At 40.1% G+C, this 139003-nt stretch overlaps 1 protein-coding gene across 1 annotated transcript; it reads left to right on the top strand.

The window, feature by feature from the left end:
- Positions 1–29284: 29284 nt before the first annotated feature.
- On the top strand, positions 29285–122519 carry WNT7A (Wnt family member 7A). Its single transcript, XM_051983806.1, has 4 exons — positions 29285–31116; positions 33956–34182; positions 75058–75329; positions 119264–122519. The coding sequence occupies exons 1-4, from the start codon at positions 31046–31048 to the stop codon at positions 119741–119743; spliced, it is 1050 nt and encodes a 349-aa protein (XP_051839766.1). The 5' UTR covers positions 29285–31045; the 3' UTR covers positions 119744–122519.
- The last annotated feature ends 16484 nt before the right edge of the window (positions 122520–139003 follow it).

The following is a 139003-nucleotide window of genomic DNA, read 5'->3' as shown; positions in this document are numbered from 1 at the left end:
TCAAAAGTTAAAAAGGCTGGCACTGTGGAAGGGGGATTGGGCTTTGCAGAGAGGCAGATGTTGGCTTATAAGGAACACTTCCTAAATTACCTAAGAGGTATCCAGAAGTGAAATGTGCCATCTTCAGAAGTAATATGCTCCCCATCCCTGAAGTTCTCTAAACAAAAGCCAAGGTGCTATATAAGAATATTATAGAAGATCTTGTTCAGATATGGGTTGAACGAGATTAGACTGAAATTTTGAAAGTCTAGAATTTGAATCTCCATCTTCCAACAGCAAGTTCAGTCTTCTTTCTATAGATACTAATATGTCATCAATTTGATGCCTTAGTTTTCTATGTAGAACAAAACATTCACAGTAAACACAAAAACATAAAATATGGAATATATTTATAGGAGAGGTATAAATAAGAGGTCTCTCTATTTGTCCTATTCCATTATAACAACTCTGAGATTTAAAGAGGATTTTATTTAAAAAAAAAATGTCCAAATGCAAAGAGGTCTTTATTGGTTAAGTTGTAACGTGTAGAAGTAAAGACAATGTGACATCTTGAGGCAACTAAAGATGGAAGTGTGAAGGAGGAAGAAGGGGAGGAAAGAATAATCACCAGGATCTTATTGCCCAGATCAGTACATCAGTACAAATTCCTTCCCCTAAATTTGATAGGTGGGACTCCCAGGTGATAAATCAGACCAACTTCATGATTCAGAAGGGTAAAAATTTTGTAAGAAAGGGCCCAATTGGTTAAAAATTCCAGTAAAAGGAAGGGGATAGGCTAAGGAATCGGGGCATGTTTAAGCCTGTTACAGGAAAATCTAGACCCTGAATATGTGAAAGTTTAGAGTGGTAGGGGAAGGTTTTTAACCAAATTAGAAAATCATAGGAAATTCCATTTGAATATTCTATGTGATGTTCCAAATGCCCAAACCTGTGTTATGTGTGAAGGCATAAAAGCTTTGTGACCATTTATTTAGTATAAGTTATGTAGAAAGAACAGGGAACAGGCAATGACTAGAGGAAGAATATGTTTGAGCACAGACATAAATCTCAGAATTAGAATCTTAGTAGTCACCCAACAACAATGCTAATCTCTTGTAGAAATTCCCTTAACAAACCTTAGGTGATAGGGCATTACACTCTAATTATATCAGAAACTGAAATGTATCAATCCCAGAACAGAGAAATATATACCTACCAGTCAGGTTTCCAGTTTCCAAGCTGAAATTCTAGGTTTTCCCAAATGAATATACCGAGTTTATTTTAAGGCAGCAGAGATTAATCAAGATGGTAATAATGACTTCTGGGTTATAGAAATGAAGAGATAAGTTTTCTTTCTCTTCTATTCCTTCTACTGTGCTGTGTGAGAGAGACTGTAACTATGGGCTAATATCTGATTGATGGGGGCAATAGCATCTATAGAAATAGTAAAAAGAGGATACATTGTTCTAAGGGTTTTGATGATAGTTTTTGACAGCTCTATATCATTGCTTTTTTGTGAGCCTTCTGTTCTACTTGCTGTTGTCCTTATACAAGACTTGATTTCCCAGCTCCCCACCAATGCACAGATTATTCTTCATTCCTGGAATGCTTTCCCTCCTCACCTCTGCTTCTTGGAATCCCTTGCTGAGGCTCAAGTCCTCCTCCTTTCTATTTCTTTCCCTCCCTCCCCTCATTGTTATTATTATCTCATTATTCCAAGTTACTTTGTATTTACTTCTCTGTTGTTGCCTTGTGGTAGAATACAGTTTTCTTGGGAGAAGAGATTATTTCTTTTATGTATTCATCTTTCTATGTATGAATACATTCTGTGTATTCATTTTTAATAACTAGAATTGAGGTGACTTAGTTACATGGCACACAAATGTTAGAGGTCAGAACTAGAATGGTATCCCAAGGTCTCTTCATTGCAAATCAATATTTTTCCTCTACATCCCAGTGCCTTTCGAATATCTTCCAACTTGAGCATTCTTTTTAAATTTTATTTTTTATTATAGCTTTTTATATACAAAACATATGCATGGGTAATTTTCAGCATTGACCCTTGCAAAACCTTCTGTTCCATAAGTTGAACATTTAATGATATTATTTGCATCTCTGTTTGGAGCAGGACTTGAGCCATAAGCTAATTCAGAGCACCTACCTCATTAATAAGGAAAGAGATTAGGGTATAACTAGGAGCCAAACTTCATAATTTGGTTATAGGTGACCTGGTCAAATTAGTGAGAAGTCCAAATCAAATTGCAGGCTGTTTTCAGGGAATTTTAACTTTACTACTTTAAAGAATTGGACATTGCTAAGAGAAATAGGAACTCCTGGATGGAAGAGACAGACAGAAAGTGAAACACACAGAGGAAGTACTGATGAGGTCTAGATATGGGATATCTAAATGAAATTAGAGTTTAGTTGAGGTCTAGTGGCAGGATCGGGGTACAGGGAGTCAAATAGAGTTCCCCTGCAACCCCCTTGGGTTTGGCGCAAGGATATTGAATTAAATGAAGTCTAGTGGCAGCACGGGTCCCCAATAAAAGCATTTATTGGCTTGAAAAGCTAGATTGATAAAAGAGGTTTATTATGGGGTTTGGAAGTAAAGTTAAAGTATAATTAAGGACAAACAATGGGTTTCCTCTTCAGGCTTGGATGGGTAAGTGGGGATAGACCCTTAGTTTATGCATGCAGCTATGGGTGGTCTGGAAGAAAGAATGATCAAAATCAATTCCTTTAGTTCCTCATTAGAATAGGTCCACATCTTATTGTAATTTTCATTCTCGCATTATTTGTTAACCAATAAGAATTGACTTCTACTCTCAGGAATACTTACTTTTCTAATGGCATATAAGTGTTGAGTGGGTTGCAAGCCAGGGGTTTTTGGCATTTGAGAATTTTTGTAATTATTTGCTAGCATAATTAGGAAAATGATTAGTTATCTAGGAACTATGACTCTTGAACTTTTTATGTATGACCCATGCATAGCCAGCCATACCATCCAATAAACATTTACCCACCTACCTTCTAAAAGACTTCTGGGCCCTCCTGCTAGGATGGAACTCTAGTGTTGAAGATCAACACATGGAGAAAGACTGGTCTTTATTATAATTTAAGCATGATAAAAGTGAAATGATATGAAAAAGTATGAAAGACCAAGAGAAGCTTTGAGCCCAAAGCAGGAAACCATTTGCAAGAGCAGCAATTCAGGCTGGGAGGTCAATGTTGGAGAGCAGACAAGATACAAGGAATTAGGTGGAGGGGTGGGGAGGAGAACTAACTGTTTCCTGAATAAATAATGTACATTTCTCATGACTTTGGTGGTTTCAGAAGTCATGAACTTTCTTAAAGATGTTACTTTCACTGACAACTCCTTAGAATAGAAATCTATTTCCTTTTCCTGAATCAACAAAATTTCAATAAGTATTCATGGAAGAAATAAGTCTAAAGCTGAGCTTTGATGAATAAGTTGGATTCAAGTAGGTAGGGAAGAAGGGGAGGGCATTTGAGGTGCAAAGGGGAGGTCTGTTGTTGTTCAGTCTCTTTGAGAGCCCTTTTGGGATTTTCTTGGCAAAGATATTGAATAAGTCTTTCTGACTCCAGGTCTAGTACTTTATCTACTTCACCACCTAGATAAGGAAGGTTCTGAGATTCAGCACTAGCCCAGCCCCTTTTAAAAATGTGTACCTATCTGGATTGGCGTGTGCTTATCATGAAAGCTGTCTGTAAAAAAGCAGTCGGGAGTTTGAAATCGTCTCTTGGCCAGCTACAACACACTTTTGCCTCGAGTCTTTCCTGGGTTTGCTTCATTATGAGGACAAAGTCCAAACAAAGGTTTTCTTTTAAATTTGCATGTTGTCTCTCCTATTGGACTGTGAACTCCTTGACAGCAGAGTTGCCTTTTGCCTTTCCTTGTATCCCAAGCGCTTAGCATAGTGACTGATGTACAGTATGCACTTAATAAATGCTTATTGATTGAGTTTAGAGATGAGGAACCCAAAGCCTTGAGAGTCACCTTATCTAAAAGTCATCCTTTGAACGCTGAACACTAATTTAAACCTGGGTTTTTCCCTCCACATAAAGCTGTTATCACCATCACCTGCCTTTCAGTTATATTTGACATTATATTTCTTGACTCACTCTTCATTCCAAATGGATCCATCACTACTCCAAGTTCAGTCTCTTGCCTTTGTACCCACTATCCCCCAAGCCTGGAAGGTACTCCTAATTCACCTCTACTTATTAGAATATGTTCACTTTATCTTCCAACTTGGCACTGGTGCCACCTCCTACATTAAACTCTTCCCAATCCTTCCAGTCATTGATGAACTTTCCCTTCTTATATTATCTTTTTAAAAAAAACTTATCTAGGAACAGCTAGTTGGTGTAGTAGATAAAGCACCAGCCCTGAAATCAGGAGGACCTGAGTTCAAATTTGACCTCAGACACTTAAAATGCCCTGGGTTTGTGACCTGGGCAAGTCACTTAATCCCAATTGCCTCAGTAAAAAAAAAAAACAAAACAAAACAAAAACCAAAAAAAACCCCAAAACTCATCTAGAATACAACTATGTCAAACACTCAAACAAAATGTCCCTAATACCTTGTACATGGTAGGTGTTTTATAAATATATGTTCAAATGAATGGAATTTAATTTAATTTAACTCTCCTTAATTTAAAGGTAAAGAGGGCAAGCGGTTAAATGACTTTTTCTTGGTGCCAAAGCTAATGAATGATTAAATTGGATTTTATGCTTGGGCCTTTTCCCTGAAAGCCAGTCTAGTCTTTTTTCTACTTCAAAACTGTTTTTTTTTTTTTTTTTTTTTTTTTTTTTGCTAAGGCAGAGTTAAGTGACTTGCCCAGGGTCACACAGATAGGACATGTTAAGTGTCTGAGGCCACATTTGAACTCGGGTCCTCCTGACTTCAGGACTGGTGCTCTATCCACTGTGCTCTATCCATTTAGCTGCCCCAAAACTGACTTTCAAATGGAAAGACACAGTAAGACACAATCCACAAGTCATTGCAATCTAAACACCATATTTCATAAGGCCCCGAATTCAGTGGGTAAGAAACAAAGATGTCACAGTTGAATGCTGATTAGCAACAACAGATGATAAATATAAATCCTTTCAATGTTTGTGTGTACCTTTAAAGTCAGAATCATGCATGTTTTCATACTGTAGTATGTCTCATTGTTGTTTCTATTTCCTCATTTAAATGAGAATTCCCTCCAGTAGTGATAATCATAATCCATTCATATAGTCTCATCATGATGGACTCAGAATACAGAGGGCTGGATGTTCAGTCAGGGAGATATGTGTTCAAATTCTGTTTCTGACACTAGCCAGCTATGCCATCATCAGAGGCAATATGCTCAAACACTCTGAACTTTGGTTTTCTCACTGGTAAAAACAACAAAAAGTTAAGACTTGAAGCATTTCTCCTCAGGTTTATGAAACTCATGTGAGAACATTTGCAAAGTATCTCCAGTTATAGAGAGCTATAAAAGTGTCAGTTATTACATTTTTTTGATTTTCATCATTTTTTAAAAAAAATCCTTCAGGTTGGATCAATCTATTCGATGTGCCTGGGACCTTCATCTAAGTCTCTTTTCCTGAGGTAGGAATCAGTAAAGCCATGGCCTATCTCCTATTGTCTGCTGCTATCAATAATTGTCTCTCACCTCCTTTTCTAGGCCATCCACTCTTGGCTAACATCTTCTCTATTCCTTCTGGTATACAAGTCATTGCTATTAATAGGCCACAGTGTACTCATATCCATGAGAATCATGTATCTTCCTTCTTTGTAATCCTGCTGAAGTTCTGGGCTCACATGAAATTGGACTCATTTGGGGCTGATCTCAAGAGGGTCCATTTCTTTCTTTGACTCATTGTCCTTAAATGGACATTCCAGGAAAATCTTATATTCCCATGGCATAGATCATGCCCAAGTTTCTTCAAATATAGGTAAAAGGACCCCCACAATAATATATACTTTTTTTTTTTTTTTTGCCTGAGTCAATTGGGGTTAAATGACTTGTTCAGGTCACACAGCTAAGAAGTGTTAAGTGTCTGAGAATAGATTTGAACTCAGGTCTCTAGACTTCAGGGCTGGCGCTCTAATCATTGCGCCACCTAGCTGCCCCAACAATGTGTGCTTTAAAAGTTACATATAACTCCCACAGAAATGCAAAAGACATAAAAGATTCAGAGGATCCCATAAACAGATAGATATACAAGCATATAGAGCACTTAAATAGTCTCTCCAAAAGGGGACTGAGTTTGTTGTTACTCCTAATAATTTATAATACTAAAGATAAAAATGATAACAGCTAACATTTATAATAGCGTTATAAAGTTTGTAAAGTAAATTACATATATTATATCATTTGCTTCTTACCATGTCCCTTTGAGTATTGGCTATTACCATCTCTATTTTTCAAATGTTGAAATTGAGACACACAGAGAGATAAAGTGACTTGCCTAGTCTACAGTTAGTAAATCTCATAGGCAATATTTGAATTCAGGTCTTCCTGACTCCAAGGCTAACATTCTATCTAGAGTGCTACTAACTAGGATATTAGGGTAGCATTTTGACATTTTGGTGTAATATTTCTCTTCCACCACAGTCATATACAGAGTCCCTTCTAGGTTCATAATAGCACCTCTGTGTTTTAAACTCCCACAGAAAAGTAAATTTAAAGATTTCTAAAGAAACAATCCCCTTACTATCAGATCTATGATGACGTAGTAACTATTTGGCTTTTCTCTCCAAGTAGGATGTGGTGCAGAAATTTCTCCCAGGCATAAAATAAAAAAGAGAATTATCTTCTCTCTAAAGAAGGATCAATACCAGATGCTCATGTCTGGGAACTCTTGAACATGGGGTCATGTATATGGAATTCCCAATGCTGTTGTTTCCTTGAAAAATTTCTTTTCTAATTAGATTAGATTTTAAGATCAATCTGCTAAATTAGGATCAAATCCTGTTTCTGATTCTTACTAGGTTCATGATCTTGTATAAGTAATTACATTTTTCTATCCTCAGTTTCTTAATCTGTAAAATGAAGGGGATAAGCCTTAATAGCTTCTAAGAATTCTTCTATCTCTAAATTGATGATCTTAAAGGAATCCAAAATCTCTTCTTTGCATAGGGGTTCATGTGCAGTGTCCTTGAACTTCCTTCTCAGGCCACATGCGAGTACATGCTACTAGCCTTTCGATGTTCCCACAAATCACCATTAACTGTTTTGGGATAGGGGAAAGGAGGGAAAATTCACCTCCTCACCACTCAACACTTGAAGGAAAACACCAAGGGAAAGGGCAGAATGAAGACCCAGAGAGACTCAATACTTCTATGTGTTCAGGCACATGAAGTAGCTGATATTCACAATGGTCAGAAGGTAGCATTAGTCTCTGAAATCTAATTGTTATATCCCAGTGAGCATACTCACATTTCATGAGGAGGTACCTTTCAACTATCTCCAAATAGTGGTTTATGCTTTACAATCTCATCCTTGAATGGACTTGTAACTCTCCCTTCCATTTCAACTACTTCAAATTCTGAATAGTAAAGGGTTAAGAAGTGAATGAATGAATGACAAAAAAAACTGTTCACAGCATACCTAGTATTGTGCTAATCGTTGGTGCTACAAATACAAAAGTGAAGACAGTAAGCTTTAAGAGCTTCAAATAGGGTTAGGTAACACATAGAGAAGAGTGGTAGCCAGGGAAGAATATTTTGGTGTGGAAAATTACTGGGATAATTGAGTGAAGCCACAGGGAAATTGATTCACACCCCTTTTCCAGGAGAAATGACAGAGTTCATTTGATGATAGTGAAATGTTATCACACAGTACCGTATGGCTAATTCCATTGGCATAATTTTCTGTGTTCCCAGAGTACCAAAATATGTATACACTATTGTCACTGCAGCAAGAAATAGTGTTGAATATGAGATCTGAAGATCTGTGTTTGAATGCTTACTTTTGTTTTTTACTAGCTGAGTGACATTGGGTAAGTCCTCTAATCTTGTTAGAGAATGCTTTGAGGAGCAGAGGCTGAACTATATTCACATTTCCCCAGCCCAGGACTTTAGACTATTCAGGGTGATGTGCTTGAAAGGAGTACTTAGTCTTAAATCTCACTTCTGCTACTTATAAAAATGATCATGGGCAAAGAACCTAATGTCCCTGGGGCTCAGATTCCTCATCTTTAAAACAAGGGAATTGTTACAAAACAGTCATAAATAAAAATTGTGAATTTACAAAGAATAAGCTTTGTTCTTAAAAAGAAGCTCTCTCTCTCTCTCTCTCTCTCTCTCTTTCTCCCTTCCTCTACTTATCTCTCCTTCCTCTCCCCTTCCCTGTTTATCCCTTCCTTATTCCCTGACTCCTTTCCAGAGGTGCAGGCTTGTGGATGGATTATTATTTAGTCAAGGCTGACTCTTTGGAACCCCACTTGGGGTTTTCTTGATAAAGATTGTGGAGTGGTTTGCCTCTTCCTTCTCTGGATAATTTTACAGATGAAGAAACTGAGGCAGAGTTAAATGAGTTGCTGTTAATTAGTATCTGAGTCCAGATTTGAACTCACGAAAACAAGTGGTCCTGATTGAAAGCCCATGTTCTGTGCACTATGGCGCCACCTTGCTGCCATTGCATCTGATGTAAGATTCCTTCATTGTTTTGATTAGTTTTGCTGAATTCCGCTCCTCCTCCAACTTATTTATTTCTTTTTCTTTTCTTCTTGTTATAAGGAATAAATCTCTGGGAAAGAGAACAAAGGATACGGAAAAATCTAGGTGACACAAAAACAAATTATATTAATAAATATCTGCTTTTTTTAGTTGAGGGAATTGCAATAGTTGACTTCAAAAGTCCCTCCTTTAAATCTATGATCCTATTACTTTAGTGTTTTCATATATAAGATGATAATAACATAACTGCCCAACTAACCTCAAAGGCTACTTTTTAAAGTTTCAAGACAATATATTTGTAGCTCTTCGTAATTATGGGGCGCTGTGTACATAGAAAAGATTATTGTTATTACTACCAAAGGCACCTGCCTGTGACTCAGGTCTAGTGTTCTAGAAAGTGGTTTAAGAATCATTTGTTGATGTTTATTCTAAATTCTAATTCTGGTTTTCTGTTTTCTCTCCTCAGTGACTCAGTTATTTACTTCAGGGTGCCTCCTTTTTCTTATATTAATCAGAATAATTATCACTTAATTTAAAATCACATTTTGTGATTTCCATATCACTTTAATGTATGAGTACAGATATGTTTTATCTATGTTATGGTCTTTATTGCCATTCTAGTGACTTTAGTATAAGATGAAATGAGACTCATTTGAGATGATTTGTTCTTTGTAAATCTATGTTCCCTCCTAGTGATTACCTCATTCTTTTCTAATCACTCACAAATTATCCTTCTAATAATATATATAAATTTGATTTATTTTGTATAACTTTAATTTTGGGGAGATTATAGGGAAAAATGATAAAAGCAGTGTGATATAGTGGGAAGAGTACTTGGAAGAGAATTGTCAGGAGACAACTGGGTTTATGTCCCACTTATAACCCTTACAGTTATGTGACCCACTCAATCTTTTCAAACCTCAGTTTCCTGATCTATAAAATTGGGGTAATAGTAACTATAGAATTTACAGGGCTTTTGTAAGGGTCAAATGAGCTAATGTATATAAAGTGCTTCAAAAGTCTTGAAATGCTATGGGAATGTTAGCAGTTACTGTAGTGTTCCATGATTCATGGCCATATATCATCATTGGGAGAAAAATTGGTGATAAAAAGACGGATTTCATGCCAAAGAGTGATTTTGAATTACTGAAAGCATTACTCTATTTCTCCAATGCAATCCAGCCTTCTCTTTTTTTTTTTTTATTCGTGGCCCAGCTCAGAATATCTTTTCATCTGAAGGATGAGATAGCTGTACAAAAGAACTAAGACAACTGCCCATTCAACTATGGGAAATAGTCTGGGCAATGAGCATCCTTCATCCATTTGTCCCCTGTAGGTAGCCCAAAAGGCAATAGTAAGATATATGGAGGGCATCATTAGATTGTAACATGTTATCCTTGATGTTTTGTTTGCAAAAAAATAGCAAATATTCATTCAGGGAATGTATAAACAGAAAAAAAAAAAAAGGTTGGACCAGTCATGTAGTGAGAGGAAAAGAGGATTTACAAGATGTTAAAAGACCAAGAGGTTCTCCTCCAGTGTATTGGATAGCATTTCTATGGAGGATTTATGGGAGAACATGGTATAGTGGTCTGACTGCCTCAGTAGTATGCAGATTGAATCAACTTTATTAATAGAGCTGATAGGCTCTCTTTCAGTCCTTAGAAACTGAGCCAAAGACAATGCCAGCTGGGAACACTTACTTGCTAATGGCTCAAACTGCCCGGCTTATTGGGCAAAGCACAGGAACAAATGTGCCACTTCTCCACAGAATCAACCTAGGAATCCAAGCACTCCCTGAATTTGAGATATGCAACAGTGAAGATTTTTTGAGAGCTACACAAATTGGGAAATTGCCTAGGCAACCCTTTGGATCCATGTCCCTAGGCATGGGGAAGAAAGTCTTTTATCAGTCACAGCACGGGAGGATGGTCTAATAGAAATTGGGTATGGCAGTATAGGTGAATGCCAATGCTTGACTAATAGCAGCCAAGGAATAAGGTGCTATTATGACTTCATGTATAAGCAATTCAAGGCATACAATAGTAAGACAAGTCACACAATAATTCAAAAGCCTGGGAATGTTGCCAGTCTGTTGAATAGTTCCCATAGAAGTCCACAATCTATGCTAATGAGGTTCCCCAGATGAGATGGTATGAATAGGTTGTGCTATGTGATGGAAGGATTACTCAATTCATTAAGATCATGGATACATTGAAGTATATAAGAATGATCAAAATGACTTGTTCTTAATGAATTCATGCTGGTTCCTAATTATCCCTTCATTCTTTTCTAAGTTCCTTAATTTTTTTCTTTTTATTGTGAACTTAACATTCATCAACAAACATTTCAATATATAAAAAGAACAAGAAAAAAACTTGTATAAGAAACCTTGAACTTTGGTTAAGAAGTGTGTATATCTACTCAAATATATATATGTATTTTAAAAAATTTAACAAGATAGTAACAAGACTGGTTTATTTGTAGCCCTTCTGTACTTCTTTTGTTTCATCCTATAAACTGAAAAAAGTTTTTATTGATTTTGAGGGGGAGTGTTGTAGCTATCTCTGTCTATTTACATACCACCTTACCTCTCCTGTTTCAATAAGAAGTCTTCCCTTGTAGTAATGTTATAGCTAAAATCTAGAGCTTCCAGATCAAGGAAAAATAATGTTAACAGCCAGAAAAGAGAAATTAACTACAAAGGTACCACGATCAGAGTCACACAAGAGTGTGCAACAATATTATAGAAGAAAGAAAAGCTTGGATTTACCCCAAAGACAAAAGAGAAAAAAAATTTAGCCCAAGAATAGCCTATTCTTTTTTAAGTTCTTACAAACAATTAAAAATTATCCATTCTGGAATTTTGTTAGAGATCTATATCAGATTCATCTACATATAGTTTCAGGAATCTATCCTTTCTTTTACAGAAAAAAATGACTCAGTATTTGTCTTTTAATGTTTCTGCTACTCTTTTCTGTGATTTCTCAGAAATTAACAACTAAATGCCCCAGAGTTCACCATTTCAAACTCTTTCTGTAACCTATCATATATTCTGTGTGGATCTAAAAATATATGTTCACATATAGTCCCTTGATTCTTTGCTATTCTCCTTCATTCATTCTGGGTCTCAATTTCTCCTTTGCAATTTTGTACCAGGTCAAAAATAACATACTCTTTGATGAAGATTATAAAATCAAAATAGAAATTGAGTAATTGTGTCTTTTTTTTTTTTTTGGTCATTTGTTCACGATTTTTCCTGAAATGGGAAACAGCAACAGCAATAACAATAATCTTTCCTACACTGAGAGGTGGTGGTAGTTAATCAGGAGGGTATGGATTCAGATTGTCCTTCTAACATTACTTGTGTGATCACACACTAGTCACATCATTTTTCCAAGTCTGTTTATATGTAAAATGGGCATGTAAATACCTACAGAATGTACTTTATTGGTTAGTTGTGAAGTTATGAATGGGTTAGTGCTTATAAAGTTATTGGAACTAGTATGGTTCAGTGTAAAGTAGTTTAGATTTGAGTGTTAGACCTGAGTTCAAATTTGGGCTCTGGCTATGTGACCTTGCAATTCAGTTTTCTCATCTATAAAGGAAGACTAGACTGCACTAAATACCTTTAAGTTTACTTCCAGTTTTACATCTGTGATCTAGTTCTTAATCTGCTATACCCCAGTTGCCTAATCTATAAACTGGGAATAATAACATCTCCCTGGCTTACTTCATAGAGATATTATCAAGACCAACTTAATCTCTTATTGCTTGCATTCTTAGATATGTGCCCCAAAGAGTAAATCCTCCCTTCTCTACTGTTTCAGAAACAGACTGTGAATGCGCTGTCTTAGATTTTCAGTGTTCTATTGACCTTTGTTCAGGAAGCAGTGAAAATCGTTATGTGGACATGACAACATGAACACACTTGAATAGAAACAGAGAAAAAAAAAAAAAACCCAGTCTGAGACAACTGAATAGAGGCCTGATAATACTTGTGGCTTCTATAGAGAACCATGTATATATAAGAGATGTGGAAGGAAGGAATTAGAAAACACTTGTTAAGTTCTTCTTATAATCAGTATTATTATGTTGTTGGTTTTGTTGTTCAGTTGTTTCAATAGTGTCTGACTCTTCACGACCCCATTTGAGGTTTTCTTAGCAAAAATACTAGAGTAGTTTTCCATTTCTTTCTCCAGTTAATTTTACAGAGAGGGAAACTGAGGCAAACAGAGTTATCTAGGGTCATATAGCTTGTGAGTGTCTGAGGCTTTATTTGAACTCAGGTTTTCCTGACCCCAGGTCCACTATGCCATCTCACTGCCCACAATAACCACAAAATCCTGGAAGCATAAGTACAAAAATGACATAATTTCTGTCCTTAAGAAGTACAGATCTTTTGTGTAACTAGCATTTGGTGGAAGGAAGACAAGCCTTCAAGTCTAATCTTGTTTTACTTTTGTCCTGTAAGGGTAACCAGGGAAGGTAGTGGTTTTGTGGCTTTTGAACTGAAAAAAGTTCTAGATCAGCAATATTTGAAAGAGCAGAAAGATATAATCCTAGGTATCTCCTCTCAAAATAGAATAGCCAGATTTATGATTCCTTCTCCTACTCCCTTTCAGATAAGAATCAAAATATCTCTTTCAGATACATAGGCAAAATTCCAAAGATATGTGATCCTGAGCCACTTATTTATATATTTAGATATCTGAGGAAATACTTATCTTTCATGGGCAACCCAAACTTCATAAGTGTAAGAAGTGGAAAGGGTGCAGGGAAGGTATGAACATGGCAGGAGGATGACAAGATGTCTAACATGGTTGGCCAGATGGGATGGTCTGGCAATTGGGGCCAGCTAGATAGGGTGGGCCACGTGACTTTGTATTCCCATTCAGGACATGTTGGCTCCAATGCCCAAGTTCCAAAGCTAAATCCTACAGGACTTTGGAGGTCTGGTGACAGAATCTCAACAACAGAGAGAAAGAGATTTAGAGCCTTTATGGGAGAAAGTGGAAGAGGAGTCTGAAACATTCAGCATTACTCCAACCTGGGAAAATCCCTCCACTCATATGATGAATCATGTAGACTATACAGATTCAAAGGAAAGGTAAGACTCAACAGATAAGATTTTCTTTGATGCTATTCAAAAAAGAAAGGAAAATTTTCCTTTTAAGAGCCTGCTCTATCTCTGTCTCTCCTTCTTCCTCTTTCCCACTCTCTCTTTCTCTTATTTGTTTAAGTATATAGCCTGCCTTTGCCTAATAACTCATTCCCCTGAATGCTTGCAGAGGAAGTAAGGACCCTTAGAGAGACATGAGCCATATTTTGTTGTACATCATTTCAAGTGATTCTTACAATAACTCTATGGATCAAAGTAATGAAAAAGTTATCATCCTCAATTTGTCAGTGAAGAAACTAAAGTTCAGAAAGATTAAATAATTAAATAGATGTGCTCAAAGTTGCAAAATATCAGATGTAAGACATGAACCCCTTCCTATCTTTTCAGGGCTTACTTCAACACTGCACCATGCTGCCACATAAATCTCTCTGTGGATGACTGACTTGATATGAGACAGTGCATGCAACAGAATACTACTTTTTGGGAGTGGCAGGAGACTCCGGTCTTTTCCTTTCACCATAAACATTGAAGCATTCCATGGATTAAGTTTGTTTCCCCTGGCACCTCTGCCCTCAACAAATCCCATGAGGTCCCAGAGTCTTATTTGGAAAGTGGTGACCCTAGGTGTCAGCTGCCATGAAAAATAAAATCCAGCTACGCCAGGATGACCTGGGGAAACCTTTCCTGATGAAGGTGTGTGAAAGGCAATGGGGTGGGGAGGGGAGTTAATTGTGGTGGTGGTAATAGCATGGGCAGGGAAAGTGGAGGTATGGCCTGAAGGTAAGAGAAGTCTCCTGACCCCAAACCTGGCAGACAGCCTCTGAGAGTAAGGTACTATTCAGGGGGAAAGGGTGGCTGGGGAGTGGGAATGGTCTGAAGGGGGGGGAAGGGCTTGGCTCGCCTGGGCATGTGCCGGGAGGAAATCACATGTGGCACAGGCCTGACCCAGGGACCGTGCAGGGAGGGAGATATTTTAGTCGAGAGAGGAAGGGCCGGGTCCACAAGATGAATCACCACAACCCTGATTATCCTGAGGAAAAACCTTGAAGGGTGGGAGAGCCCGATAACTGTCCTCTCGAGGTGACCACAGAGCCAACTGTCAGCCAGCTCCTGTGAGGAGCCAGGGAGGGGGGCAGAGCACAGAAGGGCAGTCTTTCTCTCACCCCTCCCCCTGAAAAAAAATCATCCCTAGTCAAGGCCTGGGATATGCACAATACTTGCACTCAAAACAATGAAGATCAGGCTATCTTTAGGAAACCTGACCAAAAAATCACACACACACACACACACACACACACACACACACACACACACACACCCCTCATGGGTAAAACCACCTTGTAACAAGGTCCCGTTGGTATTCCAATAACTTCATCCTATGTATAAAATCCAAATCAGGGCTAGTTTATTAGTACAGTGAGTAATACTTCAAGAGTTTTATAATTTCATAGATTTCAGAGCTTGAATGCTCCACTAGATTAGATCAGATGATCTAACCTCAATATTTTTTGGTAAAGGAAACTGAGATCTAAATAGAGGAAGATCATTTAGTTATTAATTAAAATGAAGATATGAATCTGAGTCATCTGCCCCCAAATTTAGTCCACACAGGGGCTGCTGGACCTAAAATCAAGGAAATCTGAGTTCAGGTAGCTTACAGAGTTATGCTAAATAATGTAATGTGTACCCATGGCTCTTTATTCAGCCCTCTGGGGCCAAACAGAGCAAGTCCAATCACACACCTCATGTGTGATCACATTTAATCTTTCTGCCATCTTATAATCCTCTGCATCCATGAAAATATTTATCATGGACTCCTCAAATATTCTCATCCACAAGCCAAAGATTCCTAATTCCTTCAACTAATCTGAATATATTCATATATGCATACATATGTATATATTATATACAAATAATCAACCATGTATAATATATATATAATACTATATAATATACAAAAGATAGAAGAATATTTGTATTACATATGATATACATAGTATATGATACATAAACAAGTATGCACATATACATCCTTAGCATTAGACCACTTAGGTCATTCAAATTTTAGTTTTGCTTATACAGTCAGTTAACAAGAATTTATTAAGTTCTACTTATCTACTATCTGCCATGCATTATATTAAGTACTGAGGGATAAGAAGAAAGGCAAAAATAATCCTGCTTTTAAGGACCTCACAATCTAAATAAGGAAATAATATTCAAACAATTATGTACAAACTATATCTATGTGTATATAAACATAGATAAAATACAAATACATACATAGATATTTATACAGAATAAATTAGAGATCATCGAAGAGGGAAGGCATAGCACTGACGACTAAGGGAGAATGGCTTCTTGTAGAAGGAAGTCTTTTTTCTGGGACTTGAAGGAAACCAGGGAAGCCAGGATCCCACAGCTTGGCTGTGTGGTTTTGTCATTTTGACTCTATGGCTTTCAGTGTCATCATGGATAAAATAAAAATTAAAATACAATGAGAGGTTTTATATATATACATGTATAAACATACATACATATGTATAATGTGTATAATATTAATAAAATAAAATGGTGGATAGTATACATCACAAGGTTTAAATGAGATAATAGTTGTGAAATCAGCCAATTGTCATTTATTAAACATCTATAAAATGTCTTACATATGGAAATATGCTTTATGTGATTGCACATATATAACCTATATCAAATTGCTTATCATCTTAGAGCAGAAGAGGAAAGAAAGGGAGAAAATTTGGCACTCAAAATTTTATATAAAAATGAATGTTAAAAATTGTTTTTATATGCAAATTATTTGAAAGACAAAAAAATGGCTGCAAAGACAAAAGTGAAATGGTACCTACCCTCAAGAGGCTTTCATTCCATCAGGAAAGGCAATATATAATGCATATATAAGAAATAGCCAGAGATTCTTGGCTTATCCCTTGATTTCCATGATGGATGCTGCACCAAGCGAGATTATCGAGGAGAAAGCCAGGAAAAGCTTCTCTGTGGGTCATAAGTGATAAGGGGAAATGGATTCTTTCCCTTTTTATGATCTTATTTGTTGGGACACAACTAAGATCAACTCTCTTTTGGACTTGAATGTATAGGAAAGTAGTTTCTTTCTTCTGCTTCAATTCCCAGGAGGCTTTATGAAAATTACATACCAATGATAGGAAGTATGTCGGTGTACTTGGGACAAGACCTGGAATCTCTCGTTGCCCCTTCTTTTTCTTTTCCTGAGCACAGGTATTTTATTGTTGGTGTTGTTGAGTTTTCTTGGTAATAATACTGGAGTGTTTGCCATTTCCTTCTCCAGCTCATTTTATAAATGAGAAACTGAAGCAGAGCTAAGTGACTTGCTCAGGGTCACACAGCTAGCTAGTAAGTGATGGAGGTCAGATTTGAACTCAGGAAGATGAGTCCAAACAGACTGGTCACTCTGTGCACTCTGGTACCCCCTAACTGCCAGAGCACAGGTGACCAAATGATAATTCAATGAGACGATTTTTACAATCCTAGGAGAAGCTGCATGAAGAGTATTTCCCGCATTAGGGGCAGCCTATGCAAAGATGAGGTGAAAGACCAGGGCCTTAGTGAGGAAGAGATTGGCTGAATACAGAGAACATGAAGGGGAATGTTGGCTAGAAGTAATGAGGGTAATAAGGCTGCAAGTCCCTGAAATAGTCATGTCAGTTGAAAGAATGTGAACAGAGATAAGTCTAGCCAATTCAATAAGGTTAAAAGATAAAACTTGTGGGATGTTGATTATACCTCCTCCATAGGAGCCACTGGTTGAGTCTTGCAAGCCATTTAGGTAGGATTTTTAAATTTAATTTAATTTTTATTGTTTTCTTTATTTTTCTGATTATACATATGCATTATTATTATTTTTAAATACACATTTCTTTTTTTATTTTAAAATAACTTTTTATTGATAGAACCCATGCCAGGGTAATTTTTTTTTTCTGTGTTAAATATCTTTTTTTTAATATTATTTTTTTAAAATTTTATTTAATAATTACTTTATATTGACAGAACCCATGCCAGGGTAATTTTTTTTACAACATTATCCCTTGCACTCGTTTCTGTTCCGATTTTTCCCCTCCCTCCTTCCACCCCCTCCCCTAGATGGCAAGCAGTTTTATATATGTTAGACATGTTGCAGTATATCCTAGATACAATATATGTTTGCAGAACCGAACAGTTCTCTTGTTGCACAGGGAGAATTGGATTCAGAAGGTAAAAATAACCCGGGAAGAAAAACAAAAATGCAGATAGTTCACATTCATTTTCCAGTGTTCTTTCTTTGGGTGTAGCTGTTTCTGTCCATCATTTATCAATTGAAACTCAGGTCTCTTTGTCAAAGAAATCCACTTCCATCAAAATATGTCCTCATACAATATCGTTGACGAAGTGTATAATGATCTCCTGGTTCTGCTCATTTCACTTAGCATCAGTTCATGTAAGTCTCGCCAGTCCTCTCTGTATTCATCCTGCTGGTCATTTCTTACGGAACAATAATATTCCATAACATTCATATACCACAATTTACCCAGCCATTCTCCAATTGATGGGCACAGGGTAATTTTTTTTATAGCATTATCCCTTGCATTCACTTCGGTTCTGATTTTTCCCCTCCCTCCCTTCACCCCCTCCCCCAGACGGCAAGCAGTCCTTTACATGTTGAATAGGTTGCAGTATATCCTAGATACAATATATGTTTGCAGAACTGAACAGTTCTCTTGCTGCACAGGGAGAATTGAATTCAGAAGGTAGAAATAACCCGGGAAGAAAAACAAAAATGCAAGCAGTTTATATTCATTTCTCAGTGTTCTTTCTTTGGGTGTAGCTGCTTCTGCCCATCTTTGATCAATTAAGGCTCTCTTTATCGAAGAGATCCGCTTCCATCAGAATACATCCTCAAACAGTATCGTTGTTGAGGTATATAATGATCTCCTGGTTCTGCTTGTTTCACTTAGCATCAGTTCATGTAAGTCTTGCCAGTCCTCTCTATTAAATACACATTTCTTTACAAATCACGTTGGCATAAAAAAAATCAGAACAAAAAGGGGAAAACCATGAGAGGAAAAAAAAAACGGAAGAAAAAAAAAGTGAACATAGCATGTGTTGTTTTATATTCAGTCTCCATAGTTCTCTTTCTGGATGCAGATGGCATTTTCTATCCAAAGTTTATTGGGACTGCCTTGGATCACTGAACTGCTGAGAAGAACTGAGTCTCTCATAGTTGATCATTGCACAATTTTGTTATTCCTGTATACAATGTATCTCTGGTTCACTTGTTTCACACAGTATCCGTTCATATAAATCTTTCCTGACCTTTCTAAAATCAGCTTATTAATCATTTTTTATTGAACAATACTATTCCATTACTTTTTTTGTACGATAACTTACTCAGCCTTCTCCAACTGATGGATATCTAGTCACTTTCCAATTCTTTGTCATTAAAATTGGGTCAGAATCTTATAGGTCCAAGCTGTAATCTGGGGCTATAAGAAAAGGCTGCTATATCTGCTAGAATTCTGGTGAGATCTAAAGTCAAGTGAGATCAAAGATTAGAGTGGAATTTGATTTCCAGAGGAGATAAAAAATTGTGGATTGACAAAGCCTTTAGTTGGACACATAGTAAGCACTTACTAAATGTTTTACCTATATTTGCCACTCCCAGCCACAGTCACAGGGATAACAGCCAAAGAGAGTCTCTTGGCCTGGCAGCTACCTAGCCTCAGGAAACGAGGGAAGCATATGGTGAGAGCCGCTTGACTTGGGCTTTTGGAGGACTGACAAGAACCTTGGGCCCAGGCTTCTGGAGGAAGAATAAAAAATCCAGCATCCAGCATTCTAAAATGGAAAGGGGGAGGGTCCTGGTCATTGCCTCCTGGAGAAAAGGGAAAGATCCTGGACAGCTTCAGAATCCTTTGGAGAAGAGATGCTAGTCTCACCAAGCTCCTAGGAGGTGGGAGATGAGCAAAGAATAGAGCTGCTTTCAGACTATGTAGATCTGATAACAATAAAAACAGCTATCATTTGTATGAAGATCGTAAGTTTATCTTTGTTATCATTTTTGAGCCTCACTACCACCCTAGGAGCTTAGTGCTATTATTAGCCCTATTTTACAGATGGGAGAACTGAAGCTAAGAACTTTTGTGAACAATAATCAGGGGTCCTCAAACTACAGCCCGCGGGCCAGATGGGGCAGCTGAGGATGATTATCCCCCTTATCCAGGGCTATGAAGTTTCTTTATTTAAAGGCCCACAAAATAAAGTTTTTGTTTTTACTATAGTCCGGCCCTCCAACAGTCTGAAGGATAGTGAACTGGCCCCCTGTTTAAAAAGTTTGAGGACTCCTGGACACTGGTTCAGAGTTTTGCAGCTAGCAAGTGTTTGGGACAGAAGCTAGTCGGTTTTCCTGAAGTCAAGTCCACTGAAACACTTAGATCCATCTAAAAAGGAGATCCTATCTTGACAACTCCAAATATTAAATATATTTGAATGGAACCCAAACTTTTAGGGTCGTATTATAAGGCTGAAGATCTCTACAGGTCTCTAGAGTTTGTTGTCCAAAAACCCAAGTTTATTTTCCTTCAAGGGAGAAAGTCCTAATGGAAAAGTAGTGGGATGAGCTGAAGTACAATATGGATTCCTGGGGAGCAGGACTCATTAAAAGAGGAAGACTCATTAGTCTCAGGGTGCAAACTCAATAAATAAAATATTTGATTCTTTTGGTTATCTTAGATGCTTCTCACATTCTTGCAATTTCTTACAATCTCAAAAAGCTCCTTCCTTCTGAATGTACTGTTATATTTGGATTCTTTCTCCAATACTGGATGCTTCCTCTCTTATTATTCTAGATCCAAAGGACCAGAAGGAGGAGGAGGAGGCACATCCCTTGATCCTCATTTTCTTGATCCTCATTTTCTTGTCCACCACCTCCTTCAGCTGATACCATCCATCATCCTTTCTTCCTTTGAGATTTATTCCATCTGTCTTTATCACCTTTTCTCAGGTGCTGGTTGCAATTATGTACCAACCCTTAGATCATTTTTCCTTCTTTCCCAAGAAATTCAGCACCTGGATCTCAATCCTCTTCTCTTCATTTACCCTAGGTCAGTGGTTCTCAAACTTTTGTTCTCAGTATTTTCATGTTGTTAAAAAACTATTGAGGATCTATTCAGAGTTTTTGTTCACAAGGGTTATATTTATAGCTATTTACTCTATTAGAAATAAAAAATAATTTTGAATTTATAGACCCTCTGAAAGGGTTTCAGAGACCCCAACAATTCTTTGGACTACACTTTGAGGACCACTGCCTTGGTAATCACTGAATGGGTATTGCCTCAGACAAAGTGAGACCTGAAAAAGACCTTAGCTTAAAAAGGCCAAAGCCACACTTCTAGGGATCATTTCCTGTTGTATTGAACTATGTCTTGCCACTGCATTCAGATGATCTTGGAGGAGAAAGTGAGACTGATGACTTTGCACAGCTGTGTTGACTTGCTCACTTGCAAGTCAAGATATCACTCTCTTGATATCATTGGTTCTCTTTGAGATTGAAGGTAAAACAACAATGTATATTAATGTCAACTCAAATGATTCCATTTTCATGATCAGCACTTTAGCCATCAACCATCTATTGATGAACTATTAAGTTCCTCTTCCATTATTAGCTATGAAGTTCCTCCTTACCATGATCCCATGCTCTACCATTTCTCCTTATGTAAATTCTTCCTGATCTTATTCTTTATTGTCCTCTCAACCTCAGTCATTCCACCCCTCCTAACTTTTCCAGTTATCACCTCCTATCTGGGCTTCCTTTCTGTCCTTCCTAATCTTGACCTGAAGTTGACCAGTTCCAACCATACACTGTTCTTTACTTCTCAGTCCTCAGCATCTCATCCTATCACATCTTAGGTGCTGATGAACCCCAATCCTGGGTTATTTCCACCATCTACCATCTCTCTTCTAATACATGTGTTGCTGAATGACTAGAGGAAATCCCCTCATACCAACTGGATCCATCACAAATTTATGCAATCTAGTCTTAATTTGACCCTTATAGTTATATGCAAGCTTTTTATTTCCTGTAGTTGTCTCTATCTCATTTTAGACAGTTGTTCTGACTTAGTCCAACCACATGTCCCTTCTCTGTCTCAAGCAGAGAACTTTGTTTTTTATTTAATTAGAAAATAGAAAATATCTACCTTGGGTTTCCTAATCTTTATGTCACAGTTCCTCAATATGTTCTCAAACTCCATTCCTTTGTTCCAGTGTCTTCTGTTTTGGATAAAGAAACGGCAAACCATTCTAGCATCTTTGCTAAGAAAACCTCAAATCGGGTCACAAAGAGACCCTAAGTGGGTCTGAACTGAAATGACTGAACAAACATTCCCAGGTCTCCACCATTCTTAAAAATACCTTAATTTGACCTTCACATCTTTTCTATTCCACTTTGTCTTTTTATAAACTCTTCTCCCCAAAGGTGTCTATACTCCTCTCTATTTTTTTCTCCTCCTAATCACTTCATAATAACCTTGTACTCTGGCTTCTGACCCAATTACTTTCTTGAAACTGTTTCCTCTAAGATTGCTAACTATTTCTTTTCTTTTCTTTTTTTTCCCCTCTGAGACAACTGGGGTTAAGTGACTTGCCCAGAATCACACAGCTACAAAGTTTTAAGTGTCTGAAACCAAATTTGAACTCAGGTCCTCCTAACTTCAGGACTGATGCTCTATCCACTGCACCACCTGGCTAACTATTTCTTAAATGGCAACTCAAATGGCCTTTTCTCAGTCTCTCAACTAACCTGACACTGTTGTCTCTTGGTTCTCATTTTACCTAATGACCACCATCTTGGTCTCTTTTCTGGATCCTTATCAAAGGTGTTGTGTTAGGTTTTCTTTTCTCTCTGCATTCTCCTTCCCATCACATCCCTTGATCATCTTACCAGTTTCTATGAATTCAATGGCCATTTCTATGAAGAGGATGCCAAGATCCACATATCCATTCCTAATCTCTCTCTAAAGCTCCAGTCACATATCACCAACTGTCCATTAAACATGTCCACCAAATAATAAACTGGGAAAACATTTTTACAGTCAAAGGTTCTGATAAAGGCCTCATTTCCAAAATATATAGAGAATTGACTCTAATTTATAAGAAATCAAACCATTCTCCAATTGATAAATGGTCAAAGGATATGAACAGACAATTCTCAGATGAAGAAATTGAAACTATTTATAGACATATGAAAATATGCTCCAAATCATTATTAATCAGAGAAATGCAAATTAAGACAACTCTGAGATACCACTACACACCTGTCAGATTGGCTAGAGTGACAGGGAAAGATAATGCGAAATGTTGGAAGGGATGTGGGAAAACAGGGACACTGATACATTATTGGTGGAATTGTGAGCACATCCAGCCATTCTGGAGAGCGATTTGGAACTATGCTCAAAAAGTTATCAAACTGTGCATACCCTTTGATCCAGCAGTGTTTCTACTGGGCTTATATCCCAAAGAGATACTAAAGAAGGGAAAGGGACCCACATGTGCCAAAATGTTTGTGGCAGCCCTGTTTGTAGTGGCTAGAAGCTGGAAAATGAATGGATGCCCATCAATTGGAGAATGGCTGGGTAAATTGTGGTACATGAATGTTATGGAATATTATTGTTCTGTAAGGAATAACCAGCAGGATGAATACAGAGAGGACTGACAAGACTTACATGAACTGATACTTAGTGAAATGAGAAGAACCAGGAGATCATTATATACCTCAACAACAATACTGTTTGAGGATGTATTCTGATAGAAGTGGATCTCTTCGATAAAGAGAGCTAATTCAGTTTCAATTGATCAAAGATGGACAGAAGCAGCTACACCCAAAGAAAGAACACTGGGAAATTAATGTAAACTGCTTGCATTTTTGTTTTTCTTCCCAAGTTATTTATACCTTCTGAATCCAATTCTCCCTGTGCAACAAGAAAACTGTTCGGTTCTGCACACATATATTGTATCCTATACTGTAACCTATTTAACATATAAAGGACTGCTTGCCATCTGGGGGAGGGGGTGGAAGGAGGGAGGGGAAAAATCGGAACAGAAGTGAGTGCAAGGGATAATGCTGTAAAAAATTACCCTGGCATGGGTTCTGTCAATAAAAAGTTATTAAAAAAAAACATGTCCACCTATATGTCCCATAGATATTTCAAATCTCACATTCTCAAAATCTTACCCTTTTATTTACCCCAACCTCCTCCTCTTCTAAACTTTCTTATTTCTACTGAGGTTAATATCATTCTTTCAGTCATCTAGTTTTGGGACCTAAACATCTGATTCAACTTTTCCCTCTTCCAAGGAAGAGGACTCACATGTGCAAAAATGTTTATAACAGTTCTTTTTATGGTAGCAAAGAAATAGAAACTGAGTGGACATCCATCAATTCAGGAATGGCTGAATAAGCCAAGATATATGAATGTAATGAATACTATTGTTCTATAAAAAATGATAAACTATCTGATTTCAGAAAGCCTGAAAAGACTTACATAAACTGATACTGAGTCAAGTGAACAGAACCAAGAGAACATTCTGTACAGTAACAGCAAAATTGTGTGATGATAGACTTAGCTCTTCTCAATAATTCAGTGATCCAAGGCAATTCCAATAAATTTTGTATGGAAAATGCCATCTGTACCCAGAAAAAGAAGTATGGAGTCTGAATGCAGATTGAAACATCCTATTTTCACCTTTCCCCCCCTTTTGTTTTGCTTTGTTCTTCTCCTGGTTTTCCCCCATTCTCCCTGAGTTTTGGTTCCCAACATATGGAAATAAGTTTTAAAAAACTCAATAATACTTTCCCTCTTCCTGCCTCTATAGACAATTAGTTTCCAAATCTTATTTATTCTCTCTTCACATCTTATATATCTGTTCCCTTCTCTCTACTTCATTGCCTATTGCTGAAATTGTTGCATTAATTTCCTAAATTAGATTTCCTATTCCCAGTTTCTTTTCTCCAATTCATATTCCATATAGCCACCAATGTAAATTTCCTAAATAAAAGGGTAGAATCTAATCCCAGTTCACTTTTCCAATTTCCACTCACACTAGAAGATTGGGATAGCAAAGGATATCCTCAAGGTCAGGGTTTTTAGTAATATTCCACAAGCCTCTATCAAATATGATCCTCAATATTATTCATCCAGCTGACATTAATTAGCTTTTGTAAAAGGGTATTTATTAGGAATGTATAGCAAGAACAATAATTATAAGAGCAACCCTTCTATTATAGTACTGAAAAAGCAGGGGTCTCGTTCTCTCCTTAAATGCATACAAGGTCCCTGAGCAGAGTGGCCTAAATTTAAAATACAAATGTAGTCAGGTACACGAGATTGACAGTACCTCTAAATTCCTGGGTGAGCCATTTTCTTTCTTTATGTAGTACTTAGGAAGTTCTTCTTAGGTGTTTCCCTGAGTTTGGATCCAAAGATTATTGCTACAGCTGGCACATCTCTCTGTTCTATTTCTGAAGCTGCTGCCATCTTCAGGTGAACTTCCATTCTTTTGCCCATAACCACTGCTACTGGCTGCTGTGACCATCAATACTTTCTGGGATGTGTAGGACAGAGTCTTCAGGGGAGAGATGCTATCCGTTCTTTTGTTTGCAAACTCATTTCTGACTCAGTGCCTCTTGAATACTGAATTTTTATGTATCTTCTATGGGCAGCTACATGGCACAGTGGCTATGGTGCTAAATCTGGAATCAGGAAGATGAGTTCAAATTCAGCTCCAGTCACTTTACTGTATGTTCCTTAGCAAATCACTTCACATCAGTTTTTTCATTGGCAAAATGGTAATAATGATAGGATCAAATGAGATAATGTTTGTAAAGCACTTAATATAGCACTTAATTTGGCACCTAATAGATAATATATAAATGTACGAACTGTTCTTATTACCAGGGTAGAAGATGGCACAATGGATAGAGTGCAGATGATCTTGGAGTGTGATCTTGATCAAATCACTTAACCTGTTTGCCTCAGTTTCCTCAACTGTAAAATGAACTAGAAAACAAAATGGTAAATTATTCCTGTATCTTTGCCAAGAAAACCCTAAATGAGGTCACGAAGAGTCAAACATTACTGAACAATGACTGAATAAAATTATTAGTAGCTACAACCCATACTATCCCTCACTCCTCCCCTCCACATTCACTCATTGTTAAAAAAGACTCATCAAGCCTTGACGCTGGGTTGAATTGGAAGCAGATTGGGAAATATCTTTATATATGAATCTGGGAATTATGGACAAAGATGATTATTGAACCCATGGGAGCTGATGAGAAAGTATAGATCAAGAAGATAAGAGATCTCTTGATAGAGGGTTGGAGGATACCCACAATTGGTGGGTGTGCCATAGATGAAGAATCAGCAAAGGAGGCAGAATAAATAGTTGGACAGATAGGGTCACAAAAACCTAGAGGGCAAAGAGTATGTAGGAGAAGATGACCAATAGTATTAAATGGTGTAAAGAATACAATTTTGACCAGATCATTTCCCTGCTCCAAAAGTTTACTCATTTCCCTATTTCCTCCAGGATAAAATTCTCAGCTTAGCATTTAAAATATTCTATATTCTGGATCCTACTTTCTTTTCCAGACTTCTTCTATACTATTTTCCTTTCTACCTAGGAGGATACCTTGTGAAAAGATATGGAATTGGGAGATAGAGCATTGTAGGTATTATTTTTTTGTACTTTGTTCTCTAAAAGGCCATGAAATAGGGATGTGATACCATGACTTGCAAGTGAATTGGATTGAAGTGAGGGAGGGTTATGCAAGGTCATCTGTTTTACTTTCTCCTCTGGAGCCATCTAGGTCCAATGGCTCAGGACGATTGAAAATGGCCCTGGATATAGGGGGGGAGAACTTGGTCTTTTTAGCTAAGAGCTTCAATAGGTCTCGGTTTGATTGAGGCAATGTCCATTCAGTGATTAAGGTTAGGTAATAACTGAGGCAGGCAATGGCCTCTTTTACCTAGTCAAAAAAAAAAAAAAAAAGTAAGGGACAGCATGGAGACCTATGTTTCTGGATCATAAAGCACATGGAGAGAATTAAAGGAGTCAGACTGAAATCAGTGAGCTGAGACCCAAACTCAAGACTCCCAACTCATTCTCAGGTGTTCTTTCACATAGAATTTGCCTGTATTTTAGACCATCAAAACTGGTGGGTTTGCTGTTCCTCAAATTCAGCATTCTATCCCAATTCCTCTTTTTAAAAATATGTATATGCCCAGAATTCATTCCCTTCTGATTTTTGTATTCTTTACCTCTTAGAACCCCAAATTTCCATTTCAGATTCTGATTTTTATTCCTGTACTTGTGATTTCTTCAGGGTAGAGATTGCCAGGAATTCAGAGGCAGTTAATTTGTAACCCATATCAGTCAGAGGCAGGATATGAACTCAAATCTCTATCTGGTTTTAAGGTTGGTCCTCTATCTGCTACATCTGACTCCCTTTCCCTAGCCTCCTTGAAGCTTCACATCTCAAGCTCTTTTCTTTAGAAAGACTTTTCTGACACAGCTCCCCCTTCATCTTGCTGTCCTTTCTCAAATAATCAGGAATTACCTATATTTTTCCTCCAGTAGACGGTAAGCTTGGAATCGGGGCTCTTTTTTGATTTTGTCTTTATATATCTGGTACCCAGTAAGGTACCTTGAACATTGACATCCCTTAATAAATGCTTGTTGGATAAGATTGAATATATTCCAGGATCCACTGTGGAGATATCTTTAATTTCCTCATCTCTCACTCACATTTTCTCCCTCACCTTCTACATCTTCATCAAATGTTATTCATCTTCATAGCTTTCCTCAGAGCTAGCCTTTCCCTTCCATTCATCGCCACCATCTACAGATTCTCATCATCTGTTTAATTAAAAAAAAAAACACAACTTCTAACTGGTTTCTCTGAATCCATTTACTACAGGGCAGTCTGCACAAAATGTCAGAAGTTTTTCTAAAGCCTAACTCAAAACCCTTCAGAGTATTCTCTATTGTTTCTAAGATAAAATTTGCCCAGAAAGATTCACTGATTTCCATCTTTGAAACTTTCTCTAGGTCTTCTTCTTCTTCTTCTTCTTTTTTTTTTGTAATAAGATTTCAATACAAAATGAAACTGCTAAATTTAACTATTTTGCTTCTTTCCCCTTACAGATTGGATTTTGGGGTGAAACACCTTATAACCGTAGTTAACATGCTCAAGGAGTGGCAGTTTACATAGATTTTTTAGCTACTTATCAGGAAAAAAAGACCTTTAAGCAGAGCTTGTGGGAAGTTAGACTTCTTTGTTATTTCCCTTTCCTCATCTTTTCTGATAAGGTAATCAATTAATAAGAATTAATTGATCCCTTACTGTATGCCAGGTGCTATTCTAGGTACTGAGGTTACAATATTAAAATGAGCAGTCATTTGCAAGGTGATTTTATTCTATCCAAGAAGACAACAGGTACCTTTACTAGCATATACAAAATAAATAAAATATACATTTTTTGAGGGAGTTAACATCCTATCAGTTTGAAGGTTCAGGAAAGGGTTTATTTAGTCCAGCACCTGCCACTAAATAGCTATATAATTTTGGGCAAGTCATTTTATCTTTTTAAAGTCTCAGTTTCCTTATCTTTAATATGAAGGGGCTAGAAGAAATGATCTCCAAAGTCATAGGATCAAAGAAAGATGGGACCTTCTGAGGTCATATTATTGGCAGTAAGTAGAAGAGGCAGAATTTGAACCCAAATCTTTTGACCCTTTATCTACCATTTCTTAAGGCTTAAGTTTTACATAATGTCCCCTCACAATGGTGAAAGTACTACTCCCTATTTTACAGATGAAGAAACTGAGGATCCTGATGTTTTGCATGTACTAAACCAGCTTCTTCAAGTGAGAGCCGGAGTTACTAGTTCCATCTTCACAAACTTCTCGTTGCTGGCGGGGCTGTTTTCCTGCACCTGCAACTTTAGAAGGCCCAGGACCACACCTGGCCTCCACCTGCCTGTCCCCTTAAGTGCAGGACTTTCCCTTACGATAGATGCACTGTTCCTTCTCTCCCGCCAGGTGGCGCAGCGAATGCTAGATAGTACGGCTCTATCCAGGTGCATTGACTTTGTCTCGTCCCAGCCCGCCAAGTTCCCCGTCCCAAACCCGGCCTCGCAGCCTGCCCCTCTCCAACCGTCCAGGGGCCCGAGTTCAGCCTGGTTCCAAGGGGGGTCGGGGCAGGAGTGGCCATGACACTCTCCTCAGCAGAGAGCCCTCCGCCGAGGAACGGGAAGCCCCCACTCCTGTTTTGCAGAGCGTTGCCTCCCCATCCTGGCAATGTGTGGAGCCAGGGTCCCCCATCCATGCTTTTAGTCTAGACCTGGAGCTCAGGGAGCAATACGGAGCTGTGGTTGGAGTGTGTGTGGGGGAGGAGAATAGCTACTGATTTATTTTTTAGCTTTAAAAAAAATATTATTTCCTTTTTTAGGAATAACACCGGAGTCCCGATTCCGGGCCCCACCCCCGTTATCACGGCAGTTCCCTCCCCGGCCCCCTGCGGGGCCACGAGCCTCAGGGCGGGGGCGGATAAAAGGCCGGGTGCGGCCGGGATGCTGGGCACCGTCCCCTAGGAACCAACGCCAGGCGATCGGTGTGGTGCTCTCCGAGTCAAAGACCACGGCTTCGGCCCGACGTGTGCTGAGGGGGCCGGCCAAGACCAGAGTTCCTGGGGCCGCCTCCCGATTCGGGCTAGCAGCTGGGCTGGCGCGCTCTCACACCTTGTTCGGGGCCACAGGGCTCTCCATCTTGGAGAGAGGGGACGGCTGGGGAGACAGAGTCAGGGAGCTTCGGGGAGTAATCCAGGCGCGTCTGCGTGACTACCTGGGCTCCAGACCCCAGCTCAGCGTTCAAAGCCCGCCGCCCTTCCCCCTCTCCCCCCCGCCCCCGGCCAGGTGAGGCCCCTCAGTCCCGCGCTGACAGCTGGGGCCGGTGGGCACCTCGCCGGACCTGGGGACTCCAAGGCGGGGCGCTCTGAACAAGAGTTGCTTGGGGTTAGGGCGACCGAGGAGCCTTTGGACCCTGGCTGCTTCTCGACCGAGAAGGAGAGGTGGGAAAGCCGGGGGAGCGAGGCAGGAGGTGCGGCAGTTCTCTGCGAAGAGGTAGCGCCTGGGCTCAGCGCTGATTGAGCCGGGGCGTTTGGCTTGCGCCTGCAGGCTAGAGGAGTGCGCGAGCTTGCGCGCGCGCGCGGGAAGACTGTCTCCCCCTCCTCTTTGTCCCCCCCACCCCCGTCCCTCTAGCTTTCCCTCTTCCCTCCCCCACGCGAGGCCAGGACCCCTTGGCTGCCCTCAGCTGGGGAGGGGAGCCTAGAAGGCTACGAGCTTGGGAGGCGGACCGTGCAGCCTCGGCAGGTGATAGCGAGCGAGTTCTCACGCCCCCTCCTCCTCCTCCTTCTTCCACACAGACACACACACGCGCGTACACATACACACTTGCACATCCAGCCCTCCTCCTCTCCCGGCCCCCACTGTCTCTCCCCTCTCCCGCCCCCTTCTTTTTTTTTTTTTTTTTTTTAAAGCAGCACCCTACCCCCACCCCACCCCCACCTTCCCGGAGAACACGCCCCGAGTATTTGGAGAAGAGGCAGATAGTAGCAGTAGCATTGAACCTGAGGGGCTCAGGCTGTGCGCAGACCTGCCGCTCGCGGGGCGACGAGCGACAGACGAAGAGAGAAAGCCGGAATAAAAGAAAAGGAGGGCGGGTGGGGGGGAGCGACTAAGAGGCTGGGAGAAGGAGAGAGACAGGGAGACAGACATCGAGAACCCGAAAGATCAGACAGACGCGCACGCACACACACACACACGGACCCTTAGCCTGCAAGCGCGGGAGAGAAGACCGGTCTAGAGCCAGACGGACAGACGCCCCGGGACGACCCCCTGACCCTAGCCCCCCCGCACCCCGGAGACCCCAGGGCGGGATATGGTGATTGTCTCCACTGCCTCTCGGGATTTACAAAGGCAGCGCCGCCTGCTCAGAGCTCTTGCTCCAATTCCTGCCCCTTGCCCCCGGGGCCCCGTCCCCCGCCCCACAAGGGGGGGCTCAGCCCCGTGGGGGGCGACCCTGGCCCGAGACTGAGCCCCAAACCTCAGCCCCCTCCCCACCTAGTGCATGTGGAGTTAAGCGCCGCTGGCCAGCGGGGAATATGAACCGGAAAGCAAGGCGCTGGATCTGCCCCATCTTCCTGAGCCTGGGCATCGTCTACATCAAAATTGGGTAAGGCACTTTGGAGGACTGGGCAGGGCTGGGAGGGGCGGGGGCGCATGGTCCAGGACGGGGCCCGCGAGTATGGGGATCCCAGTGCTCAGACTCTCTCGGGAGCTCTTTGTCCCTTCTCTAGCCCGCGCCGGCTCCTGCCTCCCTCGGAAAGTTTGCGGTGCAGACAAGGAGAGAGAGGTTGCGATAGGTAGACCCGGGGGCGGCAAACTTCCCTGTCCAGGACTCTGGGCGCTGGAGCCTAGAGCGGTGGCGAGAGAGCGGAGAGCCAGACAGGAGAGGCGGAGGGATGGAGATCAACGCGCGCTCACGTCATCAGATCCACCTAGACCCACATTACAGAGACACATACACACCACAGACACGCAGAGAGCCACGCAGACACAAAGCGAGACCCACGGTCCCCAGACGCCAGATCATACACACCCAGAATCATAGACTCTCTTACACAAGGTACCCAGAGCACACGCACTCTAGCCAGCCAGCCAGCCACCCACTATATAGATACACATGGTACAAGCTCACCCACACAGGTAGTCACGCATACATCACACGCACACACACACACTCTGTCTCTGTCTGTCCCTCTGTCTCTCTGTCTCCTGTCTCGTTGTCTTTCTGTCTGTCTGTCTCTATGTCTGTCTCTCTAATCAGATGCTCACCCCAATTCTACACAGTTGGGAACCTTTGCCTCCTTGCAGCTTCAGCTCGAGCCTTTACCTTCGGTATAGCCAGCTATCCTCATTCCTAGGCAGCTTTCTTTACCTGGGGGAGACAGAACCCAGAATTTGGGAGGGTGCAGTGCGGCGGTTGGACCTGGGGAGTGGGTGGAAAGGTCCCACTAGCGCTCTGTCTTTTTCCTACGGGCCACCTCCTTTATTGGAGTGTAGAATTCTTCCCTCTTCTTCCCCGTATCCACCACACACACCAGCGACCTTCCAATCTAACCTCTCAGTCCTTTCGGGACCCCAGGACTTTGCTTTGGGCTCACTTGGTGCGAGCGGAGCACATTCCCCCTACTACTCCCTACCTCCCTCCCTTTTCCCTCCCAGCACAGACCCCGGGCAGAGCGACTCGGCGCAGCTGGGGTGGGGGCTGGGACTGGGGCTGGGGCGGGCAGGCTAGGCCTCTGCCGTTTGTTTTTCTGATTCTTTTAAAAAATAACCTCATTGATTTATTTTTCCCTCCCTCCTCTCTCACACATGCTGGCCTATCACTCTCACTTAGCAATCTGGAGGCAGGGACACTTTGAGAGATGGTCCACTGGTTCTTTGGGGTAAAAAAAAAAATTTTTTTCCACCTTACCCTCATTGGCTCACATCCTTTCTGTGATAAGGAAAAGTTGCTATCAGAGTCTACCCCAAACCTCCTGGGTCCTGGAGCCTTGGGGCACACTATTGGAAGTGGGATGGGTTCATTGAAAAGGGAAGGAATACTTTTAGTTTTCCTGGAGTAATGTCCCACTTACAATGGGGAGCTGCTTCAGTTTGCTCTCCCACTTACTTTCTGATACATGTGGAAAGGACACTAGATTAAATGAAAATCAGGGAACTTGTGTTCTAATTATGTGTCTGAAGCTTACTAGCTCTTTGACCTTCCCTGGGCCTCAGGTTATCTGATTCTTGAATCTAGAGCTGGGACCTTATAGCTTTTCTAGTACAACCCTCTCATTTTCATATGAGAACACCTACAGAGGTTAAGTGATTTTTTCCCCTCTGGCTCCCCAGGTAATGTGGAGTAGAGATGGAATTTGAACTCAGGTTCTCTGATTTCAAATAGGTTCTTTTTCTACTTCAGGCAAATGAGGGGACTTTTAACTAGGTTATCCTCACAATCATAAACTGCTCAGTTTTTTTTGGAAATGTGTAGGTTCCTTTTGCACTCTCATTACTATTTTACTTTTATGACTCAACTAAGTCATATGTTAACTTGTTATAAGACTCCTAGCTTTTTTTAAGAACTTTTTTTTCTTCATTGTATACTGTTATGGTGATGTAGAAATTTCCCAGTGATACAGTCTGTGTCTAACCTTTCTCTTCTGAATTCTGGTCAAATGCCACTGGAAAGCCATGGTATGTAAACTAGAGCTTGAAAAGAACTCGAAGATACTTTAGACCAACTTTTTCTTTTTACAAATGAAGAGACTGAGCTTAGAGAAGTTACGTGTCTTGCACAGTCACATGACTAGTCAGTGTCATGATGTCTTTCAATTTCTAATTCATACTATTATGATCATTTTCTTTCTTTAACTGAGACAGCTTTGGTTCATACTAGTAGTAGTGATGATCTTATTTGGCTAATTACTTTAAACAATCTACCCATTCCTTAGGTTGTTATTATAAGTATATTCAATTTTAAGCAAATTCATTGTATAAAAATTCAAATTTACAAGTCTCATAATTGAGAGGAGTGATTTTTGAATTCTAAGTGATGTCCTCAAACATATTTTAAAATGATTTCATTTAGAAAAAGTTAATTTACACGAATTTATATTGTACAAACTGATGTTTACCTGTTCTACCATCCATTTACAAGTAATGTATAATTGTTTTATTATAATTGTTATTGTATAGATGTCATTATCAGCTTTAGAGCCATCCCAGAATCTTTCTTCAAAGTTTCAGATTCAGAGAACAGACTATTTTGAATTGTTATCCTCTTGAACTAGGCACTTGAAATGAGTGAAGGAGATATTTGTCTGAGATAAAGTTGTAGCCTTTGTTGTTAAAAAAGAAAGCTTGGAGTCAGTGTTTGCCCCAGAGGGTGAGTCTGGTCTGACCCTGACCCCACAAACTGCTCTCTGCCTTGATGACCAGTCTGTCTCTCTCCTCCTTTGCAGGGGCTTCTCCTCTGTGGTGGCTCTTGGGGCCAGCATCATCTGTAACAAGATCCCAGGGCTAGCTCCCAGACAGAGGGCAATCTGTCAGAGCCGACCTGACGCTATCATCGTGATCGGAGAAGGGTCTCAAATGGGAATCAACGAGTGTCAGTTTCAGTTCCGAAATGGTCGTTGGAACTGCTCAGCCCTGGGAGAGCGGACGGTCTTTGGGAAAGAGCTGAAAGTGGGTATGTTACCTCTTCCTTGTTTACTACAGAGCTGGGAAGAATCTCAGGGCCACCAAACAAGACTTTGAGCCTTGGTCTTGAGTGGATTGTTACCTTGTAAGCAACCTTACCTATCCCACTTGTTTATTTCATGCCCTTCCTCTCTCTGTGGATATACGATTTTGAAATTTCTTTGTCATCGTTAACTTGTTTCACTCATGTTTGATTCTTTATGACCCCATTTATAACTTTCTTGGCAAAGATACTGGAGTAGGTTTGCCATTTCCTTCTCCAGTTCATTTTACAGATGAACCGAGGCAAACACGGTTAAATGACTTGGCCAGGGTCACAGATGAGTTTTCTTGACTCCAGGCCCGGCATTCTATCTACTTAATTGCTTAGATGCCCTTATTTTTGAAAATGCTACACTCTTTTAAATGTACTATCTTCTATACTTTAATGGAGATAACTCCAACTCTCTGTCTCTCTCTGTCTCTGTCTGTCTCTCTCATACATGCACACATCTCGTTCAGATATTTGTTTCTTCACCAATGAATAAAAAAAGAGGGATGAAATACACAGTTGATGTCAATATTTGATCAAATGCCAGACCCAGAGAAGTAGCCAGTTTATGTGGATTTAATGTGTTTTGTTCTCTTTGACTTAGCTGAAGGAGACAGGAAGTTGTATTAAATTATTGTATAATTTTAATCCCAAGCCCCTGTCAGGAACAAGCTAATATTTTTGATTTTGGCCTTAGTTATCCAGATGGACACTTTATGATAATTATGTACCACAGGATCTTAGCTAACCATTGGTTGCTGCACTTTACTTGGGATATAACCTACTACCTCCAAAATTTCTTTTACCCCTCTTATCTTATTAGATCCTCCCAACCGTCTTAGATGGACAGAGATTATTGTTCATTTTACAGATGGGGAAACTGAGGTTTTGAGAAATTAAGCAATTTGTGATCAAGATCAAACAGTTAGTAGCAATGTTAAGACTGGAATTAAGGTCTTCTTTTACTCTAGTGCTCTCCACTTTAGAATCTCTTGTGGCATTTTTTTTTTCTTTTTGTGGAAGTCTATGGACTGCTTGGAGGAGTCGTTTGTTTTTGTGTCAGAGGTCAAGATTTCTGGAGCACAAATAATCTCAGGACAACATTAGAAATATGGCATTTAAGTGATTATCATCAATGGTTGTAATCACCTTCATGACTATACTTCTTGGTCTCCTAAACCTCTTGTCTCTCTGGCTCCGGTTAAAAAACTTTCCTTAGGGCCATTTTCTGGAAGGAACACAAATGTGAGTCATATGCCCCTTGGGCAACAAATAGAGCAAGATCACTGTGATCACATTGTCTTTCTGTGCTGGAGAGAATTCCTAACTCTTAGTAGCAGTCAGATTACAAAGTATCTCACTTTGCCAGGAGAGAATGATGCCAGCAAGTTGAATTTTGCCAACGGTCTTCTGCCATTGACATCCTTAATTAAATATCTTGTAGTTAATCACTTTGGCTTGAGATGGATTCTAAGTTTCTTTCCTTGCAATTGGTCCTTGCTGGTTGCTTCCTCTTTGACCTTCTCTTTACTGGGGTCAGATAGCCTCAGGTGCTTGCTAGTGACACCTTGGTGAATGGATGGATGGATGGAAGATGAAGAGGATTGGGTCTTGCCCCATTAGGGTGGTCTTCTTGGATAAAGAGCAAGATTGAGAGGTAAGGAGAAGAGGATGTGGCCATTGTGAAAAGGAAGCCTATTGGAGGTAGAGTGGTTCAAGAGAAAATCATACAGAGATAGGTGAAAAGAAATAGCAAAGAATGTGTTAAGAAAGCAGATTCAGAGGGAAGGAGAATAGTCTCCTGAAAAGATAGCATAGCCGTTTCCTTTTGTTTCTAACTAGAAGCTCTAGAGTCATGCAGAACAGGTTTAGGAAATCAGAGAATCTCTGTTAGAAGGAATCAGGATCAGGCAGTTCAGCCTCTATTGGAACTATAAATCCTGATTTTCTGATATCCAACAATTTTTCTGAACACTGTCAGTGACAGAGAGATCAGTACTTCCAGAAATGGGGCATTCCATTTTGGAAAAGAGCCAGTTGTTAGAAAGTCCTTCGTCTGTCCAGTTCAGACATATCCTATTGTAAAGTGAGCCCATTGGTAAAGATGTGCCTTCTGAGACTACATAGACAGGGAATAATTCCTCTTCCAAAGAGTAGTTGGATTTCAAAGATGTTTCCCTTGGGACTTTTCTGGGTTAAGCATCTTGGTTCCTCCAATTGTTCACATGACAATGTGCCATGCTTTCAGGTCCTTTCCTTGTCTTGATGGCTCTCAATTACCTGAGAGTGGGTAACTTGTAGCCATCCTTGCTGGCTTTCTCTTAGGTATAATCCTTCTCATATTTTGCTCTGTTTTTTCTGCTTCCTTTCTTAATTTCTCCCCACTCTTTATCTTCCTTCTTTATTCTTCCCAGCCATAGGATGATTAGTACTAAGTAGAGTGCTAGACCTGGAATCACAAAGAACTGGTTTCAAATCCAGCCTTTTATACTTATTAGCTGAATTACCTTTCTGGGTTTCAGTTTCCTCATCTGTAAAATGAAAAGCTTGGATTAGATGTCTGTTTATAAGATCCTTTCTAGCTCTAAATCTGTGATCCTTTGAGCATGTGGTTCTTGATACAATATAAGCTCTTTGAGAGCAGGGATTCTTTTTTCTCCCTCCCTCCCTCCCTCCTTCCCTTCCTCCCTCCCTTCTTTCCTCCCTTCTTCCTTCCCTTCCTTCCCTTCCTCCTCCCTTCCTCCCTCCTCCCTCCCTTTCTCTCTTCCTCCCTTCCTCCCTCCCTCCCTTCCTCCCTCCCTCCTTTCCTCTCTTCCTCCCTCCCTTCCTCCCTCCTTTTCTCCCTCCCTTTTACCCTCCCTTCTTCCCTCTTCCTCCCTCCCTTCCTTTTTCCCTTCCTCCCTCTCTTCCTCCCTCCCTTCCTCTTTTCCTCCCTCCCTTCCTTCCTCCCTTCCTTTCTCGCTCCCTTCCTCCCTCCTTTTCTCCCTCCCTTCCACCATCCCTTCTTCCCTCCCTTCCTCTCTTCCTCCTTTCCTCCCTTCCTCCCTCCCTTTCTCTCTTCCTCTCTTCCTCCCTTCCTCCCTTCCTCCATCCCTTCCTCCCGCTCTCATTCCCTTCCCTTCTTTCCCTTCTTTCCCTTCTTTCCCTTCCTTTCCTTCTTTCCCTTCCTTCCCTTCCTTTCCTTCCTTTCCTTCCCTTTCTTCTCTCCCTCACTCCCTTCCTTCCTGGATTTCTTTCTTTCTTTTTGTTTTTGCCTCCTAGGCACCTCACCTACTGTGTCTGACACATATGAGGCATTTAAATGATTGTTGATCAACTGTTTGAGGCTATGATATGTTTCCTGTGATCTCTAACTGTAAAGAGTCTTGATCAGAAAAGGAACTTAAAGAAGAACTGAACCTTGGAAATAGAATCAGAGGATCATAGATCTGGATCTATCCAGATCATTTTGATCTGGAAGGGACCTTAGAGGTTGTTGAGTCCAATTTCCTCATTTTACAGAAAAGGAAACTGAGGCTCAGAGAGTCTAAGGATATAACAAAACTCATATAACTAATACACAGAATAATTTGAACTCAGTTCCTCCTGTCTAAATCAAATACCCTTTCTAGTATGTAACAGTACCTCTCAGTAAAAACAAAAAACAAACAAACAAACAAAAAAATAAAAAAACAAACATCCGAAGACAATTCCATGATTCAGTTTATTGTTTCCAAATTAGTGGGATTGTGGAAAGGTAGATTCCTTCAGTGGTGATGAAGAATAGAGCTAGATAATAAGAAGAGAGCTGTCTTCATTATAACATGTAGTCTGTAACTCAAGATGAGATACTAAATCCTACAAAGAGAGATCTTAGCATGAAGTGAAGATTGGGTTGGGTAAAGGAAGAGTTTGATACAAGGTAGTCAACACAGGAAACTCTTCACATGGAAGGAAAAGACTGGTGAGTGGTTTATGCTAGGGCTAAGCAAGGGGGTGAAGCAATTATTGGACAGGGAACCAGTGCTAAGAATAGAAGAACCTTTGAAAGAGATGCTAAGGAAGCCATCAAGGAGACTAGAAGAATTCTTGAGGAAAAAGTCAATGTATTTTATGAAAAGCTAATAACTACTGGCTATGTAGGTGGTAGTATTAAGAACCAACCTGGGTTCACTGAGAATAAGCCATGACCAAATGAGTTCATGTTTTGCAGCCTGGCTTATAGCTCTACTACTGGAGTGGTATCGTGTAGAAGGATCTGGGTTCCTTTCCTAGCTTTGATACTTTTCAGCTGAGTCACCTTGATCAAGTAACTTAATCCCTCTAAGTCTCAGTTTCTTCGTTTGTAAAACTGAGGGGAGTGTTTTAGATGGCCTCTGAGATCTCTTCTAGCTTGACATCTGTGATTCTATGATCCTAAAACCACTTGTTTAAAATGGTTTCTCTTCATGCTACTCTGTAGTTGTGCATCCTCAGCCAAGTTGCTTAATCACTCTCAGCCTTGGTCCCCTCATCTTTAAAATGGGAATGATAATAGCACTTTCTTCACAAGATTCCAGTGAGGATCAAGTGAGATATATGTATCAAAAAACTGAAAATCTCAAACATAAGAGTTAGCTGTTATTAATTGCTAAATCTTCTTTTGCCTTTTCTCAGTACTCATCTGTCTTGACCTATTTACAGGTGGGGTTCTTTTAATAACTCTCATAAAGACTTTTCATAAAAACTTGTTTTCTTTTTAGCCTTTTTGACACTGTTCTCTCCTAATTCTTTTACCTTTCTGCCCATTTGGCCTCCTTTGTCAGATCTTCCTGTGTGCCTCGTTCCCCAGTGAAAGGTGAGACGTAGGACTCTGTCCTGAGCTCACCTAAGGTTCAGCTTAGTTGCCCTCCACTCTAGGACACCTTTGCTCATCTTCTTACTTATTAATAGTTGCCCCTTCTTCAGATATTATGTTTTTCACATATGATTTACATCAGCATATGACATATACATCATCTTCTCCCCAAGGGGAATGTAAGCATCTTGAAGGCAGGGACAGCTTTTGAGTTCTTTGTGATTAGTATATGTTTAACATATACCTGTTTGCTTGAATTGACTTTCTTGGTAGATTTACTAGATTGGTAGGTCAGGGCAGTGCTGTAGATATGGTTATTCTGAATTTTCAACAAAAAATTTGGTAGAATTTCTCAGGTTATTCTTATGGATCAGATGGAAAGATGTCAGCTGGCTGATAGGAGACAACTAGATGGCATGATGGATTTGAGTCAGGAAGATCCAAGTTTTAACCCTGACTCAAATACTGACTGGTTCTATGACCTCACTTAATTTTTCTCAATCTCAGTTTCCTCAAATGTATAATGGAGACAATAATGACACTTTAGATCTGGGTCCTCAAAGGCCAACTCATTTAATTATCTTATTTTTACGGTTGAGGAAGCTGAGACCCAGAAAAATTAAGTGATTTGCTCAAAGTCACATAGATAATAAGAATCAGAGGCAATCCCAGGTCCTCTGATTCCAGAGTCCATGCTTTTTTTTCTTTTTCATTATAATGTTTTATTGATGTTTTTAGGTTTTTAAAAAACATTTATTTTTAACATTCTTTTCTTTTAAAATGTTCCAAACTCTCTCCTTCCTTTCCATCCCTTTCCCACCCATTGAGAGGATAAAACAATATAGTATCAATTATACAAGTAAAAGCATGCAAAATACATTTCTATTTTAGACATATTGCCAAAAAAAGAAAAAAAGTGAGAATACACTTCAGTTTTCATTCAAAGTTCAACAGTTCTTTTTGTGGAGGTAAATAGCATTTTTTCATCATGAATTCTTTGAAATTGTCTTGGATTGATCAGAGTATCTAAGTCTTTCACTATTGATCATTACAACATTGCTATTAACTGTACACAGTGATCTTCTGGTTCTTCTCATTTCATTTTGCTTCAGGTCATATGTACCATGGTTTTGTTTTGTGTTGTTTTTTTATTTCTGAAACTACCTTCATTGCCCTTTCTTATAGCACAATGGTATTCATTGCCACATATGCCACATATGTCACAGCTTGTTCAGTCATTCTCCAGTTGTTTAGTATTTTAAATTCTTTCTCATCACAAAACAAAATTTGTTACAAATATTTTTGTGTGTATACATCTTTTTCCTTTAAAAAAAATCTCTTTAGGTACTGATCTATTAGAGATATTCCTGGACACACACACATACACACACACACAATTTTCTTTGGGGTAGTTTCAAATTATTGTTCAGTTGGACCAATAGTACGTTTCTTATTTCCCTCATATCCTCCAACATTTGTCATTTCTGATAGGTATGAGATGACACCTCAGAGTTGTTTTAATTTACATTTCTCAAATCAATAGAAATTTACAGCATTTTTATATGACTATAGATAGCTTTGATTTTTTTCATCTGAAAACTGCCTATTCATATCCTTTGACCATTTATTAATTGGGAAATGCCTCTTATTTTTATAAAATTGAGTCCATACTTTTTCAACATTACAGTCTTGCCCTTCTCCAATCCCCCACAGAACTGTTCCTCAGATATAAAGATGAAGTAACTCAGGAAAGAAAGCTTATATATGAAACTACCAGAGTTAGGACTTTAAAAAAATCTTGATACCATCTGATATAATCCTCAAAAATTTGGTCCCAATCTATGATTTCATCAGTAGGTGAACTCCCACTAAGGAAATTCCCTTCACTGATACAGATCAGTCACTGCTTTATAACTAGAGGTCTCCAGGGAAGCTTGGGGCTCTTTGCCCATAGTCATACAAATGTGACTCAGGTTGGAACCCTAGTCCTAAGGCAGAACTGGAACCTGGGTCTTCCTCTGTCTTTCTGTCTCTGTCTGTTGTGCCATACAGCTTTTCACCAATGAGTAAAAATTGGTTTAGGGTAACTATTGTGCATGTAAGTGAAACCAGTACTGAAACAAAGTATAGGATACATGAGCTCTGGCTTTGCAGCAGTTCATATGAAAAAAGACAACAGGTTTTAATTGTCTGAAAGCTTAGTATGAGTCAACAGTGTGATGTGGCTGCCAACACAGCTAATGCAATCTGAGGTCATCCTGAGAGAAGTGTGGTGTCCAGAAGAAGGTCAGACCACATCTGGAGTATTTTGGGTGCCCTACTTTAAGAGGAATATTTATAAGCTGGACATCTTCCAGAGGTGTAAAGCAGGGTGGTGAGAGGTCAAGAAAGTAGACCATCTGAAGAAGAGGCAGAGGAGCCAGGGATGGAGGCTTTACCTGGCAAAGTGAAGTTTTAAATGGGGTTGAGGGAATGGCAGAATTAGGATCTAGTCCTTAGATATCTGTAGAGCCTGTGAAAAAGGGTTAAATTTCTTTTCTATCTACTTGGTACATATATATCTGAGTCAGGATTTGAATGCAGGTCCTCCTGATTCCAACTCCAACACTCTCATCTATTTACTGTCTTATTTGGCTGCCAGAGAAATGCTAGAGATGGCAGAATACCCAGAATCAGATCTTAAAGGAAGAGTCCCTGGCAAGGATTATATTTATGAATGTACATTCATGGGAGTTAGCCTCTCAAGGAGTCAGGAAACAGGAGGCACGACCAGGTGGGAGGAGGGCCTTATAAGTCTTAGAAGGCGCAGTCCTGGTGATCCAGGGCTTAAGGTCTTTGTTTCTTACCATTGTTCAACATTTTGGGCTAGTGGTTCCTCTCCTCCAAATTTAATCTACCGGGCTCTTTGAAGGAGCAAGAAAGGTCCCAGGGAAGAGAGATGTCAGGGGCGAGGTTGGGCTACATTGAACAAGCATTGTCTAAATTCTGGACCCCTCATACAGGACATTGACCTTTGAAATCTCCTCTAGGAATACCCTCTATGGGGTCTGGGAAATCAAGCTCTCACTTTTTGTAATCCTGGCCAGCTTGTGTTTCTCTCTTATCCTAACCCCCCTAAGGTTTGGAACAGAGAACAAAAGCAGCTCAGAATCCCTCCCAAGATGTGGTTAAGCTGATGTTTTTCCCTGTTCTATGATCAGTGATTCCTTATTTACTGTAAATTAAAAATAAATTTGCCTAAGTAATCCTCCCAAGCTTAAAAAGAAAAGCTATTAAATTGGCTTGACCTTGAACTCAGGGCTTCCCAGGGCTTCTTCCCAGGTCTTTGCAGTGAAGGGCTACCTTGGGCCCTATTCAAATTAGAGTACAAAACTTAGGGGAAAAACAACTCAATCAACAGGTATTATTATGGGCAAGAATCTGCTAGGATATACTATGGGATATGAAAAATTATGAGATGAGGTCTTGCCCTCGAGCAGCTAATACTCTCACTAGGGGATATTGCAATGTATGAACATGGCTGTATACGTGAGATTTATGGGTAGATAGTAAGTCCCATGAAGGTCAGGATAGATTTTAAAGGTTATCTGGAAGTGATCTCCCTGGTACATGATATCCCCTCTGATCTCATAGCATTTTATTTTGTAACCCTTTAAAGAACTTGTCTTGTATTATTATGCATCATGCCTTAACCCTCTACTAGAATTTTAAGTTCCTTTTGGGCAGAAAATCTAGACTTTGTGGTTCCTCCAACTCCTAGTTCAGTGCAGTAGGCAATATTTATTATTTTTTTAATTTTGTTTTTAATTTTAAAGAAATGGCATGGCCAGGAGGTAGAAAAACACCAGGTCTATCCGTTTGCCTGGAGAAGGTGGCTTCTTTTAGGGTAGTGGGAGAAGAACCTGGACATGATAAAGTTGGGCCAGACCATGGGAATTCTTGAATGCTATTCTAAGGACCTAGAACTTTATCTTATAGAGTATGTGGAATTTCTATAGGCTTTGAAACAAGAGAATGATCTAAGTGATAGAGGCATTTCAGGAGATTATTGTCTTTGGCAACAAAGGAAGGGAAGGAATGAGGGCCAGAGAAACTGGAGATAAGGGGACCAGTGTGGAGAGGGGGATATTGTGATTGTCTACATATGAGGTAATAAGGGTTTGAACCAGGGTAAGAGTTTTCTAGTGAACCTGCAGGGGAGAATGTTATGATACCTTCTGATCAAAGAGGGAGGCTCCCCTTTTCTTGGCCCAAGTCTGGAGGGTTGGGAGCGGAGGTGTCAGATGGTTAGAAAGCAAGATTTTGGAGTTCAGGAGGCCTTGATTTGTTGGTAGATGCTGGATGGGATGATATCAGTTAGATGGCACAACACATACTACCCATCTCCTTCTCACAGCTACAGAGAAGGAACAGGATAGACTGGAACTGAGGAGAGGTTTTCAATGAGCTTTCCTTACTAACAAAGACTAAAAAGAAAAATTTCAGCAAAATCGATGGACTCATGGCCACATTTCAAACAATCCACACCCATAGATACAACTCTTCCAATACAAAAGGAGAGAGGGACATTTTTTTTCCTGTTCTTCTTTGGGGTCATGTTTGTCCATTGAGTGAATTTCTTTTTCCAATCCAATTTAAGTTCAACCCAGTAGACATTTAGTTAGTGCCTATTCTGTATAAGGCATTATGCCAGAGGCTCTCCCCCTGAGGAACTTAACCTCTATTAACTGTTCAGATGGCTGATTTGGTTCATTCCATGTAGTTTCTGGTTTTCCAAATTCTAGGGGAATTACCCTTAATTCTAAGTCCTGCTCCAATAATGATGTCCTGCCCACAATTAGAAGGATATGAAATTGGAGGGTTTTTTTTTTTTTTCATTAGTGGGATCTGTTGTACTAAGTCACAATAACTCTGACAGCCCGGGTTTCTAGCTCTGACTACAAAATGCTTTCCCCATAACAACCTCATTAGGAATGTGATACTGATATTCTTATTCTCATTTTACAAATGAGGAAACTGACTCAGAGAAAGATTAAGTGACTTTGCCAGGATCACAGAAAAGACAGATAAAGCAGTGATTAAGTATCACTTAATTGTGATTATTGTGGACCAGGAACTGTGGCAAGTACAGGGGAAAAAAAAGGTGAGTAAGTCAGTGTATATCCTCAAGGAGCTTCCATCCTGATAAAGGAAGACAACACAGAAAGGGGAACTGGGAAGGGGCTCTTGTTTGTGCACGGCGGGTTGGCTGGAAATGTCCAGGAAGTACTGCAGAGGTCTGAAATGGAGGAAGGTAAGCCCCAAAGCTGTCCTATCAAAGCCTACGGTGGTACCCTGTTGGCAAAGTCCAGTTCCTGAAGGAAGGGAGTGGATGTGATGGTCAGATGGAATTGATTTAAAAATAGCATGTCTGGAGATGTCCAGGATATGGACTATTACTCAGCATCCGAAGTCAAATTTGAACTCAAGACTTCTGACTGCAACATCAGTGTTAACCAGTAGAATGTCCTTCAGGGCAGAGGTTTTTCAGTTTTGCTCAATACTTAAGATTCGGCACTTATTTTCAGTATTTGTTCAACAGGATTGTTTGTTGAATTATCCACATTCTCTCACCTGTTCCTTTTTAATGATCATAGGACCAAAGATTTTCAAGAACTAAAAGAGATTTTAGAGACCATCTAGTCCAGTTTCCTCATTTCACAAAGGCTGGTGGAGTGGGGATGACTTCTTCAAAGCCACACATGAGATGCTCAAGTCTTCTGTCTTCAGATTCAGTGTTTCATATTGCCTTAGAAGTCTGGTAATAGAGGGGAAAATCTGAACAAAACTACAGATCCTTGAACTATTTTTTTAAATTAAAAAAATTTAAATATTTTAATTTTTTCTTAATTTTTAAAATTAATTTTTTAAAAATTTGATTCTTGAACTATTAAATAAATACTGAAAGATTACTATAATCAGATACTAAGCATTCAAAGCTGGTTATCTTCTGTCCGGTGGCTGAATCCAGTCTATAACATCACCAATAAGTAGCCATAGTGTTTTTGCTTCTAATAATAATAGTTGACATTTATATTGCACTTTAAGGATTAAAAAGTGCTTTCCATAACTTATCCTGTCAACATGTGTTTTTGAGATGACTTTAGGAGGGCTCTGGCCAGCTTTTGTCAGGGAACAGCCAAGATGTTTGACTTGGGAGTTAAGAACGGAACCTTTCAAACTTGATCTCATCAATACTAGTGTGCTTTTTCTGGTGAATGTTTAAGGTTTTAAGAACAAAAGATAGAACAAACAAAAAAAGAACTGGGGACTATAGTGGTTTTCAGTGTTTATATTATTCAGAACACTACATGATTTGTAGCTAGAAAGGAGCTTAAAGCTTGTCTAGTCCAACCCTCTCATTTTACAGATCTGAAACTGAAGTCCAGAGAGATGAAGTGACATTTTTGGTTTTTCTTTCTCCAATTCCCATTATTTCTTGTGTCTCTATAAATTTCTTCATGAATTTCATGTATATCACATTTTATTGATGTTTTCTTATGTTGATAAGTATGTGACTTTGTGGATGTGGGACTCCATCATCTGACAGAGCACACCTCTTCTGATTTGGTTGATAGTTTTCAAGGTTTGTTATGGGCTAAAATTTTTATCATCCTTCAGCCAAATAATTGCTCAAATTGATATACTATCATTTATTCATCCATCTAGCCACTAATGGTAGGACATATTTAGGTAATTTTCCACTTCTTTGGAATTGCAAACAATATTACTCTCTTTAAATATATGTCATAGTTTTTCCTCCTTCCATTTATGATGACTCTTCAGGTACTTAACTAATAATAGAATCCTAGGGTCAAAGAGTCTGAATATTTTTCTTTTTTTTTGTGTATACCAGATTATTTTCCCAAAAAGTTTGAAGCAATCTGCAGTATATAAGTGATTCTGTTGCTCTATGTTCACTTTTCAATATGTCTATCCATTTACAAAGTTCTGTTGTCTTCGATAGCTTTATTTTTATAAGTTTAGAGCCAAACATCTACATTTTGTCTCCTATTATGCTAAACTCTTTATATTTTATCTTGGACATATCTTTTCCCATCTCTTTATAATGTTTATGTTTGTCATTTTTATGGGGATGTTTCTACTATATTCATAGACTATGGAATCATTACTTCCTACCATAATGTACCCATTCAATCATTCTCATTGGATATGTGGGTTGTTTCCATTTTTTTTCTATTCTAAAGAAGGCAATTATTGGAAACTTAGTGGATAGCCATCAGCTGAATAAAGTTATGGTATATGAGTGTTAAGGAATACTATTGTTCTCTAAGAAATAGTCAGCAGGATAATTTCAGAAAGACCTGGAGAGACTGATGTGAACTGATGCTAAGAACAGTGAGTAGAACCAAGAGAATATTATACACAGCAACAAGATTATGTGATGATCAACTGTTATGGACGTGGCTCTTTTTAATGAGATGATTCAGGCCAATTCCAATAGACTTTTGATGGAGAGAACCATCTGCATCCAGAAAAACGTCTATATGGAGTGGTGATCCACGTGGTGTTTTCATCTTTTTTGTTGTTGTTTGCTTGCTTTTTTTTCTTTCTCATTTTTTCACCTTTTGATCTGATTTTTTTTGTACAGCATGATAAATATGGAAATATTTATAGAAAAAGTGCACATGTTTAACCTGTATTGGATTACTTGCTGTCTAAAGGAGGGGGAAAGGGGAAAAAGGGAGAAAAATTTGGCTTTTTTTTAAAATAACTTTTTATTGATAGAACTCATGCCAGGGTAATTTTTTACAGCAGTATCCCTTGCATTCACTTCTGTTCCGATTTTTCCCCTCCCCCAGATGGCAAGCAGTCCTTTACATGTTGAATAGGTTACAGTATATCCTATATATGTGTGCATAACCGAACAGTTTTCTTGTTGCACAGGGAGAATTGAATTCAGAAGGTAGAGAAAAATTTGGAACACAAGGTCTTGCAAGGGTGAATGCTGAAAACTATTTTTGCATATATTTTGAAAATAAAAAGCTATTATTGAGGAAGGCAGTTATGAATATTTTTGCATGAGTAGGCGCTTCTTCTTACCTTCCTTTTAACAATAGCTTTGGGATATAATCTTGTGCAGGTACATAGTTGAAAACAACCAAAAAGATTGACTAACTTGATAAGGTAACAGGTTGGCTCCAGCACATATTGTCCCCCACTTGGGACTAGAGATAGATTTCTTCCCAAGTTAGTGGACCTTTGTCATAGACTATCACATCAAGGGGGTGACCAATAACAAGCGATAAGGATGAGTCACACATTCCTAGAGGGAGTTGGCAAAGTTGTTTCTGCCTCTGGATTCCCATCCTCTCCTTGGCAGGGTCATTTACAAATCTCTGATTAGAACGTTAAATAATCAAAGGGTTCATGAAATCAAATTAGACTCACAGAAATAGAGTTGGGAAATGGTTAGAAAAATAACCATAACTTTCTTATGGAATTCAGATCAGAGGGATAACAACTTAGACCTTTGAAAATTAGCTTCTGTTTGGGATCTATGTAAATTTGTACATACTGGGAATTGTGAGGAAGGTATATTAGGGATTATCTGTGCTGTATCTGTGGAGGGAGTATTTATGGGTTATTTATAGGACATATACAAAGAGATATTTATGAATTTTTTAATAATAGCTTTTTATTTTTCAAAATACATGCAAAGATAGTTTTTAACATTCATACTTGCAAAACTTTGTGTTTCATATTTTTCTCCTTCTACCCCCACCTCCTCCTTCCATAGACAGCAAATAATCCAATTAAACACATACAATTCTTTTAAACACATTTCCACCTTATCTGGTTATCATGCTGCACAAGAAAATTCAGATCAAAAGGGGAAAAAATGAAAAAGAAAAAAAAGCAAGCAAACAACAACAAAAAGGTGAAAATACTATGTTGTGATCCACACTTAGTCCCCATAGTCCTCTCTGAGGGCAGATGGGTCTCTCTCCATCACAGTCTATTGGAATTGGCCTGAATCACCTCACTGTTGAAAAGAATACGTCCATCGGAATTGATCATCACATAATTTTGTTGCTACAGACAGTGTTCTCTTGGTGCTACTCCAATGAGCATCAGTTCATGTAAGTGTGAGGGATTTTTCTATGGGCTCTGTCTTCGGGAATGTGTGTTTATGTGAAGGTGTACTTATGAGGTTGTCTGTGGAGAGTGTGTATATAGGGATGTGTGTGAAAGACCATCTTGGTGGTTGCATCTGAGTGATTTTAATCTGTCTGTGAGAATATGTTATTAATAGAGATGTCAGTGGTGGTGAGAATAGTTGGCGATTATGGATGTGTTAGTGATGAGCCATTATCTTTGGTACCCTGGGTCTATGGATTTGTTTGAGGTACTCTATGGGGAATTTGGCTGGGGAGTGTGTCTGTAGGGCTGTGTGATTCTTCTCTGATTCTATCTACTTATTAAAGAGTCTTAGACAAGTTTCCCAATCTGCAAAATGGAATTGAGGAAACTGGACCATATCATCTTTGAGATCTCTTCCAGCTCCAACATTCTGTGCACATCTTTGTTTCTAAACATGTCTCTGATGTTATTACTCTAAAGTTTTATGGCCCCAAAGGAAGAATACAATGGAACATTGCACAGTTCTTCAGTGACATGACCTGTGTCAACAAACTACACACTTAAGGACTCTCCTTAAATTAATTTTTTTTTCTTTAGAGCAATCTTTTGGATTGAATTACTTGGATCCATTGCCTTGGTACTCTATTTCTCTCATCTTGTGATGACACTGATCAGATGTTCTCATAGAGGTCAGCCTCAGGATTTACAATCAAGTGACCTTCTCCCAGATAGGTGACCCAGCAATACTAAGATAAGCTGGTTTGGGAAATCTGCCCATTTTGTGGACTTATTGTTGGGAAGATCTACTTTAGACAGGTTGTTAGCTGTGACCCTGGCAAGTCATTATTCTGTTCTCTGAGCCTCAGTTCCCTCATTTGTCAAATAAGCTGGTTGGACTCAATAGGCTCTAAGGTCCCTTACAGTTTCAAATCTATGATCCTTTGACTACCTTCTCCTCCCGCGGGCCAGATGCGGCAGCTGAGGACGATTTCCCCCTCACCCAGGGCTATGAAGTTTCTTTATTTAAAGACCCACAAAACAAAGTTTTTGTTTTTACTATAGTCTGGCCCTCCAACAGTCTGAGGGACAGTGAACTGGCCCCCTATTTACAAAGTTTGAGGACCCCTACGAGAGTAGAGCAAGGAATAATGGGCCGTGATTCAGGGAGGAAGATTGGCTCAAAAATTTTCTAGTGATGAAGTCTGTCTGATGGGCTGACTCTTGAGATAATGAGTTCACTGTGACTGAATGTAAGAATGTGATAGATACTATAAAGGAGATTCTTGTATTAAAATTTCTAATGATTCCTAATATTTTCAAATTTCAGATTTTGGGAACTATTTGAAGATAGCTTACTCTTCCAAGTGTGTCTTCCCTTCTGTAAATTAAATATACCTAGTTCCTTTAACCTTTCTCATATGACTTAGTTTTCAGACCCATCACCACCCTGGCTATCTTGTCCTCAATATTCAAGTTTATTAGTGGCTCTTTTATGATAGGGTGCCATACATGAAGACATGATGTCAGCTGTGGTCTGACCAGTATAGAATCCTATGTTCTGGAATGGATACCATGACTTCTATTAATCCAGACTGATGGACAAGTTTTTTTTTAATCTGAAGCATACTATTTGACATATCTATCTATCTATCTATCTAGATCCTGAATTCCTCTAAAATCCTGATTTTTTTCCCACATGAATTACTATCAATGTGGTAAATCTCATTTTGGATTGTATAAATGGGATGCACGATTTGGATAGATTTGAGAGGGCAGCATGGTGTGATGGAAAGAGCCTGATATCTGGAGGATCTGAATTCAAATCCTCACTCTCTGTTTAACTGTGTGACCATCCACAGGTAAATTAATTCTCTTTTTTATGTGCCAAACAAAAGATTTGGATTGATTGATTTAGGGTTTGTAACCTGTGACATTTGCTGTTCCTGCCTTATTAGAGATAGAAAAAAATTTAACTCATCTAATGTCTTTCTTTCTTTCTCTTTAAGAGAAACCTAAGACTCAGAAAATAGAAGTTACTTGTTCCAAGATCCCACAATGACTTAGTAAGAGATAGGAGACCCCCAGTTGGGTGAACTTTCCACCTCATCAATAGCTTTGGATGACTATCTTCCATTTGTCTTTGAACATGTGACTCTCCTTCCAGTTTTTGCACACAAACACAAAGTTTCTACACTTATATAAATGCTTAATCTGTTCTGCCTATACATTGGCTTCCTAAACCTCAGTACTCCTCCGTGTGCCCTTCCTGAGTTTCTACCTTTCATTTCAGCTTGATTTATAGCTATATACCAAGCAGGAAAAGTCAGATCCCAGGAAGTAGGCCAGGAATTAGTTTGTCTTCATTGGGTCATTTATAGTGGGAATCATGAGCTCAGAGAAGCCTTAAATGAAAACTAACCATCCCAGAGGACTGGCAAGATGGACTGTGTTTTCCATCTGTATATTTTCCTAATCATCATATATTTTAGCTCATGTCACTGCAGATAACTCCCTTTCTGACCCATTGCCTTTAAATAGCCAAAATAAAAAAAAATACAATGCACTTTGTGGTTTCCAGTAAGATACTGTAAATACACCCTGATAATATTCCGGTGCAGACCATTTATAGCAAGCCTACAGGGTGGTGGAATGGAATCTATTAGGCAGGTTTGGATACAACTTTATTTCCTCTGTCACAGCAAGCTGTCCTGGATTATTATCTTGCTGAAATGCAAAGTGGGAGTTTAACTATCCTCCCTGTTTTCATTTAAATGAACTAAAAGTGACAGGCTCTGGCTTCCATAACAGGGAGAAAAGCCTGTTTTAAGAATTCACAAGTTGTCAACACAGGTGTTCAATATTCAGAGTCAGTTTTTTAAAACAGAATGACTTTGAAGTCAATCTGCCTTTCCCCCCATGGCAAGACCTCATCTTCAAGCTGGTGTTTTTACTCTGGATGATAACTGGGCCTGTCAGCATCTTGGGATTCTACAGACAAAAACCTTCCTGTTTTTCCTGGGGCTTGCTCTGTGGACTTGACTGCCCCTCCAGCTTCTGGGCCACGAGCTGGTCACAGAAACCCAGGGAGGGAAGGAGGGAGGGAAGGAGGGAGGAAAGGAGGGAAGGAGGAAGGGAAGGAGGGAGGGAAGGAGGGAGGAGAGAGAGGGAGAGAGAGAGAGGGAGAGAGAGAGAGAGAGAGAGAGAGAGAGAGAGAGAGAGAGAGAGAGAGAGAGAGAGAGAGAGAGAGAGAGAGAGAGAGAAGGAAAGGGAGAGGGAGAGAGAGAGGAAGAGAGAGAGGAAGAGAGAGACTGACTTCTGCTTTCTTGGATGCCTCTAAAGTGGTCTTGCCCAGCTCTAGTCTTGGCTAGGGAGAGGGTGGGCTCCCTTCTCATTATATGATAGCTTTCTACCTGTGCATGGCAGTCCTCAGGAAAAAAAAATAACTGAAAAGTTATTTCCATTGTCCTTAGTGGAGAACAGCTATACTGAACCCAGAATTAGAAGCTCTGGATCCTGGGCTCATCTTGATTGGGCAGGCTGGGGCAAGATCCTGGCCTTTCTGTGCCCTACTTTTGTCTGAAGCAACGAGACTTGGATGATCTTTTAAGGTCTCTTCCAGTGTCTGGAATCCTGCTTTCTAAAGTTTCTTCTAGCTCTGAAATCTATTGAATGATGGTACCCCCATCGTTGTGATTTACTGAGAATCTTTTTGCATCCCAATTTTTAAAATAGCTTTTTATTTACAAGATATATGCATGGGTAATTTTACAGCATCGACAATTGCCAAATCTTTAGTTCCAATTTTTCCCCTCCTTCCCCCACCCCCTCTCCTAGATGGCAGGATGACCAGTAGATGTTAAATATATTAAAGTATAAATTAGATACACAATAAGTATACATGACCAAACCGTTATTTTGCTGCACAAAAAGAATCAGACTCTGAAATATTGTACAATTAGGCTGTGAAGGAAATCTAAAATGCTGGCAGGCAAAAATATAGGGATTGGGAATTCAATGTAATGATTCTTAGTCATCTCCCAGAGTTCTTTCGCTGAGCATAGCTGGTTCAGTTCATTACTGCTCCATTGGAACTGATTTGGTTCATCTCATTGCTGAAGATGGCCACGTCCATCAGAATTGATCATCATATAGTATTGTTGTTGAAGTATATAATGATCTCCTGGCCCTGCTCGTTTCACTCAGCATCAGTTCATATAAGTCTCTCCAGGCCTTTCTGAAATCGTCCTGCTGGTCATTTCTTACTGAACAATAACATTCCATAACATTCACATACCACAATTTATTCAGCCATTCTCCAATTGATGGGCATCTATTCAGTTTACAATTTCTGGCCACTACAAAGGGGGCTGCCACAAACATTCCTGCACATACAGATCCCTTTCCCTTCTTTATGATCTCTTTGGGTGCATCCCAATTTAAAGAATATTCATAAGACAATATTGAGTCACTGCTTAATCATTAAATAGGAGAGGGCTAATATAGAGATTTATAAAGTATTCCTCCTTCTGTTAGCAATATCCCTCCGTTAATGGATATAAAAACCATTCAAACAACCTCCATATGGCAGAAAGCTGAGCACATTGCAATTCACAGTGAGCAAGAGGGTCTTTTGGATATTTTTGGCTTTAGGATCCCAAATTCCTTGCTTTGCCTTTACACTCAGAAATATAAGAAGTTAGGAGGCAATTTGATAGAGTAGAAAACATGCTAAATTTGGAGTCAAATGACTTTATTCTGTTATTCTTAATTCTTCTTCTATTAAAGCAAATACTATAGTATTTATAGTATTATAGTAAAGAGAGAATCAACTCTTTTAGAGGGTCCATGTTCAAATTCTGCTTCTGATATTAATACTTGTATAATCTCTGGCAAGTTATTTAACCATTATGAGTATGAATCAGGTTCCTCTTTTGAAAAATAAGGGGGGGTCAGATTAGATAGCCTTTGAGATCTCTTGTAGCTTCAGTCTGTGATACTCTGTCTAGCTGTTTTCTGAAGTTTCTTCTAGAACTGAATCTATGAACTTAAGCTAACTGGATCAGTCACTGAGATTTTTCCAAATAGGGCAGATTGGACCAAGGCAAAATTATGCAATGAAAAGGCTTGCTTCTGACACTCCCTTTTCAGGATGCTCTAATGCAAGGATTTGTACCTTTTTGTTTATTATGGACCCTCTTGGCAGTCTGGGGAAACCATAGCCCCCCTTTCAGAGCAATGCTTTTAAAAGCATAAAGTAAAATACATGGGGTTACAAAAGAGAACAATTTCATTGAAATACAACTGTCAAAATATTGAAAGAACAAACAAATATGTGTTCTTGGGCCCCAGATGAAGAACCCCAGTTCTAGTGGCAGTTGCCAAGCCCCCAAGCTGGTTGCTGGCTATTTGCTGTATCCCACCTGAGTTGCATATAAACCTGAACATTAGACTCCTTCCCTACTCTCAGCCTTAGGAAACCTGTTCCAGTACCTGTGACCTGGGACAAAATCTGACCAGTGAATCCATCAAAAGTTAATGACTAAATGGATCTTTTGCTATGGATTTTTGCATTTTCATAAAGCCCAGTGACTTAAGTAAAAAAAATACATATATATATGTGTGTGTGTGTATGTGTATATATATATGTATATATATATATATGTATATATATGTATATATATGGTTCTTTCATGTCCCATCAATAGGAAGACAGTAGGAGACGTTTTCCTTTTTTTAGGCAGAAGAAGTTTCTTGGAAATCCTAAAATTCCATCATACAGGTAGATAGTTATCGATCTCATTTATTTGACACTTTTAGAGTTACAGTGCTTTCTTTTTTGCAGGAATTCTCTTGAGTTGTTATTGTGTTTGTTCTTCATTTTCAAAGAGGACCAACTGTATTTAAGTGAGGGAGGGCTGTGCAAGGGTGAGTAGTGGAAGGAATATTTTCCTCATTTGAGTTTTCTCTAGTGGAGTGACTTGGCCAAGATCACACAGTAAATATTAGAGCTAGGATTTGAAGTAGTTTTTTCCCATTGTCTCACCATGTCTCTTCCCTCCTTCACCATGTTCTTAATGCACTCCCCTCTTACAAGCCAGGAAATGCTGCTGTGGTCCTTTTCTAAAGGAGATAGTTCAGCCATTTGAGTCTATATAAATGAAGAAGAAGGAAAGAACAATTGGGAAGGCTGGTTAGAAGAGGAGCTGATTTCCCCTCTTCCTCCCACCTCCTTTCCAGTATCCGAAACATCATCCTTTATCTCCTGCCCCATGCTGAAGACTAGCAAGTCAGTCTAAAACAGCAGAAAAAACTGTTCAGGAATAATTCTTTCTCTGCCCAGGATATAGCTGCTGTGTTGTTGCCAAGGTCAGCGAGACCTTAGGTTCCTGGCTGTGGAATTGCCCTCTTGTATGCTTTTTTGGGTAGATGGACCACACGCCGCAGCTGAAACCGCCTTCCTGTCTCCCTTTCTCTCTGCCACATTCACAGCTCATTGTTGGCTCCCCTTCATCTTCTACATGAGTACTGAGCTTCTTGTCTTAATTTACATCTTGGAGGTTTAAAGAGACATCGAATAGCAAAAAGACTTGGAAATCAGGAAGAATTGTCTCTGATATATATTTCCTGGATGAACCTAGTGCAAGTCTAATAACCGCAGTCTTCTGTCGGCAACTTTTTATTTTATTTTTTAAAATTAAAACTTTTTCTTTTCTTTTTTCTCTTTTTTTCTTTTTTGTGTATCTTTTAAAAATAGCTTTTTATTGACAAAACATATGCATGGGTAATTTTCAACACTGACCCTTGCAAAAACTTCTATTCCAACTTTCCCCCTCCACCCCCTCTCCTATATGGCAGGTAATCCCATACATGTTAAATATGTTAAATACTATATATATACACATATATACATATTTATATAGTTTTCTTGCTACACAAGAAAAATCAGATTTAGAAAGAAGGTAAAAATAACCTGAGAAGAAAAACAAAAATGCAAACAAACAATAACAGAAAGAATGGAAATGCTATGCTGTGGTCCACACTCATTTCCCAGTGTTCTTTCGCTGGGTATAGCTGGTTTTGTTCATCACTGATCAATTGGAACTGATTTGGTTCATCTCATTGTTGAAATTGGCCAGGTCCATCAGAATACATCCTCATACAGTATCGTTGTCGAAGTGTATAATGATCTCTTGATTCTGCTTATTTCACTTAGCATCAGTTCGTGTAAGTCTCTCCAAGCCTCTCTGTATTCACCTTGCTGGTCATTTCTTACAGAACAATAATATTCCATAACATTCATATACCACAATTTATTCAGCCATTCTCCAATTGAAGGGCATCCATTCATTTTCCAGTTTCTGGCCACTACAAACAGGGCCGCCACAAACATTCTTGCGCATACAGGTCCCTTTCCCTTCTTTAAAATCTTTGGGATATAAGCCCGGTAGTAACACTGCTGGATCAAAGAGTATGCAGTTTGACAGCCCTTTGGACAAAGTTCCAAATTGCTCTCCAGAATGGTTGGATCAGTTCACAACTCCACCAACAATGTATTAATGTCCCAGTTTTTCCACATCCTCTCCAACATTCATTATTATCTTTTCCTATCATTTTAGCCAATCTGAGAGGTGTGTAGTGGTACTGTAAGCAACTTTTTGAGATAGTAAGTTATGTACTAGGTGCAAAGCTGCGTTAGTAAAGGGAGTTTTATCACATAGAAATTCCTCAGACTAGTGATTTTCAAATTGTGGTTTGTTGACCCCTAGTGGTACTTGAGATTCTTTTAGGACCCATGAAATCAAAACTGTTTTTATAATAATAAGATGTTTAAATTTCAAATGCACTAAATATCAAAAGACAACTCACATCAACAAAAGCTTTTCAGGACTATTAAAAATTTTCAAGAGTATTTAAGGGGTTTTGATACCAAAAAGTTTAGGAATCATTACCCTATACCAGTGAAATTACATATCCATCCCCTAATCTGCATCTGTATCCTATTCATAATTTAATCTATCTCTATAGTCTTTACCTTAAGTGCACCATAGTCAGTCAATAAGCATTTAAGTACTTATTATGTACCAGACATCTAAAGTCAAGTGATGTAGCATAAAATGTCCCTGCTTTATCAGAATTTAGGACACCTTCCTGCCCTGTGCAAATGTTTCAGAAGTCAGAATTCTAGAGGGGTATAATAACCAAAGTGGTGTGGCTGCCCAGTGGCTTCCCCTAGCAGTCTCCTATCTCATGTCTAGTACCTTTCTCCCTGCTAATGGTAGCAGCAAGGGCAATGATGATCCCATAGTTAGAATTATTTTCATCTTCCTGTGAGTTTTAGACACTTTTCATCAAACTTCTGGAAAGAATTCCCTACTGGTTCATAGCACGCTCACCGTGTATCCACTTCAACCCCCCCCTCCCCAAATTGCTGTGGGAAACAATTGGGCCACGCTATAAAAACAACAGCTGACATTTATAGAGTACTTAAGGTTTTCATGGCCTTTTATGTACATGAACTCATTTGATCTTCCCAACAATCTCATTAGACTGGTGCTATTATCACTTCTTTTAAAATTAATTTTTAATTTTAATTTTTAAAATAACAATAGCTTTTTATTATCGCCTTCTTTTTAAAGAGAAAGAAACTGAGACTTAGAGAAGTTACACGGTCCAGGCTCAATCAGATAGGAGTTGCCTGGGGTCTAGCACTGGGCCCCATCCAAAATCATAGAAACGAGGCTGGCAGAGTGTGCATGCAGTTTATGACAGTGAAAACCAAGTCCCAGTATGACAAGGGATACCTTTGGACATTTGAAAAAGAAGAATGCTTTAATGTGTGTAATGATTTATATTTTAAAAGGCTTTTCCTACATATTATTTAGCCAGCTGACTGACTCCATGGAGAGGGTGCTGCACCTGGAAAACCTGAGTTCAAATGTAGCCTCAGACACTTTCTAATGGTGTGATCTTGGCCAAGTCACTTAACCTCTGTTTACTTCAGTTTTCCTCAACTATAATATGGGGCTAATAATAGCACCTTCTTCCCAGAATTGTGAAGATCAAATAAGATAAGATTTATGAAATGTAAGCTTAGCATAGTGCCTGGTATATAGGCATTATAAATGTGATTATTATTATCACTATTATTTCATTTGTTCTTCATAATATCTCTTTATTGTGGAATAGGTAGGGAAAGGAAACGAGTCATAGAAGATAAAATAGGTTCACTAAGTTATGCTAAGTTAAACTGATCTCCTTTTTTTTAATGTAGACATAAAATGGATAGAATACTTCAGAGTAAATGTATCTTGATTTGGTAAAGCATTTAACAATGTCCTTATGATATCTTTGGGAAAGACATTTAGAAATATGGTCTGGATAATAGCATTGTTTAGTGGATTGGAAGCAAATCAAAGAACTTATCCCTATGAACATTGGTGAGTAAGATGGTGCAGTGGATAAAAAGTACTGGATTTGGATGCAGAAGACAAAGATTTCAATATCAGCTCTACCTCTGTGTGAGCTAAGGTTCCTTGAAACTCTTAATTTATGATTGGTGATTGTGGAAGGTAGTCTTTCATGGTGGTTGTAGAATTCTGTCCATATGTTTTTCTTGTTTAATATTTTTGCCAATGATGGTCTAGTTATTGTTCTTGTCACATTTGCAGATTATATAGAACTGGGAGGGATGGTTAATGTATCACGAGATAAAAATGAAGAATGATTTTTTTGACAAACTGGAGGGATGGGCTGGATGCAAGAGGAAACTCCATGTAAAATCTTGTCTTTAAATTTAGAAAATCAACTGCTAGGATTGAGGAGGTAGAGCTTGATCTCGAAGGTTTTGGGAAAGACAGTGGGACCTTTTAAAGGTGCTTAAGTTGACTTCCATCTCAACAACTGCCATCTGGATGCAAGAAACAAAAGCCTTAGTTTAGGCTTTATTCAGAGTTAGAAAGACCTAGATTCAGGTCATACCTTTGATATAATGATTTTGTGACCTTAGACAAGGTATTTCATCTTTTAATATCCCTAGGTAACTTGTTAAGATGATTAAATTGCAAAGCTGTATTGGTAAAGGGAGTTTCCTTACCAGGATTTCTTATACCAATGAAATCACAGTCAAGATGTCCATTTCCACACACCCCTTTCCTGAAAAAGAAAATATCCAGAAAAGAGGAAGAAATGAATGGTTTCACAGGATTTGTTCTAGTCCCACATGTTGAGAAACATATTAACCAAGTGAAATGTCCAAAGACAGGTGACCATTATAATAAATGCTCTGGAAACAATGTAATATGAAAATTTTTGAAAGGCAACAATGAAAAAGATTCAGATACTGATTTCAAGAACTAGAACTAGAACATATAGGTAAAAGTTACCCAGAATATCTTTCTAAACAATTAGAGCTGTTTAATAATGAAATAAACTGCCTTGTAGGGCAGTGAATTCTCTTTCTAGTAGGATTCAAGCAGAGAGACCTATGAAGGTTGATGTAGAGTGATACTCTAAGGGAGATTCCCAACAAATGGTCTTCTGGACAGCATCTGTGGTCCCTTTTAGATTTGACTTTTTTTTTCCTGAGGCAATTGGGGTTTAGTGACTTGCCCAGGGTCACACAGCTAGGAAGTGTTAAATGTCTGAGGCCAGATTTAAACTCAGGTCCTTCTGACTTCAGGGCTGGTGATTTATTCATCCTGTCACTTAGATTTAAATTCTAAGGTCCTATGATACCTAGAGGGTATCTAGAGTACTAGGCTTGGAATCAGGAAGATCTGTATTTAATTCCAAACTCACTTACTAAGCAAGTCATTTAGACCTCTGTTTGCCTCACTTTCCTCCTCTGTAAAATGAGAATAACAGCATCTACCTCATGGGGTTCTTGTGAGGATTATATGAAATTATATTTGTAAAGTGATTAGCACCGTGACTATCACATTTTTGTGGTTCAGTCATTTTAGTCATGTCCAGCCTGCTCTTTGTGACTCCAAGTGGAGTTTTAGAATCAATGACACTAGGGTGATTAGTCATTTCCTTTTCCAGCTCATTTTACAGATGAGAAAACTGAAGCAAAAATGGTAAAGTGACTTGCTACACACTGAGTCCAGATTTAAACTCAAAAAGTTGACTCCAGCTCTGTCTGTACTTTGCCACTTAGCTACCTTAAACCTTTCACATAGTACATACTTTATAAATAGTTATTCCATTCCCCCTCTCTCTTTCTCTTCTCTTCCCCCTCCCCTTTTTTTCCAGATGAGAAACAGAAACTTGGTAAAGTTTAAATGATTTGTCTAAGATGTTATAGCCAGTTTGTGAAAGAATCAGGATTTGAATTTGGGTCTCTTGACTCGGTCATAATTCAGTGCTCATCCCAGTTTTCCATGTTTATTTTATAAACCCAGTTTTGCTTTTGGAAAGTTACAGATTCTATATCCTCTTCTTGTATTTTGTCAGAAACTTTCCCTCCTTTCCCACCTGATTGCTTTATGTTTAGTCAAATGTTATCAATCCACCACCATATATGAATTAAGCACTTTTTTTTTCCCCTCTTTCCCAAGAAAATCAAGATGCTGTCAAATTTTAGTTGCCAGACTCTCTGGGCCAGACCAGCCTCTCCTCTCCTTAATGCTTTCACCTCTTTCATTGCCTTTATTGTTCAAGTATCTAACCGTTGGTTGGGAAAAGATGTTTTTCTTCATTCCTTTGGAAGTTGAGCTCTTTCCTTTACTATATTTTTTTCTTTCAGATTCTTTCTCCTTCCTGCTGAATAAGGTTTGCAGGGGCCAGCCCCATACCATATTTTATAATAGCACTCCACACCTTGGTAGGAATGTCAACAAATGACTCACAGTGTCTGGATTTTCTTATCAGTTACTACTTGGGAACATCAGTTAGTAAATATTTATGTAGGGCCTACTATGTGAAAGGCACTATATTGATGCTTTGGAAACTGATTTTCTTATGCTCCTGACATGACAACGATAGTCTGCCCTGGTATCTCATTTTTGTCTCCTTTTCCCTCAACCCTGCTTTCCCTCTGGGCTTACTATTTGTATAATGTGTTTGTTTCAATTCAATGAACATTGAATTAGTACTTAGTATATGCAGAGCTCAACAGTAGGCACTGGGAGAGATAAAATAAGATACAGTCCTTAGCGTTAAGGAGCTTATAATCTAGGACTGGGAATAGGGGGATGATCCATGAATTTCAGGGGATTCATGAGCATGGATGGGAAAAATATTTTCACTAATTTCTAACTGCAATTTTGGACAAAAAAATAAACCACTCTAGTATTTTTTGCCAAGAAAACTTTACATAGAGTCACGAAGAGTTGGATATACTGAAAAGGACTAAATAATTGCAAATTTAGCATTCCCTTCATTTAGGGATGTAGGCAATGAATCATGTGGGTTTTAGGCTTTACCAGCCTGCCAATGGAGTCTGTGACAAAAAAGGTTAAGAATCTGTGCTCTAGAAGGAAGAGAGGAATATCTTCTTTTTGTTTCTGATCCGACCTTTGTTCCCTCTCCTAATACAGGTTGGCATCTATTCTACAATTTATAGTCTTTTAAAAATTATTATAGCTTTTTATTGACAAAACATTTGCATAGGTAATTTTTCATCACTGACCCTTGCAAAAACTTCTGTTCCAACTTTTCCCCTCTTTCTCTCCACCTCCTTCCCCAGATGGCAAGTAGTCCCATACATGTTAAATATGTTAAAGTATATGTTAAATCCAATATATGTATACATGTTTATATAGTTGTCTTGTTGCACAAGAAAAATCGGATTTAGAAAGAAGGTAAAAATAATCTGGGAAGAAAAACAAAACTGTAAACAAACAATAACAAAAAGAGTATAAATGCTATGTTGTGGTTCACACTCATTTCCCAGAGTTCTTTCGCTGGGTATAGCTGGTTCTCTTCATTATTGAACAAATGGAACTGATTTGGTTCATCTCATTGTTGAAGAGAGCCACATCCATCAGAATTGATCCTCATATAGTATTGTTGATGAAGTATATAATGATCTCCTAGCCCTGCTCATTTCACTCAGCATCAGTTCACTAAAAGGTGCTAAATCTCTCCAAGTCTCTCTGTATTCATCCTCCTGGTCATTTCTTACAGAACATATGATTTGTAGTCTTAGAGAATTGGTTGGGGTGTTGAGAGGCTGAAGGATTTGCTTTGTATCATGGAGCCCGTAGGTCTTAGAAATAGTTTGAATTCAGGTCTTCTTAATCTGAGGTCACCTCAGTTTACCAGATCATGCTATCTTTCAGAAAATTGACTATTAGACAAATAAAGTAATAGAAAGACACAAAAGAGGGAGAAATAAAGTACTGTGGGAGGCCCAAGGAAGAATAATGCCATTTGGAGCTGGGTAATGGAAATAAGGATGATAATTGTTAATAATAATAGCTAGCATTTGTATACAGCTGTAAGGTTTTTAGTGTCCTTTACAAAGATCATCTTGCATGATAATGTAACTCATGTTTCTCTAGCCCTCTGAGGTTTATTAAGCCATTTTCTCACAATAATGAGTTGTGATATGGTGAGAAGTAGTGAAATGGTCAAAAATGAGGGAACAGATTTGGGTTTGATCCCTAACACTCTCTAGCAGTGTAATCTCAAGTATGATTCGTTGAGCCTCAGTTTCCTCACCTGTAAACTAGGTAAAATAAGACCTTCTATTTCATAGGGTTATGAGACACTCAAATGAGCTAATATATTTAAACACATTGCAAACATTAAAATATTATGTAAATATCATTATTCTTCATTTTGTAGATGTGGAAACTAATGTTAAGTGACTTGCTCAAATTTACTGCACTGGTAATAGCAGAGATGGGATTTGCACCCAGATTCTGTGTTAAGTCATTATTCAATTGTGTCGGAATTTCTGTGACCCCACTGGGGTTTTCTTGTCAGAGATAATGGAGAAGTTTTCTCTTTTCTTCTCCTGCTTATTTTATAGGTGAGGAACTGAGGCAAACAGGTTTAAGTGACTTGCCCAAGGTCACACAACTAGCGTCTGAAGCTAGTCTTGCTGATTCTAGGTCTGGTGCTCTTTGCCACTTAGCTGCCTTTCCAAATCCTTTGCCTTTTCATTAAAGTCAGTCTGTCTTTCCAGTGGCAGGGGAGCAGGCTGTTGAAGCACTAGATTAGCTGGTTCTTAATAAATGCTTTTGATTGGTTGATAAGAGGACTGGTACTTGCAGGATGGGTAAAATTCAGCATCTAGAACAAAGGGTGGAGGAAAGGCTTTGATTGCCACCTGGGTTTTCTTGAATTCTTAATTGTTTCACACCAGTCAATCTTGACTTCAGAAGTGATAAGCAAATAAATACTATCAGGGCAGAAACCATCTGCTATTTCTCTTGTTTCTCCCATTGTGCTTAGCATGGATCTGGGCACAAAGGAATGTAGAGGCCCAAAGATTATTTGGCCTGACTGTAATTAAATTGATGTTCTCTTGCTCTAGGAGTGACTGTAGGTCTCTGGAAGATAGATCTCTAAACAGGGGTAAGCTGGAGTTTGTGCACTTGTTTTTTTTTTAATTGTTTAAAAATCTGGTAACTGTTTTCCAACATAATTGGCCTCCTTTGTCCCATATATTTTATTTTTATTTTTGTTTGTTTCAAAATAATAATGTTTTATTTATAAACAGTACAGGGTGATCAATAAATGATTTTGTAGTGAGATCTCAGGTTGATACAACAGGGTTTGGTTTTACTATATCTTATAATAAAACAATGTTATTTATAGTTTGTCAGTACAATAAAATCCCATTTTACAAAATTATCTAATACTAATGAATTAGCTATAATATTGGTCAAATTATGCTTTCTGTATGTAGATGTGTGTATATATGTATGGATGAACACACACACATGTATACATATATGCACACATACATTTATATTTACCACATATTTATGCATATATATCGGATAAATTCTGTTCAATAAAAAATAGTCCATCATACATGCTAGTTTTATCCCCCACTATCAATGTTCAACTTCATTTACAGTTCAACTACATTTGCTATTCTAACTCATTGTTACCAAAATTAATTTCCCAATTTTTCTTCATTATAAACTTTAAAACTTCAATTAAACATTTTTATTTCATTTCATTTTATCTCCTACTCCAAGTAATGTCTTACAGATCACAGAGCTTTAGGAAATAGTTGTTGAATTCAACAGAAATGCCTTCTATAGAACATTAAAATTAGTATTGAACCTCAGAATATTAGCACTACGAGTGATCTAAGAACATATTATTAGTCCATGATATAACTACAAAGGTCTATTTTATTTTATTCATTTCAAAACCTTATTCTGAAACAAGCTCCATAGGTTTCACCTGACTGCCAAAGTAGGATCCTTGATATATGAAAAAAAATATTAAACATTTAAGCAAATGTTAAATAGCTTAGGAATACTGATCAACACCATGACCAACTACACAATTCTAGATTCTACTCATTATGAAACTTGCCCACCTTCTGGTAGAGAGGGGAAAGACTTAGAGCAGATTTTGGGAACATAATCAACATGAGAATTTGATTGATTATACATATCTGTAACAGGGGATTTGTTTTTCTTGCTTTCTCAACTGGGGAGTGTGAGGGGAAGTAGGAGAGATTGAAGGTAAATTTTTGTTTGAAAAAAAATTAAATAAAAATATTTGCAGATTAAAAATAAAGGTCAAGAACTCTTCCTCTAAATAGGACCTACTATTTCACAGAATTTGGAGTAGTGTTTTATGACCCCATCCTAAAATTGCTATGTTTCTAGAAGCTCCAGGACTTTCTTAGTCAAGTCAATGAACAATTATTAAGCATCTACTATATAATAGACATTGCGCTAAGTTCTAAAGATACAGAGAGAGGCAAAAAAAAAAAAAATCTCTGCTCTTGAGGAGCTCATCAGTCTAATAGAAAACATGCTCATAAATTTGTAAGAAAAAGAACTAACCTGGATAAATTGTCTTAGTATTTTCATGAATGTAATTTTGATCTTGTAGATCACCTGCAAACATCTAGGGATCCCGTGAGGGAGATTACTGGCTTAAAGCTATTTTAGGGGGCCCAGGGAGGAGACTTTGGTCTCAGTGGATTTGTAGTCAAAGGACCTGGTCTTGATTTCCCTGGATCCTAGTGAGAAGCTTCCCTTGCTACACGGGCACCTTGATAACTTCAAGCTTTTGAGAGACAACCTGGCGTACCAGAACGAGGACCGGTCTCTTGGAGTCCTGTCCATGTCCTACCTCTAACATAGATTGACTATCTGCCTCTGGGCAATTCCCTTAACTTGTCTGTGTTCCCAGGCAACTCCCTAAGATTGTTGATGACATTGTGTTCTGATAATGTCCCTGAGTCCTGCTTATCGGTATCTTGCCATCCCCTAGTGATTAATAATGACTCGGGGCAGTCCCAGGCTGCCTGATGTGCTCTACCTCCCATTCCCTCCTGGGTCCAGCACAATTCATAGAATCTTAGAACTAGAAAGAACATTTAGAGACTGTCTAGTCCAATCCCTTACTTTTTCTGATGAGGAAACTGAAGTCCGGAGGGGTAGGATGTCTTACACAAAGGCACATAGCTAACAAAGGCAAAGCTGGGACTCAGACCTATATTTTCTAATTCCAAGAAGATAGTCTTACTGGTCCATTATATTGTCCTGGTCAGACTCGGGCAGTACCAAGTGCTCTGGGACTTGGGAAGGAAGTTCCACGTATCATGGAGACCTCAGTCCTCCTCTGGCTCTTTACTCAGGAAATACAGGACACTTAGTTCAAAAACCACCTATTAAACACTAAATGCAAATGGTACAAAGAGTCATTTTTTTAGACCCAATCTGAGAAACAAGCTCCCTTCCTTCTTATAATACAGTGGTGCCTTTCTTTTATAACTTCTATCTCTAAAGACCCCACATAGTTTGTTTTCTTCTTATAGGAATCAGAAATGGTTGTTGGTCAGTGCTGGGACTTAGCTGCCCAGAAGTGACACCTCCTGGGACAAGGGGACAACTCTTCCCCACTTCTCCTCTCACAGAGAGTCTACCTTTTCACTGCTCACTTCATGCTTAGAATATACACGGACCCTACGTTTGATTTTAACAGTAGGAACAATGGTTTCTTTCAGTAGCCTCAGCCAGCCAGGGATACAAGTGTAGGCTGTGCATTTCCAAAACTCTGAAAACTCTGGTTATTGAAACTATTGTTTTTACTGGGGCAACAAGGTAGCACAATGGATAGCACACTGGATTAGGAGCCTAAGACATTATCTATCTGTAGAAACCTAAGCAAATCACTTAATCCTATTTGCCTCAGTTTCCTCACCTATAAAATGAGTTGGAGAAGGAAATGGCAAACCACTCCATATTTTTGCTAAGAAAATCCCAAATGGGGTCATGCAGATTCAGATACAACTGAACAACAAATTGTTTTTTTATTAAAAATCATTATAATAATTGTTCTTATAGTGATTCAGCAAGCATTTGTAGGATATTTATATAATTATTCTTATTATAGGGATTCTTATTATAATGATTATTCTTCTTATAGTGATTCAGCAAACATTTGTAGAATATTTATATAATTTTTCTTATTATAGTGATTCTTATTATAATGACTATTCTTCTTATAGTGATTCAGAAAGCATTTGTAGGATATTTGCTCTATGTAGAATTCTGTGCTGTAGAACAATACAAACTGGAATAAGACCTAGGTCCTGTCCTCAAGAAATTTTACTCTAGGATGAAGAAATCTGAGAGTTGGAAGGGTCATTGAAGCTGCCCACTATAGCCTTTACCTGACTGAGAATTGCCTCTACTAAATCCCCTATAAGCTCACATCACCCTTCAATGAAGACCCCTCATGAAGGGGGAACCCACTACTTCCCAAGGCAGCCCATTTCACTTTGGGAGACTTCTAGTTCTTAAGAAATTTTTATTTAAATTAAGCTTAAATCTTCCTCTGTGGCTTCTACCCACTATTCACAATTCTGTCTTTTGGGGTTAAGAAATAGAAGAGGACAAATCTTTATTCCAGTTGAAAGTGCTTCAAATTCTTCAAGACATCATGTTTCTCTGAAATCTCATCTTTTTCAAGGCTAAACATCCCCAGTCCTTGAACCAGTCAGTCCTCACATATCAGGCTAGTAAAGAAAATTCTCTGGATGCTTTCCACCTTATCAATTTCCTTCCCAGAATGTGGTCCTGGATATTTAGAATATTAATGGAACTATTATTATTAACGATAATAGTAATCACAGGGTCAACTGAAGACAATAGTCCAAATATAATCTACTCAGGAAAAAGTACAGGCTATTTTGTCACCTCATGTCATCTGATCATTAATCCTCTCTTAAGGAAGCTTAAGGGCGCATTCTTTTTTTTTTTTTTTTTTTTGGCTGCTAAAAGACATTGTGGACTCATTTAGTTGACATCCCACTAAAACCATCAGGTCTCTCTTTCAGATGAATTTGCTCAGTAGGCTTGGCTTCTCTTTTACTTGTGATGTTAATTTTTTTTGAAAACTTTATACACATTCCTATTACATTTCATCTTCACAAAATTGGCTCAGTGTTCTAACCAGTAAAAATCTTTTTGAATATTTAAATCTTCCTCATGACACCAAGAGTGGAGAGGTGTCTCCCCTCATAAGTCCCATAGTTATTTAACATATACTTTAACATATTTAACATGTATGGGACTACCTGACATCTAGGGGAGGGGGTGGAGGGAAAGAGGGGAAAAGTTGGAACAGAAGTTTTTACAAAGGTCAATGTTGAAAAATTACCCATGCATATGTTTTGTCAATAAAAAGCTATTAAAAAAAATAAGTCCCATAATTAGGAACCCTTGATTAATTGTTTGATGGATATTTTGTCTTTGGTCTAAAAGAGATGGCCAAATGACCATCTTTTTAAATTTAAGTACCTGTTGTCCTTGTAAATAAAATGATTAAATTATTCCCTTCCCCCCAAAAAAGTAGAGAGATATCCTTTTCCCCCCTTTCCTTCCTTTATAGGAGGTAGATGAGCATGGACTTAGATAACCGTTATTTGGCCAGTAGAAAGATAACATTGTACGATGTATTCAAATTCTCTCAACCCAAGCCCCACCTTCTCTTCCACTTGTGATATTGTCTACCATCTTGTTCTCTTGGATAGATTCTTTAAAAATATTTTCAAAACATATGCATAGCTAATTTTCAACATTCACCCTTGCAAAATCTTGCATTCCAAAATATTTTCCCTCCCTTTCCTGCACTCGCTTAGACAGCAAGTAATCCAATATATATTAAACATGTGCAATTCTTCTGTACATATTTTCTTGGATAGATTCTTGGTATTCATGAATATTGTTGTCTACTTGTTATCCTTTTCTGTGTCTGACCATTACTACTTTCTTGGAGCAACATCATCTCCCATTCCCATGAGTAGGTGTCCTAAGGGCTACATCCTGGCTTCTCTCTTCTTGATCTCAGCTGTTCCTGTGAGTTCATAGATTCTGGATTCATGGATTTAGATATGGAAAGAACTTTAGAGGCCATTTGGTAAAATGTTCTTTTAAATTTTTTGTTATAGATGAAGAAACAGGCCTAAAGTGGTCCAAGATCATGCAGGCAGTAAATGGCATAGGAAGGATTTGAATTCAAGCTCTCTGGCTTAAATCCAGTATTTACTAGACAGTACCATGTTTGCGCTCACCTTGTTTAGTTAAAATGTCTGGGTCAATACCTCTGAGATCTCCATATCTAGCCTTAGATGCCTCTTTACATGCTAGTCTCCAGATTCTAACCATTTGTTGTACACCTTGAAGTTTTATTGGCAACCCAGGACGGCCAACACCGGACCTTTATGTTCCCCCCCTCCCTTAATTTCACCTCTTTTCCAAACTTCTTTATTTCTTTTGAGGACATCACAACTTCCCAATGATCCAGGCTCACAATGTCACTCATACTTAACTCTTCCCTTCTTGTTTCATAAAATGAGGTGCCAAATCTTGTTGCGCCTTTGATCACACATCTCTCTGTCCCATTCTTTGTACTTGCACAGTTGCTGTTGAGTCATTTTTCAGTCATGTCCAACGCTTCGGGACTCCATTTGGGGTTTCCTTGACAAAGACATCAGAATGGTTTTCCATTTGTTTTTCCAGCTCATTTTACAGATGAGGCAACTGAGGCAAACAGGATTAAATGACTTGCCCAGGATCACACAGCTAGGAAGTGTTGAGGCTGGATTTGAACTTAGGAAGATGAGTCTAAGTCTTCAGACCTGGTATTCTATCCACTGCACTACCTAGCTGCCCACTCATACTCACACACACATTCAATTTCAGACCTCATCCCCTTTCAGCTATGGACTACGGAATAGTTTCCTAATTTATCTCTCTGCCTTCTTTCTCTCCCTATTCCATTCCATCTTCCAAAAAGCTGCTAAAACAATTTCCCTAAGGAATAGGTCTGACCATATCATTTACCTGCTCAAAAATCTTTTCCCCTCCCTTTTCCCCCTCTTTCCCTTCCTCTCCTCCCTCTCTCCCCCTCCTCATCTTTTTCTTCTCCTTTTCCTCTTTTTCCTCCTCCTCCCCCTTCCCTTCCTCCTCTTCTTCTCCTCCCTCTCTCTCCCATATGACTATGGAGCATGCTAACTGCTGTTGTCCCACTGCTATCCCTACTCCCAGCAAACTGTGAGCTCCTTGAGGGCATATCCAAGTACTTTGTTCAGTATTGATCATGAGTAAATGTCAATTTGAAGTTACTGTTTTCCATCCCCTCCATATTTGTGTTATTTTAAGTTTTTAATCATTCATGTATGCAATTTAGAATTCTATACTTTAAAGCTCATGAGGCACTTTTCTCATAATAGCTCTGGGGAGTATGTTCTTTTTACATAAAATGGAAACCAATCAAGCAGCATTCAAAGGAGTAGAAAATCTTGTGAGATCAAAGATCAATTATAATGATCTGTGGCCTGCTGGGTATCTGAGAGCTCTGAGATCATTCTCCCCTCTGATGACAAAGAGGAACCTTCATGAAACTGCGATACAGTTAGGACGGAGCCCCAAATTAGAAATTGTGAGTGAGTGAAAAATTTTGAAGAAAGGGGTAGTGTGCCTTTCAGAATAGAAGGGAATTATTGCTATCTATATTCCCTAAGTTTCTTCTAAGCCTTTGTCTGTGCCTCCTTGTGCCCAGACCTTCCAACAGCCAGAAGGTATGTCTGCAGGAGGCTGACTGTAGCACTTGCCAAGAGCCTTTTGGAATGTTGAGTGCCTACCTTGGAGGTGCTTGGTCTTATCATTAGAATCCTGGGCCTAGGAAATATTTAAGAAGTCACCTGGTGTACTCCCTTCCTCCAGGTGGGACTATCCCTAAGCTATGTTATATAGTTGAGAATTGAACTTGTTTCCAAAAATCTTCCTTTATTTTGGCCATTTCATACATCCTGTCTCTCATTTAACCCCCCTATTCACCCAGGAATTTCCCTATATAATATTGCTCACTATCAAAAAATTTCTTCCTTAAGTCTAACTTGAAGTCCTCCTGATGCAGGAAGTAATTATAGCTTATTTTCTTTGGCCACCCTCATGGAGAAGGAGAATAGCTGATTATTATCTGTTTTGCAATGGACTTGAATGCTAATTGCTATTTCCTAGGTTACAATCTCTGAATCAGTGCTCTAAGATGCATTCATACATCAAAAAGTTGTATTTAGTGCACTTTTGTTCTGGGTTTTTTTCATTACTCTTTGCTGATTTTTGACCAATGGCATGAAGAAGGTAGGTTCCTTGGTGAAAGGGGAGAGGCTAGCTGAGGGACATGAACGCATTTCTATGGAAAATTCATATGGATTAGGAAACATGGACCTAAGGTGGGGAACTGACTAATCAAGGGGCACATAGATAATTACTGGCAGAGTTATTGACATTTACAGGAAACAAAGGCCAGAGCCCACTTTGTATATATGTTTGTATCCATAAATACAGGACACGTCCTCATTAATACCCATGTGTACCATTGCTGCTGACTCTTTACGTGCTTTTGGGCTCTCCTTGTAGTACATATCATTTCTCTTATCTATTGATCCACTTATGTCATTCTTCTACTCTACATCAAAGATGCTAAATTCCAAGCTGGATTCTACATTGGATCTTGGAAGCAAAACCAAAGGTTTTTGGGCAGGGAAGTGATAGGTTCAGACCTATTCCATGGGGAGATTGTTTTGGCAGCTCTTTGGAAGATGGAATGGAATAGGGAGAGAAATAAGGCAGAAAGATAAATTAGGAGGCTATTAGTATAGTCCATAGGTGAAAGGTGATGAGGGTCTGAAGTGGATCCCTATTGATCCAAGTAAAGTTCAGAATCCTTTATTTGACCTTCAAGGCCCTTCGCAATCTGTTGCCACCTTACCTCTCTAGTCTTTTTTCATCATTCATCTCCACTTATTTAATGTTTCTGCCAAACTGAATGACTCTATGCTTCCTAAACACACACCATGTTCAACATTCCTTCACTTTGATTGTTCCTTAGATCTGGCGTGTCCTCCAACCCTGTCTGTGCCTGTTGGATTCATTTTCTAAAGCTCATTTCAAATATTGCCTCCTTTAGGAAATCGAAGCTGATCATCATGTTGTTACGACCTTCCCTTTCTATGCCTCCAATATTCTGATGATGGAATAGAGCATTTATTAAGTGCTTACTGTGTGCAAAATACTATGGATATGAACAAAAAATAAGACAGTCTCTGCTGTTAAAGAGCTCCCATTCTAATGGGAGGAGACAAGACAGGTAGAAAACTTTAATTGAAAGTCAGATAGAAAGGTCCCATGGTCCTTAAGGGATAGTAACAAAGTGGATGCACCTTTTAAATGTCATTTCAATTGATAAAATGCAGAACCTCCAGAAGCAATTAGCTGTAAGGTTGCACCTCCACAAGGTTTGCTTCTGGGAATGATGATCTGGAATCATTTCCAAAGGCTCTTGGGCTGTTTCCATCAGGATCTGGGGGCCGACTGTGATCAAATGGTGGTGATGATTTGACTCATTTAGTACATGATACTTTCTGTCTCAGGGCATTCCACTGCCTCACGTAGGCTGACCTGCCTACTCTGTGAACGGCAGTTAGTGGAAACGTCAGTCCTCTTCTCCACAGGAGTTGTCTCAGTTACATGGTACAGTGGATAGAGTGCTAGCTTTGGAGTCAAGAAGATACAAATTCAAATTTGACTTTAGAAACTTACTATCCAGGTGTCCCTGAGCAAGTCATGAGGATAATATTGCATGAGGATGGGATGAGATAATATAAGGCCCTTAGTACAGTGCCTGGACATGGTAGGTGCTATATAAATCTCTCTATTATTATCCATCTCTATTTTAAAATGCACGTATGTATAGGTTTGTTTATGCTGGCAAAAAGGGCACATCTGTATGAGCATATGTTTGTGGTTGAGTATGGGTGCGCATGAATATGTTTATTTTTTAATTGTATTTTATTAGCACTTGAATGATTTATTAAGTTCTTAGTATGTGTCGAGCACTGTTGAGTTCTGGGGACACAAAGACAAAAGTTCTAGCTTTTCTGGAGGTTAGATTCTGATAGAAGGAGGAAGCATTTTGCTTATATCTAATGGGGGGGGGATGCTGCCCAGGGAAAGGAATTCTGATCTGAGGAGTTAGGATGGCGAGTCAATCCATACATGGGACAATTTGCTCATTCTTCCCAGAATTGGGAGCAGAACAAGAGGCAGAAAACTGATTGAGGAAGGGATGGGTTCCTGAGGGACAAGGTGATGGGGTATAGGGTTATGAAGCACAATTTAGGTCTGACTAGAGACCTTCGATCCTTTTGCCCCAACTTTCCCTCTTACAGCCCAGGGTAAGACCTAGCCTCTTAGGCTCACAGTCTCGGGGTCATCTTGGGATCCTCAATATCTCTCACTCCATATCCACTATTGATTTCACCTTTGCATATGTCTCCAATCCATCCCTTCTCTGCCCCTGCCACCACTCTAGTGCAGGCCCTCAAACCCCCCACCTGGATTACTACAGTGGCCACTGATGACTCTACCTGCCCCAAGCCTCTCTCAATCCAACCCATCCTCCATTCAACCTCTAAAGTGATTTTCCTGAGCTACAGGTCTGATCATGTCACAACACCCCTTCCCCCAAACCTTCTCCATAAATTCTCGTGGCTTCCTTTTGCCTCCAGGATAAAATACAAAATGCTCTTCATGGCATTCAAAGCCCTTTATAACTTAACCCTCTCCTACCTTTGCAGTCTTGTGAAACCTTCTTTCCTACAGATAAAAGTAGAAAACTGAAGCTGGATTGTAGAGTTTGTACAGAGTAAGGCATAAGGTATATTTTGAAAATAAAAAGCTATTATTTTTAAAAATAAAGCTTTTTCTAGCCTAGCATCCCAGAAAATTTGACATTTAATCTCATTATTGTCATTCTCTTTAATAAAATTATTGATCGGTTCTATGATTTGTTGCTTATTTTTTAAAATAATTTTTTATTTTCAAAATATATGCAAAGATAATTTTCAATCTTCATCTTTGCAACTGTGATCTATTTTTCTCCCTCCCTTCCCCTTCCCCCTTTCCTTAGGAAGTGAATAATCCAATGTATGTTAAATATATGCAATTCCTCTATACATATTTCTACAATTATCATGTTGCACAAGAAAAATCAGATCAAAAAGGGAAAAAATGAGGAAGAAAGACAAAAAGCAAAATTCAAGCAACCAACAGCAAAAAGTGAAAATACTATGTTGTGATTCACATTTAGTCCCCACAGTCTTCTCTTTGGTTGCAGATGGCTTTCTCCATCACAAGTCTATTGAAATTGGCCTGAATCACCTCCTTGTTGAAAAGAGCCAAATCCATCAGAATTTATCATCACATAATCTTCTTGTTGCTTTGCACAATGTTTTCTTAGTTCTGCTCACTTCATTTAGCATCAGTTCATACAAGTCTTTCTAGGTCTTTCTGAAATCATCCTGCTGATTGTTTCTTATAGAACAATAACATTCCATATCATTCATATACCATAATTTATTCAGCCATTCCCCAACTGATGGGCATCCACTCAGTTTCCAGTAGGAAGAACTTTAAATGCAAAATAGAGGACTTTATATTTAGTCCTGGGATAACAGAGTCACTGGAACTCAGTGAGAAGAGGAAGGTGATGTTGTCAGACTAATCCTTCAGAAAAATCATTTTCATAACTGATATTGGTGGGGTGGGGAAGGGGGGATTGAGATCAGGGTATAAATCAGGCTATTAGGGTAGTCCAGTGAGAAGATGCTGAGGGTTGGCACTTTGGGGTTGGAAGAATAGAGAGGAAGACGATGTGTGTGAGAGATGTTGTGAAGGTGGAAATGGCAAAATTTGGCAATGTTTTGTACATGAGTCAGAGAGGAGAGTGGAGGATGACATTAAAACTGTGAGGGTGGGAGAACAGGAGGTTAATGGTACCCTTAACAAGAATAGGGAAATATGGAAGAAAAAAAGGTTGGCAGAGGAGGGCTATCTACAGTGGGGCTAGGCAAGTTTGCGTTCATTCATTGATCATTTTTGATCAGTCATTAATCAAGATAACTGACCTCCTGAGCAGTTATTCCAAAGATGAGTAGATTAATTCTTCCCTTGATTAAGAATATGGTTTTAGGGTATCCAGTCCAATGGTACTGTTCTAAGTGGGTAGCAGTTGGTTTAAGCTTAATAATGCTACTTTCCTATCTTACCTGTGAGATAAGTAATATAAGAATTATTAGCTCCCATGATAGGGAAACTAAGGCCCAGAGAGACTAAATCATCTGTCCATTATTACTCAAAATACTTTAATCAAACTAGGATTTTATAAATGAGGCTATTAATCCTATCTATAAAGATAAAAATTTGTATTACATAGTTAATAAATGGAGGAGCTATATTAATGTGTGAATATATAGACGTGATTATTGGACATTTATTATTACATATAACTATTATATTTTATCATTAATTACTATTATAAGCTATAACTTGCCTAAGCTCATAGATGTCAGATGGCTGGATGAAAGACATGATACTGCTGTCTCTCATGTTTCTGTCCTGGAAAAAGTTCATGAGTATCTTGGATGGAAAATGAATATGGGAGGTAGAATTCTAGGCCTCCTCTTCTCTAGGTAAAATTGATCATCTTTCCTTTAGTCTCATTTTAATTCAGTTGAAAAAAGAATTCTTATTAAAGACTTTAGAGATGTTGTAGTATGATGGATAAAATGCTGAGCTCCATGTCAGGCAGATTTAGACTTATATTATGGTTCTGGTGCTTATTTGTATTGTGGCCTTGAGCAAAATAGTAATGACTCATGTACCTCTGGCAACTCCCTAGGACTTATCTAGTATATTATGGACAAATTATGATTAACTACTAGTGAAGGAAATTTCCCCACCAGGAGTTCCCTTCATTAATGAAATCACAGCTTGGTATCTGCTTGTTACATCTATACAGGGATCTGCTGGTAAATGTTTAACAACAGGTTCTCAAAAAACAAATGTGAACCTGACAAACTTTTAAGTTTAATCTGCATTTTCTTCATGGCTTTCTTAAGTCTAGACTATTTATAAAACAATAAATCAGGTCCTTATTTGTAACTTATAGATTTCTAAGATGTAAGTACACATATTACACATTCAATAATCAGCTTGCCTTATGATTCCAACTCATCCCTCAGCTCCTGCTACCATAACAGAATCCTGCCAGCTGCCAAGTGCCTGCCAAAGTGGGCCCTGTAGTCTGGGTTCCCAATTCTCCGTTCCTCAGAATCTCAGTTCCTGCCACAACATGACGCCTGTTTTTTCTTTCAGGGAGCCGAGAAGCTGCGTTCACTTACGCTGTCATTGCTGCTGGCGTGGCCCACGCCATTACAGCTGCCTGTACCCAGGGTAACCTGAGCGACTGCGGCTGTGACAAGGAGAAGCAGGGCCAGTATCACCGGGATGAAGGCTGGAAGTGGGGCGGCTGCTCCGCCGACATCCGCTACGGCATCGGCTTTGCCAAGGTCTTTGTGGATGCGAGGGAGATCAAGCAGAATGCCAGGACCCTCATGAACTTACACAACAATGAGGCTGGACGCAAGGTAGGAGTCTGGGGGGACTGGGAGGCAGGTGAGATGGGCTGGGGAGGGCGGCGCATTAGCCATCGATTAGATCCCAAAAATGTGTAAATAAGGCATTTATATGACTTTATATTATATTTAACATAGGCCTATATGTACTTAAATGTACTGCACTGTTAAAAAACGCCTGCAAAAATGCAAACTAATACACTTCTCTAAATATGTGTGTGTGTGTGTTGTATGAACGTATGATTTCATCAGTGTGAGGGAACTCCCTGGTGTGGGAAATTCCTCCCCTGATGCAGCTCTGGTTCCTATCTATCTTTCCCTGAGTTGCCAGAAGGTCCTGAGAGGGGCTGAGTGACCTATTTTTGGTCACTTAATTCATGTGTCAGAGGAAGGACCCGATGTCCCATTTCCCACCATGCTGCCCATCGGTCCATCCATATACATTGATTTCAGGTTAAGTTTTATCCTGTTGCTCATTTCCCCTCTCATCGATGAAACAAAACCAAGAGAAAGCCCAATCTGTTTCCTAGAACTCTGCAGCTGCTCGTGACCTCTATAAGCTTCTACAACATGAGTCAGCAGCTGCTGAGAAAGCATGCATGAACTTAAGCAGCATTCATGGAATCCTGGGGGACCAGGACAGAGCAGGTGATTATCTGACTGGGAGCTGCTCTGGTCAGACTGTGTCTGAAAGATGATGTTAAGATCTGGGGAGTGTATCTTAAAAATGACTGATAAATAGAAATGTATCCAAGTGAAAGGTGACCGGTGTGGTGAGATCTAGAGAAGATGTCAAAAAATAAGCGAAAGATTGGAAAGTTTGGGAGCACCCATTTCAGATATCCAAAGGGCTTTCTTCTGGAAGAGGGAATAAGCTTCTGCCTATACTCCAGAGGGGCCAACAAGGAGTGAAAAATAAAAGGAGAGAGATTTTGACTGGAGAGATGAACTCATTACCAGTAAAATGGAATGGTCTGCTCCATGAATTCTTGGTCAATGGAGGAATCTAAAGTCTGGTTGGAAATGTGTCAGGATATTGTGAAAGAAACTTATATGGGGGTTGACATTAAATTGGATGCTCTCTAAAGTGCTTTGCACTTCTAGGAGTGTGTGATTCTAAACCATGATATTCTGTCCCGTTATGTGTGTGTATACTGAGGCAGGGATAGTTATTACAAGGTGAAAGACCGGGTGTAGTTGCTGAATCACTGTCAGTGTTCTTTGAAAGACCTTTGGGGGAAATAGCAGTGCAAATGACACCCCAACTTCTGTTAAAGAGAATGAAATATTCCAATTATTGAACAATGAAATTGATTTTTGATTTCTGCCAAGATTCTAGAACACAATAAAGAGAGGGTTAGTGAATATTTAGAAAAGGAAGCTGTGTTTTTAAAGACCTATCATGGCTAAATCAAAAGCAAGGCACTCAATTTAATCTCATTTTTGGATAGGATTACTACACTGAAAGTCAGAGGAATGTTGTAAAAAGGTGCTAGACATAATCTTTCCAAATTACGCTTGTAAACGAGGTGAAAGATGTATAATTATGTAGATTCATAACTGGTTGACTGACCAGACCCAAAAAGTGGGAGCATGGAAGAGGGTCTCTGTTGGAATATCCCATGGATCTCTGTATGAGCCTGTGATGCTTAATTTTTTATTAATTCATGATATGGCTTAAAGCATCAATGACATACCCATCAGATTTATCAATGCATGATATTAGAAAGGATAGTTAACACATTAGATGGCAGAAATAGGATCCAAGATCAACGAGCATTTATTAAACATATTCCTTGCATTGGAGGAGACACTAGGTATCCAAATACAAAGAATGAAACAATCCCTACGAAAGAAGCTTACATTTTGATAGTAAAGAAACCAAATAAATAAATATAAAGTAATTAAAATAGAATGTAGTTAGGGAGGAAGGATGTTAGCCTTCATATATAAAATGGTTATCTGAGTTGTATCATAAAGGAAGAGAAGGATTCTATGAGGTGAATATAAAGAGGAGAGAGTATATTTCAGCTGTGGATTATGGTGCAAGGGCATGGAGATGGGAAATAGAATATTGTTTAATCTTATCTTGTTTTATAAAATTCCAATTTATTTTTAAACATTCATTTAAAAAATGAGTCCCAAATTCTCTCCTCTTCCCTCCCACATTGGGAAGGTAAGCAATATCATGTCAATTATACACGTGAAATCATTTGAAAGTTATTTCTATATTAACCATGTTGCAAAAAAGAAAAGGCAAGAAAAAGAAAGAAAGCAAAAGCATATGCTGCAATCTATACTCAGACGTCAATAATTCTTTCTCTGGAGGTGGATAGTATTTTTTCATCATGAGTCCTTTGGACTTGTCTTGGATGATTGTATTAGCAGAGTATCCAAGTCTTTCACATCATCCTTACAATATTTTCTTGGTTCTGTCACTTCGCTTGGTATAAGTTCACATAATTTTTCCTAGGTTTTTCTAAAACCATCATGCTCATCATTTCTTATATCACAGTAGCATTTCATCACAATTATATAATACAACTTGTTTAGCTATTCCCCAATTGATGGACATCCCCTCAATTTCTAATTCTTTGTTGCCACAAAAAAATTTATTTTTGTATATATATGCTCCTTTCCTTTTCCTTTGATTTCTTTGAGATACAGAGAGAGTAGCAATATTGCTGGTTAAAAGGGAATACACAATTTTTATAGCCCTTTGGGCAGAGTTCCAAATTGTTCTCCAGAATTGTTGAATCAATTCACAACTCCATCAACCACTCATTAGTATACTTATTTTCCCACGTCTCCTCTAGCATTAATCCTCTTTTTTTTCCCTGTCATAATAGCAAGTCTGGTTGGAAATGTGTCAGGATATTGTGAAAGAAACTTATATGGGGGTTGACATTAAATTGGATGCTCTCTAAAGTGCTTTGCACTTCTAGGAGTGTGTGATTCTAAACCATGATATTCTGTCCCGTTATGTGTGTGTATACTGAGGCAGGGATAGTTATTACAAGGTGAAAGACCGGGTGTAGTTGCTGAATCACTGTCAGTGTTCTTTGAAAGACCTTTGGGGGAAACAGCAGTGCAAATGACACCCCAACTTCTGTTAAAGAGAATGAAATATTCCAATTATTGAACAATGAAATTGATTTTTGATTTCTGCCAAGATTCTAGAACACAATAAAGGGAGGGTTAGTGAATATTTAGAAAAGGAAGCTGTGTTTTTAAAGACCCATCATGGCTAAATCAAAAGCAAGGCACTCAATTTAATCTCATTTTTGGATAGGATTACTACACTGAAAGTCAGAGGAATGTTGTAAAAAGGTGCTAGACATAATCTTTCCAAATTACGCTTGTAAACGAGGTGAAAGATGTATAATTATGTAGATTCATAACTGGTTGACTGACCAGACCCAAAAAGTGGGAGCATGGAAGAGGGTCTCTGTTGGAATATCCCATGGATCTCTGTATGAGCCTGTGATGCTTAATTTTTTATTAATTCATGATATGGCTTAAAGCATCAATGACATACCCATCAGATTTATCAATGCGTGATATTAAAAAGGATAGTTAACACATTAGATGGCAGAAATAGGATCCAAGATCAACGAGCATTTATTAAACATATTCCTTGCATTGGAGGAGACACTAGGTATCCAAATACAAAGAATGAAACAATCCCTACGAAAGAAGCTTACATTTTGATAGTAAAGAAACCAAATAAATAAATATAAAGTAATTAAAATAGAATGTAGTTAGGGAGGAAGGATGTTAGCCTTCATATATAAAATGGTTATCTGAGTTGTATCATAAAGGAAGAGAAGGATTCTATGAGGTGAATATAAAGAGGAGAGAGTATATTTCAGCTGTGGATTATGGTGCAAGGGCATGGAGATGGGAAATAGAATATTGTTTAATCTTATCTTGTTTTATAAAATTCCAATTTATTTTTAAACATTCATTTAAAAAATGAGTCCCAAATTCTCTCCTCTTCCCTCCCACATTGGGAAGGTAAGCAATATCATGTCAATTATACACGTGAAGTCATTTGAAAGTTATTTCTATATTAACCATGTTGCAAAAAAGAAAAGGCAAGAAAAAGAAAGAAAGCAAAAGCATATGCTGCAATCTATACTCAGACGTCAACAATTCTTTCTCTGGAGGTGGATAGTATTTTTTCATCATGAGTCCTTTGGACTTGTCTTGGATGATTGTATTAGCAGAGTATCCAAGTCTTTCACATCATCCTTACAATATTGTAGTTGCTGTATACAATATTTTCTTGGTTCTGTCACTTCGCTTGGTATAAGTTCACATAATTTTTCCTAGGTTTTTCTAAAACCATCATGCTCATCATTTCTTATATCACAGTAGCATTTCATCACAATTATATAATACAACTTGTTTAGCTATTCCCCAATTGATGGACATCCCCTCAATTTCTAATTCTTTGTTGCCACAAAAAAATTTATTTTTGTATATATATGCTCCTTTCCTTTTCCTTTGATTTCTTTGAGATACAGAGAGAGTAGCAATATTGCTGGTTAAAAGGGAATACACAATTTTTATAGCCCTTTGGGCAGAGTTCCAAATTGTTCTCCAGAATTGTTGAATCAATTCACAACTCCATCAACCACTCATTAGTATACTTATTTTCCCACGTCTCCTCTAGCATTAATCCTCTTTTTTTTCCCTGTCATAATAGCAAGTCTGACAGGTGTGAGTTGGTATCTCAGAGTCGTTTAAATTTGCATTTTTCTAATTGATAGTGATTTAAAGCATTTTTATGTGACTAACGATAGCTTTGATTTCTTATAAAAACTGCTTGTTCATATCCTTTGACCATTTATTAACTGGAGAATTGCTCTTATTTTTAGAAATTTGTCTCAGTTCCCTGTATGTTAGAGAAATGAAGTCTTTATCAGAGAAACTTGCAATAAAATCTCTCCCCAGTTTTCTACTTTCCTTCTGATTTTGGCTAAATTGGGTTTTTTGTGTAAAACTTTAATTTCGTGTAATCAAAATTATTCATTCTATGTCCTGTGATCCTTTCTGTCTCTTGTTTATTTATAAACTCTTTTTTAGCCATAGATCTGACAGGTACATTTTCCCCACACATTTCTAACTTACTTATGATTTCACCCTTTATGTCTTATATCGTTTTTCCATTTTAATCTTATTTTGTTACAAGCTACGAAATGTTGGCATATGCCTAATTTCTGCCAAACTGATTTCTAGTCTTCCCAGAAATTTTTGTCACACAATAACTTCTTATTCCAACAGTTTGGTTCTTTGGGTTTACCAAACATTAGGTTACAATGGTCATTTACAAATATATATTATGTATCTACCTAATCTATTGTATAGCTCTGTCACTGTAAAGATGGAGTATTGTCTGAACAGAGAAAGTGATAGTCTGGGCAGAACATCAGAGTTTTTGAGGGGGTTAATGCTGTACACACAGAGGGTGAAAAGATCATGAGATGTGGGATGCCGAGGTGAATCTGAGAAGATAAAATTGAATAAAGATAGAAGTATAGTTGTATTGTTCAGGGTTCAAAAATTCAACTTTACAAATACGATATATGGCTAGCCAACAGTTTGCTAAATAGTTTGGGTATTTAATGGTTTAGAAGCTTAATAATATGAGCAATTAGTATGATATGGCAGCCAAGAAGCTAAAATGATTTTAGAGAGGAATATAGCATCTAAAACTAGAGGGATTGATCATCCCCCCGCCTGCTGCCTCAGATCACATTTGGATGACTGTATTCAGTTACCAAAGCCATATTATAGAAAGGACATCAATAGGCAGAACATCATCTAGAAGAAGGTGATTGGGATGGAGAAGGGCATTGAGATCCTGCCATATGGTTGGCTGAGGGAGCAGGGAATGTTTAGCCTGGAGAAAAGAAGACCTGGGTCTAGGGGTGGGGCAAGATAGCTATTTTCAGGTATTTGAAGGGCTGTCACATGGAAGAGGGATTAGATTTGTTTTTCATGGGCCCAGAGGGGAGAACTGGGAAAGACTGGTTACAAAGAGGCAAATTTAGGTTAGTTTTTGATGTAAGGAAAAATTTCTTAATAATGAAAGCCATTCCAAAGTGGAATGGACAGCCTTGGGGAGTAGTAGGTTGCAGCCTCTACCTCAAACCTGTCTTCCACCAAAATCTTTCAAGAAGGCTGGGTGAATTCTAATTGAGCTCAGAACAGGGCCTGGCACCTAATAAATGGTTATTGATTGATATATTGTAGGATAGACTTCTGTTCAGGTACAGATTTCACTAGGATGTCCTCTTAGGTCCCTTTTAACCCTGGGGGTGGTGAGATTCTGGGATTTTGGGATTAAAGCAACTGGGATATGGTGGTAGTTATGCTATCAAAACTAAGCTACCCATAATACTCCTAAATAATCCCTGAATCAGATCAAAATGAGAATATGGAATAGTTAGTAAAAATCAAAATACGCTGTAGCATAAATCATATTCACTTGTGGTCTTCCAAGTCCATTCATAGGCAGCAGAGAGATCTGTTTTTATTTGAACTTGACACCATTGGAGTAAAGGATTAGACAGATTTAAAAAAACTTGGTTCCAATTTTGAAAGTCATTTAACTTCTCTAGGCCTCAGTTTCCTTATTTGGAAGATACAGTTCAATCCACCAAACACAATGTACTTACCTTGCTCCCTGCACTGTTCTAGGTGGTGGGGATACAAATATAAAAACAAAATGAAATCAGGAGGTTGGTTGGATGGAGTTCTTAACACAGGGTCCTTACATTTTTGTAACTATTTCAATATAATGAGTTTCTCTTGTAATCCTTTACATTTCATTTTATGCATTTAAAAAGATGACTCTCAGAAGAGGCCCTTAGGCTTCCTCAGACTGCCAGAAGGATGTACAACTCAAAAAGAATCCCTGGAGTGGACAATCAGACCTATCAGTCTGTCAGCCTGTGATAATGGGCACAGCATAGCCTTTAGATGATCACATCCTCTTTCCAAAGAAAGGAAATGTGAGCCGATCAAAAGAGTCAAGGGGAGAGGGTGGGAAAACCTGGGACCATTCACAAACTGGGCAGCTTGCACATCAGTTTCCTTATTCATCCCTTGGAATAGACATCCCTGCCCTGCCTCCTATAAGCAGATTGTTGGCTGCATCCCATGTTTAGATGTGTGTAAAAGTATTTTAAAAAGAAAAAAAAATTGAAAAAACTGTATAGCTTCAAGAAAAAGAGACTTCCAGACCCCTATGTCTGAGGTATTGGGAGTTGGTGATAGCAGCTTCAGCTACTGTGCAGCTGAATTGGATTCCCTTCAGGCTCCGACATGCCTCCTCATCAGCACAGTAATTGCTATAGGGATCACTTTCCACCCGGCTGGCTGGCTCCCCTGACACTTTGAGAAGTAGTGGGTTGGCAGCAGATCTCTCTCTCTCCCTCCCTTCTCTCTCTCTCTCTCTTTCTCTCTCTCTCTCCCCCTCTTCTCTCTCTGTCTCTGTCTCTCTCTGTGTCTTTCTGTCTCTGCCTCTCTCTCTCTCTCTCTCTCTCTCTCTTTCTGTCTCTCTTTCTCCCCCTCCTCTCTCTCCCTCCCTCCCTCTCTCTCTGTCTCTCTCTCTCTTTCTCCCCCCTCATTCTCTATTTCTCTCTTCCCCTTTCTGTCTCTCTCTCTCTCTCTCTCTCTCTCTCTCTCTCTCTCTCTCTCTCTCATCATGGTATGTACATTTTCTTCCATCTATTCTCTCACAATGCTGTTCCCTCCCATATGGAATATCCCTTTCCCTCTAGCTCTAATTTTTACTCATCCTTCAAAGTCTAACTCAAATATTATCCGTCCATTGAATTTCCTTCCCGTATCAATTTTGTTGGTATCTCATTTTTGGTACTTCTCATATCCTATCCCCCACTAGAGTTCCTTGTTTATGTGCCTTATCTGCCCTATAAGAATGTTTATAAAGTATTGGGGCTAATTGTTCTTTGAATGTTTGGTAGAATTCACATGTAAATCCATCTGGTCCCGGGGATTTTTTTTTAGGGAGTTGATTAATAGCTTGTTCTATTTCTTTTTCTGAAATGGGACTATTTAAGCAATTTACTTCCTCCTCTGATAATCTGGGAAGCCTATATTTTTGGAGGTAGTCATCCATTTCACTTAGGTTATCAAATTTATTGGCATAAAGTTGGGCAAAGTAACCCCTTATTATTTCTTTAATTTCCTCTTCATCAGTGGTAAGTTCTCCTTTTTCATTTTTAAGACTGCCAATTTGATTTCCCTCTCTCCTTTTTCTAATCAGATTTACCAAAGGTTTATCAATTTTATTGTTTTTTTTCATAAAACCAACTCTTAGTTTTATTTATTAGTTCAATAGTTTTTTTTACTTTCTATATTATTAATTTCTCCTTTTAATTTTAGAATTTCAAGTTTAGTAATTTGTTGGGGGTTTTTAATTTGGTCTTTTTCTAACTTTTTAAGTTCCAGGCCCAATTCATTGATCTTCTCTTTTTCTATTTTATTCAAGGAAGCCTCTAAGGATATAAAACTTCCCCTTATTACTGCTTTGGCTGCATCCCATAAATTTTGATATGATGTCTCATTGTTGTCATTATCTTGAATGAAATTATTAATTGTGTCTATAATTTGCTGTTTCACCCAATCATTCTTTAAGATGAGATTATTTAGTTTCCAATTACTTTTTGGTCTATTTACACCTAACTTTTTGTTGAATGTAGTTTTTATTGCATTGTGGTCTGAAAAGAAAGCATTTACTATTTCTGCCTTCCTGCATTTAATTTTGAGGTCTTTATGTCCTAATATATGGTCAATTTTTGTGTAGGTTCCATGAACTGCTGAGAAGAAAGTATGCTCCTTTCTGTCACCATTCAGTTTTCTCCAGAGATCTATCATACCTAATTTTTCTAATATTCTATTTACCTCTTTAATTTCTTTCTTATTTGTTTTGTGATTTGATTTATCTAAATTTGAGAGTGCAAGATTGAGATCTCCCACTATTATAGTTTTGCTGTCTATTTCTTCTCACAACTCTCTTAGCTTCTCTTTAAGGAAGTTAGATGCTATACCACTTGGTGCATATATGTTTAATACTGATATTGCTTCATTGTCTATAGTACCCTTAAGCAAGATATAGTTTCCTTCCTTATCTCTTTTAATTAGATCAATCTTTGCTTTTGCTTGATCTGAGATAAGGATGGTGCCCTATAAGAATGTAAGTAAGCTCTTTTTGGGTAGGATCTGGGTCTTGGTCATCTTGGGATCCTCCTCTGTGACTTGCATAGGGCCTTAGGTGTAGCAGGTGGTCAGTAATACTTGTTGACTACAATCACAAAATGCCACATCTGGAAGGAATTTTTGAGGTCATTTTATAGTGGAGGAAACTGAGACTTAAGAAATTTAAGGTGCAGAATCCGGGTCTCCTGACTTCTAGCCCAAAGTCATTTCCATTAGGCAGGATCCTAATGTCCCAGATTTGGAATTGAAAGGAAGCTTTGAGGTCACTGTCTCATTTTACAGATGAAGAAATTGAGTCTCTTTGGTCAAGTATCTGACCACTGTCACCCAGCCATTAAACGTCTGAATTCAGGTCCAGTGCTCTGCCCACTGTGACACCTGGCCCATTCTATATGTGAGCATGTTAGGGTTCAGTGTGGATAGAGAGGGCTTGGCACAACTAGGTTAGGGCACACCGTGTATGCCTCAGGGCAGGATATGGCACCAATAAGGTATAATATGGAGGGATATTTGGTCCCATGATGAAAACTGAGCTTGCATTTTTTGCTGCTTTACTATAGTCCTTTCCTTTGTCTCCTTGTTTGTAATATTCTCTTCTCTAAAATATGACATTCTCCGGGAGCAGGTTTCCTGGGTGGCTTCTGGAGGCAGCCTTAGTTTCAGTTCAGAGTAAAAATCACCTCAAATGCAGCCAGGAATTAAAAGTCCAGATCCTTTATTGTCTCTTCCAAAATAGCCCGGTTAGCTTTCTCAGAGACCTATCTCCCTCCTTGTCCCAAGAGCTCTTGCCGCTCGTCTTTTTCCTTTTCCAGCTTCAGCCTCTCTTCTTCCGAATGTCTCCAGCCAGCACAAAGGTGATATGTGGAATGAATCTGACTCCTCCTCCGACAGTGGGCTTGTGGGTTCCTGATTTGTGGATCTCCCAGACTCCTCTCCGACTTGTGAATCTTGTAGAACTCCAATGAGTACTAAATGCATTAGGGATCCAGAGAACTGCTAAGCACGATGCTAAAATTAGACAACCGACTTAGCGCCTTGTAAGAATCCTAACACTTGTTTCTCTTCCAAACTGCCCTAAGCCCTCCACTTGTAGGACTCTCCCATCTCTGTAGTGCTTAGAACCTTCCCTTCATCTTAAAACTGACCCAGTCCTGTACCCTCTCCTTTCTTCTTGTTCATCTGATAAGCCTATTTGAACTAAGTTATAAATTATAAAGTTATAAATGAAGTTATAAATTAATTAAAATTATAAATGTTTGATGACAAAACTTGAGGAGATGTTTTCATTTAATGGTGGTGTTTTGAAGATATAATCCTTTAGTCCAAATGTAGATTTAAGGACCCAGTGGTAAGGTCAGTGGGGGAGATATTTTAGAAGTGGTGTGGAGAAGATCTTCCCTTTGGTTTTCACGATCACACTGGGGAGCTAGGTCTGATCTTTTTCAATCCTTAAGTGTCCTGGAATGGAATTGGAAGGATGATGAGCTGGAGGTCTGAGCGTCACCATCTGCCAGGATGACCGGGCAGCTGTGACGAAGCAAGCCCTAATTCATCCTTTCCCGGCTTTCTCCGTGCTTTCTTCCTAGCTGATCTGCAGGCTGACAGTTAACCATGAGAGAGCTGTGTGTTCTTTTTCTTTCTCTTCTGGGTCCCTGCCTGTTGACACCATCTGGACTCAGTGACCTTGCAGGACCCTGCCGGATTTAAATCTATGATCTTAGGATCTAATCCCAGTTGACTGCTTCTCCTCCAGCTCCACTCCATGGGTTTGTGGGATCATAGGTCAGGGGCTTGGAAGGCACCTTGGGGGTCACTGAGGCCAGTATTCTCATTTTACATATGAAGAAACTAAGACCCCAGAGCTCACTTAACAGAAAATAAGGGACTTGCCTATAATTGTACAGGTATTAAAAAATGGAGTAGGTCTTCTAAACCCACTTATCTAGCTCTTCTAAATTCAATATATTTCCATTAATAATAATAATATCTTATATTTTATTTTGCTTATATATTGTATCTATGTAACCACATATATGTGCATGCATATATATATAGATATATATATCTTTTTTTGAGCCTCAACAACTTCATGGAATAGATATTCTAGATCTTACCATCATAATTATTATTATTTTATAGGAAAAACTATATATATATTATACTACATCCATTACATGTATACTATATATGTATATCTGTGAGTGTATACACACATGTACTATAGATATTATTGCCTCCTTTTTACAAATAAGGAAGTTGGGGCTTAGAGAGATTAAAAGCCTTAAGTTTGACCTCTCGGAGCATTGCTACCAGGGACAAATCTTGATGATGATTCTAGCCCCTTATCCATCACTATACTATGCTGTCTCTTACGACATTATTCTAGATGTGAATGGCTCCTGAAGTCTTTTCCTTCATTTTGAAAATTTGTGATAGGCTGAGGGTACTTACGAATGTATGTGTGTGTGTGATACCGTATGAGTGATGGATCCAACTTGCTTTTCTTTTTTTTTTTTTAAATTTAAATTTTATTTTATTTAATAATAACTTTGTATTGACAGAATCCATGCCAGGGTAATTTTTTACAACATTATCCCTTGCACTCGCTTATGTTTCGTTTTTTCCCCTCCCTCCCTCCACCCCCCCCCCAAGATGGCAAGCAGTCCTATATATGTTAAATATTCCAACTTGCTTTTCCGTGGGTCTCCCAGACATGGGGCCAAGATAAATTTATCAGCAGCTCCCAGAACAGGACGAAGTATCCGGAACTGGGGGCTTCAAGATCTCTTTGCCCCAGGCTGGACTAGCTGTAGGGTCCAGAGCAAAGCTGCAGGAAGGCCCTTTTGGGGACTGACTCGGATCTGGCTGGGCTTTTGCCGATGGCTGCTCACATCCCCGCTGATCCCCGAGGAGTTGGAGTTGTTGTCTCTCTAAGGATCGAGGGAACGGGCATGTTTGAGAAGTGAGAGTGAATGCCTGTGTCCTTCATGCCTTCAAAGGGGAGAAAGAGAGCCACTCCAGAGCACTGTGTATCTATCGGGGGCTGTCAAAGACTGAGATGAAGGGGACAGGAGTGTGAGACACTCCTATTGTTCTCAGATCCTGTCATCCTGTGTCATTAGCTTGCTCTGTGTGGGTGGTGAGACAAGATCAAATTGCCTTTTTTTTTTCTTCTGGCTGTCCTTTCTCTCTCTTTTCTCTCCATCCCCCCACTTCCCTTCCTTGAACAGCAAGCCTGCGTGTTAGGGTTACCTCATGCTGTCTCCTGAGTCACCATGATCCATCAATACCTTAGTGGCTGCGACCCGAGAGCAAGGCTACCTCAAGTGGCTTGTCAGACCAGGGACAGAGCAGCCCCAGTCATTTGTGGGAGCGAGAGGGATCATGGGGTCCTTTGTTAAGCCGTGGGGTCTTGTCTGGGGCTGTCTGGAATGAGGAGAGCTCTGGGGAAGTATGAGGATGAGACATGCTTTCCTTCCCAGGAATCTCCTGTATGGGGCTAAGTGCCTTGAGGCCAGATTAGGAAGTGGTTTCCAGTACCCAGACTCAATCAAAGTCCTGTTACAGTAGTGAAAAAGGCTTTTGCAAGGTGTTCATCACTGTGACCAAGTGGGATTTTTACCAAGAATGCCAGGATGGTTCAACAGTAGGAAAACAATCTAGGCAGCAGTCTCTCTGAGAAAAGGAATCATCCTGCCAGACATAGCACCAGCCCACTTTGATGAAGGCATTGTGGTGTAGTGGGCAGAGCATTAGGCTCTGGAAGGCCTAAGTTCAAATTCTACTCCGATTTTCATTACCTGTATGATCTCAGGTGAATCACTCTCAGGCTTAGGTTTTCTCTTCTGCAAAATGAGTAGATTGGATTAAATTCTTTCCAGCTAGAAAATCTCTGATTCTATGGCTATCAGGCAATTGGTAAATAGATATTGTGCTCTGTGTACAATGTACACAGGAGCCGAAGTGCTTCAAGTTGTGTGTGTGTGTGTGTGTGTGTGTGTGTTTTTCTATATCTTGGTTTTTGGTTATTTCTTTCCAGTAGAATGAAAACTACTTGAGGACAGGGACTATTTATGGTTTGCCATCATATACTCAGGGCCTGACACAGAGCCTGACACAGCAGGCATTTAAGAAATGTTTATTACATTGAAAACTCAAACTCGCAAAAAGTTCTCTAACAATATAAGGCAGGTTGTCATATGTGATAAAGGGATGGAACAGACAGTGCCCACTATAGGGGCTCAGAGAAGAGAGAGGTCCACGTGGGGCTCTAAGGAGGAGGCAGAGCTTGGGGGGTGGCTAGTTCAGGTAGAGAAAAGGCATGAACAAAAAGAAGAAGTGAGCAGGAGTTGTGACCAGGCCCTGGAGGCAAAGGGGAGGATGGGGATTTGTGGTACTATAGAAGATCATCTGATGGGGGGATTCAGTTAAGCTGGAGCTGATCAGCCTGGGGATGGATGGGGAGGAACAATTTGCTACTTTAGGATAGCAGTGGAAAATAAAACTAGAAAGGTAGGTATGGACCACCTTTTCAGTCAGTACCCAGCCATTTCCTGTATCCTTTGCATCTAATCTCTTGTACTTGTATTTGTTTTAAGAGTTTATAATATTTAGAAGGGAAGGCAAAATTCATAAATAATCAATAAGGTGCAAAGATCATGGGCTTTTAAAGTGAGAAAGATCCTTTAAAATTCTTTAGTCTAGTTCAGGGGTCCTAAAACTTTTTAAATAGGGGGCCAGTTCACTGTCTCTCAGGCTGTTGGAGGGCCGGACTATAGTAAAAACATAAACTTTGTTTTGTGGGCCTTTAAGTAAAGAAATTTCATAGCCCTGAGGGAGGGGGATAATCATCCTCAGCTGCTACATCTGGCTCACGGGCTGTAGTTTGAGGACCACTGGCTAGTTCTTTCATTTGCCTGACAAGGAAACTGAGGCTCAGAGAGAGCAGATTGTAAACCATAAGATTGGGATTTGGTGCCTGATCGATCCACTAATGTGTGCTATCATTCTCCTGTGACTGACTGGCAAATGTAAATGGCTCAGACTATGTCAGGAAACTTGGTCCATCATTATCTCTAAGCTGAGAACTTAGAGCCTTGCACTCCTTCCTCATTAGTACTGTCCCTACTGATGCCCTCTGCAGTAGCTTGTTCCCACCCACCTCTTCAGGCTTCAATTCTGTGATTCTTTTTGGTATAAGCAACCCCTTTAAATTTATAGATGACAGCTCTTTATTTCATAGGAGATGGTCTTCAAGAGATGCTGGGGCCAAAACATTTACATGGCTAACCTACCAGTCAGTCAGTCATTTATTAATAAGACTTGCCACGTGCCAGGCTCTATGCTAAGTGCTAGGAATACACAAAATGACAACAAAAAGCCAAAACAACCCAAAAGGCCTCTCCCTTTAAGGAACTTACATTCTAATGGGAAAACATATAAATGATGAAATACATTTTTAAAGGATATGTATGTGTGCGCATATATATATATAACATGATGTGATATATATGAGTATAATTTGTATAAGTTAATTTACATGTTCATTATAATTTACTATATTATATAATATGTGTATAATTTACATGAGACACATAAAGTACGTGATATATATGCAGTTACATATGCATAGAGCTTGCATTTTCATGTCTCATTTTTCTCTCGTTTATATATATATAAATACACATAAACACATACATACACACATACATATATATATGAGAGAGACACACACACAGAGAGAATAAAAGAGAGGGAAAGAGGGGGAGAGAGAGACATACTGAGAGGGAGAGTGGGGAGGAGAGGAGTGAATTCTCTCTGGCTCATTACCCCAGAGTGAGGAAGGCTATGTCTTCTCAAGGTTCTAAGGTATCATGAGGAATGGAGATGTCTTTTTTTTTTTCTAATGACATCAGTTCAACTCCCCATCAGTGTTCCTCCACTATTAGGTACCAGTGGCAAGTGCTACTTCTATTTAATCACTAAACACCAGTTTTTATGAAGGGATATTTATTTCAAAGATATGACAATAACAAAAGTACAAAAATTTGTTCCTGATACCCTTGAAGGCCATACTTTCCTCTCTTTCGGTTCAGTCTCTGGGAAGAGTGGGCTCAAACTTAGCTCAGTTCCTTCCTAGTTTGGTTCCATCAAGTTCACAAATACAGCCTAACTGTTGAATGAGCTCTTGTCTAACCAATTGCTGGCCTGGGACCCAAATAGTCACTCCCTGCTCTTTGGGAGCATTGATGCTGAACTATCAGCAAACCCAAAAGCTGGTATCTCCAGTACTTTCACCTAAAGTGGAAAAGAACAAATGTTGAGTCAAGACAAGAATTCAGGCCTGTATTCGGAGCTCCACGTGGTCTCCTTAGAAGGGAAAAGGCCCATGGACTGGTGATGAATCTTTCCAGATTTAAGTCAATCTGGTTCTCAGATGAAAGGTACACCATGATGGAACCCCTACTCTGGCCAGTGCTTACCTTTTCCTTCCATTACCTCTAAGAGCCAGAGCATCAGAGTAGGACCTAACAGGAAGATCAGCCTTGTTGCTCTATTTATGTCATTTATGACTGGCTGACCACCCTGAATAGGACTTTGGTATTCTGCCTTCACAAACATACTCAGGTGATGACTAGTTTCCTCCTTTTTTTAAGCTTAATCACAGGTACAATTTATCATTTTCTATGACAACTGTCTTCCAATCAAAAACACCCCCACAAAGTTCATGAATCATTCTTCTTTAGAACAGAAAACTTAGTCTCTTCACATAACTAGAGGGGAGATGGACATGATCACAGACCGCATGACTGAGAGTGGGGGGAGGGATTAGAAGGGTGGAGTATTTCCTTGGAAGGTAGATGCTCATGGAGTAAGGGGTGGGGAGCTGGACAAAGAAAAAGGAAGGAAGGAAGGAAGAAGAAAGGCAGCAGGGCCAGGAAGGGATGAAGTTTTGGGGTCTCTAGTGTCAGGAGAACACAGAAGGAAGTAAAAGTTTGATCTGTCCTTATTCATTGCCCTTGACCTAAATTGGGCTGACCTGAGCTGGACTCCTCATAGAGAACCTGCCCTCTCATAGCTAGAGGAAAAGCCCATAAGCTGGCTTAAAGGAGGGAAAGAGGGGTCATAGATATGAGCGTAGTCAGAGAGGAAAGCTCCTTCCTGCTAGGGGAGTTTGGCTGGATCCCTTCTAGCCCCTTAGTTCTTCTTTCAGCAGACTAAATGAAGTAGATGAGGATTGGAGTTGTTTGAGCCAAACCTTGAGAGTTTCTCATTAAATCAGTCACTGGCCAGATCCTCTCCAAGCTCCAAAGACCCCCAGATTTCTTCAACACTTTTCTTTGTATTGGGTGGCTGTGGCCTTCTGATACTTTTAATCTTAGGAATCCAGCATGGCATAGTAGGAAAAAAAAAACAACATGGAATTTTGGGTTATGTATCTATGTCTCTCCAGTCTCAGTCTTCTCTCTAACAAATGGGTATAATAATAGTTACACCCACAGACCTGTTGTGAGGACTGAATGAGATCCTAAGGCCATGGAATTACAGTCAGAAGGAAACTTTTAATCTATTCCAGCCCATTCACTTTGTGGCTTGTGGAGGCTCAGTCTCAGGGAAGTCACCAGCTGGTACCAAAATTCCTAGTCCTTCATTTTTACACAGTGCTTGGAGGTCTATAAACACTTTACTTTGTCATGTCCCTGATACTCCTAACAGCCTTGTGAGCTAGATGCTAAAAATGTCTGCAGTTAGAATTAAAGAGAGGAGGATGGACAGAGACATCTGGTTTTTTTTCCCCTACTTTCATACCATGATGCTTCTTTAATTCTCATAGAAAGCACTGGACCCACTCAGTAAATGAAACTAATTCTTTAAAGTATTATCGAGCTAAGGTTGGGCTCAAGGTGCCCCTGATTTTAGAGCAACCATGATCTCAGGGCAAGTGGCTAGTCTTGGGAAGGACCCTTTCTTTACCTTAAGCCAACTGGAAGGAAGAGTAGGTTGTACCCAAATCATTAGGCAGAGATGATAGAGACACGAGGGCCTTGTGGTCAGGATAGTAATGATACACTGGTAAAGGATTCCCTCCTTGGGGGACAAATCTAATTGTGTCTCTCCAGGGCAGGACAGCCAGGATCTCCACTTCGCCTAGCCCATACCCATTAGCAGTGGGGTTTGGGAGTTTTGCACAGCAGCTTCCCCCCAGAGTCAAGGCCTGAGAAGAGGCGATCTCATGGCCCTCTGCCTTGTCCAGGTGGTCAATAGGAAGCTGACATTAGGAGTGGGGGAATAAAGATTCCAGACTTTGATTTTTACTCCCCCTTTTACTTCTCCAGATAAAAGCTCAGTTTTAGTCCAGCCTGGATAGAACCAAATGCCTCTGCCCATCCTCCTTTTCTCTTTAATTCTAATTGCAGACATTTTTAGCCCCTAGCTCACAAGGTTGTTGTGAGTATCAAGGGACATGACGTGTAAAGTGTTTTGTAGACCTATCAATGAACTATCATTATTTATAGTGTTCTCAAGTTTGCAAAACATTATTACTTCATTTGAATCTTGAAGCATAACGCCCCAATGAGGTCTGTACTACAAGTGTTTTTTTTTTTTTAATATATAGATAAAAACTGAGGCTTGAGGAAGTTAAACAACTTCACGATTAGTTTCTGGGTCTTTCTGACTCCAGATTCAGCGTCCTTTCCACTCCTCCCTGCTGTGTCTTTTTCTTTCTTTCATTCTCTCAGCCTTTACTGCTCCTGTGGTAGCAACCTGGAACTGTGGCAAAGTGGTTAGAACTGGATTCCAGTTCAGATACTATCTATTTTACTTATTACCCTATGATCTTGGGGTAAGTTGAAGACAGGATAACGCAGTGGAAAGAACATGCACTTTGCAATTAACGGGTCTCAGTTTAAATCCTGGACTTGGTAAATTGCTTCCTTTCTGGGTTTTGTTTGCTATTCTGTAAGATGAGAAGGTTAGAGGAAATAAAGTCTTAGGTCCCTTCTAAGTCTGTGCTTCTTAGTTGCTTTCTCTGGGACTCAGTTTCCTCAGCTTTAAGATACTTGGACTGATTGGTCTCTACAAAGTCTCAATCTAAACATCCTGTTTAGTCCCAAGAAGTTTCAGGAATTGGGCCCAATTCGGAAAAGTTGTATCTCCCAAATGTAATTTTTCTCAGCCCCTAGAGACCACACTCCCACCCCTTGCTCCTTCAGTACCTGGTTGGGCCAATATCTCTATTGGGTAGATCCTCCATTGTTTGAGTTTTATCCATCAGGGATGAGTGGAGTTTCTGTATCCCATATGGCGGTGACTTCCCATCCATTTCTCCAAGAGCTTAGTGGGACTCCCCTTGGCAGCCCCCCGGAGCTTCCCCAAGCAGACACCCTCCTCCTGCCCAATCACAGGGCACTCTCTACAGGGAGCAGGAAAAGAGCCTGGGGTCTGGCTGTCTCACTCCCCTTGGGTTGGACGATATTTGGAAGGATCAAGGATGTATTTTTATCACTCGTTCATGCACTCCTGCCTTGGAGATGATAGTTGTCCTTGGGCAAGACCCGACCTGACAGACAAGCTCTGTGTCTTGTCAGCAGCAAGAGTGAGAGATAAAGGGGATATTAATGTCGTTCTGAATTACGAGATGGCATCAGGCTGCACAGGAGTCAGAATGGGTGAGGAGGAGCTCTCTTCCTACGGCCGCTTCAGTCTCAGCTAATAGGACATTCTGACCCTTCTGCCCGAGGGACCTTAACTCCCAGCTGACTGCTCCATCTCTAGGGGTGGAGGAGAGGCTTCCTGATTCATCCTCCAGATTAAGGGATGATGAATCTGCTTGCTCACTTGCAGTCTGCTTTAGAGGCTCAAAGCCCGGGAGTCTAGTGTGAGCCGTGCCCACGCCCAGCTTGGATGTGGGGGTGGTGAAGGAAGCCATCCTGCCACCCAGAGAGTGCCCAAGTATTGGGGTTGGTTGTTTGCCCCTGCAGCGCATGCGTGTGGTTCCCCCATTGCTGCTGGGGAGTGTCTAATTTTGGGGACATCTGCCCTTGTTCTGACCTAGTGCTGCAGGAGAGAGAGCTAGAAGTTTGGCTTTGTGTAATCCTGAGCAAGGCCTGAAGTTTCCCCATCTATAAAATGAGAAGGCTGGACTTTATGAACTTTGTGTAGGGCCTTCCATTCTAAATGCTGTCATTTTATGATGTCTCAGGGAAAGGGAGGCATCCTGGGCTGACTGTTTTAAGCTTCCAATCCAAAGCATACGAGGGGTAAAAAAATATCCCATTTAGTCCCACGAAGTTTCAGGAGTTGGGCCCAATTCTGAAAGGTTCCATCTCCCAAATGTAATTTTTCTCAGCCCCTGAGACTGCACCCTCACTCCTTGCTTCTTCAGTATCTGGTTGGGCCAGTATCTCTATTCTGTAGTAGTACCTTAGGTCCAGGGTGAAATGTTACCAGTTTGGGGGACTTTGGGAGGCCAGTACTAATTTACCTTCCCAAATGAAACTCTGTGGGGTCTTATGGGATTTCTTTATCTATGGAGAAATTAAAGGTAGCCCAGTAGAGCAGCTCGTAGATTAGTATCTTTTCTCTAGGATCAAACTATGCTGGGATTCTTCCCCCCTCCAAAAAGAAATCCCTCCACCGTCTTCTCCACAAAAAACCACCACAGGTTTAGGTAGAAGGTCTCTGATTTAATCCATTCTTATACTTAGTGCCATCTATGGAGAGTGCCCGTATTCTCCAGGTGCTGCTCCAGACCAGACTAGGGCCAGACCAGGTGGATGAGGGCTGGACCAAGACTGGCTCCATCTTGCTTCCCACTCCCTGCAGCCCCCAGGGTGGGGGACAGGAGGGGCAGGGGCGGCTGGGGCTCAGCCTCGTTGGAATGTGCAGCTCCAGGGAGGTGAGCTCAGGGGGATGGAATTTCACCCTAGCTAGCGAGTGAGGGAGTCACCCCACGAGGCCCTTGGCGGAGGGATTTTGGTCGTGTAGTTTCCTGCCCCTGTCCGGGTGCTCGTGGCGTCAGGGAGAGGTGAATTCCCAGCCCTGCTTCACTGTATGGTGAGTCAGGGACCCAGGAGGTCTTCCAAGGACCCATCTCCATGACTACCAGGACAGAGCAAGGCAGGGGCGTGGCTGCAGATAGAGATCTCCCCACAATGCGGCCCTTTCAGCCACAAGGACCACTTACATATTTGTCCCCTCTGAAGGGCCGGGAAGCACGACAAGGGCCTAGCAAGGAGGACTGAGCTTTGTAGATTCCCCACCCACCCGAGCCGACAGCAGGGGCTCAGCCTGGGAGCCAGCCAGCGCCCCACTGGGAAACGCTCTGTATTTCCCTTCTCTGAGGCATGAATTGGCTCCAAGTTCCCTCAAGTCTAGGAGGGCGAGGCAGCTTCCAGCTCCTCCCACAGGGGTTGGGGTGAGTCCACAGACCTGGGCCTGTGTCCCAGGTATGTCTGGGATGGGACGCAGAGAAAGGTGTCACTCTGGTGGACTCCTGTCCCTGCTTGGATAGCCCTTCTCTCACAGGGGGCCCTTCTTTCCCCTTCCTTTCTGGGGTGAGGCAGCCAGAGGGGGCTAGGGGACGGCCAAGGTCTCCCAAAAATGAGCACGAGGGGCTATTAGGGTGGGAGACGAGGAGAAGGGACGAGTATGGAGGAAGGACGGCCCGGTGAGTAACGGAAGCGAAGCAGGCCCTGAGAAGGAGGCTGGGCCCTACTCCATGAAACCTGTCACGCCCCAGGGCCCATGCGCCTGGAAACGGAAGCTGGTGAGCAGCCAGCAGTGTGGGGGACAGCTGGAGCCATGGAGATGGGCACCAGCTGGAGACTGGGGTTTTCCAGCTTCCTGAGATGACAGCAAGAAGGCATCGCCAAGGTCTAAGGAGCTTGTGATGGAGGCCTTGATAGCGAAGGCGTGATGGTGGTCAGGAAGGGTGGACTGAGATAAGAGGGGCAACTGGGTGGCTGCAGGGGAAGGAGGGGCCAGGGAGAACCTCAGGGCTCCATTTCCCACAGAGAAAAAAACTGGCTAGCAGTAGCAGCAGCCTCCAGGGTCTTATCAAGGAGACACAATGCTCCGCTCCTGGAAATTGCCCACTTCTTCTCTGTCAGTGCCACAAGAGAAACACAGCCAGGGTAGTCGGAGTAATTCCTCTGGGGAGGTTCCCTTCCCCCTTTCTCCCTCCTCATCGCCTCCCCATCCAGGAGAAACCTCTCGTCTCTCTGGGAGTTAGTAGCCACTATAGGGAAATCCAGGGTCCCTCTGCTTGCTGCCAATGGCCCGCAAAGCTGGGTGCTGGTATCTCCTGGTTTCCAGGGCCTTCTGACAGAGCTTGAACAGTCCACAATCAGGCCACTGGGCCACCTCTGCCACGGGTACCTTGGCTGCTCAGCTTTGGGACTCCTGCCCTGGGATTGAGCTAACTTGATTAGTGAAGGGGTGAGCACAAACCCAATCAGCCCAGGATTATTTTATTGGCTCCAGAACACTGGACCTGATCTTGCCTCACACCTACAGCTCTTTGTCTGGGCTTCTGGAATCTTATCTACCAAACTCCTGTTGTTCCTGGAAAGAACATCTCAACAATCTTCTCTGTGGATTTAACTCACCTTGCTTGTGACTCGCCAGGCTTCTTCCTATTGCCCTCCTCTATAATATGTGTCTTCCTCTGTTAGAATGCAAGTTCCTTGAAGAAGAGATTTTTTTAAAATTTGTATTCATTTCCACTTCCTTTCGCCTCCCTTCAAATCTAGCACAGTGGCTGGCGTATAGAAAGTAATTATCACATGGATTTTTTTTAAATAATAATTTTTTATTTTCAACATACATGCAAAGATAGTTTTCAGCATCCAACTTTGCAAAACTTTGTGTTCCAAAAGATCAAGAATTTCAAGGGTATTAGTGGAAAAATGCAAATGAAGGTTATTATATTATGTTATAATTATCATGTTATATATTATATTATGAAGTAGCAGTCATCAAAGCCATTTGGTACTGGCTAAAACTACAGAAATTAATTAATGGAATAAGTTAGGTTCACAAGAAACAAAAATCAGTGACTATAGTAATTTAGTATTTGAGAAACCCAAAGACCCCAGCTTCTGGGATAAGAAATCACTGACAAAAATTGCTGGGAAAATTAGAAATTACTATGGCAAAAACTAGGCATTGACTCACACCTAACACCCTATACCAAGACAAGGTTAAAATGGGTTCATGATTTAGAAATAAAGAGTGATTCTATTATAAGCAAATTAGAAGAAAACCTTGTGTTCCAATTTTTTCTCTCTTCCTCCCCCTCTCTCCTAGGCAGCAAGTAATCTAATATATAAAACATGTACAATTCTTCTAAATATATTTCCACATTTATCATGTTGCACAAGAAAAATCAGATCAAAAAAATGAGAAAGAAAAAAAGCAAAGGTGAAACTACTATGTTGTGATCCAAAATTCAGTCCCCATAATCCTCTTTCTGGAAGCAGATGGCTCTCTCCATCACAAGTCTTTTGGAATTGGCCTGAATCACCTGATTGTTGAATAAAGCCAAGTCCGTCACATTTATCACATGCTTTTTCATTCACTCATTCATTCATTCCGGATCCCTTGCTAAAAATGCCTTTCTTTCTAACTCTTTGCCTACTTAAATCCTACTAATCTTTCAAGACCCACTTCAGGTCCCATTTCCTCCATTAAGCCTTCCTTGATTACTCCTCAGTTCTCTTGTCTCTTCCTTTTTTTCACTAGCATCTGAACTGACAAACTCATGTTTAATCACAAAGTATCTTGTGGTATTGTTCTCTAGCTTCCTGAAAGTTAGACTTTTTTTGGGGGGGGGGCTGTGTTGGTAATTTTTTGAAGATGAGGGCGATCGTTGGCTGTAGGAGTAGAGAAGGTGGCTGCTGTAGATGTAGCAGTAGGGGAAAATATTTCTTTTTTCTCCTTTTAGCCCATCACAATTTGCTGTTTAGTTTCCATTTAGAAAATCAGCTGAATAAGGGCTTTTAAAGGGCTTTTCCTTGAAGATTTATCATTGTAAATCTCAATTAGATTCTTAAACAAAAATTTCCAAATCCTGGAAAGAAACACATAGAAATTGGATGAACTGATCTCAAAATTCCCTCCCAGTTTTGACCTTTAATGTTTGAAACTTCTCTCTCTCCCCAGCTCTAACATTCTGTGTTCTAAAATTCCGCTTACTAAGGTCTTTTGTATCTGGCATTATTCAGTGCTCTATCATTTTGTGTTCTAAGGTCCATTCTAGATTTGACATTCTGTGTTTCATAATTCAGTGTTTTAACATTCCTTTGAACATTTTATATTCCAAAATTCTGCATTCGAAGGTCCCTTCTAGGTTTGAAATTTTGTTTTGATGTTTTGTATTCTCAAATTCCTTCTGATTCTGATATTCTATGATTCAAAATTCCTTTTTCTAAAGTGTCTTCTAGGTGTGACACTTTGTGTTCTAAATTCTATTTACCAAGATCTCCTTTGACTCTGATGTTCCAAAAGTCTTCCTAGCTCTGAGATTTTATATTTTAGGTCAAAGGTATCAAACATGTGGCCTATAAAATTTCTGCCAATCTTAACCAGATTAAAATGTACTTGGGAGATAGTTAACAAAATAAATTAAAAAACAGATAATATTACACTTAAAACTGTCAATATATGGTCCTTGGGGATCTTCCTGTGTAGATTAGTGGTCCCTATTTCTATTTGTTTGACCTTACTATTGGCCCCTTCCAGCTCAGATATTCATTGTCCTTAGAGCTCTATCCTCGATAAAACTCTTACAAACCCACAATGACCTAATTGCTTGGATCTGTGTCATTAAGATTTTGGATATTGGCTAAAAGAAAAAGCTTAACCCTTGTCTCTGCAAGCAAATCAGAAGTTCTTATCCCTATATTTTGCGTTGTTGGGCATAGTAGTTTGCAATTCTTCTACTGGTTGATTTCCATAAGGGACTGGGGAAACAGCTTTTGGGCTGCAGGGGACATCAGACTCCAACCTGGCAAAAGGCTCAGGTGTCCAGTGGCGAAACCTTTCCCCTTGGGGCCTCAAACATTGGCCACTCGATTTCACCCAGGATATGGAAAGTTTAGCTGATGGCCATTCAGCTCAGGAACATGTTTGAAATCCAGCCCACCCTGGAGAGACTAGAGTCATTAGTTTCAGGGGTCCAGTCTTAAGTGAGATGAACTCTTGGGTCTCAGTTTACGTTTCAGTGAGTCCTGAGTCAAACGCCGCTCGCTGGCGACAATCAGGCCTTTGTTCCCTAGAGGTGGAGCCTTCCAGTTGCTGGGGACCCACAATACTCTCTGTGTTATCAAATCTGAAGGGGCAAGGAGTGGGGGCAAAGAGGGGCAGGGAAGCAAAGACACAGAATTGGTTTCCCTAGGGGTAGTATTTGGGCTGGGCACAGAGGGTGTTAGAGTAAGAATAATCAATTTGGATAGCTCTGCCCCTTATATGTAACATTCCAAATAATGTTGAAAAAAAATTACTTTGGATTTAAAAGTGAGAAGACCTGGGTTGAGTCCCCAGACAAATCCATTAATTTCTTTGGGCTTCTGTTCCTTATGGGAAGACTAAATAAGATCATTATATCAAAACTCTACAGAAAACAAGTATTGTGCAAATATTATTTCTTATTATTCTTAATGTAATATAATTAACAGTATTTTATAGAGGCATCATAACATGATAGAGGGATAATCTTAGAATTGACAGACCTGAATTCTTATTTTCCTTGAACACAAAAATTTATGTTATGAAGTAGTTGCCAATCTACATTGATAGATTCCAAGCCACGAGTTCTCCACATGTCCAGGAGGAAACTCCCTCCCCTACTCAAAGCCATAACACTTAGGGAACCTGTGTTCTCCTTGATGTGGGTATTCCTTCCATTGGTCTGTATTGAAATCAGGATTTTAAAAGTTTTTTGTAAGTCTTATGAGTCCTCTGGGCAGTGTGTGGTATCATGATTTTAAATGCTAAAATTAAAAAAAATTGTAGGGTTACAAATAAAACAAGTTACAGGGAAATCCAGCTAGTATATATGAAAATATATATTAAAAGAAGTTGAGAACACTTGATCAAAACCTTTTACTCCTGTATGATTCTTGTTTAAGGTTTTCCCACAGATTCTCCACCAAGGGTCTATCCAAGATGCTCAAGATCTTTCTCTTGGTTTTAAGACTTTGAAGGAATCAATAACCAACCATCCAATAGAAACTCAATGAATGGAAATTGTCTCTTGTAGAGAACATAGAACTGTATGTTCTTTCCATGGATTTAGTCCATCTGTATCTAGGAGACGTACCCAAGATGGACAGCGAGTTGAACCCAGAGTTGACTAGGAGGAAGAAAGCCAACTAGATTGTTTTTTGGAAAGTTTTGCATGCTCTTTCAATCCCAAGATGATTCCTAACACACCAACAAACCCTTAATAACAAAAAATCATTTTTCTTCCAGTTTTTGGGTGAAATGTGACTTTTATATAAAGCAAACTTCTTTATTAACATCTTTAGAGGATGCAATTCTCTGAACAAATGAAATGGATAAATTAAAAGACATGAATTCAGCATTTACTATATGGCAGGTATGGTGGTGAGGATAAAGACCATGATTTCTTCAGTGCTGGGCTACCCATGGTATCTTACACGGCAGAATAGATGCCCAGGCAATATTTGGGGAATAATAGAATGAATGAAAAAGAAAGAGCACAGAGGTGATTTCTGTTATTCCAAAATAGTGTTCTCTATTTTACATTTTTAAGGTAGTTTTCAGTAATCTTTTCTTGGTCCAAAGGGAGACTATTTTGACCAAATTTATGTCCTTTCTCTGTTGTTTCTATCTGACTCTGAGCCATTTCACTGCTCATGGATGAAATCTTCCAGAAAAGGGTAAAGGAGAAGTAATGGGAACAGATCCCTTTGAGTCCTGTTAAAAGCTTTGGTTTAGAAGGGTGGCGAGAAGGAGAATATTATCTACTAAAGGGCTGCTACTTACCCCCTTTTGCTTTGAGTAAACGAAAGTGAATCACCTTGTAAGTAAAATGCCTGGAGTCCATAGCAAGTCAAGAGTGCTATTTCAAATGACCACACTGGGATAATTCATTGTCTTTGGGATGTTTGACTTATGGGAATAATAATTAATAATAACAATAACTCACATTTTCATAATGCCTGGAAGTTTGTAAAGTACTTTGCTCATAACAGCTCAAAGTATTATCCCCAATTGCAAGTGGAGGAAACTGAATCTTACAGAAGGTGAAATGACATGCCAGGATCCTAAGTTAGTAAATAGAAGAGCTGATTCTCAAACTCAGGTTGAAGCCAGGGGGATTTTCAGAATAGGTTCATCTTGCAGTTTTACTCTAACTCAGTCTTACTTACTTACTTAGAAGTATCTCTGAACATACGTGCCTAAACTTGTGCTAATAGCAAATAACTGATTTTTAAAATAGTATTTTAAAGTTTGTAAATCACATCTACAATAGCTGATGTTTTGTAATACTTTAAAGTGTGTAAATCATATCTACAGAGATAATTTCATTTATAGCAACTCTTCCTTAGCTCCATTTTACAGATGTAGAGATTGAGGCTCAAAGAGCCTTATACTCATGATCATATACAACTAGGTCAGAAGCAGGATATAAAACCCAGACTCTACCTATGGAGCTAGTACTCTGCCTTTTATGATAACTGTCAAAAGAGGGAAAGATGTGATACCTGCTATCTTTTATTTTCACTTTTTAATAGTTCTAATTGCTTTAAAAATGATTTGTTTAATATTTTTACCCAGGATATTCAAAACAAATTTTTACATGTTTTTAAGATTTTTGAGTTTTAGGTTCTCTCCTATACCTATCTCCACCCACATGTGAAGTTATTAAAACATTTCCATAAAAATCAAGTTGTGAAAGAAAACATAGATCTCCCTCACTAATGAAAATAAAACCCCTCAAGAAAAATTAAGTTAAAAATAAAGCGAGAGTAATAGAGAATTCTATTCCATCTATATTCAGGCTCAATCAGTTCCTTCTCTGGGTATGGATAGGATTTTTCATCATAAGTACTTCAGAATAGGTGTGGATGATTGTGCTACTGATAATAACAAAGTCATCTACAGCTGATAACCTGTTGTCTTGATGTTGATGTCATGAGCTCCTGTTTGGGCATACAACATATTCTGGAAGATAAGACTAGCGTGGGTGAAAAGATAGTGATAATTGTATTTAATGTTTGAAAGGCTTCCTTCCATTTTACAGTTGAGGAAACTGAGGCAGTTAGCAGTTAACACTGGGCTATATGCTGATATATGCCCAGAGCAGGATTCAAACTCAAGTCATTTTGACTCCAAAGTTGTTCATTTTTTTTTATTATACAGTGATTATAGAATAATTCATAATGGTATAATGAAGTACTAAAATTGAGGTTCATTAATAGTTTGGAGAAAGGAGAGAGCTGCATGGACTGAAATAGTCAGCAACTGCAGGGAAAAAGGGAAGGGGAAGAAAAGAAGCATTCGTTAAATACCTACTAGGTTTGCCTGGAGAAGGAAATAGCAAACCAATATCTTTGCCAAAAAAAAAAATCTCCATGGACAGAGAGTTGCACATAACTAAATAACGTGTCAGGAACTGTACCAAGTGCTTTAGAAAATGTACTCTCACAATAACCTTGAGAAGTAGATGGTGTTATTATCCCCATTTTACAGTTGGGGAAACTGAGGCAGGCATCAGTGAAGTGACTCAGGCAGAGACAATCACTCCTCTTATAGGTGTCTGAGGCCACACTGGAACTCAGATCTGTTTGGATCTCTAGAAGAGGAGGGATGCTCTTTAGGGAGGTAGGACTTGTCTATGTGAAAATGTCATCCCACCCTATGTCATAGGAGTGGGAGGGTTACAGCTTGATTAGAGGCACGGAGATGGAGTGAAGGTGGTAGAAACTGAGAACTTTTTAGAGTTAATGATTAACATTGAAGAGTGAACGTTGGAGAGGAAAAATGGGGCCAGATGATGGAAGACTGAATGCTGGGCTCAGAAGCTCAGGGCCTGATTTAATTTAATTACCAGCAAGAAAGTCTTACAGTCAGAGACCTCTGTGACTGAGATGTATGATCACTGGTTGTCTCCATAGCAGGGGGGCTACTTCCTGGGGGAGGGAGTGGGGATGGGAATGGGGGGGGGCAGGTGTATCTTGGTGGAGCTGTTTGTATTTTGATGGCAGACACATCCAGGCAGTGTCCCCTAATTTGGTCTTTTCAGTTTGGATTTCTACAACTCAATGCAATATAGCAGGAGACGACTCTGGGTTTTGTCACTCATTAGCTGTGGGGGACCTTTCTTCCGGTCCTCAGGTTTCCCATCTGCAAAATGCACCAGATGATTCCTTGGGTCTCAGCCCAGTCAACAGTTCTGGCCTCCAACTTCAGGCTGGCTGACCTTAGCCCCTGGGCCTGTGCCAGGGTCTCCCAGTTACCCTGAGCTCACTCTGCTATGGCTGGGGGGGTGGGGTTGGGGCAGGAGGACAGGGAGTGGGGGTCATGCCTTTCTTCCTGGGCTCCTCTGTTGGAGATTCTAGCCATGCTCTTTCTGCCTTTTCACAGTTGTGAGTCTGTCAGCATTTTAATTACAGCTCCCTCCTTTCAATGGTTTACAACTCAACCGTAAAAATGTGCCCTGAGCTAAAACTTGGCACCTGTGAGTGATTTACTCCTGTGCTCATTTCTATATTTGGTGCCATTGAAAACACAGTGGCCAACTCTTCAGAGGCAAAGGAAAAGAGGCATTTTGGGTTTTTTGTTTTTTTTTTTTTAGAATGGATGGATTTCAAGAAAATTTTTTGAATATATTTCTATTTAAAAATTCCAGAGAAAAATACTTAAAATGATCCTGTGTTTTAGAAGGAACCTTAGAGATCATCTAATCCACTTTCTCCTCATATAGATAAGGAAGCTAAGACAGCAAAGTTTAATGATTTGCCCAGGATCACACAGGTAAGAGATCTAAAGATTGAAATCCAGCCCCCTGATCCCAAGGCACAGTTTTCTCTGTTATACTGTATTAGCTGGTTATTCCTTTGTTGGGAGAAGGTACCATCCTCTCCTCATAATTGGTTTATTCACAAGGTTTTCTTGCAAGTTGTTTTTGCAAATTATCATTTGCAAGTACTCTTTTCCAACAACCTTCCCCACCCCCTTGGGCTGTGTTTTCAGCTGAAGCTGCTTGCCATTAATTTATTAGTTGATCAGAGAGGTTTCTGAGGCTGTTCAGTAGCCTTTCTTCCTTTCAACTTCCAAATTCTTTGGGTTTGGAAAACTGAGCTAACTCTGTGTTCAGGTCGTCCCACGGTAGCCAGCTAAAACAAAATCAGATCTGAATGGAGACTCCCCTATGATCGTTTTTGAGCCTCCAAGAAGAGTGGGGCTCATGGTTTTCTTTTTGAAATGAAGGTTTTTTAGCCAAAGGGATGAGGGGCAGACCATGAAGCCGCCTCCCCCACCCCCACCATTACCTCAGGGTGAGGGGGTAGTAGTTCTTCAAGATTCTCCCCTCTCTCTATCCTACCTCCCAGGCCCCACCCAACTCTTAGCTGGAAATGGTGAGGAAGGAGGGAGATAACCAAGGGTGGTTCCTAACGATGGAAAGTAAAAAGAATCCACCAGAAACAGGAAAGATATTAGGAAACTGGCCTCTGGGAGCCTGACTCCTGGGAGCCCAGGGAGGGGGTGGGTTGGAGGTCAGGAGGGAAGCTTCCCAGCTTCCAGGACAGCTAAACTGGTCACTGGGATACCAGCTTCTTTTCTCCAGATTTATAATAGAAAAGAGGATTTGGGTCTTTTGGAAAGGAGGGAGGGGCTGAATTCTGATTTGGGAGCCATTTAGCCTTTACGGGGAGGGGAAAGAGAAATGAGGGGTCAGGACTGGGAGGAGGTCAGCACTATGGATGCTTCCATTCATTCATTCATTCATTCAATTCATTTATTCAACAAATAGTAACTGAGGTAGACTTTGGTATGTAAAACCTTGAGCTAGATGCTGAAGGGACCACAAAGATGAGCCCCGATACTCTCTGGCCAAGGAGAGGGAAATGCTTCTTGTGACATATTCCTTCAAGCTTCTCAGAGTCAGTCTCCGGCCAGAATTACTGAAAATTCAAGGGGGTAAAGATTCTTATGAACTAAGATGGATAAGGATGTGCCATTTGGCACCCATGGCTGAACTGGATCAATTACTCAAGTTGCTGAAATGAGAGAGAGAGAGAGAGAAAGAGAGAAAGAGAGAGAGAGAGAGAGAGGAGAGAGAGAGAGAGAGAAAGAGAAAGAAACAGACAGGAAAGAGAGACAGAGAAAAAAAGATGGAGAAAGAAAGAGAGACAGACAGACTGGAAGGAGACCTATAGGGACAAAAGTGGGGTGAGGGATGGGGGATGGGTGGGAATCCCCAACCACTGAGACAAAAGCCAGAAAATTCCTCTGGTCTAAATGATCCAGTCTGGCCACCTGCACTGATTGATTCAGCAGATAATTGCTCAGTTCTCCAATGGAGGTAGTACTTTTCTTTGGAGGATTCTCTGAGGGTACCCCCAGGAGATGTGCCAGGTCTTTGGTGCCAAAAGACAATTGGTCTGGGATTCTGTAAGTCCTTTGGGCAAGGAATTGTACATTGAACCTTACAACTTCCTGGCTTCTCTGCCCTAACAGCTAGGGCCTCTGAGACTTGCCTGAAATTCAGCTCAATTCTCCTCCCTTCACTAAGTTTTTGCTGAGTAGTCACTATGTCCTCAGCCCCATACCAGGCTACTTAAGAGTTATAAGGCAAATGCTTAGACCTTATGAAGCTTAAAATCTCATTGAGACTAGAAGACCTGTATATACAAAATAACAAAATTATTATAAAAGGAATAGTTCCTTTCTCTGGGCCTCAGTTTCCCATTTACAAAATGACATGATCGGCCCAGATGACCCAATCTAGGGCTCTCTTTTTGAACCCCAGAAACCTAGAAGAAGTACAATATCTGGGAGCCCTGAAGTCAGGAAGACCTGAGTTCAAATATGGCCTCAAACACTTAACATTTACGAACCGTGTGATCCTGGCCAAGCTTAATTTAATTTAATGAATTTAATTCAAACTACCTTGCCAGCAAAAAAAAAGTGCAACATCTGCCTGGTATAGACAGCTATGGGGTACAGGGGATAGAGTGCTGGAAGTTCAAATCCAGCCTCCACTTAAGTTGTTGACCCTGAACAAATAACTTAACCTCTGTTTGCCTCAGTTTCTTTATCTGTAAAATAAGAGGTAATAACAGCACTTATGTCCCAGGATTGTTGTGAGAATCAAATGAGATAGTAATTGTAAAGTGTGTAGCACAGTACCTGGCACGTGGTAAGCGCTTTATAAATGTTAGCTATTATTATTATTGGTGTATGTGGTCTGGATCATAAGTGCTAAGGGAACCTGGAGAGGGAGACTAGAAAAGGAAGACTTCCTGAAGGAGTTGGGTTGAATTTGGCTAAGTGGAAAGGAAGGCGGAAAAAGAAGGGGCAGAGAAGAGGGTGGGGGAGCTAGAAGTGTGGAGTGTCTGGGGATCACTGAGGTGGATGATCCGGTTGGAGCATGTACACAGCGGGGAGTTGTGGGAGCCACATTTGGGTGGGTGGGGTGGGGCAAGGCTGTAGAGGGCCTTGAATGCCAGACAGACTAGTTAGGATTTGATCGGCTAGGTGGTGGGGGTGGGGTGCAGAGTCGGTGAATGTTTTCCAGCAGGCTACTGGCATGATGAAACTTGAACTTCCAAAGAGGACAGATTTGGGCCATGAGGTATCAGTCTCCCTTGGTGTTGAAACCGACAACAACGTCATTCCCCCGGCAGACGCCGGACAGACAGACCCGGAGCAAAGCTGTGTGACTCCGGGCAATTTCTCTTGCATTCCAAGGACGGTGTTTGGGGATGGCTGCCGTTCCCAGCTCAGTCAGACAGGAATATTCGGCACAAGCACACTGTGACTAGAAGAATGTGGCCAGAAAGAAAAACTTGAAGTATTCACTGAAGAATTTTCCCTCCTCTCTTTCTTTCATCTCAGTTGTCCAGAAGGAACACACCTGCACCCGAATGAGATGCGGCTTTGGGTGGGGAGGGATCGACACTTTGTGTTGTGGAAGCTCTGGGACAGGAAGGATAATGACAAGAAGGGCTCCCACTCCTGGGGCATTTTCCTGCCCTCTTCTCCAGGAAGCAGGTAGAATCACATAGACTGAGATCTAGGGAGTTGGGGCAATTTGTCCCAGTTTGGGACTTGAACTCAGAGCTTCTGACCCCAGGGTTTTGCTGCTCTGAGCCTGTAGCACACAGGAGCGGCCTGAGCCGCTGTCTTGTCCGCTGGGCTGTAGTCCCAGGGACTGGTGCCCAGGTAGAGGCAGGGAAGAGCAGTGGGAAAAGAGCTGGGTCTGCAGCGGGGATCCGGAGTGCAAATCCTGTCGTAGACATTTAGCACTTGTGTCACCCCAGGGGCAAGTCAATTTTCTCATGTGTGAAATAAACAGCACCATGGCTTGCTAAGGTCTCTAAATCTCCAGCTGTACTTACTCAGATCCTTTGGTGAAAAATCTTAGAAAGGAAGAACACCTGAGTTCTGCTTTAAGACAATTTAGCATGTAATCTGAGGTACAAAACCAAAAAATTAAGGGGGAGATGATTAACCTTAGCAAACAATTCTCCATCTCACAGATGAGCTCATAAAGTCTACATCTAGAGATGACTTCAGAGGCTGTTTGACCTGACCCCCTCATTTTATAGATCTTTAAGAAACTGAGTTCTAGGGAGATTGTGATTTGTCTAAAGTCACACAATTGGTGTAGAAGCAAGGTTTGGAACCCAGGTTCTTTGAGTCCAGAGACGTGGATCTTCCTGCAAAGTCCCTTTAAATAAAGGATTTTTTCTAGTGCACTTAAGTCTTCCGTTTAATTCAGTAAACATTTAAATGCCTGCAATGTGCCAAGCACTCTACTAAGGGTTGGGGATAGGAAAAACGGCAAAACATAGTCTCTGTCCTTGAGGAATTCACAATCTAATAACGTGTAAACAAATATATATACATATATATATATATATATATATATATACATATATATATATAGCTATGTAGATATATAGATATATATATATGATAAATGGGAAATAGAGAGAAAGCAGGAGAACTAAGAGGCATTAGGGACAACATTTGAGGAACGACACTGGTCTAGAGTGGAATGCATGCTGAACTTGGAAGTTGGGAGACTTGGACTCAAATTGTGGCTCTGCTATTAGCTGTGAGAGTGTACGGGTTATTTGATTGCTCTAGCCTCAGTATCCTCTCTGTTAAATGGTTAAATGCTAGGAATACTCACAACACTGAGAAAAAAAGCACTTTATGAATCTTAAAGTGCCCAGAAAATGTAAGTGATCGATCTTTGGGTTTCTTTTGGCGAGAAACCTCCTTGATTTCCGTTCTTTTCCTGTGATATTGCCCTCAGTTCATTGTGCCCATCTCTTATTTTTTGTAGAGTTGTTTGCAAGTTGTCTCCCCTACTAGTTTATAATTGCAATGGCTGGTTTTTTTTAAACCTTTCTTTGTATCCCTAGAACTTAGAAGGAAGCCTGGCAGTGATAGGTGTTTAATAAATGCTTGTTAACTACCTGGCTCTTTGACAAATGGGTTGGGTGCAGGGGTGGGGTGAGCAGTAAAGACAATTTTAAAGCTCAAGTGTCTGCTCATTTCATAACTAGCCTAGTTACTGAATCTGGAATGAAAATACATGTACACTATAAGGCAGAATTTAATTTACATTAATCTGATTTCCCTAGACCTTGATAGGCCTATGGCTGTTGTAGAAAGTGAGGGGTTTCTGTGCTCCAAAGGATTTTCTAATCCAGGGATGCACTCCAAGCTGATAATATTCCCCTGCCCCTTTAAAGGCAGGACCACTTATAGTTCTCATTTGGAATTGGTTGGATTCTAAAAGATTGGCTGTTGAGAAAAAAAGAACAAACCAACCCAAGTGTGATAGTATCTATTCTGGGGATGAGCCAGGAAGTCATCTTGCAGCCAAATGTTTCTCAAGGCCCCTCCTCAACTTTCTACGTGGAGGATGCCTGGGGCTCACTTTGGTATATTGTTGGTACTCCCTAGGTGAAATGTCAAGGGGAGGACAGTTTCCTTCTTCCTTCCAAGGGTGTGAAAACTCCCTCCTTCCACTTCCTGTGTTCCTGACACTGGACAGAAGTGGCCAGAGAGGTGGGGAGCTGAGTTTATAGTCATGGAATTTTTCAGAGCTGAAAGGGACCTTGAGTTACCTAGAAAGATGGTAAAACTGAAGCTTAGAGCGGTGAAGTCACTTCCAAAGACAGGCAGTGAATAGCAGAGATGGAACAAGAATTTTGATCTTTTGGCTCCAAGACCCTCTCATGGTCTCTTTTTGATCTTCCAAGCACTTCTGTGGGTTCTTCATCCTATATGATCAGCTCTGAGAGTGGGGAATGAGATAAAAAGCTGTGTTCATCTCAGGTAGTAGACTTAGATGGGGCCAAGAACTGGGCCAAAGTGAGCAGAAATGAGGAAAAGAGGGCCAGATAAATTTAAACAACCAAAAGCAGGCCAGCTGCAGGACCAGACCTGTGAGCCAGAGGGCGGAGTGGTGGGGAGCCAAGGGGCGGAGTGGGGGGGAGGCTCATCCTATTACTAGAGACCAGAACATGGCATTATGTCCCAAGTTCAGGCAGGGAGAAAGGTGATTAGAAAGCAGATGCCCGGGTAAAGATCATTGCCCAAGAGAAGTGCCCAGCCAAGAGAATTGACTTATCCAAAGTGACACAGATGTTAAGGGGGAAGAGCAGGATTTGAATAATAGAGCTTGCAAGGAGGTAATTTATTTCAATCTCTTAGAGGTACTTTATTTCAGCCTCCTCATTTTTCAGATGAAGAAACTGAAGTGAGAGATTGTCACTTGATATTTAGCAGCTGTATAATCCTCTCTGTTCTTCACTTACCTATCTGTAGGAAGAAAATTATAATACCACCTCCCTCTCAGGAGCTGTTTGCAAATTGTTTCTTCTACTAGTCTGTGAGAGCAGGGGCTGATTTTTTTTTAACTTTTGTTGAGAGGATCAAATGAATTACTATATAAAGCCTTAAAGCACTAAAGAAATGCTAGATGATGATGATGACTAACCAAGGTCATCCAAGTAATAAGTATTGGAACTGAGACCTGAATCCAGGCTTTATAACTCCACATCCATTGCTCTTTCATTCCATACCCAGTGTTAGAAAAGGGGGCAAAGCAAGGAGATTGAACAACAGGTGTGGGCTCCATTAACAATAGTAAGAAAAGAAATAATTTGATATTATGCCAACCCTTTGTCTGAACCCAAGAGCTCTGACTATTCTCTACAAAGGTAAGAGGCAGTGTGGTGTGGAAGCTGGAGAGATATGCTTTTAGTTGGCACAGCCTTGGTCCAGATCTTGCCCCTGATACCATGCACAAGTCCAGCTGCTCACTGAGAGCCAGGTGCCTTGCTAAGAGCTGGGTTTCGACGGAAAGGCACCCAATATCTGGGTGATTTAGCAAATCAATTCTCCTCATTATCCTTCAGGCAACTCCCTTTAAATTATTTACAAATGTGGCATAATTTTTTGAGGAGGAGTTGTTGCCCATATAGTTGACATAGTTTTGCTAGAAAAGATTAGCATCATCACCATCATCACTATCATCAGCCATCACCATCATCACCATAACTCATGACCCATGACCCATTAACCATCCTCATCCCCATCCCCATCACCCTAGTTTGCTTTATGGTTACTAAGGGTTCTCATGGGCACTCTTTCACTTGACCACAGTCATCCTCAGAGATAGGAAGTGCAAGGATTATTGTCCCCATTGTTTGAATGAGGAAATTGGGTTCAGACAAAAGTGACTTAACACAAGCCACATTTACTTGCTTGGACTTAAATTAATTTCTTTCCCTTCCCCAAGTGTGATGGGCTTTCGGCTTCACTTCAATGCCTTTTACTTTTGATGGAGTAGACAGTGAGTGGAGAGAGCAATACCAGCATCACTGAACCCAGAAACGACATATTTTTTCTTTTTAAAAAATAATATTTTTTCATTTTTCAAAGTACATGCAAAAATAGTTTTGCAAAACCCTTTGTTCCAAATTTTTCTTCCTCCTTCCCCTAGATGATAAGGTTAAACATTTGTAATTCTTTTAAAGATATTTCTACATTTATCATACTGCACAAGAAAAATCTGTTCAAAAGGGGAAAATGAGAAAGAAAAAATAGCAAGCAAACAACAACAACAAAGATGAAAATTCCTTGCTGCAATCCATATTCAATCCCTGTGGTTCCCTCTCTGGATGCAGATGGCTCTCTCCATTACAAGTTTATTGGAATTGGTCTGAAATGGCTATTGTTGAAAAGAATCAAATCCATCATAGAAACTCCATAGTTTTTTAAAATCTGAGCAGGGCCTGTTTTTTTGGGGGGTGGGGTGGGGGGGAGGAGGATCCCAAAGACAGAACATGGCTTAGCATGAGATTTTTTTGGACCACCAGCCTCCTTTGCTCCTTTGATTCAAAGGAGATCTTGAGGAGGAGCCTGCCTAGTTACCAGCCCTGGGCCTGGCCTAGATTACATCCAGTTTAATGTCAAACCAATGAGACCACTGAGGTTTCCCAAAAGTATAGTTTGCAGGATTAGGACTGCTGAAGCTAATGTGATTATGGTGCCCATCACTCTGTTTTCTTTGAAATGCCCGCTGCGTGCTAATCATGATAACAAAAGGAGGCTGACTTGTTGGGGTGAGGAGGGGAGGAAAAACTGGGGGGATGGAGCTCACCCTCCAAGTCCAACACCAGCTCCAACCTTCTGGGACACCAGGCAAAGACCCTTGTAGAAGGCAAGTGTTTAAGGAGTAAAAGTGCAAATGATCATCATGCAGGTGATAAAATACAAAAATTCTAAAGTGTGTGTATGAAGATATGTTAAAACAGACTTGCAGATTAGGATCCAAGAATTAACAGCTCATAAGTAGACTTAGGCAATCCATCTTTTTGTAGGTATCATTAAAATCACTGATCTTTACTGTTTACCAAGAATGAAATTTGAGAATCAGCATGGCACAGTAGATGGAGAAATCTCCTGGAAGCCAGAAAGAACCAAATTCAAGTCTCACCTCTGAAATAGATCGACTTTGAAATGCTGGGGAACTTATTTATTCTTTTGGCTCTTCAGGCAACTTTAATACTGTACATTTCAGACAAAGTGCAGAATAGGGAGTAAGCTTTGTAAAAGGGAGTTTCTTCTTCCAGGAGCCCACTGTTCTATCATTCACATGAAGCACCCTTGTAACTTATTCAGAGTGAAGACTGAGAATGAGTTTTCATGGGGATTTCATTTGGTTTGACAGAGACTTAACTTTAGAATATTATTCCTGCCCTTGTGGAGCTTAAAATCTGTTAAGGGATTATGACATATACACAATAATAACACTTAAAAAACCCAGACTTTTGTTTTCTTTGATGGAATGATTGTATCACCATCTATCAATGCAGATTGACATTTTCTCTGCAATTAAGAATCTTGGAGAGTTGCCTGGGGTGGCACTGAAAAGTTGTATGATTTACCCAATGTCCCATATAATCTGTGTGTACCACAGAGAAAATCTGAAGCCATGTCTTTTTCTTCCTAAGTCAGCTTTTTAACCATATTGTGCCCTTCTGTCTTTCATTTAATACAAAACAGTACACTATTTAATTTAGCAGAAATTGATTGAGGATGCTGAATTCAACAGATATTTATTATGTTATTGTTCTCTAGTTGCTTTCAGTCATGTCCAACTTTTCGTGACTCCATTGGGGGTCAGACACTGAAGTAGTTTGCCATTTCCATCTCTGGCTCATTTTACAGATGAAGAAACTGAGGCAAACAGAGTTAAGTGACTTGCTCAGAATCACACAGTCAGTAAGGTCTAAGGATGGATTTTAATTCAGGAAGAGGAATCTTTATTTGATGTGTCACTAACTGTGTGAAGTCCTTTTCTAATTCTTTGTCCAGGAATGCAAAAATCAATAAGACATACCATAGATAGTACTCTGAACGAGGTTAAATATTCCAAAAGATACAGACATAAGATAGGTCCAAGCCAAGAGTCATGTGAGATGAAAACATCATCTAAAGTCAGACTGTTGAAATCCCTAACTCAGTAAAAACAACAGTTCAATTTTCATGATTTTTTTTGAATCTTTTTTGATTCCCAAAATAAAGGGATGTAAGCCCTTTGATAGCAAGGATTATTTTTGTTTGTTTCTAAGGTAGATGGCTTCTGTGTTTCTGTTTTTCTGTATCTCTAACACCCAGTGGTACAATGTTACATTGCAAAAATACTTTGCACATATTAGATTATTAATAACCACTTGTGGAGTTGAATTGAATAGTGCCATGAGGTATGCACTATATCTGATATCTCTAATCTAGTCTCCCCAAAATGGAGATGACCCTGGGTTCTTGAAGCTTGTGCCAGTAGGCACAAACCTATGAGGCGTGTGACTATACTGCCAGTGGTGTACTCCATAGGCTGAAGCAGGAAGTATAGTGGAGGGAAAAGCCTAAGAACCTGGATTGTCTTCCCTCTGATACCTCTGATCTATCCTTGGGCCAGCTGCTCAGCCCTCTTGATCCTGACTTTTCCCATCTACAAAAGAGAGAGGTGGATGTGATCTCCTCCAGCTTTTTTGATTTGTGAACCAGCTTATATCTGGAAGAAGGAAGTGGAAAAGTAGAAAGAAGTGGAGTTGGAGACCTTGATTGGAATAAAGACTTTATTATTTAAATAATTATTATTATGATGATGGGCAAGTCATTATTTCTTTGGGCCATAGTATTCTCATCCATAAAATTAGATGAGGACCCCAGCACCCTTAAATACCAATATTATCATCCGAAAAAGAACAGTCATTAAGTGATGGATTTATTTAGGCTACAGTCTCACAAAGAATCTGGCAGCAAGGGGGATTGTGATCTGCATCAGTGGAGGCAATGGCCATACTGATGAAATTATAGCTTTTTTTCTGAAATATTGCAATCAAGCAATAACAAATATTCATTAAGTACCTACTATGTACTTAAATACTACGCTAGAATAAGTTCAAAGAATGAAATAATACCTATCATCAAAAGACATATTCTAATTGGGAAGGAAATAAGTGTGGATGTGCATGCTTATATGTATATATATATATGTATATAAGCATACATATACATATATATGCTTGCATAGGCATACATGTTTAGGTAGATGGGTATGAGTACATGTATATACATATATGTGTGTTTTATTTATATATATGTATATATATATATGCACACACACACACACACATATATATATAAAACATTGGAACACTGGGTGTTAGAGATACAGAAATATAGAAACCATATACCTTAGAAACAAACAAAAATTATACATATATATATATGTATATATATATATACATATATATATATATATAAATATATAAAACTATACGTATGGTACAAGCATGAAGTTAACAAATATAAAAATATACTATAATGTTCGGGCTAGCTTTTTCTGGAGGTCCTTCAGATGGATCTTGGTCTTTAGGTGGAAAAGTGATGAAGTCAGGACAGCCACCAGGAGGATGGTTAAAAATGGAATGTCTCTCTTCCAGTCCTTCTTAATCCTTCTATACCTTATTGTAATTACATCATTACAGCACACTGATTATGTGTGAATTAGAGAATCATTGCATCACCACACTAAGTACTAAGTATATATGTGAATTAGAGGAACCATCATCTCATCAATTCCACTGAGTTAATACCTTGTTTCAAGTATACTTCTCCAGAATTCTGGCCCTCTACAATATACGAAGTCATTAAATGCAAGGTAGCTTAGAAGGAAAGGCATTAGTGGGGGGATCAGGAAAGGCATGTTCACACAGACAATGGTGCTAGCTTAAGGTTTGTTTTAAAGGAAGAAAGGTATTCTATGAAGCTAAGATTAGGAGGAGGTACATTTCAGGCATGTGAGATAGTGCAAAGATATAGAGATGAGAGGTTGAATGTCATGTTTGAGGAACAGAGAAAAGGTCATTAGGTCAGTTTTCCAGATTTCCAAGAAATCTAGAAAGATAGTTTGAGGCTAGATTAGGTAGGGCTTTAAAAATTGAACAGAACATTTTACGTTTGATCCCAGAGGCAATAGGAAGCCAGTTGAGTGGATTGAATACAGGAATTATGTCATCAGATCCATGCTTATGGAAAATTATTTTCATAGCATTGTGTAGGCTGAACTGGAGTGGGGAAAGATTTGAAGCAGGGAGGCCAGTTAGGAGGGATATTGTAATAATCTAGGTGAAAGGGCTTGAATTTAGGTGGTAGCTGAGTGAATAGAAAGCTGCAGCTGGATGTGAGATGTGGTTAGGAGAGAAATGTCAAACTGGATAGGTGAAGTGAGGGAGAAAGTCAGGAGTACAGGACTATAACTAGATGATTATGAACCTGGGAGACTGGAAGAAAAGTGGTGCTTTCCACACAAACAGGTAAATTTGGAAGGATTCAAGTTCGCAATCAATATAGGGGGGGAAAGTTGCAAGTTCGGCATTGGTCATGTTGACTTTAGGTTGGATGTCCCGCTAGATATTTAACTGATGGTGTTGAACTGAAGCTGAATGTAGAGCCGGAGGCTGGATGTGTGGATTTTGGAGTCACAAAGATACATAAAGACCGTAGTTAAACCCATGGGAGTTTATGAGAAAGAGTAGAGTAGGAATACCCACAGGTAGCATGGGTGAAGTGCATGATGAACAATCCTAGAAGATGACTGAGAGGGAGCAGGTTCACAGGTAGCAAGTAAGGCAGGAGAGAGTCATTTTACACGATATTTGAAAAAAGACATTATCCAGGAGAGAAGAAGGGTGAAATGTAGCAAGAAGATGGACAGAGATTAGGACTGAGAAAAAACCAGATTTGTCAAATAGGAGATCACTCCTAAATCCACTATGCTGTACTAACTAAATTCTAATTAGTCAGAACCAAATTTGCTGGCATCTTTAATGAGGTGGATTCTCTCTTTGATTCTCATTATTAAGAGAAATATCAGGTTGCAAGAAAAGAAATGGACCACATTAATGTGCATATATTAGCAGAATGCTTGGCACATACATAGGTGCTTAATGTTTGTTGACTTAAATTGACTTAATTTCACCCATGGAATGCCTTAGATTGGCTTTGGCGAATTACATTGGGGGAAAGGTCACAGGCAAAGAGGTAAAAATTTCCTAACCAACGATTAAGAATTGTCTCCAAATGAAATGGCCCACCCCTAGAGGGGGAAGAAGAAGAGGAAGAGGAGGTGATTTCAGGTGTTGGAGATCTATGAGCAAAGGCTGGATAATTGCTTCTTGGATGTCTTGTGGGGGGGGATTCCTTTTTCTGTATGCATTATAGTTGGTGGATGCTGAGGTCCTTTTCATCTGTGACTTTGATTCTGTATTTCTCATCTTCACATCAGTGGCCCTAGGGACCTACAATATCCTTAGTTAACAAAGTCACATACAGTTAGACTTTACTGATGAAATTAGGGACACTGGGATGAGACATTTTTACAAGAATTTTCAACAAGTGTTGAGCTAAAAAAGTGTTCTCTGGTTATCCAAATGAGCCAGAATGTTCATTTCCTGACCATTCCATTTAATTAAGACTACTACAGTGATGGGCCTTGTATCAGATAACTTCCTTGTTGTGTGACCCTGAGCAAGTCACTTAACCCTATTTACCTCAGTTTCCTCCCCAGCGAAATGAACTGGAGAAGGCAATGGCAAACCACTCCCATATCTTTGCCAAAAAAGCCCCAAAATGGGGTCATGAAGAATTGGATGTGACTGGAATGACTCAACAACTACTACTGTGATATTTGGGTGGGAAAAGAATCCATATGGCATGAATCTAATGGAAAGAACTACAGGTTTGGCTCTTTGAAATTGGTTCAAATATCCTCCCCTTTGTGGGCTTCATTTTCCTTATCTGTAAAAGGGAAGGATTGAACCGTAGAAGGAATCTTCATCGTTTTTGCCTTATGGATTCCTTTGGCAGTCTAGGGAAGCCTATGGACTCTATCAGAATAACATTTGAAATGCATAAAATAAAATATACAAGATAACAAAGGACATTTGATGTATTGAAATTCACTCATCAACATAATTTTTTAAAGAAATTAAGATTGTTTTTCAACCAATAAGTTAAAAATCCTTGGACTAGATGATATGAAAAGTATCCTCTAGTTTGAAATCTTATGATTCTATAGTGCTATAATCTCCTCAAGGACAGGGACTGTCTTTTACCTTTTTTTGGTATCCTGGGTACATGGTAAACACTTAATATTTAATATTGATTGACAGTCTGCCTGTCTCTGTTCAGCCAAGGATTCCACTATTTTGAAAATTTTACAGAAAATGTCTGAAAATAAGATATGTAGGAAGGTTTCAGTTTATTTCTGACAAGGGGAAGATTAATTGATTGATATATGTAAGTCTTTTCTAGACAAAAATTTCTCCATTGCATACTACTATCTCTCCTGATCTCAACCTTGTTACCAACTAGCTGTGGTATCTGGAACCCAGATTTGTCACTTTGACGACTTTATGCCTCAGTTTCTTTGTAAAACAAGTGGATTGTTTTAGATAATTGACCTTCACCCTCAGGGCCTAAGATTCCATTTTTGGGTCTCTTGCTACTCTGATATTCTCTGTTCCAAAGTTTAACATGCTATACTCCTCTGAGCATTCATATTTATAATCTGTGCTCTAGAATAAATTTAGGAGAGATGGAGAAAAGTCCCTATGAAGGGGCAGGGCAGGGAATGATTGCAGGTGTGGGAGGAGGGTCTGGTTCTGTGGCTTCATTTAAATGACTCTGTTATGCGCGCTCTCTCTCTCTCTCTCTCTCTCTCTCTCTCTCTCTCTCTCTCTCTCTTTCTTCCTCTCCCTCTCCCTCCATCACCTCTCCCTCTCTTTTTCTCTCTCTGTGTTTGTCTCTGTCTACTTTTGTTTCTGTGTCTCTGCGTCTGTCTTTCTGTTTCTGTCTGTATTTCTCTGTCTCTGTCTGTCTCCCTCCCTGCTCCCTTTCTTCCCCCTCTTCTTCCCTCCTACTCTTCCTTCTTCCTTTTCCATTCCATCTTTCCTTGTCCCCCTTCTTTCCTCTTCCTTTTTTCCCCCTCTCCCTTCCTCTCTTTTCTTCCTCCTTCCTCTTCTCCCCCTCTCCATCTCCCCCTCTCTTTTTTTCTCTGTTTCTGTCTCTGTCTGTCTTTGTTTCTGTCTCTGTCTCTGTGTCTCTTTCTGTTTCTGTCTCTTTCTCTATGTGTCTCTGTTTCTGTCTGTATTTCTCTGTCATTACCTTTCTCTTTCCCTCCTCTCTCCCTTTCTCCCTTCTTTCTTCTTCCTCTCTACTCTTCCTCCTTCCACTCCATCCTTCCTTCTCCCCTTTCTCTCCTCCTCCTTCTTTCCCCTCTCCCTTCCTCTCTTTTCTTCCTCCCCCCTCCTCCTTTTCCCCTCTCCATCCCCCTCTCTCTCCTTTCTCTCTCCCTTTTCTTCTCCCCCCCTCTCTCCATCTCCTTTCTCTTCCTATAGATACTGGAGGAAAATATGAAGCTGGAGTGTAAATGCCACGGAGTCTCCGGTTCGTGCACCACTAAAACCTGCTGGACCACGCTCCCCAAGTTCCGCGAGCTGGGCTATATCCTGAAGGACAAGTACAACGAGGCTGTGCATGTGGAGCCCGTACGGGCCAGCCGCAACAAGAGGCCCACCTTTCTCAAGATCAAGAAACCCCTGTCCTACCGCAAGCCCATGGACACGGATCTGGTGTACATCGAGAAGTCTCCCAACTATTGCGAGGAAGACCCGGCCACGGGCAGCGTGGGGACCCAGGGCCGCATGTGCAACAAGACGGCCCCCCAGGCCAGCGGCTGCGACCTCATGTGCTGCGGCCGGGGCTACAACACCCACCAGTACGCTCGTGTATGGCAGTGTAATTGCAAATTTCACTGGTGTTGTTATGTCAAGTGTAACACGTGTAGTGAACGAACAGAAGTGTACACGTGTAAGTGAGCTGGGAGGGCTGTGCAGATACTGGGGGACTGGGGGGGTGAGAGGGATGTGGACATAAAGGGGGAGGGGCCCCAGCTGCTGAGCCACCCTTCCATTCTCCCCCTCGCCATCCCACTGTGCGCTGAGAAAGGAAAAAGGAGGGAAAAAAGGAAAAACTGAGGAAGATGTTTGTATGTGATCTAGCCCGACCTTTGCTGGGTTCCGGCCAAGATCTACCAGCTTCTCCCAAAAGATCAGCTTTGGGTGCGGGTTTTTTCTTAGCTTCTCAAGGGGAAGCTGGGACTTCCCTGTTAGATCCCCGAAAAGAGCAGAGACCCCCTCTCCCCCCATAAGTACACTCCGCCACTAAGTCACTGGAGTCACTGTGGGCCCACGTGGCCTTAGGCAGACCACCAGGCTGTGCCAGACCAAGCCTCCAGAACTCAAGGGGTCAGCCTCCCCTGGGAACAAATGGTTCATTCTGCACAGTGACTGTTTGTTCCCCAGGAATCAAACACTGCAAGAAGCACTGGAAGTATGAGAAAATCTTTGCACCCGGGATCAGTACCCCAGTGTGATTATTCCTGCAGAGTGCTACCCCCAGCCCCGGCACTCATAGAGATGCTTCAGGAAACTCCAGGCTGGTTTTCATCTCACTCCAGTCACTTCAGCAAATCCTGCTATTGCTCCTGCTGCTGTACTATGGCTAGAAATGAGATGGCCTTTCTTTGAGTTGCCATTTTTTTTAAAGCAGGGACATCATGCTCCTGGGCTTACTAATAGCAATATTTAACAATTTATTCAGATAAAAAATAATATTAATTTATTTAATTAAAAGAACTCTACCACTACTGGAAAAGATTCTGCAATCAAAGTAAGTTCCTTGCTTTCTTTGTGGAATAATTTTGTCAACTGGGCAAGGAACAATTGGAATTGTACATAGTTATTCTTTATGCAGATATTTCTACTAGTTGATTTCGCAAGTTATTCCTTGCAGTCCTAGATGTTTAAGTATAAAAGCAGGCATCTTTTTACATATATATATATATTTTTTGCTGTTTGCTGCTAGTTGTCTGGAAACCCAAGTTGGCATTGATCTTGAGATCTTTATCAGGACATACCTATACCCTCTTTCCCACTATCCCCTGCCAGGTAAGGCTATCCATCCTAAAAATTGAATTTGAGATGCCTATATAGAGAAACAGAAATTAACTCCAGACAATTTCCATCTTTTGGAAAATGACCCATAGGATAAGAGAGTATATTTTGTAAGAGACTATTTTTATATGAATATTTTATTTATACTATGTTTGCCTGTATCATGCTATAACCTGTTCTACTTCTCAAATCAGGCAGCCATCTCATCCTGTTTATCAGAGGAAGGCTGGTGAGATCTTGAGATGGAGGAGGCTGGGGCTCAGAGCACATATGAGTCTCTTCCCCTTATATCACACAAACCCCCTCTTGGGATCCAATCTGCCAAGTATGCAAAAGATCCTTCAGTCACATGGTTCAAGGGCGTGATTGGTATTAATGGGATACTCTCTGAACCCATTTGGAGGAAGAAAAAAAAAGCCAACTCCAACAAATTTAAGCTCCCTCCCTCTTGTGGCCTGGATCAGTCAACTGTGGCCCTGTGATTAGCAAAGGCATTGGATGTATTGGCCCTGAAATCCCCACATTGTGGGACTGTCACAATGGATTGGATCAGCCCAAATCAGCAGGCTTGGACATTGTCAACCAGACACACACACAAACACACACACACCAATTGCCTCCCGCAGACAGTGGTTACCTCAGAATCCTGTTTTAATGATGCAGTGGGTTTGAGGATATGCCTCCAGCTTTTGCCAACATTTTCTTAGAGGACTTTCCCACAAGACACCAAAATATTCAATCAAAAAAATAGAACATTCAACCAACCCACTTTTGGATTCTTCCACCTAGTCATTACCAAGCAGCTGCATCCCCAAAATCACCAGTGGCTTGATGGATTGGGGAGTTCATTGTTCATGACTGAAAGGGGAAACCACCCAGAACAAATTGAGAAAAAGTAGGTTCTCTTTTTTCTCATCCTCTCCTGTCCCCTTTTGCCTTTCCTTCTCTGAGGGAACAGGTAGAGAGAGGCATTCAGGAGTCAATAAGGTAAAATTTCTAAATTCTGTAAGCTCTTCTCTCCCCAATTTAGCCTGGATCTCCCAGCCTCTCATACCCATTGCTTCCCAAGCTAGGAAGGTCTCCTTTGAGAGAGTGTATATGACGCAATGAAAGAATCTTGAATTTGAATCCTGACTCTGCTGCTTAATTCTTGTGGAACTTACCTTCCTTGAACCAGCCCAATTAATTTCTCTGGGTCTCAGTTTCTTCATTTGGGAATCTTCTAACCATTTTTTGTATCATGGTTTCCTTTGGTAAACTGGTAAGGACTGGACCCTTCTCAGAATAAAGTTTTAAAATGCATACAGTATGAAACATCAGATTGCCAAGAATAAAAAAAAATACTTTGAAAAACTATATAAATTATATTTTAAAATACAAGTTCATGGACCCCAGGTAAAGAACTGGATTAGATAATCTATCAGCTTTCTTCTATCTTAAATCCTGTGGTTCCTAGAGGATTGAGCGTCAAATAGTTGATATGCCTCTGTAGTTGGGTCTGCTTCCATATATGGCTCTGTGTATTGTTTGTGTGTGGGAGCATAGGATTTAGAGCTGACTGGAACCTGGGGTGTGAACCAGATGCAAATGTAATTGGGAACACTTAAAAATCAATAAAAATACAGTAGAACATAAATAATGTTATCATGTGGTTTTCTAAGTCATTGTACTCCTGCAGGAATCCTTAGGTACAATTGAATGATTCTTCCTTTCTGTTTGGTCTAATTCAATCCCATTGAAAGATGGAATACACAAGTTCAGAGAGAAATGATTTGCCAGGATCATGGAGAATTTGAACCCAGGTCTGCTGATTTCAAATCCATTGCTTCTTCCACCACTATGCCATCTGGATTCTTTTACATGTTTATGTTTCCATGGTCCTTTTGCCTCGTTTCTTTATTTGTCCATTGTCCACGAACACCATATGTTTCTGTGTGTTTGTCCCTTATTTTTTTTTTCTACCTAGTGATGAACAGGAATTGATGGAGGTCATTGGTGTCCTGTTCTTTTCATATTCCTGATCTTTCCTCTTGGGATGTGGGAACTCATTCCAGTTCCTTCCCTTTAGAAGAAAAGGGAGTTAATTGGGAGTTAACAGGGGAAGCAGGGAACTCTAGAACTTACTCTTGGGGCTTCCCATTGATCCACAGTGCCCCCTGTGATCGTGGCACCAGGGAAGGGTCACATAGTAAGGAGGCGCAGGGTCTCCAAGTCTCATACCTTTCCAGGTTTGGTCATCTGATTAGGTGGGATTTGGGGGTAAACCTCTTCTGGGAAAACAGACTCTCTGCTTCACACAGAGTGTAATTAACCCCCAAACCTGGTGTTCCTCTGCACACCTGCCACCTCCACCCATCCAGTAGGCCTGTTTCCCTACCATTCAGCCCCAGGTGACCCCTATCAAATTGTCATTTACTTTCACAGTGGGGAGTCGGGCCCCAGCTGAGCATATAATTAAAAGAATGAAAGTCTTTTTCATAATAGGAAAGTTGTTATCTTGTCAGCTTGGTTATTTTCATGCAAAAACATCACAGGTAGCTCTTGTTTAGGGCTTGCCTTTGGAGACACATGTCAGACACTGCCCTTGGAGACTACAAGTCCATCCAGGGTGAGGTCCGCTTCATCCTGTGCACCCAAACCCCAAGGACATCTCTTGGAGCAGAGTCCTGAGCCACCTCCCTTCCTCCAACCTGCATATGGCCTCCCCCATTCCAAATGAATCAATCTCTTCCTCCTTTGAGGTTAGGATCAGAGAGATAGATGTCCCATCTCTGCACAGATGGTGACCGCCATTTTGGATCCTGGTCCCTGTTCATGCCTGGGGCTTCAGTTTCTCCATCTGTAAAATGGGGATAAATAATAGTTACCTACCTCACAGGGTTGTTGTGAGGATTCCTTCATTAACATTGATATGGCACTTTTAAGCTGCAATATAATGATGGACGCTAAGTATTATTATAAGCTCCTTAAAAACACCCTTCTTCAAACACTTTTACTCACAGTAATAAACATTTGGATCTCTGTATAATGAGAGTACCTTTTGTTTCCTGAAGAAGTGGTTTCCTTCCTCTTCTCCATCCCCACCAAACCACAACAACACAAAACAAAAATTGCCAACCTAAGCCAGCAGTCAATATTTGAAAGTGGTTCTAAAAAGATCCTTTGCAAGGAGATGGTATGGTGAGAAGTATGAGGGTATAAAGACTTGTTTTCCAGTCTCAATTTGCCCCTCATTTGCTCTGTCATTTTGGACAAGACTTCCTATTGGTGGACTTCCATCATGCTCTTTTCTTTAATAATGAAGTTGTTGGATTAGAGGTGGGTCTCAGTTGTTTCATCTGCATACTTAGAGGGACTAGATGGCTTCTGATGCTGTCTCCAGTTCTAGAGCCCGGTCTGCTATTTCTATGTCATCATGTTGCCTTTGTGTAATGGAGTCTAACCTGGGGTGCTGGGGGAGGATATATTCCTCCACTTCTGTTGAGGTCAAGGTCAAGATTCCAGATTCATTTTCTACTTTACAAAGTCATGGTTAAGTAGAGACATCTCCGTAACAGAATCCAATTGCCTCACTCTATACACTGACTTTGGCAGATCCCCGAGGAATCAGTAGAATCTAGTATGTTACATCCAGAAAGCAGATGACTGTGGTGGTACAATGGAAAGAGGAATGGCTCTGGAATGAGAAGACCTGGTTTTAAAACCTATCTCTGATATTTACTACCTATGTGACTTTGCATGAGTCACTCGGTCTCAGTTTACTCATCTGTAAAAGTGAGGGAGTTGGACTAGCTGGTCCATTCTGACCCTAGATCCATGATTAGAAGAATTTTAGGTCTGAATATTGACTTTGCTACATGGCACCTGTATGACCTTGGCCAAGCCACTCTTTTTGGCTGGTTGAGATAATCATTATGCTCCCTTCCATTTTTAAATTCTATGATTATATTTCCCATGGTATTCATATTTTATAAAGGAGGAAACTGGGACCTAGCAGGGTGACTTCAGTTTTAGGAGTTCCAGATGCCAATGGCATGGAATAATAACAGCCAGCATTTACTGAGCACTTGAAGGTTTGCAAAGTGCTTTAGACACATGTTATCTCAGTGGCTCCCCTTAACAACTCTGTGACCTGCCCGGGGTCAGACAGCTAAGGGTCTGATGCTATATTTGAATGTAGCTCTTCCTGACTTTAAGTTCATCACTATTCACTGTGCTATTTAGCTGCAAGATAATATTTGTAAAGCACTTAGCACAGTGCCTGCACAAAGTAAGTACTTAATAAATTCCTTCCCCCTTTCCTTCCTCCTAGACTCCCTCCTTTTCTTCCTTCCTTCCTTGTTTCTTTTCTTCCTCCTTCTATTCTTTCTTTTTTCTTTCTTTATTTCTCTCTTTCTTCTCTCTCTCTCTCTTTCTTTCTCTTTTCTTCTCTCTCTTTCTTTTCTTCCTCCCTTCTTCCTTCCTCCCACCCTCCCTCCTTTTCTTTCTTCCTTCCTTGTTTCCTTTCTTCCTCCTTCTCTGCCTTCCTCTCTCCCTCCCTTCCTCCTTTCCTCTTTCCTTCCTTCCTCCCTCTCTCCTTTCCTTCCTTTCTCCTTCTCTCCCTTCCTCCTCCCTCCCTCCCTCCCTTCCTTCCTTCCTTCCTTCCTTCCTTCCTTCCTTCCTTCCTTCCTTCCTTCTTCCTCCCTTCCTTATCTTTTCTTTCTTCCTTCCTTCTCTTTTCTTCTTTCTTCTCTCTCTCTCTTTCTCTTTCTCTCTCTCTCTCTCTCCCTTTCTCTCTCTCTCTCTCCCCCTTCCTCTCCCACATCTTTGTCTCCTCCTTTCTCTCCCTCTCCCTCCCTTTCCCTTTCCTTCTCTCCCTCCTCTCCTCCCTCTTTCCCTTCTTCCCTCCCTTCCTCCCTCCCTTTCTCTTTTTTTTCTTTCTCTCTTCCTCTCTCCCTCTTTTTCCTTCCCTCCCTCCCTCCCTCTCTACCTCCTAACAACCAGGAGAGATTATTCCTATTTAAGAAAGGCTAATGGAAGTGAATGATAATGCTTACCACCCACCACTCACACACCCTGGTTACTCTTTGCTTGGGGATCACTCAGAAGATCTCACTAATAGCAACAACTCACATTTGTGTAGTAGGGCTGATGAAACTCCTTTCCTCACAATAGCAGCCCTGGATAAGTGTTATTGTCCCTAACTTAGAGAAGAGGAAAGTTAAGTTGAAAGGAGGATCTGTCCAAGAACATACAACTAGCTAAAACTTGAAGACAGTTTTCTCCAAACTGCAATCTCACTAAACCTCCATTAATACACTGCTAATACTAATAGATCTGTGATTTCATGGGCACATAACATTTCTGTTGAGGAACTCTTATACCTCAGATCTGCTGCTTTCCTGCAGCTTTTAGTGTTGAATAATTTGGGAATACTGAGAGGTTAAGGCACTTTCTCAGAATCACACAGCCAATGTGCATCAGGGGCAAGACTTGAATCCAGCTCTATATTATAGATGAGAAAATTGAGCTTTAGTGACTTACACATGGGTCACACAATTTGCAAATGTCAGAGCTCAGACTTGGACCAAGAGTCTTTCTCTATGCCATACAATACTTGCCCTTTTCTAACCTGCTGAATGGACTGAATTCAGATGTGCACCCATGAGAGCTCAAACTACAGCCAGCAAACAGTCCTGAGAATGCAGGCTGGAAATTAGAAGAGCAGAACCCTGGCCTGCAGGAGGCTGGGGCTGGAACCAAATGCACTCCAGGACAAAGAGGAAGCCTTTGCAGGGATCCCCTTGGGTGTCTGGCTGCTAACAGAGAGCCCCAATGCTACTGACACTGGGAGGGATCCAGCCCCCCAATCTGGCCCGATGCTGCCTTGCAGAGACTGGGCCTGACCCATTGTTCTCCCTTTCTCCCACCACAATGGCATCTCATCCATTGATACAGCAGCCACCAGTTGCTAGGACAACGCCAACAGCCTGTAGAGAATGCTGTGAAGCTGCTTGGAGAACCTTCCTCCTCCCTTAGCAAAATCGTCACGAAACCCAACAGGGCTTAGTTTTGTTTCTGCTACTTGCAGCCCTGTGCGCTTGCACACACACACACACACACACACACACACACACACACACACACAGAGAGAGAGAGAGAGAAAGAGAGAAAGAGAGAGAGAGAGAGAAAGAGAGAGAGAGAGAGAGAGAGAGAGAGAGAGAAGCCCAAGGAAAAATGCTGAAAAGGATTCTAATTCAAAAAATTTCCCAGTTTTCCAAAAGAAAACCCTTCCTCTTATCCCTGTCCCAGCATCCATTCATGGAATATTGGAGCTGGAAGCAATCTTGGGGATTGTCATCAACATTATTTTTATCAATCCTCTCTGATTCTTCTCATATTTCCTATAGTACTCATGGTCTTTCTCCTTTGTCACCGTCACCCAGCGCCACATAGCCAGGTGATATCAGGCCTAGGACTTGAATCCTAGTATCTTCTGTGTCTGAGTTCACCAGTCTTTCCATCATTCTATTGCTATTGTCTACTTTGCATCATTCATTATTTATGTACCTGTCACATACCCCAGTCTCCCTCTCCCTCTATCTTGAGGCCATAAGTTCTTTGAGGTCAAAAATCACACCATCTTTTCAACTTTTTTTTATCTCTAATGTTTTGTCCAGTTCTTTGTCTTAATTATGATAACACATAGCTTGATAAAGATTGTTCAATTGCTCGGTAGATCAGTGGATAGAGCACCGGCTCTGAAGTCAGGAGGACCTGAGTTCAAATCTGGTCTCAAACACTTAACACATTCTAGCTGTGAGACCCTGAGCAAGTCACTTAACCCCAATTGCCTCAGGAAAAAAAATGTTCAATTGAATTACCAGCATCACTAGCATCAGCATCACTACCTTGGATTTCTAAATCAACAAACCTTTATTAATAACCTTGTCTGGTGTCAGGTACTGGGCTGAGCTTAGGGTTATGCTATATATACCATATTCAGAAGGTATTTTAAATACATGCTGATCCAGAGACAAAGATGAAATAATCCCTGCCCTCAAAGAGCTTACATTCTACTTGAGGAATACAGGATTCAATATAGATAAATAAAAACAAGATAATTTGAGGAGGGAGAGAGGGCTAATTGAGGGGAATGTCAGGGAGAAGACTTCCCAGAGGAGCCAACATTTGAGTTGTGCTTTGAAAGAAGAAAGATGGAAAGATTCTGATGGACAGCCATGTGGCATTTCAGTCATGGAGGAGATTTTGTGTGAATGAATAGAGAACAGAAATGGATTGTCAAATTCAGGGACTTGTTAGTAAACCAGTTTGGCTGGAATATAAGAATCTGTGAAAAAGAGAATTGTTAAGTAAGAGAATTCCCAGTCAGGCTATAGTTTCTTGGCAGAGCCTAATCCAAGAACTTTGGCTGAAAAAAGGTTGGGCACGGATCTCAGAAGAAGGGGAGAAAAAAGAGCATCCTTTTAATGAGTTGGTAGAGAGCTAGAGATGCAAACATCACCTGAAGGGACCGTCAATCTACTCATGCAGATGCACACAAGGACACAGATATCTGCCTCCCCTGGGAGGCAGGTGCATGTGCATCTCTGTGCATCTCTGTGCACATAGGTGCATGGACCCACAACACTTCTTGTCACTTGCCATCTCATTAGGGCCTCTGAATTTGTGGATGTGGAAGCTCTCTTCACCATTCCAGATCAGAGCTCATCTATAAAAGTGAAGGGAGGTGCAGAAGTATGCTGTCTATGCTCACATAGTTAAGTGTGTGGGGTAAAACTTGAATCCACCCCTTTCTGGATATAAATTCAGCAACATATAAATATATATATATATATATCACCTATTTGGAAAAGAGTCTAGATCTTTAATTTCATGTCATTCATGAGAAAGCTCTATTCTGACACATGGACTGCTTGTCTTTGTCTTTCAGTCTCAAGAGTGATTTAGGGCATGGGTAAGTGAATTACCCAGGGTTACATGGCTAAGCATATTGGGGCACAATTCAAAGCTGGATTGTCAGAAGCTAGCCTTTTTGCAATTGAGCAGCCCTGCCTTTCACATCTATAGGGAACCAAGCTGGGATTTCAACCATCTGGGGCAATTCCTGGGTGAGAAAACGCCTTTCATTAATACAGCTTAAATTCTTAGACATTTGTCTTGGGACATTAAGAGGTTTAAGTGACTTAAATGGTAATTTATCAGAGGCAAGACTATTAAAATCCAGGTCTTCCTAATTCCCCACACTGTCTCTCTCTTATCTCTTTCTGTGTATAATGTATTGATATACATATGTGTGTATGTATATGTATATAGGTATACAATATGTGTATATACTTACACACATACCTACATACATATATATAGGTATATAACATGTATATATGCCTATATATACATATATGTATACAGGTTTATAATATATATGCCCATTTACATACATTTATGTATGTGTGTATAAAATAGCTAACCTTCACATATCACTTTAAGATTCGCAAAGCACTTTACATGAATTACCTTGCCAGACATGATAGTACATGTCTATAACCCTGAGAGGCTAAGCTTGGTGGATTGCTTGATTTGGGATTTCTGAGTTTCAGTAGGACAAACCCATTAGGGATCTGCTAAGTCTGGCACCAATGTGGTGAAGCTCTCCGTTGCCTGAGGACATGTGAATCCCCAAAGCTTCCTTGATGATCAGCAGTGAAGCTGGGCTGTAAGAAGCAGAAGCACTTTCTGGCCAGGCAAGATAAGGGCACCCATCTCAGAAATACAAACAAACTAAAAAACATTTAATCCTCTGTCACAGCCCAGGGAAGGAGACATTATAATTTTCTCTGTTTTACACACAAGGAAAGGTTGAATGTCTTTCCTGCATTCACAAAGTCTGTTATACTTTGGGGCTAGATTAATTTATATTAATTATTTCTGAATTAATTAATTCAGATTAATCCTGATCAAAAGTCCATTGAATTCTCTGTCTCATCTCTATCTCTATCTCTCCTTCTTTTCCATCCACTCCATACAATATGTTTCTGTCTTTGGAGTATTTTAAAATTCATCACAATGACTGAATAAAATAGATAGTAATATAATCCCCATTACTGGCCTTACCCTTGAAATTGCTTTATATGAAAATGAACATTGAGGAGGCACAAGATCCACATGCTCCTGGAAACAGACCTAACACCCATGTTGAGATCTCCACACATGTACCCCAACAGGGCCACGCCTAGGGATGGCCATGGAGGATTGGATCCAGGTATCCATAGGGACAGGGACCCACCTGTCCAACACATGCTCACAGACATACCTGGGGCTGGTTTCTAGAAGCTCATTGATAAGTCAGGTTGGTGAGTTCACAGAGCACTTTCTCCCAACCATAGTGTTAAGAGCCTCTCTTAGATTTCAAAACAATCCCATAAGGGCTCATTTAACTCCTAATGTACCTGAAAGGTCCAGGAGCCCCTAAGTTTGAATTCTTCTGAATCCGGATTTCTTAGGTTCTCAAAGCTCCAAATCCAAAGTCCCAGAGTCAGCATGCTGTATGGAGGGCATGCTGAATTTGGACAGTAGAGGACTTGGGCTAAGATTCCGGCTCTGCCTATTGCTCCTGGTGGGATGGAGGCAAATTTCTTCAGCTCCATAGGTCTGTTCCTCATCTGTCAGTGAGGAAGTTGGATGAGATTACTTCTAAGTTCAGTAGGGTCTGGAGACAGGATAAGCCGAGTTCAAATCTTGCTCCAGACACTTCTTAGCTGAATGATCCTGGGCAAGTCACTTTACCTATTTGCCTCAGTTTCCTCCTCTATAAAGTGAGCTGGAGAAGGAAATGGCAAATCATTCCAGTATCTTTACCAAGAAAACCATAGATGATGTCAAAGTCTCGTATATGACTAAAAAGCAATCAAACAATAATAAAGTGGCTCCAGGTAGAGATCTCTAATTCTGTGAAATGAACCTCTTCTGAGTCCTGAGTGATCCTGTGAATCCATGGCCACCAGTCCTGAGCCTCCTAAAACTTGGCACAAGGGGTTTGGAAGGTTCCACTCATCTGTGGGCTTGGAGTTGGGGGCTGGGTCCTGCAGTGGGAGGGGAATGGGAGTGAAATAGAGAAGGGGGTAGGGGAACAGAGGAAGGGAAGGTGAACAGAAGAGGGGAGAAGGAAGGGAAACATGGGAGGGGAAGAGAACAGAGGAAGGAGGGGAAAAGAAGGGGGGAGGGAGGGGAAACATGGGAAGGGAAGAGAACAGAGGAGGGAAGGGAGGGGAACAGAGGAGGGAAGGGGAACAGAAGAGGGGGGAGGGAAGGGGAATATAGGAGAGGAAGAGAACAGAGGAAGGAGGGGAAGAGAAGGGGGGAGGTAGGGGAACAGGGAAGGAGAGAACAAAGGAGGGAAGGGAGGGGAACAGAGGAGGGGAAGGGGAACAGAAGAGGGGGGAGGGAAGGGAAACATGGGAGAGGAAGAGAAAACCTCACAGGGTTGTAAGGATCTAAGAAAAAAAATGAATGTCAAATTCTTCATAAATTTTTGAGCATTTATTTGTATTAGTTGCTAGCACCAAGTTGGAAAGATATACACTATAATTGTGGTCCCTGGCACCACCAACCTGGCAAACCTAAGAGAGGTTCATGACTAAGTTGGCAACGGGGAAATGAAGTTTGACCACAGTTAACTTTCAAAGACCAGTTGCTATGTGGAGGAGTTATAATCTGTCCCTGAACTGGTGAAATCACTGACACTTGACTTTTTTTTTCATCATTTTTGGGGCATGATATGTGATGACATAAGATGAGCCTCTGTGGCTGCTGATAATAACAATAATGGCTATCATTTCTATAGTGCTTTAACATTTACAAAACATTTTACATTGTTTCATCTGAGCCTTTCAGCAACCTTGTGAGAAAGATACTAATGGTGCTATTGTCTCCATTTTACAGATGAGAAACCCAAGTCCATGGCCAAACAGTAAGCATCAGAAGCAAGATTTGAACCCTGTTTTTCCAGAGGCCAGCTGCCTTTCAGTACAATTATTATGTGGGTTAGGGAATCCATACCAGCACTCCGGTGGAATGCCCTGGATTGACAACTGGATACTTATGAAAACAATTCCCAAACCCACCATGGGCTCCCTGGGCTTGTCATTTAGAGCTAATTATATACTGTAGCCAGGGCATTATTTCCTGAAAATATGGGTATCCACTTACCCAGAGTGAGGTGGATAACATCTTCATCTGCCAGCGGCAGGATTAGTTCTGACAGAGTTATGTTTACCAACATAAATTTTATCACCTCCTTCTCTCAGCCCCTCCATACACCTGGAATGCGACAGTGGCTGATGATTTATGGCGGACGTCTTGACGACGTCTGTTTTTGTTGGAATTGTGCCATCACCGAGTGTCTGCTGCTTGGCCCCACTGGGTCACGGCAACATATCAGTCAAGGAAGCCACTTAAGTAAATTATTGAGCACTTAAATTGACTTTTTCACTTAATATGTAATTACTTCCTTGAGCAAAATACTTTCCCTGACATCACCAGCCCAGGATGCTGGTGTTCCTATTGAAGAGGTCGTATTGACTGGGTATGAGTGAGCTAGTCCCATGGGGCAAGGAGGAAAAGGGGTAAGGAGGGGAACTAGGTCCGGGAATTGGACTTGGGACCCTTTAGAATCCACTGCGTTCTCCCGGTTGTGGGGGAGTAGAAAGAATGCTCTATTAGGAAGGAAGAAAACAAGCATGTATTAAGCACCATTAAGGGCCAGGCACTGTGCTAGACACTTTCAAATATTATCAGATTTGATTCTCACTACAAGCCTGGGAGGTAGGTGCCATTATTAGCTCCATCTGACTGTTGAGAGAACTGAGGCAGACAGAGATTAAATGGCTTGCTTAAGGTCAAATTTGAATTCAGGTCTTCTTGACTTTAGACTCCCAACACTTTTTCTTCTAAGCCACCTTGTTGCTTCGGTGCCTTTTGATAAGGATTTCGGAGACTCACTTTACTAGTGTCATTTAAAACACTAGAGCATATCAGCTGCCCTTTCCAGATGGTCTCTTTCTGGGGAAGCCCGAACTAGGTCTAAGATCTAAAGTCATGCTAAAGTTCATCCTGGTTGAACTAAAGGAAGAGGGTTCCAGAGATTCTTTGGTATTGTTTTAATGGAAACAAAATCAAAGCTATGGATTTGTTGATATTCCCTAGTTATTTCTTCTAAGTCTAAACACTCCATCTAAATTATAAGCTAATGACCAACCGTGGTTGGTAGGGCCCATGTCTTATTTTTTGGAATTCCTCAACATGCCTAGAAGGGCATTGGGTAAATGCTAAATATTCAATAAAGATTTGTTGATAAAGTGAATGAGAAACACCAACAGGGATAACTAAAGAGACAAAACAGAGTTTGTGGATAGACTGGCAGGAACGTAGTGAAGGGCTCCATGTTTCTGACATAGAACTGTGTGACATAACTTCATGGTGAAGGAAAACATGGTGGTGGGTACGGCACATGCCAGAGATATTCTTGGGATATTTCTACCACGTTGGGACTGCAAAGAACAGCTGGGTTCAGTTGAGGTTCCCCCAGGACTGTAGTCAGCCAAGGTATTTAGGACACAAACACTATCAGGGTGTTAGGAAAGCTGAGCTGTAAGCTGTAGAAGGACAACAGATTCTGTCAGCGGCCCCACAGAAGGCACTGATGGGGTTGCATGAGGATGATTATGTCACAAAGCCAGGGACAGCGGCAGCCTTGACAAAGCCTTCCAAGTTCCCAACCTTCTGCACGCAGAATGGTACTGGAGTATGGCAATCCCACTGGCCAGTCTTTGGGCTTAGTCACTGTGCAGTTTTGAGAGTTTGTGTAGGTGAAAAGCCAAGAAAGATTCAAAGGAGTGATACTCTAGCTCTACTTCAGTAGTTTTGCTGTTCAGTTGACTTTCTCACTGTCTCATTTTGTGTCCAGTTTACATCTTGATTTTCAAGGAGATGTGATGAGGATTTTGTATTGGGCTATATTATGATATGGGAGCCGCCTGCCCATGGCTGCTGGCGGTCTAACTCAGACTGTAGAATGGATCTCTTCATGTGAGAGGATGATGATGATACAAAGAGACTGAGAGGCAGTTGCGTTGTCTGATTTTTGTATTGTGTGGGTCTGGGGTTCAGTGCCTAGAGTGTGGGCCATCTGAGCAAGGATGATGATGATGATGGTAGTGGTGGGTGTGTCCCACATTCAGCCTAGAATTGCATATCTGACTTTCAGCTGCTTCACTCAGAGAAAGCCTATCCAGTGACACTACTGGGCACTTCATTCAAGATGGTGGGAGAGAGGCTGAGATAACAGTGAATTCATTCATTTATTAGACACTTATGGAGTAGTTGTTGGCCCCAAGGAACTTATAGATCAGTAGCAAACCTGTATAATCACAGTTGTAAAACATGATATAGGTGAGAGCATAATAATAATAGGCACAAAGAGAATTTCTACCTTTCTGGACCTCTATAAAATGGGAGAGTTGGATTAGATAACCTCTTCCAGATTTATAGTTCTAAAATAGATAAGTAGACAGAGAGAGAAAAATAGACAGTAAGATAGACTAAAAGATGGATAGACAGGTGGATATGGTGAATCTATACATAGATACTATATAAACAGACAAGTAGATAGATAGATAGATTTGATGAATCTATACATACATACACAGATAAATGTTATATAGACAGACAAGTAGATACTTAGATAGATAGATAGATAGATAGATAAGAAAGAAAGAAAGAAAGGGAATAGGGAATCAGAGAAGGGATCAGGGAAGACTTCATGAAAGTGGTGACATTTAGCCTGGGCTTTTAGGGATGAGTAGGAAAGGCATGCCAGGCATAGGGATGAGTATGGGCAAATTCTCAGAGAAGGGAAAATACGGAAAGGTGACTAGTCTAATTTATCTAGAATTGGAGGTACCTGTAGGGGAGTAATAGGAAGTTGAGGCCTGATGGTCGAATGTGATTCTCCCTGGATCCAAGCAAAGAACCTCAGGGGCAGAAAGTACTCTCTGGTTTGAGGGAGCCATGCATAAACTGATTGTCACCTCTTCTGAGCAGCTTTCCTTCCTTCTGCTCGCTGTTACAGAATTTGTAACATCTGAAAATTATTGCTAGGACATGCTGAACCCTTAATAAAAATTCCAGGGAATCTTCTAGGCAACATATATGAATTTAAGGAGAAAGACATTCTCCATTTTTAGGAATGTCTAAGAATCAGGAACTAACTTGTTAGCTGGGATAGTGACTTACTTGCTATCTTCTCTTGAGACCTAAGAGACTGACCATTTTCATAAGGAAATGAGTAGGTTATTCATAAATAGATTACTGTAAGATTTAGTTTATTCAGCAAAAACATTAATAAGTTTACAGCACTGGTTAAGTCAAAATTCATTCATTTAACAGTTGAACAACATTACTCTGATTCAGGTGGAGCCTCAATGTCTTTGGAGAACTTTACAGCCAATGTTGATCAAATGGCTGACCAGGATGCTCTTTAGCTATACTAGAGACTCCTTTCTTCCTTTCTTCCTTTCTCCTGTTCCTTCTTCCCTCCCTCTTCTCTCTCTTCCTTCCCTCCCTCCTTTTCTCTCTTCCTTCTTTCCTTCCTTCTCTCCCCTCTTTCCTTCCTTCCTTCGTTCCTTCCTTCCTTCCTTCCTTCCTTCCTTCCTTCCTTCCTTCCTTCCTTCCTTCCTTCCTTTTTTCCTTCCTTCCTTCCTCCCTTCCTCCCTGAAATAAATGCAAAACACTCAAGTTAATATTATGAGGGAAATCTCCCCTAGTCCTTTACAATCCTTCTGTGAATTTCCCTCTCTGGGTTTCTCTCTTTAGGGGCTGATTTTTAGCTTATCTGAGAATAGGGGCTAGATTGAAACTTAATGTTGCAGACTGATAAACAATTTAATAATATCCTATTTATGTAATGCTCTGTAGCAATAATAAACCACTCTCACAAGCATTTTCTAATTTGGAGCTCATATTAGCCCTGGAAGGCAGAACAGATATCATACCTATTTTGCAGAAATAAAAATCGAGACCTAGAAAAATGAAAGGATTTGAGAGATGGCAGCATGGTGTTGTGGCAAGAATAAGGGATTTGGAGTCAGGAGATCCAGGTTCAGATTCTGCATATATCAGACAAATCATGTAGCCTGTGTGTGCCTCGATTTCTTCAAATATAAAATATCTAGATGACTCTTTTACCTCTAAATCTATGATTCTCTGAGCCCATAACTAGATGAACATCTATCTCACAGGTCTAAATGGCAGCACCAAGATCAGAACAACTTCTTGTGGTCCTAAGTCTATGTTCTTTCTCTATAGTAGAGCAACAAGTTTTTCCTTCCTTAACCTTTGGGGCTTTTGGGGGGTGTTGCTCAATTTCAAAGGCCAGGGGTGCCGGAAAAATGACACAGTAGCTTCAGGGCACCTTCAGACAGCTGCATGGAACACCTTCCCCATGTCCTGGGCATGACCTCAGCTCTGATTTCAAGGGGCCGGAGTTTCCCCAGATCAAAGGGAGCAGGGGCTCTGGGGGCTGGATCAGAGTCCATCTGTCTTCAATGAGACTGTCATTTATGAAAGTTTTCTGGTGGGTCCAAAAAGAATTTGAAGCCAATGGCCCTTTGTTTGCTGTTAGGGCCAAAGAAATCTTCTCTGATTTGAGGGCTGAGGGTCAGGACATTTCAGGAACTTAGTACACGGGGAAGTTTAAAACCAGAAAATTACTTAAGTCTTTAATCCTACAGCTATCATAGTAAGGCAAAGAGGATCTGGGAACAAATCTTGTCTCTGCCACTTACTACTTGTAAGACTTTGAGCAATTCATTTAATCTTTCTGGGCCTTGGTTTCCCCAATTATAAAATTAGGAGGTTGTGTGAGAAGACACCCCCCTCCCCAGCCAATGATCCTATGATTGGGAGGTAACTGTAGGGTAGTAGAAAGAGCAATGAATTTGGAGTTAAGAGATCTGAGTTCAAGTCTTGATCTGGCTATTTTGAGAGATCTAAGTCTAAGTTTTGATCTGACTGCTTCAAGAGATCTGAGTTCAAGTCTTGACTACTTGATTACTGTAGCTGGTCTGAACCTTAGGTTCCTTACATCTTTTTCTTTCATGACCTCAGTATTGACCCTATTATTTTTGTCTCTTCCCTCCCTCTTTTTTCCAGTGGCCAAGCCCTTTCAGCCTTCCTTTTTGCCATCCTTTCTTTCTACTTGATTTCCATAGCTACTGATTAAGTGACTAAACTATCCTTCCTCCCTTCCTCCCTTCCTCCCTCTATCTACTCTTCAAACTGCTGTGAATCATCTTTATGTGCTGGTTCTGGAGTCAGGAAGACCTAAGTTTTAATCCATCTGTGCATTCTTCCTAATTCCTGGACAAGTCATTTAAATTCTACTTGTCCCAGTTTATCATTTCTAATGATAACAATAATAATAGCACTCATCTCCCAGGGTTGTTATAAGAATAAAATGAGAGGATAACTGTAAGACATTTTGCAAATTTTGAAGCTGGCTAATAATATGCTGCTGCATTGCTCAGAAATCCCTATTGCCTACTGAATCACAAAATCACTGAATTTCCGAGTTAGAAGCACCTTAGCAATTATCTCGTCCAACCAATACCTGAAAAAGGATCCAGTAAATTGTCACTCAGTTTCTACAGAAAGTAAGGGGAAACCTATAAGTAGCCAGGTTGTCCCTAAAATTTTGGAATCAAATTTAAATTTGCTTCTGCCCATCTTCCACCACCTGTTCTTAATTCTGTCCTCTGGGGCCAAAACAAACATGTAACAACCCTTCAAATACTTGGAGACAGATAACATGCTTCCTCAAAGTCTTCTCTTTCCCAAGCTTAACATGCCCAATTCTTTTAGTTTGTTCACAGGAGAGAAACAACTCTGAGCATCTTCCATGATAATGAGTTAGTCATCTAGGAGATAGGTTGTTGGACGTGGAATTAGGAGACCTGGCTTCCCATCCTCTTCTGCCATTTAATAATTTGGTGACTCTTATAATAGCTGGTTAACTCTTCCCTTCTCTGGACTTTGGTTACTTCACTAGAAGGATGAGCAGATTGGATGGGATGACTTCTACATTCTCTGCAAGCTCCAACAATCTGAGAATCCTCAAGCCTAAAAAAGTTCCTTATTTATAAAATGAGGGTGGTACTAATACAGTCTCAGAGATTAGAAATGTGGGCTGTTATGATGTCTGCAAAGCACTTGGCAAACTGTTTAGCTCTATATAAATACAGCTATTATTATTAATTTATCTGCTTCCCAAGTTGGGCTTTTTATATATAAACAGAAGTGATTCTGCTGAGTGAATGTGAGTGCTTGACACCCTCTGTGACTGATTAGTTTGTACTGAAAGCTCAGGTTATTTCAAGATGTTGATTATGATCAAAAACCCCAGGATCCGGACAAGCACAGATGAAGGGTTTAATTGTAAGCTCTGAGAAGAGCTTTCTTCCCTGCCTTTGTTGGGAGAAGGGAGTGTTACAAATGGATTCCTTTAGGCTTGAGCTGCCAGCAGGTGTTGATGGAGAGATTGACAGTGAGTGTACCAAAAAAATGAGATATAGTGAAGTTGGGACTGAACCTAGAGACTGAAAAGCTAATTAGGTCAATTTTGATTTAGTCACCCAATGTATTAGTCTCCTCCCCTTTATGCCATTTGCAAATCTGATAAGCATACCTTCTGTATGTTCAGTCAAATCATTGATAAAAATATTGGCTAGAACCATGCCAGTGACAGCCCTGGGCCACATCTACTCCAGCCTCCCATTATGAAACATACTTTGGGCATATAAAATTGTTTAAGCCAATTGTATTATCATCGAGGCCATAATTCTCTAATTTTTTTCAAAAGGATAGTGAGGTATAGGAGTAAGGTCATTACCAAGAGATGATCCAGCTTTTCTCTTACTTGGTGAACAGATATCTTTTTTTAAATTGGCCTTTAAAGAATAGAAAAGACTGCAATTGAGTAAGAGAATTGTGTAGATATTCATGTACTTGGATTTCAGGAAAGAACACCTAGTTTGCTAATCATTTAGAAAAAGGAAATACAATTTATGT

Source organism: Antechinus flavipes, chromosome 1, assembly GCF_016432865.1.
Source record: "Antechinus flavipes isolate AdamAnt ecotype Samford, QLD, Australia chromosome 1, AdamAnt_v2, whole genome shotgun sequence".
NCBI classification, from domain to species: Eukaryota; Metazoa; Chordata; class Mammalia; order Dasyuromorphia; family Dasyuridae; genus Antechinus; species Antechinus flavipes.
Note: the sequence above shows the minus strand (reverse complement) of the source record. Positions and strands in the feature narration are given on the sequence as shown.

Bases quoted from the DNA above. Each gene is read 5' to 3' on its own strand.
- WNT7A (XM_051983806.1), top strand. From the start codon at position 31,046: ATGAACCGGAAAGCAAGGCGCTGGATCTGCCCCATCTTCCTGAGCCTG. The intron at 31,117-33,955 runs GTAAGGCACTTT...CCTCCTTTGCAG, and splicing joins ATCGTCTACATCAAAATTGG to GGGCTTCTCCTCTGTGGTGG. The intron at 75,330-119,263 runs GTAGGAGTCTGG...CTCTTCCTATAG, and splicing joins ACAATGAGGCTGGACGCAAG to ATACTGGAGGAAAATATGAA.